This window comes from Mus pahari, chromosome 13 (assembly GCF_900095145.1).
Source record: "Mus pahari chromosome 13, PAHARI_EIJ_v1.1, whole genome shotgun sequence".
Lineage (NCBI taxonomy): Eukaryota > Metazoa > Chordata > Mammalia > Rodentia > Muridae > Mus > Mus pahari.
In genome coordinates this window covers 65,865,767-66,009,945 of record NC_034602.1, presented here as the reverse complement: position 1 = coordinate 66,009,945, position 144,179 = coordinate 65,865,767, and the positions used below count along the sequence as shown (strand labels likewise).

Here is a 144,179-nt window from a genome sequence, read left to right as displayed (position 1 = left end):
ACAGTTTCCAGAGAAAAAGAACTCTGACAGAGAAGTTGAGGGAGTAAATGTTGAACTGGAGTCAAAATAAAAAGCTTTCACCAAAATGTCAGGGGAAAGACGTGCTGGGAAGAGAGGCCATTAATAAGTGTGTAGTGACGAAGCTGGTGGCAGCTCTTACAGGAGGAGGGTGGGGACTGCTGGTCTACTTCTTTAAAAAAAAAAAAAAAAGAAAGCTTGTTCATTTCTTTTTTTATTCTGCTCATTTGTCGGGCTCCATGAGAAACCATAGAGCCTTTTTACAGGCAGATAGGGCCTATCTGTACACGAAAACGGAGTCTCCCAATCCATCACGAGTTCTTCAGCTAGAGATGTGGCCTCTGATAGATTGAAAATCTGAAAAAAAAAAAAAAAAGTCTCATGCCAATGAGCAAGCCAAGCAGGCAGCTCCAGAAAGGCTGGGGGGTTTTATAGGATGGCAGAAGCTGGCATCTCAGCAAGAAAATCTTTCTGACAATAAACACTGTTGATTTCTGAACCAACATGGGTGCCCTAGGAAGGAAAGGCAGCAGGCAGCAGGCACCAGTGGGTCCAGGTCGTCAGGTATGAAAGAACTGGCCAGGCTAGCCTGAATATCAAGGGCCTTGCCATCTCGTGGCAGTGGGTAGTCCTCTCCATTGATGGTGACTGAGATGTTCGGTGTTGTTCCACTACAGCTGATCCATGACAGGTGGGGTGGGCACAGGGCAGACCCAGACGAGCTGAGGATGCAGAGCAGAAGTGGCTCCATACAGATGCCGACCTGGCCTTGGCCTGAATGAAAGACCTACCTGTCAGGAGACGAAGGTGTCAGTTTTTCAAGGTACCTGTTGAACTTGTTGAACACCAACGGCCCTGACAGAAACAGCTCAGGGCAGGAAAGGTTGATTTGGGCTCCTGACTCCAGAGAGTGCAGGTGCTGTGGCTACGTCTGTGGTGACAGGGATAGAACATGGACGCCCCCACCCCCTTCCTCTCTCCTTCCCTCTCTTCTTTGCTTCAGTCCTCTTCAATGTCTAGGTTTCACTATGGGATTTTCATGCAAACTCTGTGTTGATCTCCCTCCCCCAGTGTGCCCCCCATCTTCCCTCTCACCTGTTGCATCTGCCCCCCCTCCATTACCTGTTTTGTATCAGGTCATGTGTGTTCATTCTAGAACCCTCAGTTTTTCCCTTCACCCCCTCCCTCTAAGATAAGTTTTCTGCTTTCATAGTCTCCTCTAGCTTCATAATCTACACACACACACACACACACACACACACACACAAATATGCATAGAAATACATATACATATATTGCATAGAAATATATATATATATATATTTATATATATATATATATATATATAAATATATATATATATATATATATTACATAGAAAGTCAGAGGTCAGGGAAGGCAGAGGCAAAATCAGGGTCTTCTAGCTGCGACAGGATCATTGTACCTCTGAACTCACAGCAGCTGTGGCTGTCTACACAAGATCAAGTCAGTCAAGCCTAGCAAGTATGAGGGCAAGACACGTGTGCATGCGTGCACACACACAGACACACAGACACACAGACACACAGACACACAGACACACAGACACACACACACACACACACACACTGCCCCTATCTGAAGAGCTATTCACACTAGATAACTCTACTAAGCTAAGGAAAATCCTTTTTTTTTTTTTTTTTTTTTTTAATAGATGTTGCTGTGGTAGGTTGGTTATGGCCCCATACCCATATCCATATGAACAGCACAAGTTAGACTACAGGTTACTTTTTTTTTTTTTAAATAAAGGACATAAATTGAGAAAAGAATATGGGGAGAGATCTGGGAGGAGTTGGAGGTGGAAACTGGAGGGCAGCGAATAAAACCAAAGTATGTTTTACATGTATATGAAATGCTCAAAGAACAAGTATAAAACATTGGATCTTCAAACTGTTAAAATCTAGGGGCACATACAAGAAAGAACATGTGGATTTATCTTTCTGAGTAAAGGAAGATTGCTTTGCTTAATATAACAGTTTGTAGGTCATCACTGGTCTTCAAGGGCTGTAATCCCTTTTTTTTTTTATGGTTGCATAAAATCGCATTGTGCATATGTGTATTTTCTTTCTCCATTCATTTGCTGATAGCCATCTAGACTGGCTCCACTTCCGGGTGCTGTGAACAGTGTGGCTGGCATGTGGTTGTACAGACGTCTCTGCAGTGGCCCGTAGTGTCATGTGGGTGGAAGCCATGCAGTGCAGCAGCTGGGTCATGGGGTATTTGTTTTGAATTTCTTGAGAGAATTTCAGACTGATTTTTGGTATCTGCTGCTGGAGGCTTTTCACATCGTGGCTACAGTGCACAGGTATAACCTTCCAAAGTCAACCCTTAATGCCCACGTCCAACAGCCAGGAGCCATCTCCTAATGGCTCCAAAGCCTTCAAAAGCACCATGATCCAGAGAACAAGCAGGTAATCAAAATGCAAGTCTTGGGGGGAAGATTCCACTCATGCCACAACACGTATCCCTTGACAGGCGCATCCATTCATGTGGCATGGTGGGTCCAGACATCTACATGGCATGGGTAGGCTCACACATGTACATGGCATGGGGCTCACACATGCACATGGCATGGGGACTCACACATGCACATGACATGGTAAACTCACATATGTACACGGCATGGTAAACTCACACATGTACATGGCATGGGGGGCTCACACATGCACATGGCATGGGGAGCTCACACAGGTACAAGGAGAGTGGGTCACAAGTTCCAATAGGCAGGAGTGGGTCCACCTTTGCTCTGTTATTTCTCCTGCAAGCCTTCCCAGGACCAGACCTGGTCTACCCAAGTGATCTTGGTCTTCCCTAGGCCCACTTGTGAGTTCCTCCTTCAGAATGCATCCGGAAAGAGGACACCTCATTTCCTTTTAATTACTGAAACAACGAAACGGTGGTGTGATCATGAAGTTCTCGTTCTTAAACTCCTTGGAGAGCCTGGAAACAAAAACAGCTATGATCTTAATTGTCAAAAAAAAATGCAAAAAGAGAAGGAAGAGAAAGGAGAGATAGAAACAGACAGACAGACACACATACAGACACACACACAGAGGGAGAGAGAGAGAGAGAGAGAGAGAGAGAGAGAGAGAGATGCACACAGAGACAGAGGCAGAGACAGACAGCAAATATTCTGCATTTTCTGTTGTTGTTGTTGTTGTTGTTGTTGTTTTTGTGGATCCCATAGGAGTCCAACTATGAATCTGGTAAAAGCCCATGGTCTCCTGGTTGCAACTCTCTGATGATTTAATAACCTCAACACGAAGACTTCATTTTTGTGCATTTCTTCCGAGCCTCCTTTGATATGCACATGCAATTGTTATGGTGCAATTATAATCTACATACAATTTATGTTCTCTACTTTATAAAACCCAGCATTATCTTGTAAACATTTTTCTATGTTGCCATATAGTCTTCACAATTATAAATTTCACTGAATGTACAAAATTACATTGAATTGTTGCAGTATAATTTTCTTAACTGTTCCTCAATGATTAGGTGTTTAAATGGCTTCTAATTTTGGATTAGGGTAGATAATGGTTGATGGCATATCTTTATGCATTTGTTTCCCTTTTGTTGACTGTTCCCTTCTGAGAAATTCCCTGGAGTGGTTCTACTGAATCAAGAGGGGAAGTATACATGTATATTATTCCCCATATGTGTGTATGAACTTTGTGTATATGATATATATGTGCATGAGTATATGTATAACCTCCTAAAACATGATATTGTAATTGCTTTCCAAAAGGGTTACATGTCCTGATTTATGGTACTTTTATTCATAATTGTTTTCTATTTGTTTTTATACACAGTCTCACATAGCCGAGGCCAGTCTAGAACTCTTAGTAACTGAAGATGATCTTGGACTCCTGTTTTTACTACCTCCACTTCCTCAATGCTGGGATTACAGGTGTATGACACCACAGCATGCTTATGCAGTGTTGGGGATTGAACTTGGGACTTTAGACCTGCGAGGTAAGCACTTTACTAACTGAACTACATTCTTAACTTATGAAAAATATGTTTTCTTATTGAGTCCTTTAAGACCAGCACCAGCAAAGTTACTATGCGTCCCATAACACATCCCTGTGATCCAGTTCTTAGTCATGGTCCATCTTCATAGTGTGTCATCCATCACGCTGTAGCTGCACTGCCCACAGAAAGATACTGCAAGCACACGTGTGACTTTCAACATGCCAGTTATTTCTTTTTTCAAAATCAAAAGGAAACAAGTGAGCTTCCTGATTTCAAAATCTATTACAAAGCGGCCGTTATTAAAATACTCTATGCCAGTGATACTGGCATAGAGGCAGCCATTTAAAATCATGAAACAGATAGGAGGCCTGGGGCAAACCATGTGGATACAGCCAACCACTCTTCCACAAAGGAGCCAGGAACACACAATGGCGAAAGGCAGTGTCTTCAACAAATAGGGCTGGGGAAACTGGATAGCCACAATAAGAGAGGGAAATTGGATCCATATCTTATATTATACACACATACACACACACACACACACACACACACACACACACACACACAATCAGCTTGAAGTGGATTAAGGCTCAGTGACACCGAAACACCTCAAAGAAATGTAGGTGCGAAGTTTTTTCACCATTGGGCTTAACAGAGATTTCTTCAATGCAACACCCAAGCACAAGCCTCCAAAGGAAATTTTTACAAATGGTATCACATTGTACTAAAAAGCTTTGCTCAGCAAAAGAGATCATTGATGGACTAAAATGTACCCTGCAGAATAGGCAAAATTGTTTTCAAACCACACGTTCAATATGGTAGACCACGTGTAAGGCCCGACACCTATGAATCAATAGTGAATACGAAAACAACCCAAATTAAAAATGGGCAGGATTGAATAGGCATTTCTCCAAAGAAGACATACAAATGGCCTCAACACAATCCATCAGGGAAACGCCAGTCAAAGCCAGCATGACATATAAAGTCCTAAGGCTCAGCATGGACAGTACCACAATGAGGGTGGTGAACGATACCGAGTGCACGGAGGATATGGAGAAGTCGTATATCGCTGGATCGGGGGTCTAAAGGGGTACCCCTGATATGGAAAACAGTGTGGAGATATGAATCCAGGGATATAGCTCAGTTAGTATGGTGGTTGCCCAGCACGCATGAAACCCTGGGTTGTGTCCCAGTACCACATAAACCAAGTGTGGCAGTTTGTAATCTAAGCACTCTGGGGTGAGGGCAGGAAGATTGCAAGTTCAAGGTCATTTTCAGCTACATAAGGGCAGGAAGATTGCAAGTTCAAGGTCATTTTCAGCTGCATAAGGGCAGGAAGATTGCAAGTTCGAGGTCATTTTCAGCTACATAAGGGCAGGAAGATTGCAAGTTCAAGGTCATTTTCAGCTACATAAGGAGTTTGGGGCCAGCCTTGGATGCATGGGATCTTGTCAAAACAAAAGAGCATAAAATAAGATAAGTCATATTATCCAACAGCTTCTCTTTGGTATATATATATATATATATATATATATATATATATATATATATAATAGAATTGAATTAATCTTGGAAAGATTTCTGCATGCCCATGTTTATTGCAGCATTAGTTACAAGAACTAAGATATGGAAACAACCTGATGCCAAGCCATAGAACAAATGTGGGGAAAGTATCAGAGCCATACAACAGTCTAAAAGTCAACCCTCACAAAAGAAAGAAATCTTGCTGTCTTTAGGGCATCACTGAACCTGGAGGACATTAGGCTACAGGAAATAATGGAAGTCCCAGAGTGACAAAGACTACACGAGTTCAAGTTATCAGACTCAGAGAATAAACTGGAAGCTACTAAGGGGTCAGGGGTTAGGGGGTACTGAGAGCTGTTCAGACAGAATGTCAGTTATGTGAGAAGTCCTAAACCAGGCCAGATGGCTCAGGTATGTAGCCTACGGGGGCTGAGACAGGAAGATCAGAGGGGGTTCAAGGCCAGTCTGGACAGTTTAGTGAGACCCTGTCTCAAAAGAAAAGGAGGGCTGGGGATACCTCAGTGCTAGAGCTCTTCCTAGGACATTCAACAGCATGAGCTGGGTTCCTAGCATCCAGAGGGGTCAGAGCTGGAGTGCTCTGCCACACAGCGTGACATCTGTAGACAATACTGTACTCTGCAATTAACGTTTTTGTAAAGGGTCCATTTAAAAAACAAAACAAAAAACTTTTAAGCGAGTTTAAAAAAACATACATTTAGCAGGTTGGTTTTAAGTTTTGGTAAATCTCATGTTTTTTAACACAAACTAGGAAGGGTGTACAGGGAAAGCTTGAAAACTCATGAGCATGCTATTATTGTGATGATGGAGGTTTCACTATGCTCAGATTCATTGACTAGTGCACATCAAATATGAAGAAATGTTTAATATAATGTTCCCAGAAGGTTTTTATTTTATTTTATTTTATTTTTTATTGAGCTGACATTAGGGCACCAAAGAGATGTCTCAGCAGACAAGGGACTTGTCATGCAGGTATGAGGAACTGAGTTTGGACTTTCAGAATGCAGGTAAATGCCAGGCAGGTGTAGGCAGCACGCCTGAGACCCTGCACTTAGCTGTGTTCCGAACCATAGACAACAGATGCCCTGGGAAATCTGGCTACTTACACCAGCCAGGTCAGTTAAGTCTGGGTTCATGGAGAGACCCTGCCTCGATATGGAAAGTGGAGACCACCAAGGACCCCTCTGCTGACCTCTGGCCTCCACGTGCACACACACTCACGTGTGCCTGCATCCACAAATGCTCCCACACAACTGCAAACATATATACATATGTGCACGAGCAACACACATACACAAATAAAGTAAGTTGAGGGGCTGGAAAGATGGCGCAGCAGTTAAGAGCACTGGCTAGGACCCTAGTTTGATTCCCAGTACCCATTTGGAGGCTCAGGCACCTGACGTCCTCTTCTGCCCTTTGTGGGCAACAGTTACACACATGGTGCAGAGACATACATGCAGACATCACTGCTGTATACATAAAAATAACAACTAAATTAATAAAAAGTTATTTAAAATAAGCTAACTCTGATTTTAAGTTATTATATAAAATTTACCACTTAACTATATAGAGATAATAAAATATATAGATTTTTACATATCCATTTGTAATGACACCTTTGAAATCTGGTACATATTTTATATTTATAGTGCATCCCAGGTCCAGAGGGCTGTGTTTCATTTTTGGCATGGGGAAGTTAATCGAGATAAGATGTGTGGTATGTACAGCAGCCTGGTCTTAAACTCACTCGAGGCTGCCTAGAACACAACCTCCTCCTCCCTCCATCTCCCAACTGCTAGGATTATAGACAGTGTTGCCATGCCCATAACAAAGCTATATTTCAAATGCTCACTAGAACGTAGTCATGATCAAGCGATTGGAGACAGCAATGCTATACCCCACCTGGAGGCATTAGAGATGTTCCACACCACAAAACTGTCTTCCTGTTGTTGTGTGGAGCTTCCAGGAAATGAGAAGCATGCTTTTTATCCAAACAGAGCATTTGAGGAAAAACTCTGAAGTGTCCTAGACAGGATAGATAAAGCTTTATGATAAGCACAATGATGGGGACATCAAGATATCCCTTGCTTATAGAGTATGTTTAAGCCTCTCTCTGTCTAGATCACTCTCTGTCGGTGAACAGTCTACATTTAGAATGACTATAGAGCAGACATAATCCACATGCATCAGGATGAACGGACTCTGGCCCTGCTACACAGAAGCAAGATTTCTGGGGTGAGCCTGGAAACCAGTGGTTTTTTTTTTTTTTTAATTGGATATTTTCTTTATTTACATTTCACATGTCATCCCCTCCCCCTGCTTCTTTGAGGGTTTTCATAAGGGAAATTGGTCTGAAGTTCTCTTTCTTTCTTTGGTCTTTGTGTGGTTTAGGTGTAAGTGTAATTGTGGCTTCATAGAANGAATTGGGTAGTGTTCCTTCTGTTTCTACTTTGTGGAATAGTTTGAAGAGTATTGGTATTAGGTCTTCTGTGAAGGTCTGATAGACTTTTCCACTAAACTCATCTGGTCCTGGGCTTTTTTGGGTTAGGAGATAGGTGGGGGGAGAGCCAAAAGAAAGAAAGAAAGAAAGAAAGAAAGAAAGAAAGAAAGAAAGAAAGAAAGAAAGAAAGAAAGAAAGAAAGATGTAAAGAAAAGAAAAAAAGAAAAGAAAAGGGGGAGCTGGACAAATGACTCAGCCCTTAAAGGCTATGTTTACAACCGAAACTAGTGTTTCTAAAGCGGGTTTTTAGCTAGAGGTTTAACTTGATAACAAAAGGAACCTGTTATTTTTGGGAGAGTTTGAAGCCTAACTCACCCAGGCTCACTTGGTTAGGAGTCAAGGAACTCCCACACAACCATGGGCCACCTTTCCAACACAATTTATGCCACAAACGTTCCCGTTGGTGTGGGCCAGCCATCACGGTGGTGTGGGAGCAATAACGATAGCTTTCTGAGAAGATAAAATACTGCACCCAGCTTGGCCAATTAGAGAAGGAAGGATGGCTCTCTGCCTCTAATCTGGCCTCACTGCAGGCCGAGTATGATCTCTGCTGCCAACTGTCAGAAACTCGTCATGTGATAAGATGACACTCGGGGCCCATCACTAAAGGATATGTAGCCCCGGGACCTGTCCTTGTCACCACAGCAAAATGTATGCAGCCACATGTGGACAGGAAGGGCTGAGGCAAATGGCTCAGACAAGTGTCAGCGGCTGACCGATGCTATCCTAGTTGCCCACTTCAGCCATGGCCACGTGTTAACACGCTCTTCAGACCCAAGCGTGGCGATGAGACAACCACAGTAGAACTGCAGCATGCCTATAAACATCCTGACGACAGGAGCCAGCAGCTGGGCTGAGACCCAGTCAGTCTAGGCAAAATGCTTTTGATCCAAGTGTGGGCTGAGCGGATGCACGCGCGGATGCATGGGAGCGGCAGCTGCCGCACAGCTGGACTCGGGAGGCATGTGAGAGCCGACTTGCAAATTATGCTTGAAAAATTCATCTGACTAAGCTTGGATGTGAAAGCAGTCACATGAGCTCCAATCAGCTCACATGCCTAAGCCAAGAGGGGATGGAGGGCAGAAATGTAGCAAGGCTAATAAGAGGTAGTAGGCTCTCTTCAGGCTGGATGTGGCTCGCTTTTGAGGAATGGCAGAGAGAGCACTATATTTGGAAATGATCCTAAATTTAGAATGACGGACTGACTTGAGAAGGGCCAGCTTGGCTGAGAGAGGCATATATGTATTTGCCAAGTGAGGTGCATTTGTGAGCCCTCTATCACCGTGTTTAACACGAGAGCCTATTCTGAACCTTTCTATTACTCTAGCATGTTGAACTCACAATGAAACTTACATCTATTGTACTTGGCAAGTGAGTGAGGCTTGGAGAAATTAGGTGAACATCCGAGATGCATGTGTATGTATACATGGGCTATTTGAAATATGCAAACACTTATTTGTGTGTGCAGAGGACATGTAACATATATTAATTATAATACTATGCATATATGTGCATATATAACACAATCATTCATTCAATAAATATTCATCAGGAAATAATTAGGTCCTACACAGTATATAGGTATTGCAGCAGCGAAGATACCAGGATAATACAAACATTGATGCAGCCTTCCTGGAACTCAGCGTCCAGTTTGGAAGAAAAAATGCAAGCAATGACAACACAGATAGAAGAGTGGGGTCTGGAGTAGGTGCTGTAGAGGAGAGGGAAAAGGGGCCGTTTGAGGGTCTGACCCTGGGGTCTGACCCTGCCTAGGCTATTAGAACAGTCTTCCCCTGGAGGAAGTCTGGAAACTGAGCTACCTAGAAGAAGTGATGTTTACTAGGACGTGAGTCTGTGCTGTTTGAGTCTAGAAATTAAAACTACCAGTGTTGATGGTGCTGATGTTGATGGTGTTTTCATTAGGCACGGAGGAGTGAGGATGTCCTCCAAAACTGTCCAGTTTACAGCAGGGCATGGTGGTGCATCCCTATAATCCCAGTACTCATGAAGTCGAGGCAGGAGGTTTGTCACAAGGTTGAGGCCAGCCTGGTCTACATGATTAACAAGTTCCAGGAAAGCTAGAACTACATAGATAGAGCCTGTCTCAAACAGATTGGGGGGGGGTGGACGTGAATGGCCAGTTACATACACACACACACACACACACACATGCACACAAATATTCTCAACCTGAATTAGAAGGTAAGAAACTAAAAGGTACATCTTTTAAAAGACTGGGGGCAGCTGGGTAGTAGATCACATGACTAACACGTGCAAGTTCTTAAGTTCAACTCCCAGCGCTAAAAACTAACAAACCAACCAACCACAGGATGAAGCTGGTCAGTCAAAGTGACAGCGGTGTGCAGACTGGCTCTGTCAGTTGCTTTCCAACCTGGAAACTAGCAGAAAGTTGTAATCGTGACTCCCGGTGCTCCACAACCCTCAGTGGTTTCTCCCTCTCTTCTCTCCTTTCTATCTTCCCCATCTCTCTCTTCTCTGCTTCCTTGGCCCACTTCATTGCTCACCGACTTATCAGCACCACATATTTTAGTCTTGACCATGTTAAATGATGCCCAATTAGCCTCTATATTCCAAAATTTCAAATGTGAACATGACACTAGATTGCTGGATTACAGAAGCAAGCCCCTAATTAACTTCCTGCATCCCCCCCCAAGCCCCCACAGTCTCTAAATTAAGATTAGAATGACCGTTGCTGTTAACCACACCAGCACTTCAGATGGTCACAGGAAGGCTAGCAGACTCATAGTCCCACTGTGTGTTTACATAAATTAGCCTTGAGGGTCTCCCCTACACCCTGTCTTTCAGAAAACGGTAGGATCAACACAGTATCACAAACTAATTTTCTAAGAACGGGATTCCTTGATGTACTCATTCCTAAGAGGCTGGTTGTCTCTGGTTGCTCAAATGCAGCCTTTTCCAGACAGCCAGGACACCAACAACTTGGCAGAAACAGAGGGAGGGGGGAAAAGAAGAAGAAAGAAAAAACCGGTGAAGCCAAGGGAAGTTTCTACACAGCAGTTGCCTTGGCTCCCATCTGGAGCGAAAGCGGCTCTTGTGTCTGTAGCACTGCGTTGCTTGAGGAAGTTTCTGCTCCCTTTGCAGCCAAGGAGTAGACTCCGCAGACTCCCATCAAGGCTGCAGTAAGATGCCCTGGAGGGCTAGCGAGGACTCCGGGTGCAAGCGGTCAGATGGCATCATGGGAACGGGCCGTGGATTTTTCAGCGTTCTGTTGACTGCTCTCCGCTTGCCAACAGCGGGACGCTTGTTCTCGCTGTTAAATAATTAAATAGGCAGTTTGTATTTATTTAACATAGAAATGTAGCCAATTCCTGGTAACAGCTACCAAAACAGTGGCATTTCCTAGCAAGAAAAGATTCAGAGCCCCTGAGCCGTCGAATGGGCAGAACCCTACCCCCTACCAACCCGAACACCTTTTTTTCGTCAGTCACTTCAAACAATAAATCAGTTCACAGTATTTAATTCCAAAAACAACAGGCCAGTTTTGCTGGATAAGATACCAGTCTCGTGGGCATTTCCCACTATCAGCTCTGAACTCCCCTGAAACTGTGCCGGGCTCGTACTCACTTAAAGAAAGTGAATTTTGGCCTCATAATTAGAAGAAAAAAAAAAACCCTATGTTTTTAATAACAACTTGGAGTAGGAGTTTAGGTGGTTACTGTGGTATATACTTGTTATTATAGCCTTTGGGAGGCTGAGGCAGGAGGATTGGGAAGTCAGCGTGAGATTGTACCCTAAAACACATGAAAGTGTTGGGGATTGGGAGAAATAAGCTATGGTAGAGAATCGTGGGAGTTGTAGGAGAAAAAAAATACTTAAATGTCTCGGTGGAGAAAAATCTGTGGCGCTTGAGATAGCCCAGAATAAAGTTTAAAAAAAAAAAAAATCTCCATTTAGTATGGCCCAGATAGCTTTTAATGCAGCACAAAAAATAAAACAAAACAAAAAAAAACCAAACAAACATAAACTAACTTGCAACAGACTGTGACCAAGAGACATTGAGAATGAACAGAAATGTCTCTTGGCTGTGAATAGCTGAGGTGGCCTGCAAGGGAGACGTCCCCAGAGCCTCAGAAGATACGCCACACTTCGGTGCTACCCAGATCCACCTCGTGGTGCGTTAGCAACCTGCTGGGGTTTCCAAGCCAGCTTCCCAGACACCCACGCAGAGAATCTCTGCTTCCGTGGCTGAGCCGGCAGACACGGAACAGCAAGGTAGTCGCTCAGTTGTGTAATTTTGGAGGATGAATTTTGTAGATAGTAGGGGCGTGCTTCAAGACCCAGAAGTTGTACACACCTGCATGGTCCCCAGAGGTGTTCAACGGGGGACGGTAAAGGAACGGAACAGCCAAAGACAGTGCCGTCTTAGTCAGTGCAGGGATCTGGGAGATATTTTGGGCTCCCATGATTCTCTCCCATCGCTTACCTCTCTCAATCCACAACACTTTCATGTGTTTTAGGGTACAATCTCACTCTGACTCCCCAATCCTCCTGCCTCAGCCTCCCAAATGCTATAATAGCAAGTACGTATGCCAGAGCAACCACCTGAACCCACATCTTGTTAAGGCTTTCTTCACCTTGCCCCATGTATGCATGGGTTAGAAGCAGAGATGGAGACCAGAGGCCTCTTATCCCCTGGAGGTCAGACTGTGTGAAGATTCTAAGAGCAGTGTCCCTGTGACTCCAGCCTAAGAGGAAGGCATCTGCCCTGTTCTATGTCACTCATGAGACTGGTGGGTAGCATGGATGGATACAACTTAGTACTCCAGCACTGTGAATTTCAAAGGCCAACCCCAGGGAGGAAAAGACCAGATGTAGGAGACAAAAGTGAAGAACGATAGCCTATTATTCTCTTCTTCACTTCTCTTTGGCCTTCTAAGCCATCTCTCTTCTATGCATTTTGCATTTTGCATGGTTCTGCAAATGGTAGACACCACGGAGACCTCTCTGACTTCAAAACCAAAACTCAGCAGCGGTTGAGATAACAGGACTCCCTTTGTCCCATCCACTTTGGCAGCACCACAGGTACAGACATGACCACCCTCCACACTGCTGGATCGACCTCCAGATGTGTGCCACCACCTTCAGCTAAGCCATTCTCATAAATAAGGAATCAACATTGGAGGGTAGTATAGCATTCACCACTGCAACGTGAGGTCCGTCTCCCTATTATCCACAGATGCTGATAAGAGTCTGGACTCAGTTTCTTCATCTGTGAAATGGATCAGTCCCACCTCCTATCATTATCTATCTTAAGTATTGGAAAAGATAATGGACACATGAATGCTGTCTTCGCTCTTTACCGTGTCCTATTTGTCAGCCTTGAGATGCTGTAGAATTCCTTTCCACCTCCCCTAAAGATCAGGAACTGAGGTCCCAACCTCAGAAGCAGGATTTGTGAGCGTTGTTGGTGGCTACTCCAGTCTTCACTCTCTCGAATCTCAAAGAAGGAAGGTTCTCTGTATGGCCCTTAGCTGGTGAGTTTTGTTTGCTTTTTGTTGTTTGTTTGTTTGTTTTCTGGTTTAGTGGTTTGCTTTGTTTTGTTTTTGTTTGCCAAAAATATGACACCAGCTAAAGTCATTTGGGAGTCCGGGGAGAGAGAACTTCAGTTGAGACACGCCTTCCTCAGACAGACTGGCCTGTAGGCAAGTCTATAGGGTATTATTTTCCTGATTCATGATTGACGTGGGAAGACCCAGCCCATTGTGAGTGGTGTCAGCCCTGGACATGTAATCCCAGACGATGTAAGAAAGCAAACTGGGCCAGCCAGGAGGGGCTAACCAGTAAGCAGCGTCCCTCCAGTCCCTGCCCTGCTTGAGTTCCGGCCTGTGGTGGGCTGTGATCAGAATACATAAGCCAAATGAACCCCTTCCTTCCCTAGTTGCTTTGGTCATGGTCTTTATCATAGTAATAGAAAGTAAACTTCGACAGCCCCTAGGTGTCCCCTATGTTAACCGCTGCCTCACGGTTAACCTTCTGCCGGCTCAGCCTCGGAAGCAGAGATTCTCCGCGTGAATGTCTGGGAGGCTGAGTTGGAAACCCTGGCAGATTTTTCCAAGCACCACGAGGTGGATCTGGGTAGCACCGAAGTGTGGCGTATCTTCTCAGGCTCTGGGGACGTCTCCCTTGCAGGCCACCTCAGCTACTCGCAGCCGAGAGACGTTTCTGATGGTTATCACCGTGTCTTTTGGACATCGCCTGAAGTCACCATTGAGAAATCTTTTCCGGGCAGATCCCTTTTGCCATTGTATCCAGTTCCCTAGCCTGGAAATCCAGTGACCTTTGCCTAGGGCTTCCATCCCCTCTCTCTGTATCCTGTGTCTTCTCTTCTCCACTTCCAGCTCTACCTTCCAGAGCCTCTTCCTTTTGTCACCTCTGTTCTCCTCTATAACCCTCTTCCCCTCCCCCACCCCTTATTTCTCTCCTCTCCAGTACTCAGCAGTAGCAGGCTTTCCTTCCCATACTTCCAAGCTCCCTCAGGACCAACACGGCTGGCTTTAGGCCCCTTGCTAACTCCCTCCTCTTCCCTGCTCTATTTTCCCATGGGGAAATGACTGGATGCAACCAACAAGGTGCCAGTGACCCGCAGCACACCCGTAGCAGGCTGACCACTCTCCAGAGAAACACTCAGCAGCTCAAACAGACCCCAAACATCTTGTCCTAATGAGGATGTGACATGTTCTGTCCCCATGGAGAGAGCCTCTGTCAACGGAATCCTCTGGCATCTATAATCTAGAGTGGGGAAAGAAGCAAGGAAAGAAGGGAGTTCACAGCTTATATAAAGGAGCCAAGCAGACAGCAAGTGCCTTTAAATGCTGGGTGAGGATGAAAAGCTCAGTGAGTTAGAGAAGTGTTTTGTGGGAGAGTGGTAGGGAATGGAGGGTGATGTGAGGCACAAAAGAGTTAGGGACAGTAATCAGGAGGTTCAGAAAGTGACCCGGGAGCTGAAGAGGTGACTTAGTCATAAAGCACTTGTCTCACAGGTGTGCAGACCTGAATTCAATGCTCAGAGCCTACATAAAAATCTGGGTACTCTTGCCATGCCCAGCAATGGCAGAGTGGGAGGCAGAGGCAGAGGCCTGGAAGCTTGGTCATTACCTGGTCTAGCCTGTGTGGTGAGGCTCAAGGCCAAAGAGAGATACTGTCTCAAACAAAAGATGGAAGGCACCCGGGAAAGGACTTCGGGGGATTTTGGAGAACTTCCACACCTCTCTGCACTCATGCCATGCACACACACACACACACACACACACACACATACAGAGAGAGGGGGGAGAGAGAATGGGTTCTAAGTTACATTCTCATAATTTTTCAAGACACGTAACTTGAAGGTGAAATTTGTCCTTGTCTACTTTCATCTATTGTCTTTTTAAATCTTTGAGTGTAAATCCCCCCAGAAGCTGAGCCACATAGGTCAAGGAGACAGGGGACACAGCAGAATCTGGGGTTATGTAGGGACTTCCAAGTTATCAGAGATTTTTTTTTTTTTTTTTTTTTTTTGTAGACCACTGAAGTTTAGAGGAGGTGATAAATCTTGGGAACTTCCCCTCTGTCACTCTTGTCAGGCAAAGTTTTGAAGGGTGAGGGCTGTGCATTTTAGCTAAGAACCAGCAGGCCTGTAAATTTGCTATTTCGACTACCTCCTTCTTCCACGGAGAAGCACACACTTTCGTCAGGGCTGACTTTAAGCCCCTGGGAGATCATCAAACGAGTAAGACTTCAGAATCATTTGAAGCTAGAGGAAGAACTACCTGCCTCCACGGTAGCATTTAGAACCCAGTGAACATTGGCTTTTAAAAGTAGAACACACGTAATTATGTTCAATGCTGCCACCTGGGCAATTTGATAATAAAACTGGCCCATATTGTTAAGACAGCCCATCGTCACTAGGGAATGACCACCTTCACAAGACAAACTTCCTCTTTGGAGCAAAAATTATTTATATTTGTCCAACTTCTTTTATCGGTGAATTTCAAAGCATTTTAAAGAAGTCTGGGGTGGGCGGAAACATGATGTCTCATCAATTAAGCTACATATGTCAATACTCTGTCTGGGGACAGAAATTGATTGTTCCATGAAGTGGTGTTGCTATCTAATTTTATCTACTTTGCACTGTTAAAATGTCATCGTTAACTAGTTAGCATCTGTGGAAAAAGAACCAGTGTGCTGCTGGTATGGTGTTCCTCTCTGACTCTAGTTCCAAACTTTATCTTATTCTGATATGATTCTGTGAGAGAAGCTACTTTAAGGTTCAGAGAGGTTAGGCAACTTGTCCATTGTCACACAGCTAAAGTGACTCTTGGATACTCGAGGACCAGTTAGTAGCATCCTGACAGTCAGTTTCCTTCCTGAGTATCATCTGCATGCCCTGTCATATGGCCCTTAGACCATAAAGAGATTAGGAACCATGTAAGTAGAATCTTTGATAATTGCGGGATGTGTCAAGGGTTTTATTATCCCTTAACACCTTTGTAAGAAAAAAAAGACAAATTACCCTCAATAGTGGCTTTTAAAAATGACAGCAAATGATGACAAACCTCAGCTATTGGCCATTTATTTAGAGATACAATCATGACACACACTGCAGCCCAAAAATCCAGGATCCGAAGACCCAAGGTTGTCGTCTTTGTCCTGAATTTTTTTTTTCAGTATGCTCCTAGTTGATCTTTCTGTTTCTATAACCTGATGTGGCCTGCGGATTTAGAATGATTGTTGAAGCATAAAGCCAAGGCAATGGCCCTGCCTAAAATCACCTTTTCTTCTTAACCCTTAGACTGCACCAGCCAGCGCCTGCCTGCGTGCTCTGCGAGATGCAGCTCACAGATCTGAGGTTCCAGCGCCACACCCTCACTGGCCTGCTCCAACCCAGCCAGCCACACCCACGCAGGCCGGGAGGCTCAGGATCTTCCCTTCCTGCTCTCACCCTTGACCCCCATGCTCTTCCGGTATTCCTCAGGGCTCAGTTGTTGCCGGGGGTGTTCAAACATTCATGCAAACCTACGAACACACTCGTCCCCACAGCAACCTAGCTTTCTTTTCTATAATTCTTTTCTGTATTTATAGTTTGCTTTTGCTACTTTGTAGTACACCTCCATGAGGTGGGGGATGCGTCTTTCATGGGCATGGTGGGGGGCGTGGCAGTGCGTGTGTGGAGGTCAGAGGACCATGGCAGTTCTCATCCTGAGGAACTTGCATGACTCCTTTGAGACTGATTCTCTCATTGGCCTGGAACTCACTAGTTATGATAAACTAGCTGGCCCACGAGATCCTCCTGTGTCTGCCTCCCCAGTGCTGCTATTACAAGGGCACACCCCCATGCGTGGTATTTATAGTTGAGTTCTGGAGATGACTGCCTGAGCTCTCTCTCCAACCCATCTTTTAGTACTTTGGGGGAAAAGAGTAATGAGTAGATTTTCAACTCCCTGTGGTCCTCAACCTTTCTAGTGCTTCAAGCCTTTAATACAGTTCTTCACGTTACGGTGACCCACCCCCCAAAAAACAACTACAATTTTGCTACTGTTAGAAATTGTGATATTTTTGGAGACAGAAGTTTGCCAGAGGAGCCACAACTTTACAAGTTGAGAAGCGCTGAACTAGACTGTGAGAATTTCCCACACAGGACAATTCCACCATTGTCTCCTTAGTACTTAAGATCCTTACTGATTCACTCTAACACATGCCAGTGAAAAGCATCCTGCAGCACCCTAGGAGACTCAATTTAAATCTGTATCCACTGCAAAGCTATTATCCAACCTTTAGAAAAACATCCAATTCCTATGACTCTGAGTCCCTTGATCTGTTAAATGGGCCTTATGGGACCTAAATATCAAAAAGAATCTATAATGGAGAAGATACATGATAAGATCAATAAAAATGTTTCATGGTTCACGGAACCTCAGATTACAAATTTTCAAGCTTTCAGTGTGTTATAACCCTTCTAAGGCGGAGGGCATTTCTAGTCTACTGGGCTCCGTTTGCCAAAGAGTAAACTTTAAACAGCCTGTGGGCAAGTTGCACACGGACTCTTAATCTTACCAGGAGTGAATCAGGCCCAGTCAGTCCCCCAAGGCTTGTATCAGTCCCTCTGCTGAGCCAGGGTCCTTTTCTTGCTTATTTAAAGTTCATAAAGTCGTTTTCCTCCCCCTTCCTAACTAACTTCTCCAGCCAAAGCACCAGGCCAAAGGGAAACCCCTGGGGGATATTGCGCATCAACAGAGCATAAGTCCTTGGAGGATCACAAGGACTCCTGGTTATTCTAAAGGGAGAAAATAAAAGGTTTTCTGGCACCTATCCTACTTGACTCTCATCTGTCCCACCGAGAGTCATGACTTCCTTAATTGCTGTAGAAGCTTGGAAGAAATGGATGTTTCTGATTCTGCCTAGAACTTTCCCCAGAGGTTTGTGTAATGCCTGCCTTTCTCCTTCTTTGTCAGGATTTGCAATGCAGTAACATTGGTCACTTCCAGGGGAAAAGGTCAGAATGGACACAGGTTACCCAGATGGGAAAAGATCAGTATGGAGAGAGGTCGCCTGTGGGTCCAATGTCTAGGAGACATGTCTCCTTTGGATTCCCTTTGAATTCCCTGTGAGCAAGTGGTATCTCGGCTGTAAGCCACCTTAGAACCTTCTAGAAAGCCTCAAATTGCATCCAGAATGGTGAGGCAGACAAAGTACCTCAAATCAAATGTTGCTTTTCTGTGGTTGGGGCTCTGAAGTAAATCCTGAGAACCCTGGCTTTGGGGTACTCATCTCGTACTGAAGGCACAAAAGGAACCTCTTCAAGTTGGAGGAAGAGCTCCAGGGTTTATCTGAGGCTGGATAGCCTGTAGCCACTCTTGGCCGTACCACTGCCACAAACTCCTAAGTGGCCTCTGCCCTTGCCTGGCCCTCTGCTTACACCATCCCCAGCCCATGCTCTACCTTTAGCCAGAGGGGCTTAAAGCACCTCTTCTGCACCTTATCGCTCTTGTGTGAAGCCCACAGTGTAACTTGGCCAGTCAGGCCGGGTGTGAAGCCGTCCCTGCTCTCACCGCTCACCTCTGCGCGCCTCCCGATATCCAGCTACGCTTTCCTAACAGGGCCCAAAGGGACTGCCCTGTCCTGGGGCTCCTGTGGCTTTTCCCGTGTCCAGTGTGCATCTCAATGACACAGATTCGAAGTGTTTTCCTCAAGTCTTACTGATACGACAAACACTTGGGTCCAGTCAGCATGGGCGGAGACTTCCAGGTTCTTGTGTCCCCAAGCAAGCAAACAAACAAACAAACAAAATCAGATAAAGCTTTGTGCTAGAAGTGGAGATAACTCAATAAGAAAAAAAAAAGAGAGGCTTCCAAGAGTAAAATCGGGCCAGATATAGGAGAAAATGACGGACACTCAAGGACGCTATGCCCTCCCCTCCCCCACACTGTGACTTTCATAGATTTTTGTTTTGCAAATCCCTCTATTGCTTGTCCAGCCTCTCTCCCATTGACTTCTCTCTCTCTCTCTCTCTCTCTCTCTCTCTCTCTCTCTCTCTCTCTCTTTCTCTCTCTCTTTTAAAGCTTTATTTTATTTATATGAGTACACTGTAGCTGTCTTCAGACACACCAGAAGAGGGCATTGGATCCCATTACAGATGGTTGTGAGTCACCATGTGGTTGCTGGGAATTGAACTCAGGACCTCTGGAAGAGCAGTCGGTGCTCTTAACCACTGAGCCATCTCTCCAGCCCTCCCATTAACTTCTTTGATAGGCTAATCTTGGCCTCGTTCTCTATCCTTCTCTCCCGCCTCACTACCTGGTCTAACCTGGTGAACCTGGTGATGAGTAAGTGACTCCTTGCCTTGAGGTCCTTGCACTCACCCTTACAGGGAGGTGAGAAGAAGAACAAGCAAACACAGTCCAAAGGGCGGACAGAAGAAAATGATAAGATGGCTGGACTGAGTCAAGAGAAGCCCACACCAGAGTTTAGTAACCACACTAGTTCATATTCCTTGTCTCTATCTATGCTAAATGCTTTTATTTTTAAAGGTAGAATAATACTATGTAGTCTTGACTGACCCGGAGCTCACAATATAGATCAGGCTATCCTCAAACTTACAGAACCCATTTTGCCTCTCAAGTGCTAGGACTACAGAAATGTGCCTCTCACACCCAGCCTTCAAATACTTAAACCCTGTGACATAGGGTTGTGGTTCTTAGCCTGTGGGTCTCAGCCCTTTGGGACTATCAGATATCCTTCATATCATAAGAATTGTGTTTACATTACAATCCTTAACAGTAGCAAAATTACAGTCATGAAGTGGCAACAAAATAACTTTGTGGTTGGCGATCACCACAGCAGAAGGCATGGTTTTGAACAGTGGCAGAAGGCTCCATTCTCGTTGTCACTTCTGCTTACAGAGACTTTCCAGCTTCCAGCATGTTGTTTCACTCCAGAGGCAGATCCATCTTCCTCCAAGTCGAAATCAAACATCTTTCTAAATCAATATTTCTTTTCTCGTCTGTTGTTTTATGCCGAAACAGAATCTCATGTATCCCACGCAGGCCTTGAACTTGCTAGGGAGCTGAGAATGGCTTTCAGTTTCAGATCTTCCTGCCTCCACCTCTCAAGTACCAGAATTCCTGGCAACTGCCTCTCTATCCAGCTTTAAAACTCTTCAGTATTTCTTACGCTTTCTTAAAAAGGAAAATCGTTATAATTGCCTAGAATGGTATCTGATGATTAGCAAGAATTTATTAAGAACTGGCCAATTTTGTGAATTCTTTACAATAAAGTGGTTTTGAAAAGTTGGCCACTACTGATATTGTTATTGACTTACAGAAAAGGTAGGTAATTTCACCGAGAACACCTATCTAGGAAATGCCAGAGTCTAAATTCAAAATTAAAGCCTGTCTTACTTGAGAACCCAGGCTCCAAGCCAGGATACTCCCTGTGGGTCTGAATAATGAAAGAAACATTGTGACGAGCTTTTGAAAGTGTTTCTCAAAGTGCAAGTCAGAAAGCAAAGAAAGGGTCATGTCGCCACAACCTCAGACACTTGGAACTGAAATCTGAAAAACACTTTATCCGACCCAGAGAAGAAAGTGCTGAGGCCCACACAGGACAGGCTGGTCCACACCAGCTGGAGAGCAGCAGCAATGGCCACTGTGCCCAGGACAGGCTGGAGGCAGCCAGAACATCTCTAGGACGAGGGAGGGAGGCTGTTCCGTTTCCTTTCCCAAGTCTGGCCCAGGTTGATGCTGTGGGGATCCCTCCACCTTGAATGAAAACCAGCTCGCTCCCTACAGGGCGGCCTGGAGCTCCACCCTGCTCTTCTTGGCTCTATTAGAAGACAGAGAGCAGAACTGGGGACCCATTCTGCAAACTTGAATGGCTCCTAAGGAGCAGTTATGGTGTATCTGCATAAAGGGCGTTAATTATCTGTTATCGCAATAAAACAAGTTTCAAAGGACCCACAAAGACCTACTTACCAAGTGCATGATCTGTAGTTACATATTATCTCTTGGGCACCAGTAGTTGTTTAAAAACATTATGAGAAGGTTTATGTGCTTCTAGGACAGATTAGTTTTCTGAATTGTTTCATGTTTTTAAACAGAAACATATGTGTGTGTGCATATATGTATATGTGTGGGTGTTTTTAATTTATGCATATATAGAATTTTGTATGTGCACGTGCACGTTATGAGCTTCTAGTTGTTGCAAAACTTACATCAGGTGAAATATATAAACTATGGCATGGTCCATGATATCAAGTGTCTTAGTTTGGGTTTTATTGCTGTGGAGAGACACCATGATCAAGGCAACTCTTATAAAGGAAAACATTTCATTGGGGACTGGCTTACAGTTTCAGAGGATCAGTCTATTATCATCATGGCAGGAAGCATGGCAGCACATAGTGCTGGGGAAGGAGCTGAGCGTTCTTCATCCATCTGAGAGTTCATCTAAAGTCAGCAGAAGGAGATTCCTATCAACAGGAAGTCAGGAGGAAGCTTCCAGTCCACACTGGGCAGAGCTTGAACATAGGAAGTTCAAAGCCCACTCCCACAGTGACACACTTCCTCCAACAAGGCCACACCTACTCCACCAAGGCCACACCTCTTAATAGTACTACTCCCTGGGCCAAGCATATTCAATTCACCACATTGAGAGTAGCCCCAAACGCTGTACTGAAGACAATGGATTTGTGCCTTAAAACCTGAACTTGAGTCTACGTTTATAAATGTCTAGTCCTAATTCACTGGTGGTCGGATTTCAGTGTTATCTCATACATGAAGCCATAATGGGCCGTCTAGAGGAACAGGTTCTGGCTCTTGAGCAGAGTGGGTCCACTGTGAGGAGATTTCATCCACAAATCAATGACTTAGCAAGATGACCTTGGAACTGATAAGCAAGAAGTACTGGAGAGGGCAGGCCTGCTCCTGTGGAGGTGGGCAAGATATCAGTAGACTTAGGCTTCCAGAGAATGGAGGTTGTCACTGTAAACTAAAAACAGTAATAACGACTACTAAATAGTGACTTTACTCCAGATAAATGTCTTTGGAGATGGACTCATTTAGACAAATGGTCGCAGAAGAGTTCTCTAAGAATGTAGGTTTTGTTTTGGGTTTTTTGTTTTGTTTTTAGCTGAAGATGCACTTTATCAGAAGGATTCCATGAAGACTGGCAATGACCTTACCAGGTCTGACCACAGGTGGAAGTCCAGCATGACTGGACAGGAAGAGGAACAAGATGGTCACAGAGAAGTCCGTGGAGACCCACTCTCCTACTTTTGGTATGTGAGGCATCCACATTCCATGTTAAGTGCATCAGGAAAATTTCATAAGAATTTCAAGTTGAGGAGAGGCACGACAACAGACCGAGCATTCCAGCTTCTGTGTGCATGGTGGGTGACAGGAGAGCAAGTGTAGACCCAGAGATGCTACAGAACTATTGTACTCATTGAGGTATAAAAGACGTGGTCACTGCAGTGGAGAAGGCCAGGGTGGTTGAAATTAGGATCTGTTTTGTCATCTGAGGCAGCACGCCCTCCATCCTGGAGAAATGAGGGACAGCGATACATGGAGGATGGCTCCTGACCTTTGAGCTGGGCAGATAAGGGAGGCACAGGATGATGTAGAAGAAGCTGAGGGAGAGGGTAGGGTAAGCAATCAAGCAGTCAACCTTGTAAGCTAGTTAAATGTGTCTGATGAATATGAATGAGTAAATATGACACAGAAGGGCCTAGAGCTCAGAGGAGAAGTCAACGGTAGAGTTTTAGCATGTGGAAATCTCTCCCCTCTCGAAGAAAGTTGAAGCTCTGAAGTACAAAGGGATTTGCTCAAGTTCGTACCGCTTGGATGTCTCCCCAGCCTCATCCAGCACTCCTCGACCTATGTTGATGACCTTCCCATCCCAGTCCCCTTCTACTTCTCAGAGATCCAGAGTCTGCCTCACGTACAGTTTAGCCGCCACCTGGACTGTACTGTAGTTTTCTACATTTGACATTTACAACTTCCCCTGAAAGCTGGTTCCGAACCCCTGAAGTAGAACATGTGTGTTAGCTGACTTTCCACGACTGTAACAAAATATCTGAGACTTTAACAACATATCTTTAAAAGAGACTTTTCTTTTGACTCACCACAGTCAGCCCATTGCCTTGGAACCTGTGGCAAGGCACCACTTCATGGTGGCAAAGAACACCTCTTCACTTCCTATTGACCAGGAAGCAGAAAGGGGGAAAGGGACTGAGATTCTCATACCCACTTCAAGGACATAGCCTCAATGCCACAAGTACTTCCGACTCGGATCACTCATTTCATTAAAATTCCAGCCGCTCTAGGAGACCCAACACTCTCTTCTGGCTTCTGTGGGCCTCTGCACTCATGTGCACATACCCACACAGAGAAATACATATGTACACATAATAGAAGGATCTTTAAAAAAAAAAAAAAGAAAGAAAAAAAGAAGAGATAAATGAACAAGTACATAACCTGGATCATTTGGGGAATATTATTTATTAAATAAAAATGAAAATATTTCCTCAAGCTTTAGGGCATGTTAAAAAGCTAAAGATAAAGGGACTTTTCAATTTTAAAGTAAGACATGTAAGCAGATGACATTTTTAGATCTAAAGGGAGACCAATAAAACCAAAAGCATCATACAGTTGCTAATCATAACAGAGCCCTCAATGCTTTTCTTAGAGTTCCAAACAAATTCACCCACATACATCCCCATTCCCTCTCCTGTCACCTTTGCTCACCCACTTCAGGAATTGGTAAGACTACCCAAAATGTCTCCAAAATCAGGCACTGAGAAAGGCGCAAGTTGTTTTCAAAAACACCATAGAGGACATTTAAAGCAGAGAAGGGAAAGGCTGGGCCCCATTCTTTGCCTGTTGCTTCTTTTATTGGTGGCCAAGAGACAATGGACCCAATAAAGCCTCACAGGGGGCCCTGGGAATGAAAGCACCATTGACACTTGAGCCACTTGAGATGTGGGAAGGAGGTGGCCTAGGACTACATGCAGCAGGGAGAATAACCAAGTGTGCCAGCAGCCCAGCAGAGGCCACCTCTCCTGCCACCCCCAACCCAGGCACGGGGCATGTGAGCGAGCCAGTGTTAGGGACTCCACTCTTTCTGCCCCCTCTGGGACTGTAGGCCCAACAGATGCTGAATGTAAAGCAGGAAACAGGCCAAGTCAACCCACAGAGTCATGAGAAATAATAAATAGTTGTTTTTAAACCTCAAATTCGTGAAGTAATTTGTTATGCTTCAACAAACAATGAAAGATTGCTACAAAGAATGGAATGTCTCAATGAAACTAAAAATCTGAGGTTCGGGGAACCAAATGGCTGGTAAGGGGGTCTATATAAGACTGCTGGAAGAGTTGGAAAGATGTAAAGAAATCATGTGTTGGAACCTAAAGGGAAAAGCCACCTGCACTGTGTAGTTGTAGAAGGTCGGCTAAGTCGTCACCTCTAGTTATAGGAAGCACACAGAGAGTTTAGTTAGTTACTAGTATGGCTGGGGAAGTCCCCCAGAAAGAATGTTGACAATGTCTTCTTTGTTCTGTGTAGCTTTCTGTGGTATGCAAAAAGAGAGATTTGCTAAGGAGCAATGGTTCAGTTTTCAGGCAGAATTGAAAGGAAAGAGAGAGATCCCAAAACAAAGGGTTTGGGGGGCAGTGGCTCAGTCAGTGCTCACCTCCTAAGCATGAAGACTCTGAGTTCTAGACCCCAGAACTCACTTAAAAAGCTGAGCGTGAGGACCTGGGCAAACAAAATGGTAGGTTTCAAACGGTTTCTTAAATTAAGCATTTTCTTCAAGGAAGGTAAAACCCAGGGACCCTCCCCAGGACCCGACCCCCTAATTAAAAATGGTTGTGGGATTGAAGGACTAATTAAAAAAGACTTCAGGAAAAAAAAATCTAAAGTAATGCCTCCCACACAGAACCCATTATAGCAAACAACACAAAACAGAAAACTATTCTACTCCCTAGAAACTGGGAAACAAAGACAAGAATCTGAATGTGAGAAATGAGGCAGAGAAATGCTTCATAGAAACCCACCAGACAGCAGAACAGGGCTGAGTCAAAGAAGATAGCCCCGAGGAACTAGGAGGCCAAACATACAGCCAGCTTGGTTGTGCTCATTCCATCTGGAAGACACGGGGCTGCGTTCAGAGCACTTCGAAGACTACCCAAGGCTCACCATCAACTGTAGTGACCTGCATACTACCAACAGGCAAGACACGTTGTCAAACCAACTAGAGTGTGAGCAGCTTAAAATGTTTCAGAAGAGTAACTCGGACGATACCATTAACAGGGCCCCTGACCTTAGCACAACTGACTCCATAGTGGAAATGCCACTCAGGCCGTAAAACAGCGGGGAGACAGAACCACCTGCCAGGCCCAATCCATCAAAGTCTACAGTTCTGTGAAAGTCTCTAAATGGACTAACCTTGCTGTTTGGCTTCTGTAGTTCTGTCTGGCTAACTGTTCTTGCTAACTGAAACATGTCAACCCAGGACATGGGTTTTGTGCTTAAAAACTCACCAGAGAAAGGCTGGGGCTACACTGGGATCCTGAACCCCCAGTGTACTTGCCCACCAGCTAACAAAGACTTTCTGTTGGTTTACATTCATGTCTGAGCAGTCTTCTCTGGTGGTTACCCAACAGACACATGGGAAGAGAGCAGGTCTCATGGAAAGTCAGCTTCAAATCGGCCTATTAGGTTGAAATGACTCAATGTCACTCAAGTGTCCTGAGCAATGAAAAGTGAACTCTCAAGACTTTCAGAAAAGAAAAATACCCTTCCACTGAAAAGAGGAAACAAGAAAATAGAAACACATGGGTTTAGCATGTTTCTCTTCGTTTTGATATAACAACCAGACAAAAGAATATGACATAAAAGATTTGGATATTACTACCTAGGTTTGTAATTTATAAATATGAATAGCTGTAAATAATTATATAAGTAGATACAAACTGATAGCTCTTTGTTGGTTGGTTGGCTGGTTGGTTGGTTGGTTGGTTGGTTGGTTGGTTGGTTGGTTAGTTGGTTGGTTAGTTGGTTGGTTGGTTAGTTGGTTGGTTAGTTGGTTGGTTGGTTGGTTGGTTAGTTGGTTGGTTAGTTGGTTGGTTGGTTAGTTGGTTGGTTAGTTGGTTGGTTGGTTGGTTGGTTGGTCAGTTGGTTGGTCATTTGTGGTTACCATCATATAACATTGTTACTTTCTGTGCTAACTCAAAAAATTAAAAGAAACAGAGATTCGTGGGGTAGTGAATATGCTATCACTATGACTCTTACAGACACTGACTATATAATGAAAAGATATCAAGAATATTGCTTTTTAAATCAAAATTTGCAATTGTGATGAACGGAAGCCATGCACAGTGGCACAGGCTTGTGACCCATTATTAGGGAGGCTATAACAGGATTACACATTCAAATTCAGTCTCATCTATACAGTGAGACCCTGCCTGGGAAATCATTTGTAGTTGTTTGATTGTGAGTCAGGGTCCACTTTGTAGCCCTCGGTGGCCTGGAAGTCTCTGTGTAGAGCAGGTTGACCTTCAATTCACGGGCTTCAGCATTCTGAGTGTGCATCACCAAGCCTGGTCCTTTTCTCTCTCCTCTCTCTCTCTCTCTCTCTCTCTCTCTCTCTCTCTCTCTCTCTCTCTCAGTAAATTGGTAGGTAGAAAAGAAACATACCAATAAGATGCATGGAGTAATCAGAGCTTCTCAACAATGCAGTATGTACCACAGTATGTGAATCTGTTCCACTCTCCTGGCAGAGAAAACACACAAACGGGACTTTTTTCCTTCTTGCATATATAAGCTATTTAAGGATAAAACAATATTAGTTTTATGCAAGATCTTCCTGAAGACAGAAAGAAAAAAAAACCAATTCTCAATTGTTATATGATATTGCTGTTTTTGGTTTGTTTGACCAACAGAAATGAAGCTAAATTCTAGCACGCACATTACAATGCAGAACGCACTTCCACAGACAAACATACAAACACCTGAAAGGAGAATATTAGCAAATTGAATGTAAGAAAGAGAATGTATCAAGCAGGCACAAACTGAGCTTTTCCCAAGATTCAAAGTTGATTTAACATTTGAAAATCAATAGATGTGATTTAGCACACTAACAGAACAAAGGGGGAAAAAAATCACAGAATCTTAACAGAGGCAGAAAAAAAGCACTTCAGGAAATTTAGCATCCATACAGTAAAAACTCTTAGGGACCTGGAAGGAGAACAGGTTCATAATCTAGTAGAGTACTGACAGAAACCCTGCAGCACAATGCTCTTGAAATCAGTAATGAGGCTTCTCTTACCTGTGCAGCCAAAGATGTACCAGAGGTCCTGGTCATCCGATAGGATCAATGCAACAAACTATTCAACAGGAATAAAGGCTGAACGGACTGGGAAGCATGAAATGAAGCTGTCATTATTTATAGGGGGCATGATCGGTGCACACGCCCAAGAAATCGTCATATTTTATAAATAATGAGTTAATCTAAAAAGTTATCTCAATGAAAGATGAACAACGGCCATTTGTGTTTTTATCTGCCAGGCATACAGCTTGCAGATACATTTTAAAATAAACTAGATCATTTACCGTGGTCTCAAGCAAATACCTAAGATTACATTTAATACAAGTACTTCAACAGCTACAGACTGGAGAGTGTAAAACGCCAGCCAGCCAGAGTCAAGAAACCTTAAGCAAAGTCACACATAGGTCAGTTTTCATGGACCAGAAGATCAACATGATGAAGATGTCAATCTTCAAATTGACCTATAGGTTTAATGTAAAGGTAATTAGAATCCCAAAAGCTACTTTTTTTTTTTTAAACCCAACAAGACAGTCTTAGATTTTTTTTAGGTAAAACACAAAGAATCAACGATAGCTTCCTCTTCTCAACAAATTATACAGTTCAACTTATTGCTAGATATTTTCAGATATCTGCCCCTGGCAATAAAATACAATGTTTGCACTGGCATGAACAGAAGCCAAAGGACCATCACTGAACAACCAAAAATGGATTTACACATATGTTTAGGGACAGTAAAAGACTTTATGATGTCACTCACGCCTGTTGATAGTAAAAGTGGCAAAGCCAAGCAGAGGGTGACACCGTGCTCTTCAATAGTTAGAGCCCTGCCAGTAGACAGTGTAAATTGGGACTAACTCTTCTCTCCCGCCTGATGCCACAGACAGGAACTAACTTCAGGGGAATTACCATCATCCTGGTCTCTTTCTTCATCCTCCAATCCTAGAAAGGGCTCTTTTCTAAAAGGCTGGTTTCTTACTCCTCTTCTTTTATGTATTGATTTCTAGGAAGAAAGGATCTATTCTGTTTATAGTCTGAGGTGATATGTTCCACCCTGGCAAAAAAGGCATGGGAGCAGGAGGCCAGCTGACCACATGACATCAGCAATCAGGAAGCAGAATGTGAGTAGGAAGTGAGAACAGACCGTAAATCCCAAGGAAGGCCTACCCCCAAGTAAGTGGCAAGGCTCCACATCCTAATTGGTCTGTTATAGCAAAGAATGTATTCTAATCTCAGAGAAGCTCCACCCTCCTAACCTTGTTCAAATCTGTTACAGAGGCCTCAGCACCTCATAACAGCCCAGGAGAGGTTGAAGATTCAATATACAAGAACATGCGAAGAATTATTATGTAGTCTAACATCAACTGATTATAAAATAAACAAGCTGTGGTAATGCTGGAGGAGAGAGAGAGGGAGGAAAGAAGGAAGGAAGGGAGGAGGGGAGGAAGGAAGGAAGGAAGGAAGGAAGGAAGGAAGGAAGGAAGGAAGGAAAGAAGGAAGGAAAGAAGGAAGGAAGGGGAGAAAGAAGGGAAGAAGGAAGGAAGGGAAGAAAGAAGGGAAGAAGGAAGGAAGGGAAGAAGGAAGGAAGGGAAGATACTTAACAGGTTGTCATATGCCTGAGATCCCTAGACTTAGGAGATAAAGACAAGAAGAGAGTGGGTTCCAAGATACAGCTCCAGCTATATAGTGAGACTCAGTCTCAATGTGCCCTCTTGGCTAACAACAACAACAATAATAAATAGAATATTCGGTGGTGAGTATGGATGATCTGAAAATCTGTAAGCGTTTGCATCAGTGGGTCTCACAGAGAAGCCAGGTACTGCAACCTAAAATTTTAAGGCAGACAGCATTATCCCATGATGTTAGAGACCAGACTACTAACACTTGGGGAGACAAGAATCAAGGGGAACTACACAGAGCAACAGGAGGGGAGATGGTGGGCCCAGCAGATGCTTTGCGCAGATCTGAGTAGTAAGGATATGTGGACAAGGATTTCATGGTAACCAGCACAGCTGTGTAGTGAGAATTCTGGAATTTTGGTTTCTTTAAAAACAAAACAAAACCAGAAATATCATAAGAAGGTGCTTTCGCTTTAATCCCAGGTACAAGGATGCAGGGCTGCTTGAGACTGACTGTGATTTGCCTAATGCTCTAGGAGAAGGGTGCTTTTGCCAGCTGCAGATACTTTCTGTGATTGTGCCACATTTGGAATTCTAGGGACTTTTCAGAGGGTTCATAAATGTGAGGACCCATGGGGGGGGTAGGTGATTCTTGGTCATTAGGGGGCTGGGGGTTGGTTGTGGTTTGCTTGTAGCCGTGGTCAAAGAAGAAACAAAAATAAAGGAATTAGATTCAGGGGTCTGCCTAATTCCTCTCCCCTCTCTCCTTGCTTCTTTCCTATCTAGTGTCAGGGGTGAAACTGGGGAGGTAAAAGGTGGGGAAAAGAAGAACTCATGAAGTGGCTAAGAGCAGCTATACAGCTACCCAAGTGTCAACTGTGTGGAAACACATATTAAAACCCACTGTGCCCGGGTGAGACAGGCAGACAGCGTTACCTGCTGGTGTGCAACTTGAGAGACGCACAGCATTGTTTATGAGCTGCATTCCTTGCAGAATGCAGTAAAGACTTTGAGTTTGATCATGGGGGAAACAGCACTCAAACCTCAAGAGAGGAACCATCACCTAAAAATGGGAAAGGAAAATCACAAGTCTCCAAGAACAGCAGTGTCTGAGATAGGCATGGTGGCTCACACTCATAAACCCACTGTGGGAGAGAGACGGGGATTACAGAGTGAGACTCTGAAAAGAAAAGGGAAAAAAGCAAAACAAATGACAACCAAAAAAAAAAAAAGTGAGTAAAGAAAAACCAAAGAGGTGCTGTGGAAACACAGCCCAAGACAGTTCTTTGTCCAGTGTGGTTAAAAGATGTAAAAAGCTTAGCTCCCCATATTCTAGAAAAAAGGAAAAATACAAACAAGCACAGAAACAGAGAGGTGCAGAAAGAATCAGGGAGGGCAGACTAGAACCTCAGGCTGATGAATACCAGCCATCACCAGCAATTGCCAGAATCTGGGGAGTGGTAGGAGGGAGCCTCTACTTTGACCTGATCTTGGAGAGACCTTGTTTTTTGACCTCCAAGACTCAGGCACCACAGAATGTGTTGATACACTTCTTTCATCCCAACATTCAGGAGGCAGAGGCAGAAAGATCCCTGTGTTTTTGATGCCAGCTTGGTTCCTATAGTTCCAGCTCAGCCCGTCTCAAAAACAAAAAACAAAAAACAAAAGCAGAAACCAGCAGAGCCCGAGGTCAAAGCAAGCTCCCTGTTCCACAGCCCATTTTGCTAGTTTCTGTCTCTGACCTTGACCTTTCTGTGGAGTCATACATGTAACTAACCATTCCCTTTATGTTGTTACCTGGGTCACCAACAGGCATCTCACAAATGTTGAGATTTCACATCAAAACCCAGTCTTGTGTTCCCTATTTTTCCCACGGTCCCTGTCCCATCCCTGTGGCATGTATTGCCACCCACCAAAGGTTTTCATTGAGAAAGTTAGAAGTTATACCTGATGAGCATCCATTCCCCAGTCCACCTAAATCCACCAATGAATTCTGGTGGTTCCACCCCCTAATACATTCTGACTGTTTCTGCACTCATTCTTTGAATCGGGTGTTTTTTTCCAGGTTGTGGTAGTCTTGCTCAAAGAACGGAAGGCACCCACCCACTAATAGTGAAGTAGCAAATGGTGTTTTCCAAAAGGCAAAATGCAAGCACAAAGTGCAGATCCTGCAGGGCGGCAGCAGGCTCCCAGGGAGATTTGCTCTCAGGAGCCCTGGTAACTGCCTGGGGCTTCCTTCAGGAAGTGGGGGCAGGCTTGATAGCTAGGAGCAGGTTGTGGGTGATTTTGTTTTGACTGACAGGTTTGAATGATATATTCCTTTGTTTACTGTGCATGTCCTTTCCCATGATGGATCTGATTTTAACCATAGGCACATCTAACCATGTATATATAGCCATACTATGGTACTTCCCAAAGAAGTACCCTCGTAGGGCATAGGAACACAGTTTTGCTGCACAGGCTCCTCAAACCAGTTCAGAATGGATGGACACACTGCCTCTGTTCCCGGGATGGGGAGGAGTACTCAGTTTCTTTGGAGAGAGGTCAATGTGTAGATGGATACAGGGAGGTGTCCCAGGTTGGTAAGCCACTTTTACAAAGGACCTGCCTCATCACAATCTCTCAGAGCCCTTGTGCAGGCGTGGTGGTCACACCTATGTTTGTTCCTGGCTGTCGCCTCCTGCAAACACAGCCTTTTGTTTTCTTAAATCTATTATTATTGTACCTGTATCATGCACCCAGGGGGATGTAAGCTGCTCTTTAGCAGGATCCTCGCTACAGAGAAGCAGTGGCTACAGAGATACCCAGCACGTGTGCAGGGGTCAGAGGACAGCTTTGAAGTGTCCGGTCTCCCTTTTCATCTTTCCGTGGGTTCCAGGAATCAAGTCATCAAGTTTGTGTGGCATGGTCTCTCGAGGTGACCATTTAAATTTATGGGTTGGGGTAGGGGGATATAGCTCAGTGGAACAGTGTTTACTCTGCAGGTACACGGCCCTAGGTTCAATCCCCAGGCCCACCACAAACAAGAAAAACAATAAATTAGTTTGTTTCACTTCCTGTTCAAAGGTTTCCAGGGACTTCCCATTGTATGTAAAAGGAGAGGTAATGTTTGTTGAGACACAGTGGACATTTGTCATTTTCTTGGCTACCCAGAATCCTAACTAAGTTTCTACAAGCTCCAACCTGCCTTTGGAGTTTTGATGAGTGATAGACTCTGCTTCCCACTCTAGAAAGCTTACCATTCTCTCTTTTCTGACCTTCCTAGTCCCCAGAAAGGAGATACATGACCTCATCTAATCAGCTGTTATACTCACCCACTGTGGTAAGTCATGTTATGTCTCATCTCCATGGAGTGGCAGGTATCCAGATATTTGATTAAACATTATCCTTGGTGTGCCCATGAAACTCTTTCTGAGTGCGCTTAACACTTGAATAGACACTATGAGTACAGTAGATGACCTCCCAATGTGGGCGGGTCTCACCCAGTCAGTTAAAGACCTGGAATGAAAACCAAAGTATTAAAATGAAAGAACCCACTGTCTCGCTCCCCTAACCTCTGAACTGGGACGTCAGTCTTCTCCGGCCTTCAGACCTGGAGTTCTAAGGTCTGGGCTGGAGCTATACTTTCTGTGTTCCTAGGACTTGGGCTGCCCAAATGAAGACCGTGTAAAGTCTTGGTTATGAGATTCTATGAGCCAATTCCTCATAGCCCATCTTTGGACGTGCCTGCCTAACGTACCTGTCGTCGACCCCAGCTTTGACTTGGGGTCAGATGGAGCAGAAGTGGTAGTAAGGCTGCTATCTGGTGCTCAGGGGTCAGTGCTCACAGGAGTGGCAACAGGACCACCAGCTATGACTAAGGTCAGCTGTGGCTATGTGTTCTCTTCTGCATCTGCCCCCTCATAGTCCCGTGGCACAGAGAACCTCTGGACGAATCCCTTTGCTGATGGAATCTCTTCCCTTCTGTCTCTGTTGCTTCCAACACAAATCCACAGGCACAGCTAACAGGACCCTCACAGATTCCAGTCACTGTCACTTTCTCAACTCCACTGTCCACCTCCATCCATCTGAGGTTGTGATGATCTGTTCCTGGAGTCCTTGCTCCCTAAACCCACTTTGGATCTTGGGAACTACTGTGGAGGTGCCCTGCCCAGGTACCTCTGTAGCCACTACTTCTCTGTAGTGAGGATCCTGCTAAAGAGCAGTTCTATAGGTGGACTTTGCTGGCCATGAGGTTTAAAGCCAACTGCCTCCCCACGCGGATGCCTTCATTCTTAAGTCCATTTTATGTTCCTTACTGCACTGACAATTATCTTGAAACATCCTGTTTTCAGTCTTCTCCCTTGTGTGAGGTACGCTTCCCCAAGGAAGCCACCTCAGGTCAGGACCAGGCCTGGGTGATAATAAGCTCTCTACTTCCATACTGGGAAAAGGGGCATGACATCATCTGCAGAATGGAAGAACCAAGGCCCCTCTGGAAGATGCCAAGCCAGAACTCTCTGAGGCCTTTGGTTGTGGCTCCTGGCTGCTTCTTCATATCTAAATATTGGTTTCTAAATGTAAGGAACTTGGAGCTTGAAGATGCAAGTGGGTGAGACCCCTAGCTCTGCAACTTTGTTTTAACCATTACTCCCTGGTGTTTATATAGTTTACAAACTCCCATCAGAGCAAACTCCTTCAGTCCTTCTGGAACTTTCCTCTTGTTTCCTAACCGTACTCAAAGACTTGTCCTTTCTCTTCTCCACTCTGTGACTCCCACTCATTGCTCACGGTCATCAGTAGACCATGTGAGACTTCTCCTAGACTGCAAACTCTGTGGTAAGCATCTCACCCCCTCAACTCTTAACCCTCACCTCTTGGGGGGGCAGGACAGGTTGCCCCATTATCCTATAGAAAAACTGAGACAGAGGTTCTGCAACTTGCCCATATTCGCCTGTTTGATAATGTGGGGACTGGATTTAGTTCTTTGCAGCCTACACCTAACGTCGCTCACCTCAGCCATCTCTTTATTGAGTCGCTTCTGTATCTCAGGTACCTTGGAATATCTTCAGATTAAAGCCAGTTGAACCCCTCTCTGTGTTCCCAAGGCATTGCACGTACACCAGATTCCACCAAAACAAGTTGTATATTCATGATCCTTCTGTCCCGTGAGCCCATATGTTCCTTAAGGACACGGTCTATGTGTGCCTTGCTTGTCATTGTGCCTGGCACCTAGTTGTGCGCTTCATGCAGAGCAGGTGTTCAGAGAGGCATCAGAGGGAGGGACCTCGGGGATTCAATGGCTGCTTCACACCATCTGCCCTGACTTCAGAGATGACGTCTTGGCTCCTAGGACCGTGGGTTTCTCTTGACTGGTGCAGACGTTAAGGCAGACGGCAGAGAGAAGATAAGATTGCCTATTAGGATCCTGATTCATCCACCTCGAGCTTACGTAGTTCAAGGCTGGATCAGGGTGGGACGGGAGTGTTAGAAACAAGTTTAAAGGCAAGGGAAAGGGCTGAGTGGATAGGAGCGCTGGCGCTCTGCTTTCCCAGTTCTGCAGTCTAGGGAGGGTTCTTTGTGTTGCCACATATCTGAGTTACGGTCTAATAGCCACAACCCCTCATGGCCATCTTTTACACATTTCTAAGAGGGGAGCTCTCATGGGGCAACATACAAGAAAGAGGTCACCACCCCTTCTCGGCAGATCCAGCGGTGCACACACATACACACAATCTCAGAGCTTATAGATCCGCCAGGGCAGAAGTTTTCAAAGCGTTTTGTTTCTTGATTTAAGTAGCAGAACTCTCTTCCTTTTATCTAGTTACACAAATGACCTAAGTACCAGGAAGTCATGGTTAGAATGAAATTGGAGAACTGGGGTCTCACCCACCTCTGTCCTCATGCCCACTAGGTGGATTGGAAACCATGGGTATGCCACAACTACCTCATTTCAAAGGTAGAACTCAACGCCACAGAGCTTCCACACCCTGCACAAAGTCCTGGGCTGCTTGGTTCAGCACACGGATGCAATGAGACACATCTAGAGGAGCTGTGCCTCCTGATGCCTCTCTGCTTCCTTTCCCATAAACACGCCTGCTAATCACGAGTGACATGGTGTTGTCGATTCTTCTCCAGTGTGCATAATTTCAGGAAAATCTCGGAGGTCTGCAACCCAAATGCTATGGTTGTCGGACCGGATGGAAACCTTGAGTTACGTCCTATATATTTGTGCAGCACTTGACAGATCTAAACAACCTTGTCACACAAGGTAGTAGACCTTGTTGAGAGAATGATCCATGTAGCAGACAGAAGTTGCCAGAAGACACCAGCTCTCCCCTTCTAGTTTCATTGTCTAAAGCTGAGGCTCATGGGAAACATTAGGAATAGGCTTTTTCTAGAGAGGATAAGAAGCCGTGGGAAGTGGAGATGTGGCTGGACCCCAACAGAACATTTGGGGAATATCTCTGAGACTCAGTTACTGGAACATAACCTTTACATCACCATAGCCTACCAATTAAGACACATCCTCGAAAGACAGACAGACAGACAGACAGACAGACAGACAGACAGATGGATAGTAAATAACTAGCAGCCAAGGTAAAGACCCATTTTCTAGTCATTATAGAAGCAACAGAAATGCTAGGTTTCTCAAGGCTCAGCACGACTTTGCAATTGAGCATCTTGGTGACCAAGGTGACCCACGCTGAGTGTCCACTCTCTTCTCACTGTGGACATCTTGGTAGCTTCTCAGATTTCCCAGAAACGACTTAGGAAAAAATTTTTTTCTTCTTAGCTGAATAAGATGGTGATGTCAAAGACAGCCAAATTTGATCTGGAAAAATAAAGGATGCATTATGAATATGTCTTTATAGCCCCACACAATGAGATCCCCATAGGCAAGTTTGGTAAAGCAAAGAGTGAATGTGTTGCATGTACCATCATCCATGGTCCAGACAGTAGACCTTATGTGAAGGAGCTGAAGCAAGTGTTACAGTGCTCGTGGGAAAAATGGATCTCATGTCCCCAATGCGTGGTTTTAGCACCTGTGAATGCTAAGATCGAAGTTTGGGACTCATTCCTGCAATTTGTTCTCCCCAGAATTCAATTCAGAAAGTGTTGGATATAGATATAAAATAATAGCATAATTTGTTACTTTTGTGTGTGTGTGTATTTGTGTGTGTGTGTGTGCACGTGCGCGCAAGTGTGTGTGTGTGTGTGTGTGTGTGCATGCATGCACACACACATGTGGAAGCCAGAGGACAACCTTGGATAATGGCTTCCTTATGAGACATCTACTTTGGGAATTTGTTTTTGTTTTTGTTTTGTTTTGTTTTGAGACAAAGACAACCTGGATGCCATTCCTCAGGAGTTATCTACTTTGGATTTTTCGAAACAAGATCTCTCACTGCCCTGGAGCTTGGCAAAGTAGGCTAGGTTGGCTGGCCAGCAAACCTTGTTGTGACTACTTCCGTAGTGGCAGACTTGCAAGCACATGACACCACGACCTCTCTTTTTCAGATTGTAGGTCAAGCCCAGTTCCCTGTGCATCACCCAGAGCATTTATATAGTAAAGGATCTTGAGGTACAGTTCTAATCAGATTCTTCACGCCTTGGAGAGGAAAGGATTTACGGGAACTTTGTGGGCACACAGACTGTTGGAGTGTCCCTTTGTGGTCATGCAGTCTTCTGCTTTGAGTTCAGCACTGCAGACTGCTTGGCTGGGAAGTGTTCCTTGGGCTCTCTGAAAGCTACTAGTGCCTTATCCTGTGTTTGAGTTTGTGGATCAGGAGAACGTACAAGATGCTCATATGGGAGGCCATCTTTTCCCTCCTATTTCTGTTGCCGTCAGCACCCACGACATTGGGGACGTGTGCTTCCGCACTGCAGTGCCAGCCATAGTTTCAAGGGGACAAAGCAATAGTGACAGCAAAACCTCAGGAGAGAAGCTTCCTCCTCTTAGGCTGTAGCTCTGAGGGGAGCTTTAGAAGTCAACAGGTCCAGTGGGAACCTCTTGACTTTCACTTCTTGATTGTCCCTTGGGGATCTGTTTGGTGGTGTTTCTCAGGACAACTCTAAGATACCAGTCTAGAACCTATCTGTGGTGGATGATTAGTCTAGATTGTCAACTTGGCTGAATTCAGAAATAACATGGGAGAGTTGGGGTGGGGGTGGGGGTGGGGGAGGGGGTTGTTTCTAGAGACGTTTAGCTGAGGAAGGAACATTCATCCTGAATCCAAGCAGCCAATTCATGGACTCTGTGGCATGATGCCTGGGCAAAAATGACCCCATTTATCCCTTAAGCTGCTTTTGTGTCAGTGATGAGAGAGGAAGCCCATACTGGACCACCCAGCTCCTTCAAGCAAGCAAACCACTCTCGGCATTAAACCCTTCTCTGCCTTAAAGCATCAGCAAGTTCACTGGATTTTGCACGTGTACTTTGGAATGATATATACACTTACACAAAACAGTACAAGCCTTAAACAACAACAAAAGAAAAAGGAAACAAGCAGAAAATAAGCACGAGATTAGACAAAATGCACGTTATGTCAATTTCCTCCTTTTGCAAGGAGATGCGAGCTTGTCGCTAAGCTTCCCAGGAGTGACTTTTACAGAGAGAAGAAGCAATTATTTGATTCACAAAATCCAAAGCCAAAGCATTTCATTCATGGCAAAGAACCATTTGTTCTGGGTCCAGAAAAAGATTCCCTTATGAATCTTGATGGTACCGGTGGTGCTGAGTCAGTAGAAGTGATCTGGGTTGTTAACTTTTGTTCTTAATGAAAAATAAAAAACAAAGTCCTGAAGAAAGTGGGGGTTTACAAACAGCGTCATGATACAGGCATACCTTAAAGCTTCCATTTAAATTACTTCCATGAATATGCATTAATTCCCTCAGTCTCTCAGAGCAGAGTGAAGCTTTCTCTCTCTGATTAAGAGTCCTCTGATTTGAATTATAGTGCCATCTTTCCTATGTGAATTATATCCACAATACATCATCTGTGATTTGGAGCCTCGGTGTGTTTAAATTGGGACACGGTATCCGACAACTCATGAAGAATTCTGAGTGCATTTTTTTTCCCTAGGATTTTAAAAAGATGGTCCTTTTCCAGTTATAGTTGTTATGGATACATCTACACAACACATTTACACCTGTTCTAGTCACATCTATACCTATGGTCCCTCATGTTCACCTTTGTCTTAGGGTTGCTTTGCTAGGAAGAGACACCATGACCAAAACAACTCTCTCATAAAGGAAAACCTTTAATTGGGGCTGGCTTATAGTTTCAGAGGTTCAGTCCATTATCATTATAGTGGGAACCATGGCAGCATCACAGATGCAGACTTGGTGCTGGAGGAACAAGAGCTCTACATCTTGATCTGCAGGCAACAGAAAAGGACTGTCTTCTGCAGGCAGCCAGGAAGAGGTGCTCTTCCACACTGGGCAGAGCTTGAGCACTAGGCATCCTCAAAACCCGCCCACACAGCGACAGATTTCCTTCAATGAGACCACACCTATCCCGACAAGGTCACTCCTGCTCATAATGCCATTTCTTATGGGCCAAGGATAGTCAAACTACCACAATCTTCATGAACTCTTTCCAAACATACCCTTTGAATTTATTGAAAGAAGAAAGTCAGTCGTATTTTAAAAACATTTTAATGTATATAAAGCACATTGTGCCAATAACAACTTCAACTGGCATAAATATGTTGAGAACACAATGACTTCGGCAAGCATACAGCTTTGCTGGTGTGATCAAGTAGGCATGCAAACTAGAGAATAAGTGGACCCAGAACATACCATGAGTTTAAACATGAGTCTTTAGGATGGGCAGGAGAACTAGAAGACAATGATGAAATCAACGGCAGTTCTGGAAAGGTGATATGTACTAAGGACTACACTAGTCATACTTAGCATGGTATCCCAGTAAATTCTACAACCAGTCTCTGAGCAGTAAAACAACCTGGGCTCAAAGACTACTTAAGACTCCACTCAAATCATATTGGTTATGCACAACATGGCAGGATGAAAACTCAAGTCTTCTTGTCTCTGTGTACTAAACAGTGACCACATAATTCCTCTTATGTTTTCCTTAATCTAGGGTGGAAGCTTACAGTTTACACCGAGTGCAATCCAGTGAAGTGCTTCTGTATTGATAGCATAACACAGTCTAACCACACATACAGCTTATTATGCTCATGGACAGAACTCGGGTTTCAAAGGAGAAATGAGATAGAGGATGGGTCTTCAGATGATTGCACGTAAGCATTGTTTTTATCAAGGAGGCATTTGAAGGGCTCTACATATCGGGAAGCCAGAGGTTATATGCCTGACAAGGGCCTGGAGGGCAGCTATTTTCATTGTCCATCAAGAGAAGGCGAATGCTTTCCCAATCAGCCCAAGCGGGAGCAAGGAAGGATTGATTGACATGGGGGAGGGGACTCCCTGGACAGCAATCCAAAGGAAAAGTGATAGCCTATTGTTATAAGAAGGGCGCCTACCCAATGCTACCCTGGCATGGTTTGCCTTTATTTTAACCACAGGCAGTTGAATGGGTATGGGTGTGATTGGAAAATGACTCCTTTTCTTCCAGTTTCCTTTAGACACCCCAAAAGGCTAGCAATTTTCTTAAAAAAAATACATTCAATAAAAATCAACCCAGGCACGCTGGTATCCTGACTTCTTTCTCGGGATACTTTTACTTATTAAAGTCGATTATATTTTCAGATTTAATTAACTTTTAATGAGCATACACACTTCTCCCAGCACAGCGCTAGGCTCTCTCATGTGGATTATCTTTATTTAATAAACTGACTAAAGTCAAATTTTACTTACATCCCCTGATGTAGCTTTTAACCCAGATATAGGCCAGCTTCCGTGCAGGGTAGAAGTGGACTGAACAGAACCAGATCTCAGACTTTCCAGAGCCAATCAGCAGAGTCTTACCTGGAAATATTCGATTTCTCTTTGTGACCATAATATGGACAATTACAGTGATTTACAGTGACATGGAGTAATTTCTATGAGCCAGTGTATGTTAAAAATGTAAGCTGATAATTTTATTTCTTTAAGAAATGCACACATAAAAGGAGAAAGGTGTGGGAGAAACCATATCAAACTTATCATTGATTTGCTACAGAAGAGAAAGAATTAAGCAAATATTTCAGACCTCTAACTTTGCAGGTTCCATAACTATGGATTCACCCAACAAGGATAGAAAGAATTTTAAATTGTACTTCTAAGTCTGGGAAGATGGCTCAGGGAATAGAGTGCTTGCAGAATAAGCATGAAGAACTGAGTCTGGATTCACAGATCTCTCTCTCTCTCTCTCTCTCTCTCTCTCTCTCTCTCTCTCTCTCTCTCTCTCTCTCTCTCACACACACACACACACACAAAACCTACCTGCATGGTAGTATACAGGGAGAGATTACAAGGAGGAGCATCCCCAAAATTGCTGGACAGGTTGTCTTGCCAATTAGCAAGCCCCAGGCTCAGTGAGCAATCCTGTCTCAAGATGGAAAGCAATTAAAGAAGTTACATGATGTCCATCTTTGGGTTCCATACACACACAGAAATGTCCACTTCTGCTCATATATCTGCATGTAAAACTACATGTTTGTGAGAGCCCGAAAACCACACACGAGTACACACACACACACACACACACACACACACACACACACACCACACTGTTCCTGTAGTGAGCTTTTATAGACTTGTCATTCCCTAAACAATACAGCATGTTAACCATTTGCATAGCATTTACATTGTATTAGGTATTATAAGCAATCTAGAAACGATTTAAAGCATATGGTAGGACGTGCATGTGTTCTATGCAAATAACCTATTTTAAATGAGGGGCTTGAGCATCTTCAGATTTTCCTGCCTGTGCGAGGTCATGGGATTAACTCCCTGTAGACATGAAGAAACAAATAGATATTTAATAAAAAAAAAAAATTAAACGGAATTTGGAGCCTTGGTGCTAGAGATGTCTGAAAAACGGAAAGACACAGGAGACATCCTTCCACATCTTCCTGTCTGAGTCAGTTTAGCAGTCTGTGTTTAAGCAGCTAGGGAATACCCCCAAACACCCCAAAGGCAGGAAGTCTTACAGCCATCACACAGTGGGAGGATGGGCTGTTAAACTGCTGAATATCAGGGGACTGCAGAATTTCCCTGCAAAAGGTTACCTACAAAAGACTAGAGTTTGGGGATCACTGTGGGAAGGGACAGGAGCCTGGGATTCATCAGTCACAGAAATATCCTAAAGCTCCCATTTTCTAAGTCTACTGAGATAGATTTAGAGGTCTGGTAGAATTTGTTTAACCTTAGCTTCCTCAACTCTGTAACATACATAACTCTTATCTCTAGGGCTACTGTGAGGATTAAGACCAAAATGTGCTTTAAGTGCTTATAAATAGTCCCTTTAAGAAAGGGGACTAAAGAGATGTCTACAAGGTAAGTAGTGGCAAGAAGAGGGAAGACGGTAGGCTTGGAAGTCACTGGCTGTCTCTGTGTCTTTAAACGTCCTTGTCATGCATTTCAGAGACTCGAGGGTTGTTTTTTATATCAACTTTTCATTGTTCTTGAGCATGTCATACATGTATACAACAGACCATGACCATAACCACTCCTCTACCCACCCCCAAGTGCTCCCAATATGGCCCCCTCCCAACTTCATGTTCTCTGCTTGTTTGATAACACACTAAATCCAATTAGCGCTGTCCATAAATGTATGAGTGTATGCTCATCCATAAATGTATGAGTGTATGCTCATCCAGTGGAGCACAAGAAATCCAAAGAGTGATCTCTCACCAGAAGCTATCAATAGCCAATAGGGGGTGGGGGCTAGAGAGCCCTTCCCCCATCTATGCTAGAACATTGGCTGGATCGAGTTTGCACAGGTAGCCACAGTTGGTGGAGAGTGCTCCACTCACACATCTTTCTCTGTTTGTCAGCGCCATCTCGTTTTGTAAGGTGAGGACTGCGCTCTTGTCCGTCTCGGAGGAGAGCACTACAGTAGAGTTCCACGAAGCTCATGTTGGGTAAACAGCTTGGTGGAGAAGCCTCCTTCTTGTATCTTTAGGCAGTGAATACAAGTGAGGCAAATCCTTCTGAACCGGGCTAACGTTGCTTGTCCACATTGACTGAGACATGAGTACACTGGGGTGTCTTTGTGAGAATTAGAGATTTTTCTAGGGCCAGTGGCTCTGTTTGTGTCTTGTGAATTTGAACACTTAAATTCCTGGCCCACAGAAGGTAAGTTTTAGAAAGAAATATTTTATTATGGGGAGTGGCTTGGTTACTGTTCTATTAATATTTATTAATTGATTGATTTTTAAAAAGCATTTCATCAGAGGCTTGCTTACAGTTTCGGAGGATTGGTCCACTCTCACCATGGTGGGAAGCTAGCAGACATGACACTGTAATTGTAGCTGTGGCCTTTATATCCTGACCAACAGGTGGAGAGGGGGAGAAGAGAAAGAGAGAGTGGGAGGGGGAACTGGTGTGGTTTTTGAGTCCTCAAAGGCCACTCCCAGTAACACACCTCAACACACCTTCTCCAATAAAGCTACACCTTCCAATTCTTCCCAAACAGCTCATCAACTGGGGATTAAACGCTCAATTGTATGAGCCATTTTGAGATCATTCTCATTCAAAAAGAGAGATAGAAAGTTTAAGAGACAGAAAGATGGAAATATTCCTGTACAGTGGTGGAGGCCCCTAGAACTGGGCAAGGACCTGGAGTCTATCTATAAGGCTTTACTAGATGGAGGAACAGGGAAGGGGATGAACTGCTCAGTCCGCTTCCACTACAGCTGTCCAGGCTCCTCATGGTTTCAGACCTCAGGATGGTTTTCAACAATGGGGCACTCCTATAAGGGAAGATAAATCAAGGAAAGTCAGACCCCCATCCTGACATCCCTGACCTATGGTTATCACAAAAATCAAAGCTATTTTGGCTTTAACATGTCATCTTTGGGCAGATGAGACTGCCAACAGGACTAAAGATATTCCAGATTTTGGCCAAGGTTTAAAAAAATCAAACAAACAAACAAACAAAAACAAAACCAACCTGTTTATCTTTTATATGGAAAGTGCCTGGCCAGTTTCTATCCCATTCTCATCAGTCGCACTGAAAAAATGCAGAGACAATTTGACATACTGATTCAGAATGCATACGTACTCTGAACCTTGACCCTTTGGACTCAAATCTTGTCTTTGCTACCTACTAGCTGTGTGACTCTGGGCAAGTTACCTGGACTTCTCTGTACTAGTCAGGGTTTTCTAGAGGAACAGAACTGATAGGATGAATCTATCTATCTATCTATCTATCTATCTATCTATCTATCTATCTATCATCTATCTCTATCTCTATCTGTATCAAGACAGACAGACAGATAGATAGATAGATAGATAGATAGATAGATAGATAGATAGATAGACAGATAGAGATAGGTAGGTAGGTAGAAAGAGGATTCATTAGAATGGTTTACAGGCCATGATTCAGTTAGTCCAACAATGGCTGTCTGCCAATGGAAGGTTAAGAATCCAGTAGCTGTTCAGTCCATGAGGCTGGATGTCTTAGCTGGTTTTCAGTATACTCTAGAATCCCAAAGAAGTAGGCGCTGATACCAGTGACAGAATGGACTTGCGAGCAGGAGTGAGAGCAAGCAGGCAAAAAGAGCCATTACCTTTCTCCACGCCCTGTAGAGGAGCTGCCAGCAGAAGGTATAGCCCAAATTGAAAGTCTATCTTCCTACGTCAAAGTATCTGGGTTAAAAGTGGGTCTTCCCTTCCCCTATTCTGCCATATGGTGGCATGGGTCTGTGGGGCCCCCCCAGGCTCCCGAGCCCCAAAGTTGGAAGAGTGGTTTGCACCTCTCCTGAGCAGCAAAGTAGAGTTGGCTCTGGTGGCCTGGGCATAAGTTAGCCAGTCCTAAGGCCAGGAGAGTGGATGAGATGGCCCTGCCCCTCACCTGGTCAAAGCAGGAGAGCTGGCAGGCTGGCAAACTCAGTTTCTACCCAGGCAAAGATCCAGGACTCTGAGTTGGTTTACCCCCAACATCTACACCATCTACAGAGCACGGGAAAGGACTGGTCCTCCATATCCAAAGCTGCAGGGTCTCCATGACACAGGGCGACAGTAGGGCATGAGAGGAGTTCCGGTGAGGATCCAGGATTGATGGAGTAGACGGAGCCAAGGGCCTCGAGCCAAGGCAACCACTCACTACAAGGAACAATTGTAAGTAAAGCTGTTTGGGCAAAAGGGTATATTGTGTAACATACCGTGATACACCACCACTTCCACAGTGAGATTTTTGTTGCTATTTTTGGTCTTTAAAAATATTTTATTTTATTTTTCTCTAGTGGGGTGGGGAGGTTGCAAGGGTGGATGGCAAATATGAAGGGGTGAGTTGAGTAGGATTGGAGTACACGATATGAAATCTATAGAGAATCAATAAAAAAATTAAAAAGTAAGTCTGCCCACTTTAAATGATTTAATTAAGGGAAAAAAATCCTTCAAAGGTGTACCCAACTGCAAGGGTTATAGTTAATTCCAGATGTCGTCAAGTTGACAACCAAGAACAGCCACACACTCTTCACAATTGAGTCTCCTCCTGTATGAAATAATAACTATTGTAGTTGGTCATTGAAGAGACTGGACCAATGGATGTATTTAAATTTAAATTGATGTATTACACTTAGGATGTGAAAGCACACATAGTACAATCCCCCATTCCCAATTCTGAACAGACATAACCAATCGAATACAGCATTCCTTCCCCAGAACCTGTTAGAAATCTGTACTCTTTTGTTTGTTTGTATTTTGAGACAGGGTTTCTCTGTGTAGCCCTGGCTGTCCTGGAACTTACTCTTTAGACCAGCCTGGCCTTGAACTCACAGAGATCTGCCTGAATCTGTCTTCTGAGTGCTGGGGTCAAAGACATGCACCACCACCACCTGCCAGACACCTGTACTCTTAACAAAACTACTGTAGGTAGCTGTTCATTGATTAGCTCACCAAATGTAAACTATTGAGTCCAGTAGAAAATCTAGCAGAGAAAACCTTTTCCTTCACACCAGTTTTCTACATCCAACAGTCTGTCGGAATAACACATAGCTTGATTAGAAGCAAACAACTGCCTTACCGGAGACGTTTGGCACTGAAACCAGGCAGCCTGTTGGGTAGGCACAGGGTTTTCAGCTGCCCCAGAATGTCTATTCATACAGAAACAAGCAGCCATGAGGACAGTCCCTGCTGCCCTCATTCTTCATCCGCTACGGAACAGCAGCAACTGCTAAGCCACAGACCACAAAGAGAAAGGTCACTCTCTCATCAAACACCCCACCGCCCCACTGAAGCGCTCAGAAAGAGCACGCACGCTTCAAAGCCAGCCATGGAGGGAGACACACAGATGAGCCACCACTCAAGAACACTCCTCTCACCCAAGGAGTATCTCCACCAAGGACCCAGCCCACGGGAGGTCAAACCCTTCACAGAAAAACCCACATAATAAAAGCTGCATTCAGCCAACAAGGGTGTAGTCAACAGTGGGGGAGGCACGTGGGGGGCGGGGGCGCAGCTTGTGGAGGCGGAAAGACAGGGATGGCTGGAGCTCTCACGGGGAAAGTGATGCTTTCGCACCAGGAAGGGAAGCTGAGATTCCTCTGTCCTCTGTCACTTCCACAGCCCTTCATGAGTCCAAGGAGTTGATTCTCTCATGAGGCTCAGACGAACAAGGCAGTTCTTTGAAACACAGAGGAAGAGAGGTTCCTGTGGGGCACGGGACACTCATGAGACACATGAGAGAGTGGAAAAAGTAGAAATCCTGAGACTTCCCTGTCCTGGGACCTCCCTCATGTGAACATTCCAGTTCAACCTCATCCCCACCATCCTCTTAGAGGAGTTAGCAGGAGATAGCAGAGCAGACATTCTGGCTTCTTTATAACTTTTTGTGGTTTTTTTTAAGGTGAAAGGAAATGGCATCGTGGTCACTCACAGCTGAGAAAAAGACAAGAGAGGGCTTGCTTATATGTTAGCCGGATGGATGCTGCCAAAAGTCTTAGGAGGAACTAGGAGGGTGGCTCAGTGCTATAGTGCCTACCTAGCTTATGTAGGGGCCTGGGTCTAGCATGGCAAATAAATAATGATAATAATTATTAAGTAAATTAGTAAGTATTTTGGATTCAAGAGAGACCAGAGCGTTCTTTCCAACTACTGTTTAGGACAAGCCAGCAAAGCCCTCGGAAACAAAACCTTTATATCTTTGAGACGAGCAATACTTCTCTTCCAGGATTGCTTAAGTGGGGAGAAGAAGAGCAAAACATAATACAGATGACAGTGCATTGTAGGCACCACGTAAATGTCATCATGTCCACTGTCACTGTTATTCAAATCATCAATAGATCTAGAAAGAGCCCAATCTGTGAGTGAATCTGTGCAATGAAAACGAAAGGTGTGTCTTCATTTCAGAAGGCCAGAACAACTGACAATTATCTGATTAAAAATCACAATATCTCCTACCTGGATCATGGAAAGTTTCAGAATGACAGTAATTTAAAACCTGATCACAGGGATTAAATGCACAATAAAGCCATCAGATATACACTTTCCATTGGCTTATTAGTTACGTCTCAATGAAAGAACTAAACATGTTTTCCAAAGGCCGGGACCTGAAAGAGGATTCAGGAAATAAGAATAGGAAATGTGTTCTGTGCAGCACAGAATGTCAAGAAGAAAGCAAATGAAGAACAGAGCGGGTGCTCAGAGACGCCAGCGCAGGAGGAGAATAGCTAAGATGCCACAAAGTCCCAGAAGAAGAAAGGCAGGAGGGGGCACAGACAAGTTAAAAAGAACTGATAATTTTCCAGCACTGATTAAATGCGAGCAAGCAAAGCTCAGATAGACTCATGAAATCCATTATATAAAAAGGAACTCAAGTTGGCATATACCATAATAAAGTATTAAAATCCAAAGACAAAGAGAAATATAAAAATAAAGGTGTGAGTATCCTCAGAACGGATTGTGTTGACTTCCAAGCTTGTGTGTGTGTGTGTGTGTGTGTGTGTGTGTGTGTGTATGTGGAGGGGGAGTGGTTGTGTGCTCTCGTGCACGTGTGCATAGATGCACATCACGTGCCCACGCATGAGTGTAGAGTCCCAAGGTTAACGTCCGTGTTTTGCTATTAATTTCCACCTTGTTTTTTAGTATAGAGTCTGTCACCGAGCCTGGAGCTCACCAGTTCAGCCATATTGGCTAGCCATTAAACCAGAAAGGCCCTCCTGTCTCTGCCTCTCTAGTGCTGAGATGACAGGCATACAAAGGCTCGCCTGGCTTTCATACCGGTGCTGGGGATTGAACTCGGGTCTTCACACCTATGCTGCAAACACTTCTAACTTTCAGAGTGATTTCCCAACCTCATGAGCTGACTTCTCTAATGGTGAAAACTGCAAACAGGTGAGAGCAAGCAGGCTCTAATGTGCGGTCATCGCCCTTCACCCCAGCACCAAAGTGAGAGCATCAAGACTGCAGGGGAAGTAATTTAGACCAAGGGGCTTTGCCACCTGTGGGCCTTCACACACTAACAATAAAAAAAGATTAAAAATCAAAATTACTCCTCTGTATTTACCATAACTGAAACTGTTCCTTTCTCCCCTGTGCCAAATCTTGGATGTTCAATGGTCAACTGAATACCATACCCAAATCAAAATATGGAAACTCAACACCCAAAGACTACCTGATTTAACATACCAACCCAAGGACACCAAGGTAAGTGGGAATTTTAGATGAGCAATCAAGAAATGACTGAGAAAGATGATCTGAGGTGACACTGGAATAGTGAAATAGTGTTCTTATATAAAGGGAGGATTTGGGGACCCATGGGCAGAACAAGAGAGACAGAGACAGAGAGAGAGACAGAGACAGAGACAGACATAGAGAGAAAGAGAGAGAGAGAGAGACAGAGACAGAGACAGAGAGACAGAGAGAGTGTCCTGGTCCTGAACTCTCCAGCGTCCAGAATGCCACAGGCCTTTCCTCTCTACCCTTATCATCCTTGCAAGTCCTTCCCTCCCTCTCTATGGAGCAGCTGATTAGGTCTCAGAAAGGGCTTCTTTGCATCTCCTCCTCCCTGCCTAAGGTGCAGTGAGGACCCTCCTTAGGTCCTGTTCTAACCAGCTTTGTCTTGTTTCTCCTGGAACCATTTCTTCCCAGCTAGTCCTCCTTCATTCCCAATGGATGGGACATTTAATTATTTATTTGAGAACTATTAATTAACCACTTGTGGAGCGTTGCACTACAGCCCTGGGGCAGGGGGAGGTTTTAAGTGAAGCGCTGGCACTTCAGAAGCTTGTCTTAAGAATGTAGCAACTTGCTGACCCTTTTGGGGTGGTGAGGCAGGCCAGTCTCCCTCAGGCCAAAGCATTGGCTACCTGGGCTGGACCAAAGAAGGGATGGGATGGATGTCTTCCCAGGACACAAAAGCGGGAAATGTCAACATGGGAAAATCTTCAGTATTTGCCATGACTAAAGAGAAGATTCAGATCTAGACGTCGGTTATAGTTCCACAGACTGCTAAGGGATTAGTCTTCGGGAAACTCATCGCCTTTTGTGCTGGGATTTTTTTTTTTGTCAACTCAACATAAGCTAGAGTCATCTGAGAAGAGGGATCCTCAACTGAGAAAATGTCGCCATTAGATTTTGTTTGTAGGCAAGTCTGAGGAACATGGTTTTAGCTAATGATTGACAAGAAAGGCCCCAACCTCTTGTGGGCACTACCACTACTGGGCAAGTGGCATATAAGAAAGCAAACTGAGCAAGCCAAGAGGAGCAAGCCAGTATGTACGCAGCAGTCTTCCACGTTCTAAAATTCCATTCCTGCATCCAGGTTCCTGACTGGACCTCCTTTCATGATGGACAACTGTAACCTGGAATAAACTTTCCTCCCTGAGTCATATTTTGGTCGTGGTATTTTACCACAGCCATAGAAAACCACTCTAGAACCATCTCCCAAGGACCGCATGCTTTGACACTGGGCCAGTACATCCCAGGGAGCAGGTGGGTACTATGTTAATTGACTTCAAGACAAAATGGGGAGGGGAGAGGTAAGAGCCAGGATGACTATAGTTGAAGGCAGAAGAGGAAAGAGCCCCCAGAAGCATGGAAGCCGGGAACTGAGAGACAGCTTCTGACTGGGACGGGTTCATTGATCTTGAATGATGGGGACTCAGGAGACAGGAGATGCGAGGCTGACACTGGCAGCGGGAAAGGAGCGGGTATACTTAGGGGCTAGTGAACACTGAAGTGAAGCCGGAGTGACTGCCTACAAGGTTGAAAGTTTTATAAGAGCATAGAAATCCCAACGGCAAAGTCACCTCATGCCAGGACAGCGGTCCTCAACCTGTGTGTCACGACCTCTCTGGGGGTCAAATGACCCTTTCACAGGGGTTACCCAAGACCATCAAAAGCACACAGATAGTTACATTACAATTCATAACAGTTGGGAAATTACAGTTATAAAGTAGCAAGAAAAATAATTTTGATTGAGGGTCACTACAACATGAGGAACTGTATTAAAGGGTCACAGCGCTAGGAAGGTTGAGAGCCACTGATTTAGGAGGAAATACTACTTGGAAGTGATCATTGAATCTCTATGACTTGAGGGGTCCTTCTACAGCTTACTAAGCCTAATTTACCACGCTGAGTGCTTGGCTTTAAAGATTCCCTATCAGTGCATCATGGTACTTGTAGTCCTACAAAACCTACATTTCAAGAGCCAATCAGCTCAAATTCACACAGTAGTAAATGGTAAAGACAGGGCCTTGGAACTCAATTTGAGCTTGAAGGAGAGCCTGGGGCAGTGGGGGAAATTGTGACAGGCTAATAACATGCACTTCTCAACTGCTTCCAACCCAAGATCTCAAACGCAGGAGGGCTAACTAAATGACAGCAGAAGCATTGTGCAAGAAAAGGCCTCTTTGTTCTGTGGTCAGTTAACATTCATTCCTGTTTGTCACAAGGCAGTGGCCATCGCCTGACTGAAACGTGGCTGACTGTCTTCCCCATTATTGCCTGCCATTTTGAGACCTTCCTAGCCACAAAAATTCCCTCCTGACTTGAAAGGACTTGTCTTCATCAAAGTTCACCCTCCCAACCTTTTCCTTCCCCTTAGAGGATACTTCTGCAGGTGTACATGCCTATACGGGGAGTCAAGACTGCTGGTGTTTGAGCTTCTAACCCATTCCAGTGTGTGTGTGTGTGTGTGTGTGTGTGTGTGTGTGTATATACAACCCCAGGTTACACTCCTTAGGCACTGCCCACTGTTTTGTAGAGGCAACTTCTCTTACTGGCTAGGCCTTGACTACTCAAGGCTAGACTGGCTGGCCAGGAAGCCCCATAACTCCTCCTCCACCTCCTCTGCACTGAGATTACAGGTATATATCAGATTTATAAGTTTGTGTTACTACACTAGGGTTTTTTCCTCCCTCCTTTCCTTCATTCCAGGCTACATGGTATAGGGAGGTTTTCTCAGACAGTTCCAATGGTCTGGTTGGTGCCCTCTGATGCCGTGGGATAATCCAGCCACAGGAGAACACTCTCCTTCTATACCTAGCACAGGTCTCCAAGTGAGAGCACTAAACTGTTCCGGAAGCTAGTAAGACCAGAGCCATGTCATCGGAAGCCTGATGGTGGGGCAAGAGCGTCTACCTCCCCTCACACTGACATCGCTTCAACCTCTACACCAACAAGAACATAAATTGCTTTCTCTAGCTCCCTGGTCTCGCCTTGTTCATTACTACTGAAGCTAATTTTTAGTCACTCTGTTTTAGGAGAAAACATGCTGTGTGCGTTAGCTTGGACCACATGAGATCGCTGTTATTTACTGTTATTTTCTAACAAATAGTCACTTCCCATGAATCAACCTAATGTTAATCATAGCTATGTGGAAAACTCTCAAAGTGTTTTCTACATTTCTCAACTTAAATAGACACCCCAGGTTGTGAGAATAAAATTTAAAAGAACCCAAAATAGCACACACTAAAATTACTAATAAATGTCTATTGAATTTTCAAGGATCTAAACCCTAATGTGACAATGAGAATACTACATGTATTTTACACAAATGTTGTGCACAACATTTTCTGAGTGAGTGAATGAATGTACTTTTAAAAAACAAACAAAAAATTGTATTTGATTTATATATTTACATTTTTATTAGAATTCTTCAGAACTGTCAACAGTTGGACAACATATCAGAAAAAACCCACATGTAACGTGACATGTTTAAACTTGCACAGCGTATTATTTACACATAAAGTTACTGTATATATAAAAAATATTTTCAGGGACTCATGGGGCTCAGGAATATTCAAAAGACATTATTGCTACATTTCAATATTTACAAAAAAAGCCACATAATAATTCCAAACATCAAGCAACTGAAAGAAACATCTGACGTCTGATGTAAAAAAAAAAATTATAAAAATATAAACTTTCAAGAATATCCAAGACAAAATTCTCAATGGTGTGGCCCCTTAAGTACCTGACACCCATAATTAACAGCTATTCTCCTTACTCTAACTGAAGCTGATAGGAATACAAAGAAATGTTTCAGACAGAGCTCGGTAAACGGTGACAGTCTCGTACATGACAACAGGACCTCCAAACCAGCTAACTTTGGAAAGGTGCAAGAGTGTAGCACTCAAGTGCAAATGATCACTTCTTCCAGGTTAACGGCCACACGGCCTAAAGGATAAAGGGCAGGAGGGGGTGGGGAGAACCGTGAAGGCAACATACCTGAATCCTGTGGGACAACACATGACCACGTACACACTGAACCCTTACGCCGGACAGTGATCACGGGAGGTGCGGGGAAGGGCAAGGGCAAGGGAACTTCCAGGCCCCGTCTACAGGGTACATTTTAAATCTGTTTCCCTGGATTGGCAGCATTACATAAGGTCTAAAGAATGGGTCTATGATAAGAGTGTTGTTAAGTGCAGGAGGATTCCAAATAAACAGGTCCTTCGGCACTTCACTCTGCTAAGCCTCTGTGGCAGCTTTGAATAAATGCTAGACAATGAGCAACATGCAGGGAAACCGGAGAAACAGGAGTGGTGAAGGAAGCTGTTATGTCTTAGGTCCTGGAGGAGGACCCTCAGGGATGCAGGGCATTAAGTTTCCCAAGACAACTCACCCACACGCATAGACACACGCATGCACACACATACATACTTGTATAGATACTGGCCGATGTCCGGGACATGCCTATAAAAGGCTGAGTCTAACCTGCGCTCCCTGCTATGTGAGAATCCAAACCAGGACCACACTGTTTTCTCCATCCCGTGGTAACCTTTTTAACAGCCTCGGTTCTCCTGCCTGCAAAGCCACTCTGACATGGAAGGCTTGTTCCAGAGCGTAGACAGAGCCTATGTTGGCTAAGAGGTCTTATAAAGATTGTGCTTAGCGGATACATTTTTCTTTAAGAAAACAACAACAATAACAACAACAACCAAAAAACATTAACTGTTTCCTTCAAATATGTATGGCTCTTAATCTATTCTTACACACAGTAGATCTAATGCCAGGGCTGTACACAGAAACGAAAGCTTGTGGGGAATCCCTCCTCCAAAGTACGAACGCATACACCGTATAGATGAGTATATACAAATGCTGGCTAGGGAGGAGGACTGGTCTCCAATGCTACTCCCTGACAGCAAAGTTCTGAGAAACCAGGTCAGTTGTACGGACGCCCGAGCGGCAGCCCAGAGCAGACCATCACTGTTCACACTTCCCCTGGCTTGTTCCCTCACAGCCTCGGTCTTCTCAGCGTGACGCCCCGTGCCCTCTGTTCTAACAATGGTCTGCTTTCCACACAAAGGGCTTGACTTTCCCTTTCTAGTCTTGCTACACACATCTCCCATCATTACGGAAGGCTCTCAGGGCCAAATGGGACTACTTCTATTCTTCAAGTGAACTACTGGCCATACTTTTCAAATACACTCAGGGGAGCACCGGGGAAGAACTCTGGGCATCCAGTTTCACCCCTCCCTTCTCTCCTCTAAAGCAGGAGTCGCCCTTCTGTTTACAGTAGGAGCTACTTTGCTATTGGGAAAATATATACATACAGTTCGGACCTTCGCAGCGGGACGGTGGCTGATGGCAAAAAAAGGAAAGGCCGCCGGCCACTAAAGTGTGTGCTCGTAAAGGCAGAATCACAGTGGGGTTGGAGGTGGGGTGGGGAACCTGCTACCCTGGAGTAGGATGCAAGTCAAAGGACAACAAAAATAACCATCACAGAAGCCAGAAGGATGGGGTCAGAGACAGCAGCAGAGTCTGTTGGACTTGGGCTTCTGCTCAGGCATCTTCGTGCACGAGCAGAGGCTGCGTAGAAGAGGCGCTGCTGCCAACTGAGTTGACCCTCACGGAATGGTCCACCACCACGGGGTTCTCTGGGTTGGGGTTGCAGTTTGCCAAGTTGGAGTAAATCTGTGGAGAAAGAGCCCCACGGTCAAATACAGCAGCTTTGTGACAAAACCCAGTAAACAGGGCCCCCGCTCAACTGTTGCAGAATCCTCAAGACAAGGAACAGCGACCAAAACCAAGATGGGGCTTATACCTCAGTTTCCCCATGTAAATCATTTCATGAATTTGGAACAGCCCTGCCTGCAATGTTTCTCTTCTGCTGGGGTGTGTCTGAAAGCAAGTACTAGCTAGCCTGTGAAGAAGCTCTGAGGATCCTAGAGCCAACTGCAACCCAACGGCTGGTGTAATTTGCAGCATCACCCATGATTCTTCCAGAGGTCGTTTGTCAGGAATCAAAAGCACTTGGGTGGAAAATGGTGTTTCATTTGAAATGTGCCTTGACGGCCCCCAGAGCAAGCATTAACTCGAAAGGATCAGTGTTGCGCTATTAGGAAAGATAGTTCCCAGCAGATGGCTCAGGGGAGGGGGAGAGCGGCTTAAATGGAGTCTGGTCCCAGTAAAGATGGCCAATTCCTCCTTCGAAGCAAGAGAGGAAACAATGGATTTAGTTCATTCCGCACTCCCCACATCACTGGGAGGGATGTCCTAACTTCAAACAGCCAACCCTTCTACACAGCTGCGGGCATCACGGCCATTGAGGTGGCTGGCTGGTTCCGGCTGTTTAAAACTCACTTGACTGTGGTAACAAGCTGCGAAAGCCATGACTTTCATTCTAGTTCACCCCAACCCACCCAGGTTGACCAGCCCTGCCATGTGAGGAGGAGACCAGACAGTCCCATGATCAACATTCCAGGACTGGGAGGAAGCACAGCCAGGCCTTATGACACCATCTAATGCCACACAGCTGAACCCCAACCCCTCCCCCTCTCCCATCTCACATCCCTCTGGATGAGAACAGAGGTGCAGGGCATATGCAAAAAGAATGGGCTTCCATTGTTTTACTTCCACCTGCAGAAGAAAGCCCAGCTTATAATTCAAACCAAGGAGGGAGGTGGGAGAGACTGGTCCTTGTCCTTTGAAGCTTGAGGTCTATGACCTTAGAGTAAGGAGAAAGAGGATTCCAGGCCTCGCCAGTTAACTCACGTGCTTGGTGCTGTCTGAGATCTGCTTCTCAATGAGTTGGACAACCTGCTTGAATGTTGGCCTTTTCAAGGGGTCAGCGTCCCAGCAAGTCTTCATGACGTCATACCTGCAGAAGCAAGGGGGGTGGGGTGGGGACAAGGAGACGTTGTCACTCCTGGTTCCCTTAACCTGCACATGACAACTTCAATAACAAATCTGGGGCCCTGTGCCAGGACATGCGTAGCAAGTGAGTGACATACAGAGAATAAAACCCCGTGTGTGTGTGTGTGTGTGTGTGTGTGTGTGTGTGTGTGATACTGTCAAAAGCTTCGGTGCAATCGGTGACAAGAGATTATGAAAAGAACCACAGCATGACATTTGAGCAGGGGTGGCCCGAGAAACCAAGTGAGTGACATTTCAAACTCTGCTAGCAAAGACCGTCAACATTTCTGTCTTTCAAAAGGACACTGCCAGAAGAAAGGGCTTGTGGGTCCTTACATTTCAGCAGGCGCGTGCTCTGGGCTTTCCATCCGGAAGCCTTCCTTGATCATCTTGTAAAACTTGGAGTCGACGGGCATCCCTGGATAGGGGCTGCTCCCTGGGGTACAGAGAGGTGGCAAATCAATGTCCGAGCGGGCAGGAGACCACAGAAACCTCTAGAAGCTTTTGGACAGTGAGGGCATCTTGGATAAGGAATATTTTACCTAAGGAGAAGAGCTCCCAGAGGAAAATCCCATAGGACCAGACATCACTTTCAAACGTGTACACGCAGCTGAAAATGCTCTCCGGTGCCATCCACTTCACGGGGAGTCGTGCCTAGAAGGAAACATGACAAAATCAAACAGTTAATGAAGAAGATGCTTGATAGACAGGACAGACAGCAGTCCTGCAGGTGCAGATCTGGCTGGAGGGCAGGGATGAGTCCCATTTAACGAGACCTTGACCCTTGGGACCTCCAGCCACCTCCCCTACTTATAATTCAAAATTCTAATATCTCCCTTTCAAACTAAGGGGCGCTGAGTCAGTATAGAACAGTAAACTAAGAACAGAGAAGTCCATGGGTTCTAACCTTCCTTCCAGTAATGGCCTCAACACCAAAGATGCTCTTCCCTTTTTTTTTTTTTTTTTTTTTGCCAACAACATATATGGCCTCTCCTAGCTATAGCCAGACCACTTAGTTTTAACTGCTAAGATCTAAATTTTATGCAGTGGCATGAGAAAGGAAAAAAAAACAAAACACTAAAAATCCTGTGGTTTTATACACCTAGGTCCTCCTCCTCATGGCATCCCTTTACGCATCTGCCTTATACCATGATGGCTAGCTGTCAGTCCAGTCATCTTTGACCAGAATGAGGAGGGCTAGAGACCAGAGAGGCAGAAGGATTCAGTGCTAAGTGGTGTTGTAGAATTCTCTGCCTGGCCCCAAATCTCTTCCCACTCATCTTGGACCTCTGACGAGTGCACCCCTCACTGCCCCTCACGCACCTACTAGAGATGTTTCCTAAATTCGGATAAGCCAGGCCCAGAACCATCTTTTGCAAAACAAAAATAACTTCAAAAACCAGGAGCTGTTGTTTCATGGGACAAATGAGGCAATGCAGGAAAAAGAAAATGCCTACCGATGTCCAACTCATGAAGATTTACCCAGACTAGCAGGCACTGGGGAGCTAGTTCTGTCTGTTCCCTGTGGGGTGGGGGGCGGGGCGGGGGAACACAGTCGGTGTTTCCATCAGGAGACATTCGGGTTCCTTCCACTTGGTCAGGCCAAGCTTCCTCTGACCTTGCCTCTTACAGTCTATCAGGATTTCTGGATATTAATCTGTCATATGAGGCAGAATTAATCCTTTTAATCTGTTTATGACTGAACGGTAGGAAGAGAGCCCTTCTAGGGCTGAAGTTGTTTTAGCGTGGGAGGGTTGGGGTGAGGTGAGGGAGGCGATGATTCTTAAACTATAAAAACCATCTACTATCTGTCCCCAAATTTTATGCTGTGTTCTCAACAGGAGCGGTAAGTGAGGATCTATTAGTGTCTTGAATTCAAGGGGCCTGGGTATCTAAAAATTAACTTCTAAGTGAAATCTAGCATTTTTCTAAAACTAGAAAAAGCAGTACAAGAGGCTCGGTGACTTGTCCTCCACAGGCAGACACTTCACATCTGATCACAGTATTTACAGGAATTACAAAAGAAAACTTTCATTCACAATCCCTTTGAAATCGCAACAGCTTTCTTTTATGATATGTTGCTCCGTGCAATAAAGAAGTGTGTGCACTGTCTACCATTAAATTTGCTTTACAAAATTTGATACAACCGTCATTCAATATAATCTGCTTTTCTTGGATAAATATAAGTATTCCATTCATCTGAAATGGTATTCTGACAAGGGGCCCATAGGCCTGTAGACACAGAGCCCAGCGTGGAAAATAATTAAGAATTCACAACTCTCTGAAAGATCTTTCAGAGAACAAAGGGACTTTACAATGATTACACTTAAAATTCCACGCAGCAGCCGCGTCACATACATTTCCTTGTTTGAAACTTTCTCAAATAATTGGCCAGTTCAACGGCTAGACTTGTCAACCACAGACTGAGCTAGGAAGGTGCTGGGTAGGTACAACCTCTGTCCTGATGGTTTGGATTTCAAAACATAAAGCAGGAGAATGGGCCTGGCCCTGTTCTGAGAACTTTGCCACGCAGTAACTGCTACAAGTACTGAGTCAGTCCCACCCCTGTTAAGTGGGACCAGGTTGGAACTCAGCCAGCCTGGGCCCAGATACTCCATTTCCTTAACTTGCTCCTTTATCCTGGAATACTGAAGCATTTCCCATCTTCCTTCAGATATTAAGCCAGGAAGTTGATTTCATCAAATCTCCTGGAAAAAAAAAAAATCTGACCTTGACAGTCTCTTCAGAACTGTATGATTGAGCCAGGATATAAAGCTAGCAATACCCTTTCCTTACAAAACCAAGTCGTGCACAGCCTACCAACAGAGGTGCCACCACGGTGATGAACGAGAAGGAACTGCGTTATCACGACAGACACAAAAAATGACCTCCAGGAATAAATATGGACTGTTCAAATGGGCTGAGGGGAAAAAAAATCGCTCCTAAGAATATATATCTAGGAGGTTATGGCCTTCCCTACCCAGTGGACCCTGCTGACTAGCTATCTCAGATATAAATCACTGAAATATACTGGACCTTAGTTTCTTCCACTATAAAAATTGGAAGACAACATGTTCTAGGGTTTGTTCTGAGGTTACGGAAGGCTGGCACTTTGAAAAATTCACTGTGCCCCATAAACCAACCATTTACTATTAATCTACTTAATAGCCCTACATTGACTAAGAGACCCAAGCATCCTAGTATTGCATACAGCTAACTCTAACACCATCTTATACTGCAGTCATTTCCACATAGTATTTCAACCGAAGGGGGTAGAAAGCCTACCGTGACCTTCAGGTCTACATTTGTTATATTTGAGCAAAATCAAATTCATTGCTAGTCTCAGGCTATCATGAAAAATTAAGGCTATTTTTATTTCGCATGCCCCCTAATTACACAATTATAACTAAAAATTCTATTAACAAGCCTTAGTGGTAATAACATGTGACATTACATGGTAGGAGTTGGGGTAAGATGATCATAGAAAACAATTTAGAATCAAGACTGGGTACCAAAGCACCCTGGGTAGACTCGTGGGTCAGAGAAAGTTACTCACGTTGCCTTTGACCACGTAATTCGAATCATTCCTAATGTCTCTGGCTAGACCGAAATCGCAAATCTTTGTGATCCGCCCGTGAGTGAGGAGGATATTCCTGGCTGCCAAATCTCTGTGAATACACTGTTGGGGGAGAAAAGGAAAAATGACAACAGCCACTCATTTCAGCTCTCCAAGAGAAGATGATTTTAATACTACAATGGTGTTTACATTAAAAGAAAAAAAAAAAACCAAACATTCGTTTTAAAGTATTTAGCACACCGAAAATAAAAATTATGCCGCAAGTGATATTCCAGTTTTGTGTTCCACAGGATCGGGATTCTAATGACTGTAATTGCTTTCCAACCCAATTTTAATAAATGTCTTTCTCCCTTCCTTCCATTCACAGGAAAATGCATTATAAATAGTCAAATCCCATTTCTAAAATGAAAGTTCATTTTGTATGCATCTCTTTGAATGTTCTCTCAAAAAAAAAAAAATAGGTTCACAGCTTCAACTTGACGTCTTCTACCAAGGACACAAGGAAGAGAGTCTTTTATTTCAGCCTCTCTTTTAGTTTGGTAATTATCTGGAAATGTCACTAGAAGAGCCACTGTGACCTCACTCTTGGCCATACCTTCCTCCCTGGGAACACTGCCATCCTCTCTTCTCATCTCTATCCTTTCCCTATCACGTGCCATCCTCTCTTCTCATCTATCCTTTCCCTATCACGTGCCATCCTCTCTTCTCATCTATCCTTTCCCTATCACGTGCCATTATCTCTTCCCATCTCTATCCTTTCCCTATCACGTGCCATCCTCTCTTCTCATCTCTATCCTTTCCCTAGCTACTCCGTGCTCTCTCTCTGACCCCTTATTTCCTGGTCCTCCGTGAGTCACACACACATACACAGTATATGGGTCTCACATACACAGTCATATGCCTTACCAGGCACAGTAACAGTGAGGGAGCCCTACTCCTGGCTCCCCCATTTTCTGATAAAACCACTATCCTTCTATTTTCTAGAAGAGCATCCTACATCTTAAAGCCAACACTTTTAAACGAACTCACTGCATAAAAAAGAATATTCATGGAGGCTCATTTAGACAGGTTTGCACTTTCAAGCTTAGAAATTAGAACAGGAATTCCAAAGAGACAGAAGTTGGAACGTGAAGAAACGAAATTTTCCTCTGCTTTTGGTTACCACACTTCAAAATGACACTCTGAATTCTAACTAGGACTAGGAAATGTTCAAGGCTTTAAAAAAAAAAAAAAAAAAAAAAGGACACCGTGCTCCTCTCGAGAGACTCCATGCCACTTACATTCTTGGAGGCGAGGAACGCCATGCCCTTGGCCACCTGGTAGGAGAAGCTCAGCAAATCTTCCAGGTCGAGAGCCAGCTCGTCATCCTCCATGATGGCAGGAGTCACGTCTCTCTCTATGTACGAGTCTATTAGGGAGATGGCAAGAAAAATGAATAAATAAAATAAAAAAAAAATAATTAAAAAACCAAGACCAACAACCCTTAGTGGTAAGGAGAGGAGAAGCATCAGGGCTAAGCTAGCAGTGGATAAGCAGTGTGAACTCCCGAGCCAGTCACCTCCCCAGGGAGGAACAAAGGTAGACACTGAATCACAAAGCCAATAGCTGTCTGATCGTCCCTGGCTGGGTTCCAGAAACCTTACGATGATGGCAGGTCTTCAAAAATCTCACAATAGTGAGATATTAGATATAAAAACATGTGCTTTTGCCTGAACCGTCCCCCTTGTGAACGTTAACTGCCACTGGCCATTTCCTTTGCCACCGTAGCGCCTTCCTGGGAATGTTGTACTCACTTCAGTTAGTGGGAAAGAGGCACAATCCCTGCCCCGTGTTTCTTCAGACTCAGCCCCTGACCCCTATCCCCCTCTCCCTGAGACAAGAGAAAAAATAAGGAACGAGGTTTGAGTACAGCCCCTGTGTGTCGGGCTGCTCTGGCTGCTTGGTAGGTACCCACCTATTCTTGCGGATCTCCTCTTGTCTGTCTTGGTTGGCACGACGTAGGAAACGCCAGGCTTCATGTCCATGTACTCATTTGAACTGTCACTGCAGGAGAGATGCGAGACCCGTGTCAGAACTGGAGAGACCGGACCTGCGAGGCGGGTGGGGGCCGTGGCACTGCCAGGTCGGGCTCCTGTTCTCACCCACTTCACCCACTTCACCGTGCAGCACTGACTTCAGGGCGAGAAAAGCAATGCAAGCCTTGAATGAAGTTTCAAAATCGGGTTCTATGAGATACGCATGTTTGCCATTCAACGTTAGGGTCCAGTTCTCAGGAATTAAATGTCTTTGTGTGGTGTGTGTGTGTGTGGGGGGGGGGGGATCTGGTTAGAAGAGTCCCGTTTCCAACTATCGTGGATTCAATTGGGAAAAAACAGAGCTAAAAGATGTTACCTCAGATTACTTCAGACTCTAAATTAGCCCCTACTCAGACAAGTGGAAAGTCAACAGGCACTTCCAAGACATTTGAGGGGGGAGATGGTGAACACAGCCTTGAAAGGAAGAAGGTTTGAAAAAACCCAAGTTTGGTTCAGATAAACACCAATAATTTGGATGATTTTCTAGACCATCTGGACCTCTTGAATCTGCAACATTTGGCTGGAGACTCTTCAAGATTTCTAGTACTTCCTGCCTCTGATTAGCATAGAAACACCATGACAACAACCTCCTTCAGAGCGTGCTGGTGGCTCCAAACCCATATGGGATCCCGAAGCGCAAAGAACATCACACAGGACAGACCGATTCAGGCCATTATTTCAGAAAGTTAAAAAAATAAAAACCCACCACCGGGCCCAGTCTACAGGCAATGCAAAGTGGCCCCTGCCTCCAGATGAGGAGTCTCTATTCAAGAACAACTAACAAAAGGTGGGGTTTTGTGGCATTTTAGTACCATGTTAAACAACTCAAGACTACAGGACTGGAATGAAAGCATGAGGCGTCTCTTGAGACTTTAAACTTCAGTGGTGGCAGAGGCTACACGAGGTAATCGCCCATCGGTATTTACTGAGGTCTCCCCGGAAGCCTGGATTTAGTTCTTCCGAAGACAAAATCCTGCCATTTAAAAACAAGGGTAGAGTTGATATGGCATTTCATGATATTAGTTTCTGGTGCTGGGATTTGAACCCGGGGCTTCGAGTAAACATGAAACAGAGGTAAGATCCACTCCACAATGGAAGCAGTATAAAATACGAGGGGACGATTATGACATCCACTGGGCCTGAAGGGTCTCAGGCACATTGGGGAAGAAAGGATGGACAAGCCACAGCCGAGACTTCTACTCCGGTTGTGCATCAAACTAGGTTTCCCCCGAGGCTCTTGAGCCTGCATATACATCCATCATCCTTTGCGTCATCGTCCGTGAGAACAATGTCGATGAGGTCCAGAATTCAAACAACGTTCTTTGATAGTGATGTCTTTATAATGCAGTAAAATGATGGGGCATGGGCATGGGGGGGGGGTGTCAGATGCCAAAACAATGCTGATAACTTAGTAGTCTACATTGCTGGGTGTTCTCGGGCCAGTCTTCTCAGTCTCCAGGACTTAATGACCACAGGACAGCCTTTCCCCTCTTCCCTACAAGTAGTCACACATCCAGTTCCATAGGACTAAGGCTTAGGGAAGGACAGAGACACGCATTTAAAAGAAATCAGTGACACATCTCAATTTCAATCTTCAAGGGTACTATCTGAACTTCCAGAATAGTTAATCACGTCTAAATAATTTAATAATTCTGATTTCACACCTAGAAGCACCTCTGCTCGTTTTTTAAAAAGAATCAGCCTTGATTGCGAACCCTTATGACCCCACAAACTGCCTGTCAACAGCTGACTGTTTATGCAAATCAGCCTTACCAGGGGGGCTCCTTTGAGTTCAGAAGGTTCTTATAAAGTGCCACTTCTGCCTGTTCTTCTTGCTTTGAGAAAATAAACGAATCACGTTTTCGTCTCAAAAAATTCAAAAGATCACCATAGCAACAATATTCTGTAATGACCAGGGTAGGCCCTATGAGGATATAAGAGAATGTTAGATACAGGCAAGATGATATACCATAGATAAGATAATCCCGCCTCCTGTAGAAATACCCAAGGGCGACCGCAGCTATTAACATTCAGGTTCAGTGGCTAAGCCTTCTTAGTCCCAACATAATTCTATCTATTAACATCGCTCATCAAAAAAGGCAGCATTGTGTTGAGTGAAATAGAACAAGCCCCTTTCTACCTGGATGTCTAAGTGGCATGAACATTAGGGGCCGGGCGTGCTGGCTGGCTTGGTAGCCACAAGTGACTGCTTTCAAAGGCTCAACTATGATCAAGCTCCCTACGGGGAGCCTTTGATTTGCTGCTGTGTACGGCAGGCAGGGTTCTGGGTCCTCGCCGTAACGTTATTATGAAAATGAAGAGCCCTAGCTGCGGCCTGGTAGGGAAGTAACCACGGAACAGTCAGCTAAGCCCACACTGGAAAGTGGGCAGAAAAAACTGAACCGGCCGGCCCGTTTTTTTCTGAACATGACTACTTGAAATCAAGAGTTGTTGCTTGGAATGTTTAAAAGCACAGCTCCGAAGTTAACCGGCAACTAATTGCCGTGGGTAGATACTGCCTCATGAACAACTCCTGGCGTGCAGAAGTGCCAGTTCCGTCGGGTGTCTGGAGATGGCGTCAAAGCTGCCTGCCATCCTGTGGCTCTCTGGACACACAGCACCAGCTCACTCTACACAGCTTTGTTCTGTAGAACACCTTCTGAAAACACCAAGGCACCCCTTGATGGGAACTCTGACTGGGGGGCTAAAGCCGGAAGCTTGCTTTAATGGGAGTGAAAAGCTGGATCTACTTGGTGTGCAGATGAGAACTGGGAGGCTGGGGGACACTTTCAGTTATAGAAGGCAAATCAACATTAACTCCTGAGCGACTACTGATTACTGCACTGAATTATATAAAGCTACCCCGCCCCTCTGGATGATACAACCAAAAAAGCTGTATCTCTACCTATTTACGCTGTTTAAGGGGGGAGAGTATTATAATTCAACACACACATCTAATGTCTAATGAGGAAAGGCGGGGTCTAAGTGGCTCTGCATAAAGAGAAACCTTGTGTGTTTCCAAAAGTTCGTGGGAGTTTAAAATGTTGATCTACTGAGGGTGGAAGAGAGGTCCTTAGGACGGTGGAGAGGGAGGGGAGAAATAAGAATCTGAGAAGTGGGCACCAAACACAACTGTAAAGAGTAGTTGTAACACTCTATCACACAGCGGAACAACTACGGCCCACATCGCAAAATCACGAGAGGACAGGAGTCTAAAGGCTCCCAACAGAGAAATGATAAAAATCTACATTCTGAGGAACACTGTGGAAAACCAAACCTAGCAAAATAGAACAAAATGCTTGGCTAAAAAATAAATCTCTCAAATAGCTTATAGTTAGGCAGCACTGCCTAAATTATACTTTAATAACCGGACAGATGATAACAGGTGCTGCGGATGCGAGACTCACCTCCCACGGTGCATGCTCCAAGGAGGTTCACAATATTCATGTGATTGCCCAGGTAGCTCAGGACCTTCAGTTCCGACATTAAGGCCTCCCTTTCTGTCAAATGGGCACTTGCTAAAAGGGAAAGTGGTGTATTTTAGCAAAACAAAGGGGAGGAACCTATTAGATAAACCGGTGGTGGGTAGGGGGGAGGGGAGGGGAGAGGGGGGAGGGAGTGATTGCCCGAGACACTTACGTTTGAGCATCTTCACGGCAACCGTCATGGCAGCATCTGACTTAATCAAACCGTACGCAGTGGCTTCAACGACCTTCCCGAAGGCACCAGCTCCCAGTGTCTTTCCTTTAGGAAGGAAGAAGGCAGTGTCAGGTCAGTGGGAAGATCAACCAACAGTTTGTAAGGTTCCCAAATCAACAAAAGATCACCATAGCAACAATATCCTGTAATCACCAGGGTGGGCCCTATGAGGATATAAGAAAATGTTAGGTACAGGCAAGATGATATACCACAGATAGATAACCCAAATCAACAAGGCAATGCAAGACGTGTGTCAGGAGCCACTTCTCTACAGGGCTCCTTTTGCTAGCTCTGACAACTTCTGTGCAGTTTGACAGAAAGCATTTCTTGTTTTAGGTGAAACAAAACAAAGAAAGCCACTGTGGGTTCCTTAAAAACAAAACAAAACAAAAAAAATGACTGTTACGCGTACACAAAAGGGCTTCTTTGTGGAAAGCCCCTGCCTCATACTGACCAAAACTCAGCCTGTTTCTGGGAAACTCCCATTTGTGATCATAAGGAAGTTGCGTTGGGTCTATGTAAACATAATTGTTTCCATTTATCTCCTCGACAACCTTCCATTGTACTTCATACATGGGTTTCTGGAGGAGAAAGGAAGAGGATGTGTCACCCGCTGAACAATCAGTGCCTACCCTGCCACCCTGGCGTCCCCAGGGAGAGAACAATTCAATGCTCACCTGCAAATATTTGTAGGTGAGGACCATCACAACGATCCCCATCGCGCCAGCTGCGACCACAAAGCCAATGAGCAGCGGCGTGAACAGGGTGTGGGCCTGGATTTGCTCTACAAGGAAGGGAACCATGATTGTGAGCCTGCGGCAGCGGGACAACACCTTGCCACCACCACCTGTCCCAAACTAAACCATTTCCCTCATGGCGCATGCAGGGAATGCATCTTTCTCTTGGTATTCAAATACATCATCCCTCCCTCCCTCCCTCCCTCCCTCCCTCCCTCTCCTTCCTTCCTTCTTCTCTTCCTTCCTTGCTACCTATCTACATTTATTCTTGGTGCTAGGGCAGGAACCTGGGCACAGCACGATACCCACAACCACACCCTTACGGGCTGCACAGGCATCTTTAAAGATGTAAGTTGAAACCAGAGTGCAGAGAAACTGACATTTCTGAAGTAGCGCACCTAACATTATGCTGTTTTTAATGAAAAGCTACATCTGAATGGACTTCCTCTCTGGGTGGCTTCTGCTCTCTTACGTTTTTCTAAATTTTCTACAGTGAACGTAAACGTCTTCCTCAGAGAAGAAAGACATTTTGGAAGCATCCTTCTCATTGCTCTGTCTGGGGAAATTAACAACAGAGAGCAGAGTTATGATTCGTCCCCTTCCTCATCCAAAAGCTGAGGACATGCAGCTTTTTGGCATGAGTCCTATGGCCGATGCTAAATACCACAGAAACTGGGCACTAAAAAAACCCTCAAGTGCCCAGTTTCCTTATCTCAGATGAGCCCATTCATCAATGCCTTCAAAGGTCTGCTTGTCACTCAGTCACTAGACGAGGAACCTAGTCACAGCTAGACACAGAGGCTATCTGCACAGCCTGCAGTGGGCTCTGTACCACTCTGACAGTGCAGATGGGTAAGCACTTACATACATACATACATACATACATACATACTTAAAAACAGGAAAAAAACATTTGCTGACAAGATCATATAAAAGATACTGTTAACATTTCGATACAGATGTTTAGCAAAATATAACTCATCTTAAATAACTGAAGTTTTAAATTGAATTTAACATTTCCAACGTGTCCTAATTATATTGGTGCATAATGTAGGGAGGCTCCCCTACCCAACTGTAACTGTACATATATCATTTGTTGTCGAGAAGTTCATACAAACATACAAAGACCAGGGAAAGAAAAATAGTTAAGATTACATCGGTAAATGCAAAACCTTAATCATCAGACTAGTATGGGATGAGTTTGTGAAGTTGGATGGCAGCATGGTGTACTGTCGGGATTACTGGAAATGATATGGCCAATACTGGAATGGATGTAAGATTATGGTATGGTAGACAGAGCCTAAACACCCCTTAAATTGGAGTAAAAGGAAATATACCTTTGTTGTTACCTTTAAATGCAAAGTTAAAGAAGGCGGAACTCTTGCCCACATAGTTGGAGGCCTTACACTCCACCGTGCCATTGTGCCGGAAGACGCTGGAGTCTATAGAACTCTGAACCACCAGTTTTCCAAATGGTGACACAGATACGTTCTGGACCTGTACGTCCACTGGTGAGACAGGAACGGTACACCTACAACAAGAGAAGGACAGAGTGGGCTTACGCCGCCGGGAAGCCAGACAAAAGCCGGTGGCACCTAGAGCTGGCTCGCTTGTATGGCAAAGCTGGGAACTCGGACTCCCTTTCCTAGGATGGCCTGAGGGGAAGTGAATCCCTGGGGCCCCGTGAGTGAGGAAGGCGCTGCAGAAGACCAGAAAGAGGAAGTGACAGCATAGGGGTTGGATGTGGACTTCCGTCCTGACTCCTGGTGACTTCTACCAGGTTCTGTGAACTCTCCAGGGTTAGGTTTCCAAAGGCTGTACCATCTCCAGCCTCAGACCCGGCCATGCCAGACTCTCAGAAAGGATGTGTGATGGTCAAAGATCAGAAGAGGAAATCGGAAGAATGAAGACAAGAAAGACTCAAAAGGTGCAGGAGAGAGAAGGAGCCTGAGATCCAGGGTTGGAAGCAGGTCCTATTATGTGGCGATGGCCACTCTGGTCGCAGGGTCTTCTCTTTGGGAGGCAGTCCTGGAACACCTACCTCTTTCACCACTGTCTTCTAAACACCCACACATGCCAGCTGTTCGCCCTGGCTGCTGTCTCTTTCCACCCATAAAAGAGGAATACAGCAGGGCAAAGACGAGGGCGCAGCCTCGCACGGTGCACACCACACCAGCATTGGACACACGGTTAGCTTCCGTTTACACACTCTGCTGAGCAGGAGCTACATACTCAGGCCGTGGCACGGAGCGCACAGTGTCCAGAGTTCTTATGCCCTCTTTATTGTTCCCCCAAACAAAACGTTCTGCTAAAACCCACACTAAAACAGTAATTCGATACAATCAATCCTGATATGTTGTCCTAAAACATCTTCCACAAAAAATAAAACTTCCCACTACCATTCTGTTTATGAGGCCAAACTAGGCCTTTAAAGCTGGAGTCTAACACAGTGTTTTGTGGGTAAAAATAAAAAAGGCAATGTTGACCCCATTTTCATCTTCAGGTAATTCGAGAGGACAATTTAAGGCTTAAGTGTGGACTCTGAGGGAAAAGCCACACAGAGGCAGATAGATGCTCCTTGTTTTGGAGCCTGGGTATCTTGTCAAGGAGAAGCACTTTTGCAAACCCACTGCTCACAAATGCCATATTGTGCGTTGTAATTGTGCGATCATTACTTTTTGGCTACTTGGCAATTAACTTCTGAGGTAATTTTTTTCATGATAACTGCAGCCACATTTCCCACACACACTACCTCCTGTGTATAGAATGGAAATCTAATTACTCTGTCCTGGGAAATTGCTTTATCTACCTGCAGGCTAGAAATTGCACGACAAACCCAAAAAAGATAACCACCAAAAATAGAGAAGTCACTCAGCAATCATTTTTCAGCAAACAAAATTAATGTCGGCCAGGAAAAATATAGCCATTATCCCTTCTTAAGAAGCCACACAGATAGAGGAGGGGGGAAAAAAAAAAAGAATAATCAGAAGACAGCCTTTTATTCTAAAAAATAAATCGCAAGTCTGAAAACACGTTTGAAATTCAAGTGAATTATAGCCCTTCCCTTCTGCATTTTAAGCAGTGCCAAAAATAAACCTCTCACCTTTGCTCTGCCCCTGTACAAAAATACCAATCTATTGTGGGCTCCGGGAATCCCTCCGCCACACACTGGAGCATGCCGTTCATGAGCCTGTCGTACGTGAGGATTTCTGGTTTTGCTGCAGGAAGAGAAATAGCCTCGTCAGTTGGCTGAACATCCACGGCGTGATTTTTCTCCGTTCTCTTTCTCATCTCATCCCTAGAACCTCCAGGAGGCAGCTGAGGGACCTGAGGGACTAGGGAGACACCCAGAGGTGGCGTGAGGGTGACGTGGGTAACGTTGTCCAGCGCTGCCCGGACCCCCTCCCCATCTGCCTGAGGAACTCTGTAGACTGCGAGACCAGCCTGGCTACTTTCTGCTTTGGGTCAAAATCAGCTGTCTTCACTTGGACTTCTTGCCAATAGGGCTCCCGGTCCGCCTACCTGCTCAGACACTTCATGTTACTACTATAGGGACTGGAATAGATGAAATTAGAAGTTGTTGTAGAAAAATAGAAGCTATACTCTCCCTTCAGGGGCTGCAAGAGGCGGTGCTGGTAAGAGCTGGATTGCTATACTTACGGGAAAGCTTAGACCACAACCGTGAAAGGCAGTGTGGGAGGCTGAACCTTTATTTCACACAAAACACACAGAGAGAAGGAGGAAGAAACCAGCCCCAGAGTTTCGTTGATGCATTTATCTACGGCCTGGGTATAATCAGCACAAACATAAATTGTGCCAGCAGGAAGACTCTAATTCGACAGACCTGTGCGACTACAATAATCAATTGATATTCGACAATTTCAAATTCTGGAAATTATTTCTAAAGTGAAAGCAAGGTGAACTTCTAGCGCATGGATCTAGGGGCAGAATAATCCTGGAAAGCTTCTGGTCCTCTGTGGATGAGTGTACTTAGCAGCTGGCCAGCATCGCGCGGGCAGAGGCGGGAAGCACGGCCGAGCACATCGCCACACAAAAGCCCGGGCTGTAAGAACCAGCAAGGCAGGTGTGTAGTGGGCAATCCAACTGATGATGATCTTCATCTGTGGAGAGGGAACAATGGCTTCCATCTCATAGGGTGTTGGTTAAGGAAAGGTGACGGGGGCATGCAAAGAACTGAAGGGGGAGAGGCTGTTGAGATGCCCCGGCCGGTAAAGACAATTGCCACCATTCTGACCGTCAACATTTGATTCCTGGGACCCACAGGGTGGGAGGAGAGAGAACTGACCCCCCCCCCCACTAGCTGTCCTCTATCCCCACATACATGTTGTGGTGCACACTGCTCCCCAGACACACGAATAAATAAATGCAATACAAAGTTTTAAAATGGAATCAAGAATGATTCACAGATGATACATCCATAATAATAATAATAATAATTAATAGTAATTACTACTACTACTACTACTACTACTACTACTACTACTGATTTGGTTATTTCCTAGTAGAATACCAGTTAAGGGAGTTAGCTACACATGTTGGTAACATTTATCACCTTTCAGTCTCCCTTTCATGCTCTGAAAATTGCTTCTTTAGGACAGTGTGTGTGTGTGTGTGTGTGTGTGTGTGTGTGTGTGTGTGTGTGTTTTAGCCTGGAGTGCTGGGACTTCAACATTTATTATACACGGACTAATAAGAGCAATAGATGTGAGACAGAAAGGCTGACAGATCAGAAGCTCACGGAATCCATTTCCCCCAGAGGAAGGTAACGATGATCAACGGCATCTCTGCAGAAGGACCACTCAGCACCTCACCCCCTCCAAGGCAAGATGAGTTGGCAGGGATCGGTGTCCGCATGCGTGACACACCCACCTGCCACTCAACCTGGTCCTGCTGATGGCAGGCTGTGTGGCAAACACACACAAAAGAGCCCTGTTCTCCAAAGCGATCTCAAGGTAGGAGCATCCTTGAGGACTTGGATCTAACGCCAGCTTTCACAAATAGAGCAAGAAGACGAGCCATCGTCTCGCAGAAGCATCCATCTGGCAAGTTCCATTTAATTATCATGGGCAACTGTGGCATCAGGCTGAAAAGTAGGACACAAAAGAACAGTGGACTCGGAGGATCATGCTATTGTGCCGGGGACTGTGGGAGCCATACGCTGGGTATCTCTCTGGACTCAGCCCCAGAGTCACCTCCTTTTCTAAGCAACCCCACTTCTCCCAAGCCAAGTTGGTTGGTCTCTATCCCTGTTCCTGAAGCCCTCAGGAACACTTGACTTTGTTACGTAACTCATGCTTTTTTGCCTCCTCCGTCAGACTTTCAATGACAGGAGCAGCATGCTAGACTGATGGTCTGGTGGCAGCAGACACAAAGCAAGAGCTGGTGAATGAATACAGGACCATCTGAGGGAACAAATGCTCAATGTCACTGGGAGGTAACTATGAGAAAAGTCTAATGGTGGCTTTCCTGGGTGGGAGACCTAGTTGCTTTATTCTTGCAACAGAGAAACAAGAGACATGAAATCTACATGTACGCCTAGACATGGGGAGTTTGTGTATACTGACAGTAACAATGATTAGGGGCCAGGTGGTGGTGGCACCTGCCTTTAATCCCAGCACTCAGGAAGTAGAGGTAGGCGGATCTCCATGAGTTCCAGGCCCAGCCTGGTCTACAGAATGAGTTCTAGGACAGCCAGGGCTACACAGAGAAACCCTGTCTCAAACAAACAAAAACAAAACAAAACAAAAAATGAATAGGGGAGTCTACATAGAGGCAGCAGAGATGGCAGGATTCAAATGTCTCAAGTCCATTAGCTGGATCTGCTTACGTACTTGGCACTCAGCCTTGTGTAGGTCCATCATGTCCTAAGATGGGCTTTTCTTGGGTTAATACAATAGAAAAAAATAATTCCTAAATGCTCAAAGGATACCTTATGGCAGTGGTTCTCAGCCTGCAGGCCATGACCTCTTTGGGAGTTTCAGATATGATATCCTACATTATCAGGTATTCGCATTATGATTCATCACAGTTATAAAGTAGCATCGAAATAATCTTATAGCTGGCGGGGGTGGGGTGGGGGGAGCCACTGTAACAGGAGGAACTGTACCAAAGGGTTGCAGCTTCAGGGAGGTTGAGAGCCACTGCCTTGCGGGGCATTAATAATGCTCACTTCTGGCTAACAGGCTTAGAGATGGTATCTATTTTATTCTTCTAACCTTTTTTTTTTTCCTGTCAGACAGTGAACATGGAGCCAAAAATGAACATATAAAGCATTTTTAATTAAAAAAAATTGGAACAGCTCAAACTTGGGCCATCAGTTACACTTTGCTTTCGTGACAAGGGCTCTCTAAGATCCAAGCCTTCGAGCACGACACCTGGGAGTGGTTACATAATGGTCAGCCGAAACCAGAGATGTGGTCTGGCTGGCCTACTTGCTCCTGTGTGTTGGCTAATTAGGTGGGGTTTTTTTTTTTTTTTTTTTTTAAAGCTGCTCTCCGAGGTAGGACATAACCTGAGGCTAGCTGAATGGCTTCTGTCCTGTAGAACCTCAGACGTCCCTAAACCTTAGATATGAGGGAAGCTAAATAAAGATTTAGCCCAAACCCCAGCTTCTGAAAGCTAAAGACTGGAGCCAGCCAGCGCTTGGTTTTTGCTAGTTTGTTGTTGTTTAACAAAGCACCTTAAGAAACCCAATAAAAACCAGGACTAGAAGGCACATCAGGGAGGCTGCCCAGGGGTGATGGTTCAGGATCACCAACCCTTAAGGGACATGTGGCTAACTACGAGGGCATGCCTCCCTCCTACAGATTTGTTCTCTTAATCTTAGTCCCAGCCCTCTGAGAAGGCTACGTCCCTCTGGCCCAGCATTGGCGGTCTGCACCAGGCTGCACTAGGAAACTGTTTAATGCATAAAGCATGAGCGAGGTAGAACTGATCCCCAAAAAGAAACCCTAAGCTTATCTGTATTTTATAAGGGGCTCAATGCACCGTGTACGGCATTAAATATGCATTTCACCGCTAGAGATACACAACCGCACTTCTCCAGGTTAAGTCGGAGCCATGGTTTCTTAGAGGTCCTTAAGTAAGCAAGATATCAAGTGACACGTTCCCTAACTCCTCCCAAGTTGGAGTTTTTGATAAGCCTAAGAAATGTCTAAATTACATGTTTCCTAGGCAGATTTTTATTCTTAAAATAGCCCTTACCGTTTGGAAAACCACCATAGATTTAAGCCACCCCAGTGTCTCCCAATATCACCGATTGGCTTGTAGGAAGTAACTGAGAATGTTGCTGCTCATGCAATTAAAATCCGCAACACCAATTTACCCGGCAGATTGGTGGCTTTGAAAACTACCCTTCTCCCCACCATCAGGTCCATGTGGAAAACAAGAACAAAATGAATTTTAGGATCTCGGTACACAGAACAAGAGCTGACAGCAAACCCTGGGAGGCTCCGGGCCACAGAAGCTGCGGGACTTGCCTTCCATTTATCTCCTGCAGGGCAGTGGCTCTGAGTCGGGATTTCTCCAGCCCTGCCCACCTTAACCAGCTCTCATGCTGAAAACAATTTGCCTGTACTCTATCATCAGCAGGAGAGGGAATACAGACTCCGGTCTCCAAATAATAAAACACCAAATGGAGAATGGTTGGAAGGATGAATTTCTATGTTTTAGAACTCTGGGTTTGCTGGGGCAGAAGTGGTAACACAGTGGGCACTCACGAGTAGTCACCGTCCTGGCTTGAGTCTGGATGGAGGCTACATTTCTGCCACAATATTGTTGTAATGAGAGGGAATATAAACCAGCTCAGACAAGACTATAAACTAACTGTAGCTGACTTTTAAAAAAATTGCTAAAAGATATATTATAGGCATGTGTCACAAAAATCCCCACTACAGACAGTGAGGAAATATATTGCATTGTATCCCTACTTACAGTTATCTAAAAATGACAAATGGGTATTTCGGCGAGAGTCTCACGTAGCCTGAGCTGACTTCACACTCTATAAGTAGCCAAGAATGACCCTTGAACTTCAAATCCTCCTGCCTCCAAAATCAGTGTGCTGAAATGTCCCCTACCAAGCTCACTGCTGTTGGGGATGAAACCCAAGGCACCTCCTTGCCTGTTAAATAAACCCTACAAACTGTTCTACACACACCATCAGGCCTAAGATCCGCATTTTAAAACAGGAATTTGTCCAATACATGAAAAAAATTAAAAGCTTCAACTATATATGTTAAACACCAAACCCATTTTAACAACAAAATGTCGCTCTAATGCAGTGATATGCCAACTAGATTATGAGTTTAATCGTGTGTCTCAAAAACTCTGACCTTTAATTTTTTTTTAAAGACTTATTTATTTATGTCTATGAGAGCCCTGTCTTCCTGAACACCAGAGGAAGGCATCAGATCCCGTTACAGATGGTTGTGAGCCACCATGTAGTTGCTGGGAACTGAACTCAGGGCCTCTATAGAAGAGCAGCCAGTGTTCTTAATCGCTGCTGTCATCTCTCCAGTCCCAATCTCTGACCTTTATAACTACTTGAAAAAAAATTTTTTCTTAATTGTTGGCTGCTCAAACCCAGCAGCCACCTATATAGTTTTCCAATATCTGTCCTAAAACACCATGAGAAAAGGCCCCTAGGGGCTGAGGAGATGGCTCAGTGGGAGTGCCTGCCATACAGGAATAAGAAACATGTGACCAGAGTTGGGATCCCCAACACTTACTATACAAACATAAGGTGGGGGGATGGTGGCCCACCTCTCATCTCAGTGCTTGGAAGCTAGGACCTAGCTGGCTGCCCAGGCTTGCTGAACCAGCAAGCTCAAGGAGTGAAGGACCTTGCTTTCACACAGTGGCTCTTAGCCTTCCTAATGCTATACAGTTCTTCGTGTTGTGGTGACCCCCCCCCCAATCAAAAAATTAATTTCATTGCTACTCCCTAACTGTAATTTTACTACCACTGTGAATTGTAACGTAAATATCTGATATGCAGGATATCTAGTATGATAACGCCCCCCCCCAAAGGGGTTGCGACCCACAGGTTGAGAACTACTGCTTTAATACATAAAAGACATAAAATATCAACCTCTGGCCTCCATACACACTTACACAGCAGCATGTCTATGTGTACACACATGGGAACATACAAACACACATGCATGCTGCAACATACACAATCTAACAACAAGAACAACCAGCCAACCAACCTCCTAGTTTCAGGCTAGAATCCCCAAATAATGTCTCTACTTGGAGAAAGCCTTCTCTACTCAGACTCCTTAAACTCCATTTATAAGATCCTCAGTGCTGTGCGCGTCCCAGATGTGAGCAGGGGACTGAAACACCCATCAAGAAGCAGCTAAGCAGGCTGCCAAGGTGCACAGGCACAGGTTGAAATGTTATTTTTCTACTCTGTAAAGTAGGTCATTCATTTTGCCACGTAATTCAGAGGATATTGACATAATGCCCACAGAAAAAAATTATGTACCTATTCTTGGATTAATTTAAATTCCTGCTGAATTAGAGGCGACCCTGCATACATTTATAAATGAATGGGGCTAATTTGATGTAAAAACACACCTGGCTCAAATGCAAAGGAAATTTCCACACAGCAGAAGGTCCACGATAGAAAATGGCCACTCATGCTGTTGTCTGGAAAAGTCAGGGGCAACTTCATCAACAGTTCATTACATTCATTTACAGTTGAACACCGAACCCATTCCTTTGCTCTTCTACCATTTAATTAAAATAATAATAATAAAAGGCTAACCATGCAAACAACATGGGCAACAAAGGGCCCAAGGACCAAGGCAGGTGGCTGAATTCTCCAAGATGTCTAGCATTCAAATAGATACGCCAAATTAATGGCACACTACACACACTACATGTCTTATGAGACATGAAGGAAAGTTAATGGTGACAACATCGGAGCGGAGAAAGATGTTTACACTTCTTTTTTTTTTTTCCCCCAGAGTAAAAGAGATTTGAGTTTTGTGCTAACAGCTGGTTTCCGTATCTGTTTCCCTCCTATTTAAACGTCTATAATCATTCTAGTATCTAGAGATTCTATTTCTATAAAGAGATGTAATGTCCCACACATTAAGGGTCCAGAGAGATGGCTCCCTCCATGGGAGAAGGCACCACCCCTCAGCCAACCAACCTGAGTTAATCCCTAGGACCCACACGGTGGAAGGAGAGAACTGGCTTCCTTCCATTGACCCCCCAACCTTTCACACCGTGGCGTGGATGGACGTGCGAGTGTATATACACGCACACAACATAAAACAACTGTGGAGAAAAGTGTCACAACAAAACTATACTCAATCTAAGAGAGGATAGAAAGACTCAAGTCCCTACCCAATCTCAAATAAAAGCACAAAGTCTACAAACAGGTTAATGCCAAAAGACCAGCAACTGTCTTTACCCAGACGACCTACTGTGCTCAGACAACCTGAGAGCTGTGCTTAACGCAGAACGGTCCTGAGGAACGACCGTGTGTGGGAGACACAGAGCACCAGATACAGTGACAGATGGCGACTTTGTAACTTCCAGGCACTTAGGCAAGGTCACACATTCAAGATTAAATAGATGATCATAAACTCCTGACAGGTTTCTTTTAAAAACTCTGTCACATCATGTTAGAACCGTCTCACTCCTTAATGTCTCAAAATTGTATGCGGCGTGGGCTTAAAGGGATTATGAAAGATCTACTCAAAGAGATAGCAAAGGGAGGCTGCGGAGTACTCTGACTGGAAAGACATTCCCAATACATCGGCACTCAGCACTAATGAGTCAGGATATAAAATAATGCAACCTCACTTTTGTTAACATTTATTCACTCTATTTCATGTATATGACCATTTGGCCTACATGTATGTATGTGTACCAACTGTGTGCCTGTGCAGGTCAGAAGTGGGCATACGATCCCCCGGAGCTCAAGCAATGGATGGTTGTGAACCACCCTGTGAGTACAGGAAACCAAGCCTGGGTGCTCTATAAGAGCATCCAGCTGACGACCACAGAGAAACATGGCCTCTTAGAAACATGCGTGTCCGCACACACATGCACATACGCCTGAGAGCGGTCCGGAAAGAAGATACAAAATGAGGGGTATTAGCAATGGGAAGCAATGAAATGTCAAACGAAGAAACTTTCGTACAGTAAACATAAAATTTGCTTTCTATCTTTGCTTCGACATCTTCTAGGTTTACCAAACTTGACTTCTGAAGTGTGAGAGAGTTGAATTTAAAAACACAAGAGATAAGTGGCCAACTACATTGCAAGGCAGCCCTCGTGTAGCCCGTTTGCCAACAGTGAAGGTGAACCTGTCAAGGTGGCCACGTAGACTACTTCAGACCATCTAGGCCTGATCACCCAGCCATCTGGATCGCCCACCTGGCTGGCATTACAGGGTCCTTGACCAGTGTGAGAAGAATGGCCGTCTGCCTTCAGGGACAGCTCAGCTTCAGGAGGTTTGGCGTGAGTCTGCCCTTGAAGATCCCCATGGAACAGGATGGCCAAGTTACAAGGACAGACTACATTCCAGCCTCCGTGGACGCCCCCCACCGCTTCCGAGAAGCAAGTCAATAGTCAAGACTCCACCACGAAGCCCAACTCTCTATTATTTCAGAAGCTGAACTACTTCCTCCTGGACCAAGCCTCAAAGCAGCACTAGAAGGCAAAAAACCCTTGCAAGCAAAACCCCGCAGAGAAAGGCACTGGGGTTTTTCAAACATGACAGTTTGGACACACACTTGTTAGGAAAATCTTAACCTTCCCCCACCCTCCAATCCTTAATAAACATGGGTGCTGGGAATGCAGCTCAGAGGCAGGAGGTATTCAGAGGCCTTAGAGTTCAATCCCAGCATCGATAATCAATCAATGAGGAGAAGGGAAGAAGACAGAAGCAGAAACTAAGAAGCTAGGAGGTTGGAAAATATCTCATTCTGCAAAGAGCTCTCACTGCTCAATAAGGCTCTTCAAGGGCATACTTCCTCCGAGCCCCCAAACCAAGCAGCCCTGGAAGGCAGGAAGCCATTCTTACGTTCACACTGGGAAAGGGCCCTGCGATTCCAGCCAGGTGGACAACCCAGATGGCTGGCAGGCGGTCTGAAGCTGTCTACACGGCTGGCTTGACAGGTCCACCTTCACTGTTGGCAAGTGGACTGGCCACGCGATTCACATGCAGGCTGCCCGGCGTATAGTGACTTCCACCTAGCCGGGCGTTAGCCATCTGTAACCAGATTTAGCTATTGATGACCCCCAAAATACACCAAAAGCAGCCTGGACTTTGCAAATGTGGTCAAAGAGAAACGTTCTCATCAAGAACCGTCATTCCAGGTGATTTATTACTTGTGCTGATTTTCGGTGTACTGCAGGGTCTATAAATAATCGAGTGAGTACCTAGCAGGATTTAATTATTTGATGCAATGATTTAGAAATAATCCATTATTGGGCATTTCCTTAAGTTGTTTCGGGTGCCCTGTTAGCAACCTTCCATAAATAGAGAGAAGCTGGTGATGCTGACAGTCAATGTGGTATGGACCAAGCCATCACTGGGGACCCAAGTCTAACTGAAGGCAAGTCGGCTCTATGGAAGCACCTTCCTGTCCCCATACCCGTGCACCTCAGCAGCCCTCCTCAATGGCTGAAGTCTGTCACTGAAGGTAGGTCCTTTAGGACTGGAGGAAGAGCTATTGATGACCCTTCTATATAGCACATATTTAAATTCCTAAAGATGATTTGCAAATGCTATTAGATGCCATCCAAAGATTTAAGACAATTCAGAGGTCTAAAGATAACTAGTGTTAGAGAGCAGGCATCATGTCCTCTAGTTACTGTATAAATAACTCCACAAGTCACACTGATATTAAAAAGTCACAATAGATTTATAAAGAGATTTACTTTGCTGGTTGCCCTTTAGAAGAAAGTCTGTCCTTTATCCAAAAAAATACAGACTGGGATGAGAGGAAAAGCCCAGAAGCCAAGTGAGGAAGCTCATGGCCTTCGATTTTAGATCTGGCTGACATGGAACTGTCTGCCCTGGGTACTATAGCAAGCACCACCAGAGGCTCGCAATAAGCACTACAGGCTGTCACACAGTTGGCAGATGGGATTTTTCCCCCAATATCGAGAGGAATCTGGGAGAGACGCGTGCCTCATGGAGGAAGCACGTTGGGCAAAGTTTGGAGTTTTACAATTACACGCTTTCAGCAGTTTTCACACGCATCACTGTTTTCCCAAAGGGCGCCGACTTTTCAGAACTAAGAATTCTACTTCTATGTACACCTTGGATAAGCACTCCCAGGAGGAGTTCAGTAATGCAAATTCAATGGGGGGGGGAAAAATCGAGGCTTTGTTTTATTTTAATGAAATCCTCAAGTCTCCTACATGAGGAATTAGCTCCCTACCCCCACACAGACTACGTTGAAATCTACACGAGATATTTTCAAAACACACGGACTCTTGAAGCATTTAGACCACTCCAAATCAAGGACTGTGCATTAGCATTTCTTTAGCACAGAATCTGGGAAGCAATTATGCATCATGTCACTAAGGAGCCTGAATTTCTGTGTAACCCGGTGCATTTATTATCTTGACTTTTATTAATTCTAATTTTTGCAATACATAATTCCTTTCCCCCTGGAGGCTAAGCTTATTTACAGAATAAACCATGCATAGAATTACCCATAACTGTCACTGTTACCCCGTGATGGCAACATGGACACAATGAGTCCCAAGGTTCTGATTTTAAAACACTTTTGTTTGGCGGCTTGTTAGAGACAGGTTCAAACACGGTCAAACATAGCAGGCTGGCCTCACCATGTAGCCCAGAATGGCCTTGAACTTCTGACCTTCCTGCCTGGGGAATCTAAGCACATACCACCACAGCTTGCTTTTGTGCAATGCTGGAGCTTTGACAGGCCAGCATTTTACCAACTGAGCCACATCTCCAGCCCTTGACTTTAAGTCCAATGCAAAATAAATAAAAGAAAGAAACCTAAACCCATAATACTGTGGACTATAACAGTACAGAGAGACTGGGACATGCCTCACAAGAGGCGGACAGTTTGAACAAATATGCTCACTGTCAAAGCCATTTGTAAATCCACTGTGCCCTGTGAGTGAAATGAACAGCTTTTGTCAACTTAGCATTTGCAAGAAACTGACAGAAATGAAAAGCCTCCTTGAAAAGCTTAATCTCAGAGGGCAGAGCCCATTGCCCCGTCCTCCATCCCCCCCAGAGTGATGAAGAAGGCATCCCATCAATGGCTAGGTACTTGTCAGAGCAAAGAACTCTCAACTATAGAAGAGGCCCCTCCTGGCGGGGGGGGGCAGGGCGGGGGGGGCGGATCAGTTTGGAACGTAGCAGTGTCCCCAGCAAACTTGATCAGAACTGACCCTGCTGGGTGACAAGGCAACCTCAAAAATCAAATGATAGCAATTCTGCCCCCAGAAAGAAAAGTTAGAAGTCTACCGGTCAGTATCTCATGCCCAAGTGGCAGATGACACACTGGGAAAGGAGGGCCCAGAGGCCAGGCCAACAGTAACAAGATGAGCTTCTCAGGGGGTCCCACGGACACACTAGCTACTGGTGGCACTCAGCAGGAGCAATCTGAGTGCCCAACAAAGCCTTGCACACCGTCCACCTGGTTATTTTGCCTTTGGAGTAACTGGCTTTTCACTGTACTTTCTGGGAGTACTGGTCTACCATGGAGTAGGTAGGGTGTTGGCGAAGGTAGATGAGAGGGGCCTACTACACTCAGAATCAAGTTTTGCATGAACAGTTTTGCACATTATGCTTGCAAAGATCCTGATTTGCCTACGGTCGTCTCTTAAATTAGTTGAATTATTACGGTTTTCAGAAGTAGGTAATTTTGCCCATGTGTAATATATTAAGCTCCCTTGATTAACATCTGAATTAATCTAGAAATATTTGAATTGAGGGCCAATGAGATACCTAATAATCAAAACTGTTCTCAGGAACAGAAATATTAACATTTCTTTTGGAAGGGAGGGGCTCTGTGGTCCAGAGTCTGGGACCATTGGCACCACCACCACCACCCCATCACACACACACCCTTTTAAGGAAGTGTAGGATATACATCAATAGATAAAGGATTCTGGGAGAGGTAGCAACACTAAAGCCTGTGACCCTTTTCCCCCTGACACTGACTAGACCAGGCTGGCCTTGAACTCACTGCCACCTTCCAGAATGCTGGGATCAAAGCCATGCACCCTGACACCCAGCTCAAATGCATATTGATATCCTGAGTAGCTAGAATTTGTTGTCAACCTGACTGCTTCTGGAATCAACTAGGTTAGGCACTCCTCTGAAGGATTTTCTTGATCAGATTATTTGTAGCAGGAACCCCCCCCCCCCCCCCAGTCTGGGTCTTCTTCGGGATTCTAACCAGGAATCCTAGCATCAGATCGGGACTCCTGAGACATTCTGCCTGGTGGACTGAATGAGACAGCTATTGCTGGGCTACACTGATGACATTCTGTAAGCCAATCTAATAATTGTGTGTGTGTGTGTGTGTGTGTGTGTGTGTGTGTGTGTGTGTGTTTGTGCATGCACGTGCGCTTTAGCAGGTCTGTTCCTTCAGAGAACCCTGACTGATATATCTTAATCAGGAAGCACATTTCTAGAAATACTGATATGGCCAAGCAACCCTAGACGTCAATAAAAAGCCAACCAGAATAGGGCTTTACTAGCCGATTCTTTTTCACTTAACAAATGGATCTGACCGCACCCAAACGGCTATCACAGCAAGACAGGGACAAATGGGAGAGATATACCTGAAACCACTGCAGACATGCTGCTCTAGGGAGGGAAGACACTCCCTCTCCCTCCGCCCACTTCAGCCATCTACAGCCCACTTAAGAGTCCCGAGTACTGCCCAGTTCCTAAGCTGGTTTTGTAGGGAGTCATTCTGGTTCAATCTGAAATATCCCCACAGGCTGGTTGATGCCCCTGGTGGTATTGCTTTGGGAGAGCATGGAACCTTCAGGGCAGGAGGCGTGGCTAGCGGAGGAGGTTACCAAGGCAGGCCAGGCCACTGTGGGTGGTAGCCTGGCTTCCAGCTTCAGTTCTCCACTTCCTGATTAGTCATGAGGTAAACGAGTTGTATGCTCCCACTGCCCAGACCTAACCTCAAAGCCATGCTCTCCCTGTTAAGATGACCTATATTCCCTGCAAGCAAGAACCGAACCGTTCCTCTCAAGCTGCTTGTGCACTCTCTCACAGCAACAAGTAACTAACATGGGAACGTTCCCTTTCCCCAGACCCACACTCGGGGTGGATAATTCTAACATTTACTTATCGGAGCATCTTCCGGAGTTACTCTAGGAGATAGGATGGTGTCCACCACTCCTTGCCAGTGCAGGCTGCACCCAGAACAGAGTCAAGGAGGCGCCCTGTACTTGGCAGAAACCACAGCAAGGATTGACTCCTGCTTGCATAGCTAAGAACCGTGGCAGTGCAGGGCTTTGGTATTGAGGTTTTGAGGTTCCCATGACTACAGACAACTGCCCTCCACCAAACCACCTGCTGCCTGCTCCCCCAGACCTGCTAAAGTACTCAGGAGTGACCCACTGAGCTGGGTCAATAGCACATCGATCATAGTGGGAGAACAATCTTAAACACAAATGGTATATCACAAGCTGAAGAGAAAGCTCTGGTAAGAGAAAATTCTTGTCAGGGCTTAACAGTATCTCTCTCTCTCTCCCACCCAATGGCAAATGCCAGCACCATTCAACATCTGGCTCTCCAGTTGAACAATCAATAATAATACACTTTCTCTTAGACAATTTCTAAGCTCAGCCTCTGGCTCCTCTGTTGACTTCAAAGGCAGCCCTCAGAAATCCACAGCACTTCAACAAGGTCATGTGGCCAGTGAAATGTAGGACAGGGAATTGGTTTCTCTTCCAACCACCAAACCACGAGGTCTTTGTTAAGGTCAAAATTATCATGAAACATTATTTACATAGTACACAAGAAACGCAGTACTGCAGCTGTTAGACCCACGGGCTGCAGCGTGCAATAACACAAAATAAAAAGATAAGGAGCCCGGCGATTTACTTACTGTTCACATAAACGCTGAATGTCACGGAAGCACTGACATCAGAGTTGGAGACCAGAAAGGTGTAAGTGCCTCCTTCTGTGCCTTTCAATCTCGTCAGGCCAAGTTGGTTCACATATCTACAAAGGAAGGACAATAAATCAACTCCCTGTGGAGAGTCTGTCCTGGAGTGCACGGCTCTGTCAGTTTCTACATGGAAAGAGATACCTATTTAGGGGGAAATATCGATGAATCACTGAATTCAGTGTTACACTCATACACACACGCACACACACACACACACACACACACACACACACACACTCATACCCACCCCACACACACTCATACCCACCCCACACACACACTCCACACACACTCATACACATACTCCACATACACTCAACACACACACATTCCACGCACATTTATATCCTCCCACACACATACATACACTCATACACATATATACCATACATACTCCACACACACACCACACACTCAGCACTCTATTTGGGGAACAAAGGCCTACATAGGAAGACACAGAAATAAGCAAGCCAAGCCACGATCCCAGGCTGCCTTCATGACCACTTCCTCCTCTGCCTACCCTGTAGCAGTGCCTTGACCTCTGTTCTGGGAACCCATAGCCTACACACACCCTCAACTTTCACGTGGACACTTGGGATCCACTGTCCCCTGCCTTGCTCTACGCAGGGACCTACAGGATGGCCGTGATGAAGGAATGCCATGCGCTCCTCGAGCTCGTGTGAGCTCTAGATGATGGATCTCCCAAGCAGGCCATGCCCGACTGCCCACACTCAAGTGGCCTTGCTCACTCTCCTTTCCCCATTGGTAGACAGATCGAATGTTCTAGCCTCAGCTTCTCGGGCAGGTTCCTCCGTCCTGCATGTCCTCTACGGTCTATCCCCATGTCCCTACAGACCCTTGTTGTGGATGCTTCGCATCTGTCACCTTCAGCCGAGGGTGATCTCCAGTGGCCAGGTACAGGAAAACTCAGTGGAGAATTCCCCAAGGTCCTTTCTTAGCTGGTTTCCTGATTCCTCGGAGCTTTCCTCTCTGCAGAAACCCCAACCCTGGACTCCTGTCTCAGGCTAGGCTTCTAGGAAACTTAGCCTTTTTAGACAAATGCGTGCAAAACCCCGAGCTAAGGGCACCTCGGCTCTCTCTTGTGTTCATCCAACGGTCAGCAGCAGCTCCTGAATGGACTAACGGACTCTGCCCAGTTCCCAGCTCCTTATGAGTTCATTTGATCTTGGTCACATCACCAAGCCTGTGTCTTGGATTCCTCTTCCACAAAGACAGGAGTACAAAGAGTGCCACAGGGTTGGTGAGGTGATAAAGGTACCCTCAACACGGCAACTGAGTTTGATCCCTGGAATGCAGGTAAGCGTGGAAGGAGAGACTCCCAAAGGTTGTCTTCCAACCTTCATGCACACTTTGGGGTGCACTGTGTCCCTGCACCATTACATACCCACACAACTATAAGTTAAGTTTAAAATAAATAAATAAATAAATAAATAAATAAATAAATAAATAAATCAAGTGCTACATCTAAGGTTTGTGCTGCTGTAAGGTATATATGACAGAAACAGACAAAAGCACACGGGTATTATGACTGCTATTGTAATTACGATGTTTTGAAGATTTAATAAGAGATCGGAAGAAAACACCCATAATCAATCACCTGACCAGAAGCATGATGATGCCTAGTTGCCTCAGAGATTTAATAAAGTAGTAACAATACTAACTTCCCTTTCTTTCTAAGGAGAATTATTGTGTCCTGAAGATATGCTAACCATTGCTTTGGGTTACCCTTAAAACTAAGAGAGAATTAACCCACCACATCCCAAATGAGACACGGATCGGCATACATTCAAACATGTGGTAAAAACATCCTAAACTCACAGCAAAACGGAACTGTTGGCCAAGGACACAGAGGAAGCCCCAGATGTCCCTCCTCATGTGGCATCTTCCCACACATTGCTGGGTCACCAAAACATGGCCCGGGAAGGTGGCAGGGAGAGACAGGCACAGGTCGCCTTCTTACCTGATGTTACTATTGTTATCAGATTTGACGTAATCCTTCCCTTTGTTAGTAGAGGTCCTGTTCATATATATCCACTGCTGGTGCTCGGGTTTAGGGTAGGCCTCGTATTCAACAACCAAGTCTACATTTTCTCCATCGGTTACAAATACTGTAGTGTTCTTCACAGGGAAGATGTTGATGAATCCTTTTTCTAATCGGAACAGAGTAAGACAGCAATCAGTATTCACAACTGACAAGAGCACGCAAGGTCAACGTAAGAGTCACAGAAATGGTGGCAAGTGACGGCTTCCAGTGTTGACTGGCACCCGTGAGAAGATGTGCATCAGCCGCCTTTGCTCCGTCTCCGGGATGAGGCAGGGCACACACTAAGCCCCGGATGTATGCGGCTGCCTTGCTAGCAGTTCCCTGTAAGCTCCTCTACACCCACTTGCCTCCACAATTGTGAGGTTCAAGTTCAAGAACTTTATTAAGTAGCCCCCGCCTAGGCCCAGAAGAATTAAATGTGGTAAAAGGATACCACCGAGTTAAGGCAAGAATGAGCTCCAAAATGTGAGAGAATATCATTTTGTATCGAAGAAAATGATGGCTAGCCCATCCGTACTGAGTGTTGTCTGTTATGGCATCGTGGGTCGTCAGTCAGACAACACTCTAATGTAAAAACTGGGCTTTTACCACTTAGTGGGGAGAGGGGTGGGTGCTTTTGGGAAGTGAGAAAAGGAAAATACCGCAAAGGGTGAATTTGAAATAAGGTACTGGGAAAGAAGACATTAAACTAGGGGAGAAGGATTGTTTAGCTAAACCAGTCATTAAAATATGGATGGCACTCTCCATTTATCAAAAATAGCAAAACTAATTTAAAATAAACCCAAGAATCTCGAGTGTGTTTCGAAGAAGCGCAGGGAACCACACGTGACAAACTGGCATGCTACGTCTCAGAACCAGTTAGCAATCGAGAGTTTCTTTTTTTAAATGATCTATTTTAAGTCTAAATCCTATAATTTCCATTTGAGAACTCTTCTTAAAATGGGTTAAGAGATGCACAAAGTACTATTTGCATGGGTTCTGATAACTCTTGACATGACAGAACACTGGTGAAGTAAATAGTACGGTCTAGGACGTGGTTATGTAATAATCCAAGAGCAAGCTTGAAAAAGAGCAATAAGATAATTGCCGATCTTATTTTTATAGCTACCATTTAGGGGATGGTACTTACTAGGTGCCAAGAACTGCCTCAGGCACGTTAGCACACATTTAATAATTATGACATTTATGCTTACAATCATTCTGGAACAGAGGGCTGTAGCTTCTAATTTATAAATGAAGAACAGGTTATGGGTTTTCTGCAAGTGTGTGTGTGTGTGTGTGTGTGTGTGTGTATGGGCATGTGTTGTCAATGTCTATGGTACATGCACAATTAGAGTATGGAGACTAGCCGGGTAGTGGTGGTACATACCTTTAATCCCAGCACTCCAGACACAGATCTCTGAATTTGAGGCCAGCCTTGTCTATAGGAGGAGCTCCAGGACAGCCAGAGCTATCCCTGGAACTAGGACAGAACTAGACTCAGGGGTCTTCCACTGAGTCAGAAATTCACCATTTCAGGAAGGCTGGCTGGTCAGCGAGCTCTCAGGATCTGCAGTCTCTGTCCCCTAGTCTTGGGATTACATTCACAGGCAACCATACTCAATTTCTTGGATAAGTGCGGAGGATTTGAACTCAGTTCCTTGTGGGTAGAACAAGTGTTCCTGCCCACTAAGCCACCTCCCAGCCCCAGGTTAGAGATCTAGTGGTCACTCCAATTTATAGGCAATACTTGTAATCACTAATTTATAGATGAGATTGATGATTTATGTTTAGATCCAGAGCCATTATAGGCAAAGTCTAGCTTTGAACATGGGTTGAAGAGAAGCCAAGAGTGGCTGCTTTTTTTAGAGTCTCTCTATACATTTTAAGCGAGAGAATAAGAATATGAATAAAATTGTATAATGAAAACTCATATATAAAAATATAAGCAAAATACTCAAATCTTTAAGAAGCAGCCACATCAAGTTAGAGTTTGTTCCATTTCACTTTCAAGTGCTTAAACTGTATTGCAAATTTTTACTAACTTTGTAATTATCTATGTATATACAGAAGGTGTCATTTTGGGGTATTTGTTTGCTTTGGGTTTTTTGTTTTTTAATGCTGTTTGGTTGCCTAAAGGTTCAAGGTCAAAACCACAACCCTGTGTCCTTCCTCTCTCTACTGAACCAATTTGAAAGGGATTATTTTCAGTGGGGAATGAAAAAACAACAAAAAAACAAAACACAAAACAAAAAAAAAAAACATCCAAACTAAAAACTGGAGTTGGGACTGGCCCTGTTCTAACACCTGAATCACAGATGATGACATAGCCCCTGCCGTTCTCTACGACAAGGGCTTTTTTTTGTTTGCTAGATTTTGCTATGTTAAAAGAATCAATGTTGCTTCGCAAGGTCATATATTCAGATAACCACACAATCAAAAAAGAAGTCAGGTTACCATAGATAAAATGTGTGAGCGCGGCTAGAGAGATGCTCGGTGAATAAATCTTCTGCTCTTGCAGAGGACACAGGTTCAATTCCCAGTGCCCACACGGCAGCTCACACCTGTCTGTAAACCCAGTTCCAGGGTCTCTGACCTTCTCACAAGATATACATGCAGGCAAAACATCAATGAGCATGACATAAAAATAAACTATGTATATTTAAAATATACATAGGTCCCGAGCTCAATTCCAGCAACCACACGGTGGCTCACAGCTGTATGTAATGGAGATCCAATGGCCTCTTCTGGTGTGTCTGAAGACATTGACAATGTACTCAGATACATGAAATAAATAAATAAATCTTTAAAATAAATGCACACACATATATACATACACACACATATATATATGTATGTATCTATGTGCATATATATATATATATACACATACATACACACACACACATATATATATATAGTCTTACCTTGCCAATATAGGTGTTCTGACTTGACTATAAAGAATCCCCCCGTGTTAAAGACTTAGTTGCTAGTGAATGGACTTGTAGGAAGGGATTTGATCACGAAGGTCCTAAGTTCATTAATGGATGTACATTGTTGGGGTGCTCTTTGAGGGAAATGGATCACTAAAGGAACGCCTATCCTGTGTCTGGCCCTTCCTGGCTGCTCTGTCTCTTGGCTGCCATAGGTGAGCATCTCTCTTCTGGTCCCCACCCCCGTCCCCGTTCCTACCATGATGTTCCAGTGCTGCCTCAAGTCCACAGACTTAGAACATGAGCCGAAGTGACCCTTCCCTCCTTTAAACCGTCATTGTGTCAGGTATTTCGTCATAAAACAGAAGGCTGGCAACACGGGAGGGGTCTGTTACATAGTGGAGCCGAGCCTTAGATTCCAACACTGTAAGAAGGACTAAGACTCTAAAGGCTCTACCTTAGATACCATAACATAAAAAGAAGGAATGCTAACAAAACTATTATAACAAAGTTCTTTTTCAAGTGCTTCTGCATTGAAAAGAAAATAGTGGTACATTAACTTTTAATGGAGTTTAAACTCTGTTGCCTGACACTCCCATAAAATCTGTCTCGTCTCTAATGGTGTGGGAGCTGGAGGCAGTTTCCTCTGAGGAAATACAGAGAAGAGCTAGAGTACCTCAGAAAGAGAAGCAGCGAAGCCCCTAACCTAAACCCAGGTCAGATTCTATCTGCTCTTACACACACACACACACACACACACACACACACACACACACACACACACACACAAACCAAAACACATAACTGTGGGAGATGGTGGGTATGCTTATTTGTGTCACTTTAGTATCATTTTTATAGCCTATATGCATCCTCGTAATATGTTGAATGCCTTCACTGTACACAGTGTGTGTGTGTATATGTGTGGTGTGTGTGTATATATATATATATATTTTTTTTTTCAGATGGTCAGAAAGTCTCATTCTCCCACCCATGCCATGTTGGATCCGAGCCCCACTCCTAGTCCCTACGGAATCAACCATTTTGTCTCTTCCTGCTCCTGTCCCACCACAAACCTGTCCTGACCCACGACAAAACCAGATTCGGATTTCATAGCCTCAGAGCTTTTCCAGTCACACACTTCTAATTCTTGGAAACTGATGAATGGATTTTTTTAAAAATCCGATTACATACAACAATATGCTCAAAACATCCTTCCTAATTGCTTTCTGGAGCTGAAGAGGGTATATCAACATGCTCCCTAATCAACTTAGCAAATTAGTGCTTATGGAGTTTAATATTTTAAAAGCATAGCCTTCTATCCAAATTAATAAATGGCTCACGATCACAGTTGGGGACAGAGGAGCACACTTTGTGTGTGATGACTCTGTAATTACAAGCGAAGTGTCTTCTCTGTGTTCATCTGTTGAGAGACTTTCCATTAGAACTTGGGCAGAAGCACCAGGTTTTTATGATGCTACTATAGGAGAAAAAAAAAAAATCACAGAGCTCTGTTCCATAAATTACTGAAATCAGGGGCGGGGTGAGGGGCTGGATGCAAGTAAGCAGTGTGTTGCTTTATTATATCTTACAGAGATGAGCTTCACCACTCTACACAGGGTGTTATCAAAGGCAAGCATCAAGGAAATGGTTTCATTAAAATGGCTTTCATATTGATTACAATAAAGACAAAAAGAAAAAAAATTAGGTAAAAACAAACAACACACAGAAGATAGAAATCAAAACAAACAAGAACCAGGCGTGGTGGCACACGCCTTTAATCCCAGCACTTGGGAGGCAGAGGCAGGTGGATTTCTGAGTTCGAGGCCAGCCTGGTCTACAGAGTGAGTTCCAGGACAGCCAGGGCTACAGAGAAACCCTGTCTTGAAAAACCAAAAAAAAAAACAAAAACAAAAACAAAAATAAAACTAACAAAAATAAACCCTATGAATGAAATCTTTTGGGGAAAACTATTATTGGTTTGGATAAATCAAAAATAACAGGAACACTCTACGCTCGGCTTCTCTTTAAGTAGTTGCCTCAAATATAAATACTTGTGGACTTTCTTGCATCCAGAAGACCAAAGCCACACCTACTACTGTACAGAGTAGATGTGGTGAACCCGGGGCAGAGGAGACCCCTGAGGACCCTTCTCTGAGGCTCTCTGGGACCAGCACAACTTTCCTGACGGTGAGAGCCATCGATGAACTTGAGAGCTACAGAATGGAGCCGGAGAAGAGCAAATGGGCTGGAGAAGCCCAACGCAACACTGACCACAAAGGGCCTAGAGCCAACAACTGACACACAGCGTGTTCCAGAAGACAGAGAAGTACCCCAGGCTCTGTGCGCTACACATCTCTTAAGGCCTTGTACAGAACATCTCTGGTCATTGCAAAACTCAAACCATTGCAAAACTCGAACCACTGTAGCAAGGGCCAAAACGTAAGGGAAAGTCGGTATATGTTCTGCTTGCGGCGGGAGGGGAAGGTGGGCAGACACACAGAGTAACAAGTCTGAACTCCAGTGACAGTTCTCACCTGTCTTTTGGGTAAACTGGTAAGATCTGGTTTTGTGTTCTGCTGCCAAGAAGCTCTGGGGATAATATTCATTCATTCATTCATTCATTCGGTGATAATAAGTTATAAGAATTGGTTCTTAGAATCCCATTTGCATAAAAAGGAAACTATCTAGTAATTTCTCCTTTCACTATTGCCCATAATTTATACATTCCCATAGAGATATTTACCTACTACTTTCAAGGTTGTTGTGACATTTGCTGATCCAAAAGTATTATTGGCATAACACATGAACACTCCAGAATCGTTAACTCTTGCTGAGTTGATAGTCAACGTCTCCTGGCGTTCGTAATTGAAGTCACCCCGATGCCAGCTATTGCGCTTTACCTGGGCTATGCTCTGAGGCTTTCAGAAGGGGAGGAAGAAAAAAAAAAATCAAAGATTACCATATAATTTATATTCAGGATCTTTCCTAAATTAAAAATAGCAGCAATTAACTTCTCCATATTAGCATTCATTATACACTACTGAGGGGGGGATAATAAAACGTCGTGACAAGCCTGTCACTGGGACCCTTCATATCACAGGATTATATTGAAAGATAGTCATTATGAACGATTGGAAAACACAGGAAAATTCATCCCAAGTTCTCTGCAGCATTAGGTTTTCGGAGTCACCACACGAGAAATATTACAGAGTACCGATGTGTCATAATGAGTCAGCACACGTATGTCCTATTAACATTCCCTTTTTGTTTCCTTTTCCCCTTTGAGACAGGATCTCCATGTAGACCAGGATTGCTTCTAATGCCCTATGTTGCCACAAATGACCTTGAACTCCCGCCCCACCTGCCTCCCTCCACCTGAGCGCACGGGTCACAGGCATAGGCCCCCATCGAGCTGGGTTTATGTTGTGTTACACATTGAACCCAGGGTTTCATGCATACCAGGCAAGCACTCAATCAACCAAGAGACACCCCCAGCTCCACTACCCCCCCTTTACCCTTTTCCATGTGTGAATCTAACAACTGAAAGAAAATATACAACCTTTTTATTAGCATTTAGTATCTCAAAAAAACATGAAATTAGAACCAGAATGTGTACAACTGACAGTCACCACCACAGTCATCAACCCAATAGAATGTTCTTAATGACTCAAGGGATGAGGCAAAGAATGCCTATAAGACCACATCACAAAGTGTTCCAGCAGGCTGACCAGAAAGGACTGTGGCTCTGGCCTTAGGGCACCACTCTTGTGATCCGTCTGCAGACCAGACACGGAGAGACGCTCCCACAGGAATTACCATGGGAAAACCTTAATATTGGCAACTCCACTGAAAAGATTTGAAGAAGTCTTAACTCTGCATTCTTCATCTTCCAAATCTGCTGGCATCTGCACACATTCCCATTACAATGGAGAAAACAACATCATCAATTAAAGCAAGCGAGCGAGAGCTGATACCGGTAAAGACCAAGGGCGATGGCCAGCTATGGCTATACCGCCCCGGCGGTGTAGGCCCAGCAGCCAGTGCTGGTAATAGGAACGCTGCCGGAAAGGAGCTTGGCAGGATGCTGAGATCCTCGGATCACCGGTGTCTAAGGCTCATAATAACAAAGGACAAAAGTTCCATGACACTGACTGCAGTGACGCTTGGAGCGACACAAATATCCATTGGGTAAATGTGGCATTTAAAGATTATGTCTGGGTAGGAAGTAAGAGAAATGGTGACGTCACTGATGACAGCTCACATCTGTAATGCCAGCACTTGGGAGCTGAGACAGAAAGATGGCTACAGGTCCAAGGCCAGCTTGGGCTACAACAGCGAGAACCTATCACAGGCAAAGCCTCAGTCTTAAAGCTACAGCCAAGTGGTAATGCATGACGTATATGGGGAAAAGACAAGAGAAACCTGGAAAACCTGCAGGGTACCTGGCACTAGTAAGGACTAGCCGCTTGCGACCATGGAGTACTTCAAACGCTGCAGTTGTGATTCCACATAAAATATATCCTAGATCCAGAATTATAAGAGGCAGAATACATTATTAATAACTCTTATGTTAATTTTAGTAGGAAATGGTATTTCATATTACTGGGAAATATGACATTCAAAAAAATCACTTAATTTTGGAATGTGCCTATCAGAAAATTTTAAATGACCTGTGCAGCTCACATAATATTTCTATTATATATACAGCATTGCTAGCTACAAACAGAGACAATGCCTTTTTTTTTCCTTGTATAATTATAGCTTAACAGTTTTTCTTCAGGGCTGGGAACTGAAGGCCTCACAGAGGCAAAGCAAAGGCTCTGTAATGGCGCTAACATCCCGTCCAGGTCGCAGTACTTGGAATTCTGTTACATTAAAATAAGCATACATGAAAGTCAATGGTCCAAGGTTTATTAAAAAGAAAAGAATCTGTTTGGCTGCAAGGACTTGATCAAGTCAAAGACACCTGGCCCTGGCCTTTGTTCCTAAAGGTGTGAATAACTAATGGGGCTTTCCCTGCCATTCTCACATGGTCCTCAGCAGATCCCGAGCCATCCCTCTAGGTGTTTCCAGTGGTAGAAATCTGCCGTTTCCGTGTATAGTATCACTCTGTCCTATGATAAGCTAAAATGAGCGCCATCCTCACAATGGCCTTTAGGCTGCTGTTTCTGCCTTCGGTGCCAAAGCCACAGTGACCAAGAACAGATGGAACACCACTCTTCCTAGGGTCAGAGAGTCCCCAAAAGGGCGCTGAGCACAAGGTCTGAGAAGATCAGTGCAGAACAAAATAGCTTGGTCAAAAATGATGTGCTAGCTAACACCCAAAGTCAAAGACCTTAATTTAGCATACTGCCAAGCTTAGCACTGAAAGCCAGTAGAAAGCTCGGCATTCAGAAACATTAGAAAAGCTGGCCAAGATGAAGGAGCTCTGTCTAAATCCCAAGAATAAAATACTTGAACAAATAATCCCAACAACTCCTAAGATCTCATTGTTAGCCTCGATTTCTCATGAGTGAAGCTTCCTCTAAATGGTCAAGATCAAACATTATGGATTTTTAAAAAATAATCTGATAGTGCTAACAGCATTCCAAATCATGCCAAAGGATCAATAAAAGATTCATGGTGAACCCTGGCAGAGGGCCAAGAGTCCCATCTGCAAGTCACACATTGCATGCTGTCTGCACATGATTTGGTTTTTCTTTAACCCTTGGAGGCACACATTGGGATCTCCCAAAAGAGCTCCTAACGCTAAAGACTTAGCTCCCATTGCCAGTGGGTTAATTGGGAATGGCATGTGGGGGCTCCTGGGAAACAGGGTTCAGAACAAAACCACCTGGGGCAAATTGAATTTCTCATCTTAAAAGGGCTAATTTTCAAGTATACACAGGCTCAAATACACACACACAGTCTAAATTGTTCTCTCATCTGAAATCAAGGATTATAGAAAGCCAATTAATATGGGATTGTGCTCTGTAAGGTTAGTCCAAAATCCATACAGAAGCTATTATTTGTATTACATTAGATGGTCTGGAAACTAAAACTTTTTTCTCTGAGGTATTGGTTTGAAAGAATGAGTCTCCAGACCAATGGCAGGCTTCGTAGACGAAGCAAGTTATCTACCATCCATCAAGATCTGTACAGATGCCACCATTATGCACATCACCATGGTTATGCGTTTCACACCGAACTCTGTATGCAGGCATGAAATTGCCAATGCTGAACACTGGCCAAGAGGAGGAGGAGGAGGAAGAGGAAAAATAAGTGTATCTCTTTCTTTTACATTTCACATTCCTACATGTAAAAGAAAGAGGAACTGCAGATGGCTATGCAATTGTCTCACTGCAGGTAGAAGAGAAACTCAGTCAGCGGGAATTTTAATGGAAAATATTGGGGAAAACTAAGAGTTTCAAAACCTTGTTGTTGAGTATTTGAGATATATATATATAATATATATATATATATATTATATATATATATCTCCAAATGAAACTGTCTAAAATTGGTTAGACAGTGCACTTGCCTCAAAGGCATAAAGCCTTTGGGTTCAAACCTTAGCACTGGAAGAAACAGAGATGGAGGAAGGATTTGGTTAAGCTTTATTTAAGCACAGTATCTAACATATAGTAGGCATTCAATACATATTTGCCAACTGAATGAGAACATAAACTTGTCCAAATGTTTCACACGAAAGATAGCCATTTTATTAATAGCCACAAAAAAAAAAACAAAAAACAAAAACAAAAACAAGAACGGAAAGCCATTAGCAATCTAATCTCAGGGAACCAGCCTCAAAGGAGGAAATCCAAGCTGCACAAAGAGAACCCCATATCCCAGATGATGTGGCCATTCTGCAGGGATCAGAAGAGCTTTGTGGGTCATACATGCTGGCATTTCAGAAGAAGAAGGGGGTGAGGAGGTGTTGATGACTTTCTGTCACGTGGTCTAAGCAGACCATAGTTTTACCTTAAGTATACATTATCTGGATAATATATAGTTATTCGCTTACTTTGTTCTGTTTTTTTTTTTAATTTCCTTACTAAAGCCATTTAAACAAAGCCAGCGTTAAGTAACAACCTGAGACAGATGTCCTCTCTTTCCTCAAAATATAGTAACAATGTGGCAGTTATTTATCACTCATAATAAACACGCATGCAAGTGAACATACCCTTGGCCAGTCACTAACATCTATGAGTGCCAGCAAAGTCGCCACCCTTGGGCCAGTTTTGTAGACAACCTTTATAATCGGCCACACAGAGACCGACTGTAGCACGTGATAGGAATTAAACAGTACTTACCTGAGGGTTCATCTTTAGCCACATGGAGCCCACAGACGTAGACACATCTTTTATGGTGCATACCACCGTAAATGTGTCCCCTTTCTTAAGGAGGTAACTTGTTTCAGGAACAGACACGACAGGGATAGCCTTGATGGCTACAAAGAAAAGGAATACGGCCCTGACGTCAGTCCTTCCTTCACAGTGGGAATTTCAACTCATCTTATTTTTAACACACCTTTTATTTCTGTTTAAAAATTATTTTAGCTTTATCTATTAGTGTGTATCTTTGTATGTGTACACCATGTATGGAGGGTGTCTGAGAAAGACAAAGCGGAGGGTGTAGACTATCCTGGGGCTGGAGTTATTGGCTGACACAGGCCACCCAAGGTGGGAGCTGGGATCTGAGCTGATCTGTTAGAAGAGCAAGCAGCAAGCACTCCTGACTTCGGAGCAACTTCTCAGGCCCAACGTTGCTTTTGCTTGACCATGCACAGCTTGTGTCATACATCATTAAATAAAATACTAAGCACAATAATAACCGATCTGCATTGTTTGCATATCTAAATATAGACCTATAAAGTCATTCATCCCACGAGCAAACTCATTCGTGCCGAGTGAAAAGGACAGGAGAGCCCAGGAGATCATAAACACCCCTGGCTTTCCCCGCCTCGGGCGGCAGAGGGTAGCCTGGCAAGGCAGTCTTAATCTCTACCCTGGATGATCTCCTGAGGACCTATCGTACTACAGCTGATAATAGCCTTTCAGCCAAACGCGTACCTTTCCCAGGTATTACACAATCACACCTTGCTTACTTAAAACAAAACAAACAAAAAAAACCTCTAAGTTTTAAATAATGAAAATTCCCTTCATTTTAATGAGTACGCTTTTTCAAAAGCAGATTAAAAGTTCTCATAGGTTGGATCCCAGAGTGATGCTGAATTAGATAACCTCAAATATAAAGCCTAGTTTATCTCCTGGCCACTGGAAGGTTGAGGTGATGCCATGGAGACAAGTTCTATGGGTTGTGGGCACTTTCTTTCCCAGAGCCTGAATGGCTTGGGAACCAATCAGCTACAGGAAAAAAAAAAAAAAAAAAAATGAAGTGTCCACCCAAATCCAAGCATAAATCCCTTGTAGACTAATGTCCTCAAATTAAATCTTTCCATTGAGTAGGAACACTTGTGGCAAGGATGTCACCTTGGGGTGCCTGAAACCAGCGGGTTTAATGACCATCCTACCTAGCAAGAGAGATGGGCCTGTCTCTCTGGAAGATTTTACAAATGTCTACCATTACCTGGAAGGTGGTGATCTTACTAGTAGCTGTGTCCTGATGCCCTAGGCTAAGTGGAAGGAGAGAAATCAGCCCCATGAATAGGGTCCCCATCGCCCACAGGATGGAAGAAAGAGGCCGTACCTGCCCGCACTTTGAGGATGAATTTGTCAGAATGCAGCCATGTGCCCTCACGCTGGGCAGCACAGCGGACACACAGCCGGTGGTAGGCGCGCTTCACGTTTTTGATGGTGATGCCAGCCTTGGGGTTTGGGACAAACGTTAGGTCCGTGGGGAGAGCTTTCCCATCACACTCCATGAGGGAATAATTGGACACCTGTGGGTCTGTCAGAGGGCATCGGACCAGCGCGTCGCTGTCTTCTTTGCCAAACAAGGGAAGGCCAACCAGGAAAAGTTTGGCAGGATCTGTGGAACAGAACAAAAAGCTGTATGTGGAGACACTGAAAACACTTTGTGAGCTTGCTTGCTTGCTTGTTTGTTTGTTTGTTTGTTTAGACAGGGTCTCGCTATGCAGCCCTGGCTGGTCTGGAACTTGCATGTAGACCAGGCTGGCTTCGAACTCAAGAGATCCACCGGCCTCAGCTGGGATAAAAGGCCTGGGTGTGTACCACCACAACACGCTCTCTGAAAACAAGTTTAAAAGATTTAAAAGATTACAAGCTTGAATAACACAATGGATTTCAACATTTGTTATTTTACTTTACATATGTGACTCCGTGCTAGGTTATGCACATGCAGACTCCGTGCACGCGGACCAAAGAGCGGAAGGGGCGTCAGATCTCCTGGAACTGGAGTCCCCTATAAAAGCAGCTTGCTCTCGGGCCTCCAACATACCAGCTTTCTAGGTGGGTATTAAGGATCAAGTGCAGGTCCTCCCGCCTGTGGGCAAGCACTCACTTGCCTGACAAACTATAATCTCAGCCCTCTGAAATTCTGCTTTCAAATCATCCTCTCCACCTGGAAATCAAATGTTAGACACACACAAACAGAATCTGTGGCCACTGAAATATATTTATCCCTTAATTAAAAAAACAAAACAAACAAAAAAAACAAACAAACAAAAACCAAAGACAAGAAAACCCATCAGAAGCTGCCGTTGGTTTTCTGTCTATACTTTCTCAACCACCAGGGTGTAGGAGCCTCCCAAAGGTGTCACCTCTTTCCCTCTCAGAGAGAGACACACACTAGTGAAGAAAGGGTGGGAGCTGACCGCTCTGGCTGATGCAGCCACCTCCTTGGGCAGGCAGGTGTCTACGCAGCCCACCTCGCAGCCCAATGGTTACTCTTCATTACCGCCTGGAAATTACAAAAAATGTCTTCCCCAGTGGTGTCACCGGCAGCTTGCCGGGTGGGCCCAACAGTTCTGAAACTGAACTCCGAAGCTAAGCTGGGGCTTATCGCTGAGCACGTCTCCTCGGCTGCTCACTTCAGGAAGGACAGCTGATAACGCCCGGCAGAGGCACAGTCAATTTCCCGGCGCTCTTCTGAGGCAGCTTTATTAACCCCTGCTTGAGCATACTAAGATTTGTATAATTGTGTTTCCCTAACGATCCCCTGAGGGAGACGGCTCATCTTATCTGAGGACCACAGGGAGACCCCGGAGCAGCACACCTCCCAGGCACAGGAAAGCATCCAGCTTAGACTCACAGAGCTGCGAACGTGCCGTCAATGACAGACCCAGTCCCAGTCCAACTGGTGGGTGCTGCAACCAGGACTGCCATCTCCTGCCTTTCTCACTTGTCTCTTAGACCGACATTAGCTTTGTTTTTTACATCACCCAAAGGATCCCGCCCCGCGGGTTCTTGACACGATAGCAAACGCGCATCCACAGATTGCTGAATGCGTCTAGGAAATGAGGTGTAGGGGCTCCAACTGCCACATCTTTGTCTTCTGTTTCTGAGAGGCCATAATTGCTGAAAAGAACCAACTCTGAACAAGCTTATGACTGACAAGGGAGGCTTAGCTGTCTGAGTTGTGTTCTGGAATTTAGTCCCTAAGAGTGGGCCAAGTCTTTTGAAGTACTAAGTCTGTCCGGGCCTTTTGAGGCCTTGGGCTCCCTGAAGTGTTTTTACTTAAGTGGGAATATTTAGTATCTCAAGGCATTAAAATACAGTTTTCCCAAAGGGCCTAATTTATTCCTGGGGTTGACACCAAGCACCAGGACAAATGGGTTAACCAGATTATAATCCAGTTCCAGCCTGCAGACCCCCAGCCAGGGTCACGCTCCAAGCCATGAGGAAGCTGGTGAAGAAAACCATGTATGTTAGGCCTCCTTGAACCAGCCAGTCAAATTCTGCCTGAGGTTTGCTCACCTCTGAATAAGGACAGGGTAGCGACCACCCACCAGCACAGCGCCACGGAAAACCGAGCATTTACCTCTAACAAACACGTAAATAGAACTCGTGAGGCCATTGCTATTGGTGCACGTGTATTTGCCCGTGCGAGCAGCCTCGGCTTTTTCCTGGACCCATTCATTGTGTTTATTCTCAACCATTTCATTGACGGTCTCGAAAGTCCATTTGACGAAGTTGGGGTCAACGCACGTCAGGCTGAGGGTGTCGCCAGCTTCAACTATTAACTCTGATTGCGCTGGATGGATGGATGGCGGAGACGGCTCCCCTGGACTCGCAGATGGCTGAGACGTGGCTGCCAAGAAAAACAAGGACTGTGTTGAGTGTGAGCTGTCTTGGCGAAGTAAACCATTTCTTCTAATATTGAGTTCCATCTCGACTGTGGATGCTACAATAAAAATAGCCCTGCTATTTGTGGCTGCAAAGGGAATTCTGTCTAAAGTTTAAATTCATCTATAAAGTTATTTTCTGCAGCCCTCAACTAGTCCTATGGGTCACGCTTGGTGTACAAGCTGCCGAGCTGGACATAGCTTTCTCTGGGTCAACCGTGCCCAACGAGGATGTGATGGTCTGTCCTCGTGCGGTTGTTAAACAAATATTCACCTTAAAAATCACAGCTATGTCTTACACAGTGGAAACTAGAAACAAAAATGAGCTGCACGATGTATTCCTCAGTGGTGTGGCCACCGGTAAGTCGTCCTTGCTCAAATAACCGAGCCCCAAACCCTACTCATTGAAGTCAATGGGTCACCAAAGGCAAAGCAAAAAGACTCCATGAAGGAGGGGAGCTAGAGAAGAGGCTGACAGGAATGGACAGAGGAGGCAGGATAGCAGTAGGCAGGTATGATACACACACACATGCACACACACTATATATACTATAATACACAGTATATACGCTATATACATACACTATATAAATTATATTGTATATATGTATGCATATATATACTATAGTATATATATATATATATATATATATATATATATATGTATAGTATGTGTGTGCACATAACTAAAAAAGTACATTAAAGAGAATATATATGAGAGGACATCTTTTTTTCTTCAAGCTTTGGAATTCACCCATTTTCAAACAATACTCCTTACAGGACAGTCCTCGCTGAAATAATATCTACATATCTCCAAATGTTATGGGGAAAAATGACTGTATCATCAAGATTAGACCCTGGGCTGTTCACCACATAGGTTGGCTTCCAATCTGAGCCACCTAACACCTAGAGAGTCCACATTCGTGTGACACACGTTCTTTACATACATTTCAGAGTTAAAGAAAGAACGCAGTGCCAGGAGCCGGGGTGGGGGACGGAGAGAGGCACTGTGAGGCAAACCTGGCCATCTGATTTATAAGCCGGAGGATAGAACCAATTCCTAAAAGCCACCCTCTGACTTCTGAAGGTACATGAGTGAATACAGGCACACACTGATAATAAATAAAGCTGTCTTGAAAGGACATCACGCAAGCACCAGAGTAAACGAAATGCAGCTAGACGTTTAGACTGAGGAAGAGGAGGTGGGCTGGACCTTGGTCCTATCAGATGGAGGACAGCAGGAAAAGCAGCCCCCCTCCCCCAGAAAGCTCTGTTCGAGGCTCCTGGCTGGAAAACAGAGGGGGGGGGAATGGACGTTAGCTAAGGTTGATGAACAAGGAAGACCATCAAGAGCCCCCACATCTCAGCATATGTGTGGACCAATCTGCAGAGTGATCACCAGTCAGGAATGACTTCAGGATGGACCCCCCCCCCAAAAAAAAAGGGTTCTACCAGCCAAAAGCAGGTAAGAAAGCCATGAAGAAACTGGTTTTATTGTTTTTAAATCACTGCAAAGGAGGGAGGGGGAGTGGAGGGAGAGGAGAGAGAAGAAGAAGGCCAAAGAAAAGGAATGAGGCAAGACCATGCACAGGAAAAAAAAAAAAAAAAAAAGGCAGGTTGAGGCAGATGCCACACAGTGAGACCAAAAACATGTCCTCTAAGAGTTACAGAAAGATTGGATCTGGCCAGCCATAGTGGCACACACCTTTAATCCCAGCACTTGACAGGTAGGGGCAGTCAGAGGTCCATGAGTCTGAGATTAGCCTGGTCTACATAGTGGAGCCCTGTCTCAAATCTCAAACAACTCTCCCTCCCTCCTCCCTCCTCCCTCCCTCTCTCTCTCTCCACACACACACACACACACACACACACACACACACACACACACACACAAACACACACACACTCTCCTGGGAGTCAAGGGCACAATTTCACTGGTCTGGGAATGTCTCCTTGTTCCAGGGCAGGCAGTGTCAAGTGCGGAGCTCTCCTTCCAGCAGGAGATGGAGGAAACAGACGCACAAGCAAAGAGGACCACAAAGCCAGGCATGAGGGGGAGCTCTACAAAGGGTACAGACAGGAGGAGGAGGGTCGGTAGACAGGGACAGACGGAAGGTGCTGTAAAGGCACCCTCAAACTGTCTTCTGCAACCTTATGCATGCATGAACAGCCGTAAACCCTGTTTAAATCCAGCCAACAGATCACCTGGACTGCAACCATAGTCCCACGGGGTCAAGCAAAGGGCCACCTTAGAGCAAAAGACGCCACCCAAGACAACAATGACAGGGATCATAGCCATCAAGGGTCACTAGGCACCAGCAATCCGGGAGATGCTGTAACAGAGCCAGCCTAGGCTACCAGGCTCCACATCTCAATGTCCCGGTTTCCAGAGCCTAGGAAGGAAGCATTTAAAAGTAAAAGTGGGGGTGCTATTGTTTCAGTTCCTTATATTCCAATGATTTAAACCCTCGCCGAAAGTCAGAGAGGAAGGTTGGACCGATAGGAGGACGGACTAACTAGCTCCAATGAATACAGAATACTCTCAGGACGCCTACAGCAAACTTAATCCAAAAAAGTTAGTCGATGCCTTGCGTCGCTTGGTGAAATTTAAAAATAATTGCCGCTGGATGTATCTAGGGTTTTTATTTTCAACAATGACTTACTGACTCAATCTTCATACACACTATAAAATAAAAGGTTTTATTGGGATACAAGCGGTTATGTTTATTGTCTTATTTCTAAACTATCTTCAATGTTGTTATATCACAGCCTCCCAAATGATGATGATGATGATGATGATGACGACAGAGATTCCGGTTTAGAAAGATAGAGATTCACATCCCCTAGAAAGATATTCCAGGATTATAGGGATGCTCAGGGATAGGAGGGCTTGTGGGGCAAGCCTGAGAGCCTAAACTTGAGTCCTCAGTATTACCACAGAAACAGCCAGGCGCGAAAGCATGCCGTTCTAACTCCAAACTGGCAAGCAGAGACAGGCAGATCCCAGGCCCTCGAGCTCTGGCTGGCTGGCCTTGCCCAGCCAGCAGGCTCCAGGTCAGTGAAAGATCGTGTCTCAGGGGAGAAGGGCGATAAACAGCAAAGGAAACACCTGAGGCCCTTCTCTGACCTCCGTGCACAAGGCTATGTGTGCCCATGCACACCCAACCCCACCTCCCCACTCCCCACCCCCATGCTCCCACCCACACAATTTCACTCCTCAGTATTTCAGCTGAGCCATGAGAGCACTATGAAGCACACATTTTGGGGTGCATACCTGATATTCAATTCAGCAAGCTTTCAAACATGAGTTTATTGGGCTGCCTTTTGTCTCCCACCAAGATTTTTGTACCACTAAATGAACACACATCCTTCCTTCATCATGTATGGCTATGGGCAGTAGTGAGATTTCTTCTCTTGTCTCTGAACATGTTAATTAATGAACCAAAAGAAAATGACATACAATAAAACTCAGCACCCTAGAGACTGGAATCTAATGAAAAGGGAGGGTCAGATGGCAAACACAGCTGCTCTCCAGGAAGGACTTACAAGGCCTTGCTGAGTGTGGGCTCTTGCTCACCAAAACAAACAAACAAACAATGGCAGTCCCTCGACAGAGGGGGCACTTAAGTAGATGACAACTATGAAAAGCTTTAGCACTGGTGCCAGAGAAACATCAACGTATCCTCCGCCCCCCCACCCCCCCCTCCCCGCAGTGTTTTCCCTAGAAACTGTGTAAAAATTTATCCAAAATCTGGTCAGCTCAAGGCAGGGACTCAAACATACCCCCATGGCATTTTGTAATGTTATTCGATGGAGCCCAGAGGCAGAAAGAGCACTCTGTCTACAGACAGATGAGGCACACAATGTTGGGTGTCAATGCAATGAAATATTAGTAAGCCGTAAAAAAAAAAAAAAAAAAAAAAAAAAAAGTACTGACACGCTACAACATGAAAAGACACAAATAAATATACATGTCCTTCCTTACATGAAATACCTGGGTTCGGGCAAATCGGAATCAGAAAGCAGACTGGCTGTTATTAGAGGCTGGAGTGGGAGTGGGGGGGCTGGGGTGGGGGCTCAATTTACAACTGGCCACTCTGGCAGGAGGAGAAAGAGGCCCTGGAAACAAGGAGGGCTGGTGAATGTCCCATACTGTGTACCCTCTCATCACTGCTGAACTAAATACTTTAGGATAGCACATTCCATGTTGAGTATATTGTATCATCATTTAAAAAAAAAAAAAAAAAAAAAAAACAACTAAATTAAAACTAAACTAAAATTAAGCCAGGCATGGTGGTGCATGTCTTTTATCCCAGCGCTCAGGAGGCAAAGGCAGGCAGATCTCAGAGTGTGAAGCTAGTCAGGGCTATACAGAAAAAAAAAAATCTGTTTCAAAGAAGCCAACAAACAAACATACAAACAAAAAACCTAAAGTTAAAATAAAACAAACGAAAATCCTGGACCAGAACCACCTAAGCCTTCTCCAGCCAGCCCGGGCTCACTTTTAGCTAAAACTCTGAGTACCTCCCGGGGTGGCTTAAATTGTGTCATAAAAACAGTTGGAAAAACAAAACAAAACACCCTGAATTCCTCATTGTCTGAAGCAGCCAGTGCTGAAGTGTTGAAAGAACCCTTTTAACTCTGAGCTGAAAGATCTAGAAGCTCATGCTGATGCCACAGAAGCTGGAGCCCAAGACACTTGTGCCCCAGGGTGACCAACTAAAGTCTCACACTGCCTGAGTCATCTGACTTTATCCCCAAACCTGTCCAGGATGCGTACAGATAGTATATTATGTATCAGTTACATGTAGGAAGTATTTGCTGTGAAAACACACACACACACACACACACACACACACGTGTGTGTGTGTGTGTGTGTGTGTGTGTGTGTAATGTGGAAACAGCTGAAGGCTCATGATTAACAAAAACCGTAAGGGGTGCCTCACTGGGAGAGATCTACTGTTGGATTTAATGTGGGTGTAACGTTTAGATTAGATTAAGATTAGAGGGGGCCTCCAATTTGCAGCCTGTATTCATCGCATCTGAGAACTTCTTGGGAGGAACCCAATTACAATCCACAGAGCTTGCATTTGGTGCACCAAGCATGCACAGCAAGGACGCTGCTCAGAACACCTCTGAGAACTCCTCTGAAACTCAACAGCAACCAAATCTCAAAGAAAAGAATTTGGCTCTCTATTGAAAAGATGCAGTATGTTGTATGACAATTTTTCTTTATAAAAGCAAAACAAAGGCAATACCTGTGTTTGTTACAATGTATCAATTAACAAAACTGAGGTCCAATCCCTGGCTGGCTGAGGGGCGGCTGGCCAGCCCCTGCAGTAGTGGTTGGCTCCCCTTTTGTTAGCTTTGACTCTCAGGGCCTTATTCTTTTAAAAGAACCGTTCCTGCAATGCCTGGAGTTCTAGACCGGGTTAAAAGTGAGGAAGGCATTTTAAAGTCTTTCCTCCTTTGTAGGTAAATATAAGGAACCAGATAAAGAAATGGTTGGGAAGGAAACCCAGGAAGTCTAGTTTTAGAGAAGTAGGCCAGGAGAAGACAGGGCCTCTAGACCTTGTAGCTCAAATGTTCCTCACTTTCTGTGTTTAGTTACAATTTACAGTAAAAAGGAAGTCTGGTGGCCAGAGTGTCACTTTGTTTCTGACAGACTTTTACAGCCCCACAGGAATAGAGTGGGTAAGAACCAAGATGGAAGAATCCTGGTAATTACCCACAACACCCTGGAGTCCTTACAAAGAGGATACTGGGAATAGAAGTAAGCTGGGGACAGTAAGGAAGGGCTCAGTGAATGTCTGTCGTATAGGTCCTCAAACCACTCCCAGGGGTAGGGAGACTCTGGATCACCGGCACCCTAAGGGAAGCCAGGTCACAGAGGTCACTGTGTGCATGCTGCTATGCAGAAACCAATGCCTTCAGCAAGAATCTATCATAACTAAAATACAGTGCTGGTGGGCAACCCAGGGCCATGCACAGAAGACAGATAACATGAACAAAATAAAGAGGGAGGGACGGAGGGAGGGAGGGACGGAGGGAGGGAGGGAGGGAGCAATGTGTTCCATGAAAGAAGGGAGCAGCTATCGGGCTTCCCAGAAGGACCAAGAAAGGTTCCAGGGGAAGCAACCATGATGCCTGAGCCTGGGGAATCTGCACATCTTCCCAGAGTGTTGGAGAATCAGGGTAAGCCACTCCTATGAGGGGCTGGGCCTGCAGTGAGCTCCGGGACAGTCAGCACCCGTCTCTGTAGAGTTTCTTAGAGACCAGGGATGCAGACTGTGCTCAATAAACGGCCAGGAGGGGTAGGGAATGAGAAGGTGTGTCTAGGAGACGGGCCAGTAACCGAGGACACCATCCTACGCCACACCACAGCGAGTATGTTTGCTACATGTAGTGCCAAAGATCGCTATCCTTTCCTGTTGTTTTATATATTGTACACTAAAAGAAAAAAAAAATCAAATGTACTTAGGGTAGCATGTGCTTTGAAGTAAATCAAATCACTTTATGCCCAAACTACTATGACTACCTGCCTTTCAAAGGATCTTCCTGGCCAGGTGTGAGCACACTCGCACACGGACACAAGACTCCAAGGTCTCCAAAGGGTTTGCTGGGTAATATTTAATTCAGTAGTACAAAGATAACAGTACTGGCAGAATTCATCACCAAGGTCATATAGGTGTAGACAATAAAAAAACTCGCCTGTCTCCTAGGCCACCGGCCCGGGAAACAGCCCCTTTGTTTAATGCAAATTTCTGTTTAGCTTTCAGAGATGCAAGACATTCTGAGTTTATGTGGAGTCTGTTGGATTTATGAGCCAACTTGATGTTTCAAGCACTAGAAATGCAGCCACTTAAGTCGGTTTTCAAAACTCACAAAAAAAAAAAAAAAAAAAAAAAACCAACAAGGTATCGTTGCAGGGTGTTTTTTAAAAGCAGCTCCTTCAGAGAGATGTCTGTCAAGGCTGGCTTAAAGAGAGCCAAAGGAGCGAGAAAGTAAACCTAATAAAGTGGGCGTGCCAGCAATTGATACAACAGGTGTGAGCTGTGTCTCCAGGGACCAGCAGGAACTCAGCCCGGCTATTTAACTTAGGGAGTGCTGAGGGCTAAGAGCACCAGGCCCACCACCCACCCAGCTGGAGGAGGGAGGCTCACCGCCAGATCAATGAAGCCAGCTCTGGCAAAAGGGCTAGCCACCCTTGGCTCTTCACCTTAGGAGCATTAAGAAGCCATCCTCACTGTCAACTGGGCATGGCTCAACTTATTTGGCCCAACTGTGGGCTAACAGTTCTAAGTCTCAGGCTCAGCTAAGCTAGGATGTCTGACAGGTGGAGTGTATTAATTAAATACATAACTTCTAAGTTTTGTTTTTTTTTATCAGCATTCCTACTATTGTAACATAAGGAATATATGCATTAAAGGGAGCTGATCTGTGAAAAGGGCTGGAGCGTCAGCAGAGATCAGAAAGGGGTTCCCAGGGTTCAGAGTTCAAGTTGAACAAAGTGTGCAGCCGTGCTGCGGGTGGCATGAGAGAGCATGGCAAGTACAAGCCCCCAGAAGAAGAGCAGTCAGATGGAGGTTAGTTAGGGTGGGGAGACCAGCCCAGGGCCTGCTTCTCCACAGGAGGGAGCCCGCCCTGAGAGAACAGGACTAGAACAAAGTCAGCTGAGAAACAAGGAAGAGTGAGGCAGCTGGAGGACCACATTTCTAAGTGCTTAAGGGACTCCAGGCAAGCTGGCCCTGGACAGTGGGAAGACAAGATGATGCTCGGGTCGGAGGCCTCTGTGATGGAATATTGCGGGTGCCAAGTGATGAGAAGAAAAATAGACTTAGGGACATTTGGATCCGTGGGGTGGCTAGGTTCTAGAGATCAGAGGACAGAAGTGAGGGCCAGGGACACACTCATATTCTTACTAGTCCAAAGTGAGGGTTTCTGTGAAATCATGGGAGGGTGGGTTATCTGTGAAATCACGGGGGGGGGGGTATCTGTGAAATCATGGTGGTACTTGGGGTATCTGTGAAATCACTGGGGGTGGGGGTGGAGGTGGGGTTAGATAACAAAGACCAGAGCTATAGGGGGCAAGGCCCAAGATCACTGAAGGAGGAAGGAGACCGAAGATCTCAGACAAGCCCTAAGATGCTGCATGTGGCCCAGTGGTGCAGGAGCCCATACTGGCTCAAGGACACCCAAGTTAGGGGGAGGCACACATTAAGCCTCTCCTATTTGGGAACCAGTCCTTTGAGGAAAATATAGCTGTGGCACAAAGTTGACAGAGGCTCTCTCTGCTGGGACCAATGGAGAGAGGAGTCCAAAGGGAGAAATACCGGTGGGGAATGAGGCCTGGTGGATTGGCCCAGGTTTCACAAAAGTAATAGGGGCAAGCCTGCAGTCCCATCGCGTAAGAGGCTGGGGTGAGGGCAATCTCAAGGATCTTGGAAGAAGTGTAGTCCCCCAGCGCCAGAGAAGGAAGCCCCAAGCAAACTGGGGTGCCCAAGCAAGCCAAAGGTGGGAGGCTACCTTCTCCATCCCCCTTGTGCCCCCTCTGCTGTGCGGGGACTTCAGCCAGCTGGATCCACCTGCACCTTGAACCCTTCTTGCCTCTGCTGTGGAGAGCAGGACCTCAGCGCGATTCAGCGGTTTCTGCCCCACCACTGGATGGGCGGGCCAGGGGCTAATGAATCACCTCCCTGATCACACCTTTCTTATAGCTGCTCAGCTTTTTTTTTTTTTTTTTGGGGGGGGGGGGTTGTTACTGCTGTTTTAATCTTTTCAGTAAAATTTTGCTATGTTGTTCAGGCTGGTCTCCAATGCCTGAGCTGAGATGATCTCCCAATTGCAGGGCACCACAGAGGGCCCCTGTGGCTGCACCCAGCTCCTGGCTTTGGTGCCCCACCCCCACCCCCTTGCCAACCTCTCCCTGCTGTTAAGAACTCTCAGATTCCTTGGAGGAGCCCCTTGGAGCTCTCATCTTAGTGGAGTGTGTCCTACTCCCCACCCCCAAATCTTAAACAAGCTGTCTGGTGGCAAAGAAGACGCCCCCCCCGCACCCCCCCCAACCTGTGCCTTTTGAAAAGCATACCCAAGATCAAAGAGATGTCATGTTCTGTGGCTGCTAAGGGACTGAAAAGGACTCTGAGGGCTTTACACTCCAGCTTTCAAGCAGAGCTACGTGCTGATTGAGGGACAGGGTGAAAATGTGAAATGTTTGGTTCGGCTGTGATTTAATAGTTGTACATTTTAAATAAAACCCATAACCACCTGCATTTGTTTTCAAGCAACTAGCAAAGGAAGGGCTGCCCCAGGTGGAGACAGACACACAGACAGTCTGAATTCTACTGACAGAAGTCTCTTTACCAAAGACGTTAAAGTCCAAAAGTCTCAAGAGCTATTCGAGTCCAGGACCTGCTGGGGGTATAGCTCAGTGGTTAGAGTCCACCTCGGACACCAAAGGCCCTGGCTTCGACTCCAGAGCACTTCCTATACAGTGGTGGGGCCCCTGGGCCTGTAATCCCAGCCCCTCCAGGTGTCTCGGGAGTTCAAGGTCATCCCTGACCTCCAGCTGGGCTAACCGAGACCTGTCTCCAAGCTTCGTCTAGCACTACAGGAAACTTAGGTCATGGCTCTTTAGGCGTCTGTTTAAAATTCCAGAGCTAGCAAGTCTGCCCAGCAGATAAGGTATTTTCTGGCAATCCTGATCTGAATTCAGATCTGGGATCCACAAGAGAAAAGGAGAGAACCAACTCTTTAAAGTTAGCTTGTGACCTCCATGCACATACGACCTCCATGCACATACATGTGTCTTGGAATACACATGTCCTCACACATACACAGAAAGTAAAAACAAATAAAAATTAAAGATTTAGGGCTGGACATGGAAGGTACTCAAATCCCTGTGGCATAGCCAGATGTCACCAGGTCAGTGATTCCTGGTCCAACACACCCCTGTGAGGAGTCTCCTTAACTCATTGTTTTTCGGAACTTCTTCCAGACACAGTTACCAGAAGTTCAGGTTTTCCCAGAAAAAAAAAAAAAAAAATTATTTCCTTTAAAACAGTCCCTGCTCACTCATCCTAAGAAAAATCCAACAACTGAGTGTCTGAGGAAACAGGACTTCTCCCCCCCCCCCCTGCCAGCCCCCTGACCCTGGCTCAAAGAGAGGAAGGTCTCCCCAGCCATTATGAACCTGGCCTTTGGGGAAGGAGGCGAGCCCTGGGTTTGACATGGACAGTCTATGTGGCTCCATCGCAGATCTCAGCCGAGTGATTTGCTCATTTCCACTGGGTTTCCCCATCGCCCAGCACAGCTCCTGCTGTAAATATGTAGGTTTCCGTGTTTTGAATACTGGAAAGCACTTACTGTAACGTGAACCAGATAAGCAGCACTAAGGAGTGGTCTCTAATAAACACCAGAACAAGGACCCGGCCACCATCTGGGCGGCCATTGGCTGGGGACGGTGTCGGGGGCTGTCTGCCCACTCCTTTCAACACTAACTTCCTTAACTTCCAGAACACCGAGAACAAAGCAGGAGACAGGTCAAGAAGGGAGGCAAGGGTCAGCTCAGCCACGTTCTACAGCAGGACAGCCAGACTCCAGGCCACAGACAGTTCAGCATGTCCCGACTCCCAGCTGCCTCCCTGGCGGCACGGCGCACACGGGGCCTGCAGGGATATATGAAGGTGCTGGCCACACATCCAGGTCAGGAGTGTTCATCTTCCCTGTGAGAGGCGTGACCTGTGCGTTTGGATATGGTGGTGCCCTCTCAGCTTGCCATGTTCTCTCAGGAGTCTTAGAATTCTGCTACATGCCAATTCTGCAGGCCCGGGAGGGGATGTAAGGTGGTGAGGGTGGCAAGCCCCCCCCAAATGGCTGCAAATAAAGCTTGGGGAACCCTAGGCTCTGTTTCCAGTCTTCCGGCATCAAGTTCTAATGGTGTCGGAATGAGACATTAGGTAAGAAGTGATTAACATTTTCACACATCCATGCGTGTGTGTGCACACATACGCATACATATGTACACGCATATGGCAATCGGGGCATTTCAGAAACGTATTAGATAAAATATGCGTAATATTTAATTAACCATTTGTAAGTATGCAGCTGAGAGTTATAGTAAGGACATTCACGAGGCTGGGCAGTGACCGTCACAGGTCACTTCCACTCGTTTCCTATCTTCCCCGCCCACCAGCTGGTAAATCTACCCTCCTCTCTCCTCGAGTCTTCCCAATCGACTTTCTATCTCTACGAATCTAGCCTCCTAGGTGCCTTGAGTAATGCACTATTAATCCCTGGGTGACTTCTGGGCTTCCCCTGGAGAGTCACAGAGCCCCGATTATGCTGTGGCGCGTCGGAACCCCATCCCTACTCAAGGCTGACTAATGTTCCAGTGCGCGTTTGGGCCACACTTCTCTTTTTTTCCTACTCATCCTGACATTTGGATGGCTTCCCTGAGGCATTTTCAACTGTGATCAACACTTTGGAAAGGGGCCTCTCTGACTTTCTAGCTTTGAGAGATGCTGCGCATTAATTATACTTGACTAAACGAGATGAATATGCTAATTTTCCTCATAATGGGCAAGTCAATACATTTTACTCAGAAATATACTCTAAAACCTACTTTTAAGGAACCTGTCAAGTAAGGAAAATTGTACCTTCCCTTTTCCCACACAACCTGCAAACAGGGAAATTTCCTTCTGTTTCTACTGTCAAGATGTCATCTTACAGAAGTGGGGACTAAAGCAGTCATGTTTCCCATAAGAAATTGTATCTCAGGCAGTTGCTGGAGCAAAGGGCAGAGGCAGTTGTTAACTGTTCTACCACGAGACTTCTATTCTGGGGCAATAGTGTACTGCAGCCCTGAGTAACAGGCCCGGGGCGAATCCCTCCGGAACCATCTCTCCTCGCCTTCCCTTCCTGTTACCTTGCCAAAGAGGAGAATCTGGTGTGTAGGCGCTGGAGATTTCTAGGAAGTCAGCAAGCCTGTGTTGACCTTGCAGGGCTTAGGGGGCTCCCTGGGGGAACTCAAAGCACCCTTCTTGGTGGGAGGCCTTCCCAGATGGCAGGAGAATCATCTCTGGTCAAGGGCAGAGAGGCTCAGCCTGGGGGGCCTGCATGGGCTCATCCCCAGAAAAAAGGCAAGGATCAAAAAAAAGTTAACAGTTGTGGCCTGAAGTTCTTGGGAGAGGGCGGTGGTGGTGGAAGGGTAGAGGCGAGTTGTCCAACTTTGTAACTTTATACAGCACTTATTAAAGCCAGACCAGAGGGTATAGGCGACAGATGCTGCCCTGAGCTTGGGTAAGCAGGTGACAGCACAGGAATACAGGGACACCACACGGGGATCCGGAGCCAAAGCAGTAAAGCTTTGGGGACTCCAACCGGTCTCTCCAGGCCTCAGTGGATGACTGTAAGCCACGCGTGGAGTTGTTCGGGATCTTCGCAGCATTTCTAATTCCCTTCAGAACCTAGATAATGCTGCTGTAATGATGTCACAGCGAGAAGATAAGGACCTAGTGGCACCTGAAGTACCAGAGAAGGTACCAAGAAAACACCCCTGGAGCCCCGGAGCCGGAGGAAGCAGGAAGGCAGGGGGAGGGGAAGGCGATACAGAATTCCCTTAAGTTAAGAGGAAAATAGTACTTGATGAAGACGTTTAAACAATGGACATGGGAAACAAAAATCACAACCTAGTCAGCCCCATACACGATAGTTCTCGCACGCCTCCCAAAATCTTACAGCTGTTATTCCTAAATTTACTGTTTTACTAATTTATTGAACCAAAGCAGAATTTTACAACAGCTATAAGAAAGTATGTTGCGGGCATATAATGGGTAGCTCAGTGGCAGAGTGCTTAGAGAGTGGGCACGAGGGCCTTGGTTCAATCCTTTGCATTGGAAAAACAGAGTATGTGTACAGACACCCAGTAATTACAAATAGTCAACAGATTACTAGTTCCTTTACTTAAAGCAAGATTTCCATAATCACGTGAACATTTTTACTCTCTGGTCTTGGAATACCATCTTAAAAAAAAAAGTTTCTTAAGGCTACGCTGTTTTTATAAATGACGTGCATGAATGTTACTCTCAATGTCTCTCATAAAGACCAATGAGACCGAGTTATTTTAGACAAATACCCCCATCTACAGCTGCAGCTGCTGCTGCAGATATGGAGTCCCCAAGCTGTCACCTTCTAGAAAGGGAATACAAAGCTTTAGCCAGAGCAAAACCAGTTAACAGGCCACTGGTGCTTCTTTCTTCTTTGCATTTTTATTGGTGTGTGTCTGTGTGTGTCTATGTGTGTGTATGTGTGTCTGTCTACCTATGCGTGTGTGTATATGTGTGTGCATGTATGTATATATGTGTCTCTATGTGTGTATGTATGTCTGTGTCTCTATGTGTGTATGTATGTCTGTGTCTCTTTGTGTGTATGTATGTCTGTGTCTCTTTGTGTGTATGTATCTGTCTGTCTGTCCATCTGTCTGTTGTCTGTGTGCAGACACCCTCAGAAGCCAGAAGAGGGCATTGGGCCCCTGAAGCTAAGGTGGTTGTGAGTTCCCGAGCTGGTTGCTGGAACCTCACTCCTCTGGAAAAGCAGAAAGCACTTTTAACCATTAAGCCATCTCTCTAGCCCCTGCATCTCCCTTCTGTCACTGTGTGGGAAGAACAGGACCCCAACCCTGCTTCTGGGCACAAAGTAGGTGGCTGTGCTCGGAAGCCCTGGGAGAGTAAGAGAGCATGTCTTTCCATGAAAACTTCCCCAGTATCTTCCCAGGGCAGACTGCTGTCCTCTGACCCTGCTTCACAGCATCTCCAAGATCTCCAAGGGCAGGTTCTCACACTCTGCCATCTCCCTGGAAGCCTAGCCCTCAAGAACCTGGATCCCAGAGCCAGAACTGAGCTTAAAACCAAGCAAGAAGGAGCTAGTGCAACAGCACCAGCTGCCAGTTAAGCTAGAGCAGCCTTCCTAAAACTCAGCAAAATCAGATCGCTATCATATAGCCTTAAACTCGGGTGTCCTTGAAATAAGGGTAAAGGCTAGACCTTAACTCCATCCCCATTACCCAAAAATACCACAATGAAGTCTTGCTGTGTGCTGGACCCTTAGAGCAACAGTGTACAAGATCTCCCCGTGCCCACCCAAGCTGTTTATATTTAGCTCCTGGTTGGGCAATAAACCAATAATTACACATTTCTATAATTACTATGTGAGAAGTGTGAAGAACCGAGTAGCACAAGGGAGCTGACCTGACCCACCCTAGGGGTGGACGAGGATTGTGAAGGGAGATGCAGGAGCTGGAAACTGGGGTGCAGCAGAGAGGCAGGGAGAGGCACCATGCTCTGTGCCCCAGGTAGTAAGCAGAGACCAGGAAGCCACAGATCTTCACGGAAGCCAAGGCAGCTGGAAGTGCAGAGCAGGAGGCAAGTGTGTGCGGCGGTAGGAACCAGGCCCCGCAAGGGGCTACCTTCGTACCCCGACATAGGTGAGCAAGACTGGGTGCTTAGCCTCTGGAAGGTCTTTGCTTCGCCTCCTTCATCGCACACACATCCTTCTGGAAAACTCTACACAGCCACTCAGTACTGTCGCTGTGTGCTTTCCTGTCTGGACTGACTGAAACTCCCGTCTATCGTTCTTAGGTTGTCAGAAGGAGAACCGAGAACTGCACCCAGTCTGAGCTCCAAGGGACCCGAGAGGCCCTGAGCCTTGTGTTGGGATGAAGCCCAGCCATTCTGACTCCCTCAGCCGGGGGTTCTCAACCTTCAGCAACCTGCAGCAGCTTCCCCTGGCAGCCTTGTTAAATCAAGGACTGGAAACCCAGGCTCCTATTATTTCCAGTGCAGCAGGCTTGGGGAAGAGAGCACGGGCTGGCATCTTTACCTGGTTCCAGGCACACCTGGTGTCGCTGGTCCTGACAGTTGGAGAACTGGTATGGTAGCCCCTGACCTACACAGGAGTCAGTCAAAAACAAAACCTAAAACCCCTCAGACTCAGGACACCAGCCATTAGTGGAGCAAGAAGCTGTACCAGGATCTCAATCTTGGAACTCAGGGAGAACCTGCAGAAGCAGATTTTCTTGAGTGAGGAAATCTGCCTGGCTTTTACACCTAGAAATCGGCCTCACGCTGGGTCCCCCTGACAAGCCTTGGCAGCCAGTCATGCGCGCACAGATTTCTCAGATCCCCGAGCTTTCGAGTGGGAAATGTTACAGAACGCACCAGTCACAGCTACAGGACTCCAGAACAGTGACACTGGTGGCGAAGACAACTTCTGCAGCGCATCAGACCTCAATCTGGCTCAGTGACTCGGAGGACCTGGCACTCCATCTTGCCATGCTTCCCCTGCGCTGGGGGGCCTCCTAGCCCACTCTGGTGTAATATGAAGCACGGGGTCCCCTTATGCAGGAGCCCCCTTACATGGTTGAACAGGAGGGTTACCTCCCTCAAATAGCAATAAACGCTGCCTGCGAGGGAGGCAGACAGAGCCTTGCTGCCGCTTCCCTCAGAGAACTCTGGAAAGGGACCCAGCTGCTCTCACTTTCAGAACCCTATCGTGCGACACGGGGGCCTGAACTCTCCTCTGAGCTCTCTCCATTCTCTTGTCTGTCTGTCTGTCTGTCTGTAGCATGAATAACCCTTCCAATAAACATCTGGCTCCCAACAGTCTGTTTCAGGGTCCCCTCAGAGCCCTGCGCCAAAGCAGTTTTTCTTGGTGAGTGGTCGGATTCCAGTGACCGGTTCCCTCAATTGCTAATCAGATAATTGCCCTGCAACAGTTAACTCTGTAGCCATTCTACATTCAAATACACAAAATAGAAGATAATTAGAGCCAAACAATTGCCCTGGTGTAAAAGCACACTAATGGACAAGATGGGTGTATTCAGATTTGATTCAACATTCATCAGAACGCTTGCTGGCCAATTTGCTTAATGAGTGTTCACTTTTCTCTTAATTTTTCTGGGGTGACATTCGCTCAGAACCACACATTAAGCCTACTTCCCTCTTGCAAGGAATTCTCCCTTGTGGAAAATGATCTGAGTGCCTGTAGGGAACGAGAAAAAAAAAAAAAATGCCTGAAACTGATCTTACTGTTTTCCAGAACTGAGAAAAACAACAATAAACAACAACAACAACAACAACAACCCATCCAGTATGCCCATTGAGAAAGTTCTAGTCCTTTCTATACACCTTTAGAATATGGGCATCCCTGAGGACAGGAAAGGGAAGCCCATTCAAGAATCGTAAGCTTGTTTATTTGTTTGAGACAGAGCCTATGTGGTCCTGGCATTCCCTATGTAGACCAGGTTGGCCTCTGACTCAGGGATCTTCCTATCTCTACCTCCCAGGGGTTAAAGGCATATAAGGTGTTCACCTCTACGCCTGGCTAGGAACCTTTTAGCATAATTGAAATCAAGACCAAGTGGAAGAGACTCAGATCGGAAGAAGAAAATTTGAGATTTCTGGAAATTTAAATAACTATGTCAACCCCTGGTAACATTTTTTTCAAATGATTATAATTAGAAATATGCAAACTTTTCCACTGGGGGTCAGAGGGGGTGGAAATGTATCCAACTAGGTAGCAGTGATACCTTTATTATACGGTATTAACCATGTAATAACACTTTCAAAACTAAAAAAAAATAAAAATAATAAAAAAAAAAAGACTATCTCCTTCAAAACTCAAGAATCCTCTACCAGACAGAGGATGGCAACGAATGCTGGTTCTTACCAAGTGCTCCTCAAAGACAACTCCCTAACGAGCTTCCTGCTCTCCTGACTGACTTCCACCATTATGCTCTGTTGTAAACAATAGCGCAGACAGCTGATGTCAGAGGGGCAGGAAGTATTGCTTTCATTTACAAACACGACTCTTGTCTCCAGCGACAAACTTTTTAAATTGTATTTTTAAAGAAGATTGTATTTTCAAAGGCGTCAGCCAGTCATTTAGTATTTCACTTTGGTCCAGGCTTGGCAAAGCCATAAATTAACAAAACCAAAAGGCAAAAATGTAACTTTAAAGGGGGGGGGGGAGCTGTTCTGGCTTCAGGAGTGGTAATGTAAGTGATGAAACTCAGTCTCCAAACTGGGCAAACAGCAGAATTCAGTACTTCAGATGCCTCATAGAATAGACCTGCGTGTGACTCAGCGTGCATGCGGCACTGCCCAGAGTATGACATCACAGCCTGTGTGAACCAATGAGCAGAGAGCCCAGAGTATGACATCACAGCCTGTGTGAACCAAAGAGCAGAGAGCCCAGAGTGTGACATCACAGCCCCATGTGACTCCATGTGGGAGTCACCCAGAGTATGACATCACAGCCTGTGTGAACCGATGAGCAGAGAGCCCAGAGTATGACATCACAGCACTGAGTGCCTCCGTGGGGCGCCCAGTGTCTGACATCACAGCCCAATGTGATGGAGTGCGCTGGGAGCCCAAAGTATGACAACACAGCCCTGTGTGATGCCCTGTGTGTCTCCAAGAGAGTCGGGACAAACTACCAGCAGCAAACATGGCAACTTGTCACACAGTTTATTCTGAGAAGAACCACACAGACAGGAAGTGCAGAGGAGACAGGCAGCACGTGTATATTCAGTGTGCTGGAGTATTCTGGAATGAGAGAAGTTGATCCCTAAGAACTAACAACAACCTCAGATGAAGCCCCACAAGGGGAGACAGAGCTGCGGATGGGATCTAAGGACAGAATAGGGGCAAGGAGAAAGAAGGTCTGGAAAGATTGACTGAGGAGGGGCACAAAGAGTAAGACGATCACTTAGTTAAAACGAGAGCAGGGAGCTCCGGTCTGCCAAACTTAAACAGTATTGACCTGCCTTCCCCAAAAGAGCTGCTACTGCATTCCAAAGAGTTAAGAAAAACAAGAAATCTGGGTGACATCTCTAACGTAGAAAGAAAAAACTTTCAGCTGGTGGCACACCCTTCAACGTCCAGTACCCAGGAAGTAATAGAAGGAGAAATAAAGAGTTGAGAGCCATCCACAATTACATCGTGGGTTCGAGGACAGCCTGGCATACAGGAAACCTACCTTAAAAAAAAAATCAAAGACTGGCATAGTGGATCACGGCTTTAATCCTAGCACTCAGGAGGCACAGACAGCTGTATCTCTGGGAGTTCTTGTACTGGAAGTTCTAGTCTGCATCGTGAGTTCCAAGCCAGGCAGGATACTTGGTTAGACCCTGTCTCAGAAAGCAAAACCAGCCCAAACCACCGAAAACACAGAACACAAGAACAAATACAAGAATGTATCTCAGAGTGCAATGACCTTTCCTGAAATCCCAGAATTTGGGAGGCTGAGGCAGAAGATCCAGAATTCGAGGCCAGCCTGGACCACCCAGAAGAACCCTGCGGGTACTAGAAAATGTGACCCTAAACACATGATAAAGGAACTAAAAGGATTTCCAAGAACATGGTAGGTCTAGAAGACAGACCAAGAAAATCCAACGTCTGCTTCTGTTGGCTCTGAAGCCGTTGGAGAGTAATAAAAACGTCTGATCTTCAACAACTCTTTAGTGAGGGATAACGAAAGCCACACTTGGGATTCTATGTCGGGGCTGTGATCTCTTCTGTGGAAAGACGAACTCTTGAAAGTGACTGTCCTGGGAAGAGTAAAGAAAGCGTTCCTGTGGGTATCTATGTGTGGCCAAACCGGGGGCAGAGAAAAATCAGATTAGTGGACCTGACCTTGACAGCACTTTATGGCAAAAAGACAATACAGGAAAAAAACTAAAGATACAAAGATACCCGAGCAAGGACAAGACAGGATGGCCGAGGCTTTCTATCAGACACGTGACCTTTCCAGCAAAGACTACAAACTGCTGTGAGCACATCATCGAGATGCCTCCCAGAGCACCCCTTCAGAAAGAGGCGCGTGGCCAGTCATCTCCCCCAATGCTGGAAGCAGGCTGACTTTTGGCACTACAAGGAAGTGATGGTGGAGAGTAGGTGAGCCCGTCTTGGACAGAGTTGACTGGAAAACCTGAGAGAGCAAGTTCTGCAAACAGATAATTAGCTGGGGGGAAATGGGTACTTCCTCCTTCAACCCCCAGCTCCTGGCACAAAAGGAACAGAGAGCATACTAGTGGCCGATTTAAATGTCACTCATGGTAGGGAACCAATAGAAAACAGCTCTCGGAAGAGGCAGACAGGAGTGCTTCTAAGGGCCTAAAGGCACCTATTAGAAGAATATCATTGTCACCGAAAATACTCAAAGGTCCACTAGAGAGAACACAGTGTCTACCTTTAAAGACAAAAACGTGATCTTGATCAACCACTCAATTGACAGCTTACAGGAAATGCAGACACTGAAACATGCTAATTGTTAGAGGAATGCTGCACTCAGCGGACACGCAGCCTCTTCCACAGGAACGAAGCCTACCACGAAGCAACGTCAGGGAGAACCTCCAAACCGAGGCTTGCTCTCAGCATCCGTCAGCCAAACACTTACAAAACTTGTCTACATTTTTATATTACTTACGTTCAACAGGGGGAGAGGTGAGCACTGAATACTCCACAGCAGGTAGAGCTATGATTTGTTTTCCTGCTTGAATAAAGTGTCCCTCCCCCGTGTGTTGGAAGGCTCGGGGGTGGGGGGTGGGGAGGTGGGGGGGGGGTGTCGGTGCAGCGATGAGATGCGACACCGTGACTGTTTATGAAAGGAAATCAGTATTTGAGAGTTACATACTGAAAATATTTCTAGATGGAAATCAAGCTCCATAGGAACGGGATGGCGAACTGGGGAGGGGGCGAGGCTCCAAGCCTGGCCTCGTGGATCCGAGAGCTCACTTTGTTCTCCTTGAAATGCCACTGTGATAAAAAGCGCACTGGCCAAGTGCGAGGACACACACCTGTAGTATCGGCTTTTGAGAGGTGAGGGCAGGGAGACCAGGAGCTTGAAGTGTCGTCCTCAGCTACATACTGAGTTTGAAGCCAGCCCGGGCTACAAAAAAATAATGCCTTAAAAACACCAGCAACAATGCAACTATCACGTTAAATGTTCCCCCATGTTGAAATAAAAATGGCTGCCAAAAAGTTTCCAAAGGGGCCAGGAACAATAGAGGCTACCTGATGCCTTTCAAAATGGGTTTACCCTTTCTTCGTCAAGTGACCTTCAACTAGGCCAGTCCACCAACTTAGAGATGACCTTCCCAGTTCCAGCCAAGAGGCGACCATGATCCTCCTCAAGTACCTCAAACAAATGATTTCGTAGACCAGTAAAACCCCGCGTGTGCGTATCCAACGCCAGGGAATTCATCAACAGTGCTTGAAGCCACAGGGCAACCACCTCGGGCTTCCTCCTTAAAACCATCAACTAGGCCTGTCAACCAACTTAGGGATGTCCTTCCCAGTTTCAGCCAAGAGGGGACCATGATCCTCCACAAGGACCAGATGTCCACCATCCAAGGACAGGCGGATCAAAACTTCTTGTCCTGATTCCCCAAGTCGCAATCCTCAGTTCAGTAAATCCCATTTTTAAATCTGAAAAGCTCAGAGCTTAACACGTTCTGGATATCCAAAAGGCCATTCTAAAGGCTGAGATGCAAAAAATAAATAAATAAACCTCACTATGTCCCATCCCGTGACATCTCCGTGCTGGTAGTTCATCCTGACCAGATACGGCAACAGGCTTGGGACTTGCGGGCTGTCAGTGTCGAAGCTGCACTTTGTCTAAGTACAGTCTTGTAGGCTTTAATATGGCCATACCCAGATTTTTATTTTTTATTTATTTTTTATTTATTTATTTATTTATTTATTATTATTTTTGGGGGGTTTTTCAAGACAGGGTTTCTCTGTGTAGCCCTGGCTGTCCTGGAACTCACTCTGTAGACCAGGCTGGCCTCGAACTCAGAAATTCGCCTGCCTCTGCCTCCCAAGTGCTGGGATTAAAGGCGTGCGCCACCACTCCTGGCCCTATACCCAGATTCTTAATTAAAAAAAGATGAAAGGATGTTTTAATTTTGGTATAGAATGAGCCCCTCTCCCCACCCTCCTATAAATCCAAAGAACATCTGAAACAGGATGGAGAGACGGCTCGGTTAAGGGCACTGGTTGCTCTTCCAGAGGTCCTGAGTTCAATTCCTGGCAACCACATGGTGGCTCACAACCATCTGTAATGGGATTCTGGCATGTAGGTGTGCATGCACATATAACATTCATATACATTAATTTTTTTTAAAAAAAAGAACATCTGAAACAGCTCCCTCAGGTAAGAAAGAACATTCTGGAATGTTCTAGAACAAAGGGTTCCATATCTTCAAACAGACAGACACCCTGGCACACTAAAGATGCCCCAAAATCCTGAAGGTGGGGGATGCCCCGGTGTTTCAATTCTGATTTGGTCCCATTCATATATGACAATCAAAGAGTCAAATGACAATCCACTGGATCAGCCCTTCCTGGGAAGGCAGTGGCCCCAAATCACCCCCAAATTCCCACTGACCTCCACTCCATCCTTGCAAGCCCAGCTCCTGTCCCTGCCCTCTCAGGCCTTCCTCTGCTTGGCCCTTCACTGACCAGACACCGCTGGTCATTAAGTCTAAATTCAGCAGATTTTTGTAAGACGGGCCTTCACATTTCTTTCTTTACTCTCTTTCCCTCCCTGCTTTTCTAAGCTCTTGAGAGGAAAGAATTCACTAGAACATAAGCCCCAGGTCAGGGCTATTCACTGCTATACCGCACCCAACTTTAGTAGCTACTCATACCGGCTGTTCAAGAACAGCACCACAGAAGGCGCTGTGCTGGTCAGCAGCTAACGCTGCTGCTGTCCCTTGGCACTTCCTGTGGCAGGAGATGTTCCTTGCCTGCTGGCACTCGCTTTCCCAGCCCCTTATGGAGACAGCGGTTCTAAACTGGATGATAATTTTAAGTTAATGTCCCTTGAAAAATGCTGGAAATGTAAATTAGGCAACACATTCAGATCTGAAGAAGAAACCCACAACCCCTTCTACATATGCTAAGCTTATTTTAAAAACTGGGGCGGTGGGTCCTCTTCTATCAATGTGACGCTTTCTGGTTCTGGTACAGCCGAGAACATCCCTACTATTTCCCTGCATTAAGCATACGTATTATATGAAAATAAATACAAAAACATTCAAGGACAAATTTGCTGCTAGCTACTCTAATACCTTCATATTAAGAAAACCAAAGCTGGCTATGCGACATGGGCTTACAATGCCAGCACTGGGGACAAGGAGCAGAAAGACCAAGGGACTGAGGCCCACCTGGGCAGCATCATGTACCAGGCTAGCCTGAGCTACATAGTGAGACCTTCTAGATTAAAAACAAAAAACAAAAACCGGTCCACATGGTATTTGTCAGTCAATCAAATATCACCCACTTATTGAATCAAAAATCTTTCCAACAACAATAGAGGATATCCACACCATGACAATTGTGATGGAAGTGGAAACACATTTACAATAATTCTACCACCTAACAATTACCTTTAAAATGCCTGTCTAGTTTCTCAGAGAAAAGTCTTGGCTTTTAAAATACAGTTCTATTCTCCCTTTTAAGCATACACTAGCCTTGAAAGATGACAGCCACTAGCCTGAACACTTCTAATATCCACAGTACATTCCCCTCCACCCCCAAATCTGTACTGGATTCCATTCTTTGAATCCTTCCACCCAATAGAGACACAGTCACTGCAGCGGAAGTCCACTGTGGCCACCCTGTCCTTTGTTCTCAGGCACGGAACAATCTCTCCACTTAAGAGTAGCCTATTATACACAAATTACAGGTAGTGTCAGAACGTTTGGGAGTGCCCCTTCCTGAGCCGTTCAAACACCTCAAGTCACCCGAGGCAAGCTGGATATTGTGCCTCACAATTTGAAGACACCGGCAAAGGAGACAGGAGGATGCACTCTGTTTCATTGTTCTAGTGACCCTCTAGGTCAAGAGTCAAGGACCTACATCTTCTCTTAGGTGACAGTCTTCTGCCCATCTTTGCCGGTTCCAAGGGCAACTCTAGTTTCCCAAACTCCAAACCAAATCAAGTCCATACACCCAGAAATGAGCTCATTCCTGGATTTATGGACTGCCTATGACCTACCATTCTTCCCAACCCTGTTTTCGAGATGGGCCCCACCTGTATACTTTAGAGCCTTCTAAGACAGGAGTGGCCATGGAATCAGGTAAGAACTGGTGTATGCCAGCCAGGTCTTGCTCATCCTTTGGTTTTCGAGCTCAAAAGAATGCAAATTTTTAAAAAGGCTTCTTTTAAAACCTGTTGCGTACCCTAGTTCTCATCTCACTAGAGATTTGTCAATAAGCAAAGGATGGGAAGTCATCTCTTTGCCACTGTCAGGTGTTCAGATAGCTGTAATCACGGCTGGGAGTAGCTTGCCGAGGGCGGCAGGGAGGAATGAGGAGTGAGTGGTGTAATTAGCCATGGACTCACAAACAACTCAGTTCAAACCCGAACAGGATTTGCATGATACGTACACAGACATAATCACATGCACAAGCGCGGCGCATACTTTTCCATTTTTTAAAAGTTATTTCTCTGAATAGGCAATTACTTGACCAGATTTCATTTACAAAAAAAAAAAAAAAAAACTCATCGCATATGGCATTGTGGGAAGCGCTTCAATCTCTGAAGGAGTCTGAAAAATCCAGGTGCCCTAAAGATTAGCCCTATCACCTTGCACCCCATCCTCCAGAGCATCTTTCTACAGGAGCCTCTTGGCTCGCTCAACACTTTTGCTGTTCAGACACTGACTGGATGGCAGCCCCCCTCTTCAAGATTTATTTCAGGTCCCCAGAATGCCTCTGAACCCACCGGTCTACTCAAGGAGAGAAGCCTTGCTTTCTAACCCAGCTGTAAGGCATACGACCAGACTGTCAACTAAAGTTGCTGATACCTGACGTTCTAGTGGACCTGCCCAGCCCTGACGTCCCTTAGACCCTACCTTACACATATCATCGTTCATTCTTATCTAACCAGAAGCTAGTGAGTAAGCAGGACTGAGGTCTCTACCACCATATCCCAGATCCCTGGTTGATCTACTGTGTGCCTTTGAACCATGACTGTGAAATGACCAAAGGGAAGGGAGGAAGGGATGAAGACTCGTGGGCAAGCCACAGAAGGAGCAATGCACCTCAAGCCATCAACAGAAAAGGAGGGTGGTGCTGCATCCTGAATCCTACATCCCTGCTGAGCATCCTGCATCCAGCTCCTACATGCCCACTGGGCATCCTGCATCCAGCTCCTACATCCCTGCTGAGCATCCTGTATTCAGCTGAGCTTTCTGCCTAGCCACAGAGCAGGGTGATTCCACCACACGTGAGATCTCCCCATAGTACACCACCACCCTTAGGTGAGGGTGGATCTCTCTCTAGACCTCAGACTTCCTCCATTCTCTTATCTTGGCACTCCATTCACTACGCGGCGGCACAGTTTGCTCCGTGGTTAGATGACCGACCCCCAACAGATCAATAACCTATTTTTGGGCTGTGGCTTCCTCACTGACTGTTTTCCATGGAGCCAAAGACTACGAGCCTTCACACTATATCTGAGAAACACCACACAACCAAGTGAAGAAACCCACATGGCCAGCTATTTTCCCAAACTACATAACAAGGATTGCAGACCATAAAAGGGACATCAAGCCAAACTGAGTTAGGCAGGATAGGACCATATCAAAATGACATCTGGCTTTCCTCCTATCTCCTGCAGAGATCCATTAACCAACCATGGTAGTCTTTTTCAGCCCACAATTTAAAAAATTTTTTTTCAAACAAAAAAAAATCCCAGTTTCCTTCTGAAGCATTGAAGCCACTGGCAGCTTTTACCATTCTTGTCAGGGACTATAAATACTTGAAGACTGACAGCCACTAAACCAACCTTCTTCCCCTTATCATCCCCAGGACTAATAAATCCAATTTCTTTACATTGCCTTCAAAGGCCTCGCTTTCCCAAACTGCTCATCAGCTCTGTGTGTCTGTGTCTACACCCATAACACCCGTTTTATTCACACCTCCACTGGACAGTTCCTTTTGTGACATCTCTCTTTTTCTCATATGACCGGGACACACTTTAGCACACGAGTTCTTCATAATCCCCCCAAATCCTCTCATGATAGCGTTGAGCCGGAGATTGAGACTTTGGGGTTTCATTTATTTCTGACGTGGACCTGACCCAAAAAAGAATTTCATTGACAGTGAGCTTTGCGTCTATGAAATTGAGTCTGAGGTAAGTGCAACCCAAGCCCAGTGGGGCTCAGCGAAGAGCCTCGCCCCACTCTCAGCCTGCCCTGTGACCCCCCTACCCACCAACATCCACCACAACTGCTAGGAACCTACAGCAGCTGAACCCCAGTTCTCCTTCCCTTCTAGGTGTGTGGCAGGTCGTGCCAACTGCATGCCATCTTTATCCCCCCTTGGGTCTCTCAGGCTTTCTCTCTCATTTCCAGAGTACACCTAACCGACAGGGCTTCCCATCCTTTGTCCGGTACCACTCAGAGTGCAAATGAGTTGTCCTTCTGTGCTCCTTCCCACTAACGCGTGCCTCACGTTCTGAGGTGAGACACCCATTCTGTAATAGCCCTTCAAAACGTCCCCTGGAAAGATCATTCACAATCTCCAGAAGGTAGTAGCTAGTCCAAGTGCCTACCAGCTGTGGGCAGAGAAACAACCTACATACAATAGAAAGAAAACTATTCAGCCTAAAAGGAGGGAACCCTGGCCAGGTCTGGTGGCACACGCATGTCCTCCTGGCACTAGAGAGACAGAGGCAGGATTATTAGGAGTGAAGTTGGTTTGGTCAACATGGCAAGACCTGTCTCAAAAACTACAAACAAACATGGCATTCTGGCCTTACACACACAGAAGTCCCCTGAAAACGTTATGGTACTAAAATAAGCCAACCAGAAGAAAGCAACCATTGTGGGGGGGGGGGGGTCTACTTAGACCAGACACACAGAACAGTCCAGTGACAGTAATAGCCAGGGGATGGGTGAGGAGTGAATGAATTAGTGAATGAACCTAATTCATTCTAATAGGTACAACATTTCAGTTTTGCAAGATGAAGTGGTAACGCTAGTTTCCTAACAATGTGAGTGTACTTAGTACTCTGTACTGTGCATTCCAAAAAGTTAAAGGGGTCGATTTTAGGATAAACACATTTTAGTTAAAAACAAACAAACAAACAACACAACAACAACAAAAACCCTCTCCCTTCATCTTGACCTCCCATAGTAAAGATAGCCCACGTTTTGGAGAAGGTCATGGCTGTTCCACACTGCACTTAATTGGACAGAAGGCAAAGCAGGTGGCCCCAACTGGTGACCTTGTTCCCAGTCAAGTCCACCTTGGCCTTGCTTGCCTTCAAGGCCTTCTTTACAATCTGGACCAAGCTCAACACTAAGTAAACGCCCTCCTCCCTCCCCATTCCTTGAGGCTAATCTAATTTGGGGCCACATTTCTACCTTCTTATCCTCCATTTCCTTAACCCTCAGCCATCTGACCAGACCAAAGACTAGATGTTCCTCAAGATCTGAACCTCTCGCTCCGCGTCTCCCTTAACTCTTCCAACCATCACAGCGGCAGATGTTCAGCTCCTCTTCTGAGAGGTGCGTGCTGTCTTATCTCAAAGTAAGATCTCCCGTGCGGATGTCTACGGTCCCCTAGTCTCTGCTAATACCGCCCAACTAGACTTGAGGCTCCTCTCTTTAAAAATGCTGCCCTCCCTCACCCCCATGCATATGCACCCCCCCCCCCAGTGTTACTCTGAGGGTGTCCCTCCCACCGGAGCTCCTATCTGCTGTCCCTGTGAGGACCCAGCAGGGGATTGATAAACTTCGTTAAACTGATACACAGTGTTCTCTAGCCTTGCCTGTGCTTAAAGCTTGGCCCAGTGAGTTGCAGAGCCGTTAAGGCAGTGGTTTCCAGCCTGCTGTGGGTCAGAACCCAGCCAAGGGCAAATTTGAGAGGGTCCTGTACTCCTGGGGAAGTAGTCCAGGAAAACCCCTCCAATTTCATGTCTGCGAAGCCATTTATGGAGAGTAAAGAGCCCCTGGGACCAGAGGAGGGCTTCACCTGGATTCTTGATCCCCAAACTTTTATCCCAAACTCTGCTCTTTGGTGGGAAGTCAAATAAGGGGATGCCAACTACAGAGGCAGAGAAGGCAGCATGCAACAGCATATTTTTTTTTAAAAAACCTAGTCATGGAGGCATAAATTTCATCTTAATACCAAAAAACAAAAAAGCCAAAAAGGACAAGCAGTGTAATCTAGTTTTAGACCAGTTGCGTTTTTTTTTTTTTCTCTCTAAGAGACTAAGCTAAAAGTGGGCGATAAAATCCGAGCGCACTGGAGACCACCCACTTCCTCTGAGGAGCTCTGCACTAAGCATGTCTCATACAGAACCTCCAGCAATCAACCCCCAGCTTCTGCACTGCACCCTGACCCCCTTTCCTCTCCCCCCTTATACAGACGTGGACAGCGACCTCAGGAGGGTCCCGGATCACACAGCTGGTAAACGGGATTCTGGGATGAGAACTCACAGATACTAATTCCAGAAACCAAGCTCTTAACGCCAATGCTACCTGCCCTAAATAGTAATGGAACTTAGTTACATTCTGTAGACCTGCCGGAAGCCTAGCCGTCAAGGTGTACACGGGAACCGTCAAGAGGGAACCTGAAGCACGGGATAGGTGGAGAAATGATCAGGTGGGAGCATTCAGTAGGCACCATCTCCAGTGTTTTCTAGAAGCATCTAGTCAGTCGAACAAGCATGCCCACGAGCTAGCTACTGACTTCAAACGACTTTCTTGATCAGAGACTGAAGTCAGATGATGGCTCACACAACCATGTCCCCAAACAGCCAGTGATCTGAGCCAGGGGGCCAGTCTTGCTCCCAGGTCTCTCTCTCCGGGTTTTTTTTTTTTTTCTTTTTTTCAACAAAGACCTTGCTGGATTAATTAGCTCTCCATTCCAATGTCTCCCTCCCACTGGCAACTTCCTTCCAAGTTCTGCTTGCCCCGTGAAAATACCGACTGGTGCTGTTGAAGCTGCATATGAAATTTTGCATACTTGGATCCCGATAAATGTCTTTTAATCCCGCTTTTGGAAAAGTTACCACACATGACTACAGCACTTTCCACACCCCAGCCTGCCAACTCTTGAACCTAATTCATTCTGGAGAAACGAGACTGTGCCCTTGCCACCTAGATCCAGCTAAGAATTGCTCTGGGCAGCATGGCTGGTTTGGCTCATTTCCTCGTGCCCTTTCTTTAATTGGCTAGAGGATCCTGGAGGAAATGACTCAAGACTCCTAGGAGCAACTTCTAAGGTCTGTCAACAACAGTGGCAAAAACCCATGACCAAAACAACATCTGCAACTTCAGTGAGCGACAGGGAAGCCCACAAAACACTCTGGCACATTCCTGATGAGAATCTCTTCTGGGATTGCCGGTGAACGGTCACTGTATTTTACCGTACTTGGTCACACGGTAAACAGCCACCGAGATCAGCCAGATAGCAGGGACAAATATATAACGCTGTCGTCGTTGCTATTTGAGGGGGCTGGGAATGACTTTCAGCTTTATTTTAGAGATAACGTATCTTCTTTTCTCCCCACCAAAGCCCTCATGTGATAGACTCAAACACCCCTACCCAAACTATAGAGTAGTGGATCCTTGTAGCAAATTAACCCACTCAAATTGAAAAGACCAAAATGTGCTAAGACAAGTCACCTGAAGTCCTCTTAGCCAAAGCAGCTGTCCTGGGCCCCCAGAACCTCCAACAGGGACGGACTTAAGAGTAACCACTCATTAAATACGTTTGTCTTACTTTACAACCGATTCTGGTGAATTGTATAAATGGATGCACAGTTGGGCATATGGAGCCTTATTCTCCAATTGGAAAACAATGGTGGAATAGGAATAGATGCTGTAGTGGTTTAACCTCCTGGGCCCCCTGAGTACAGAAATGGCAGGCAAAGCCCTCAGTATGGGGGCCTGGCAGACATTTACTGATTGTGAAGCTCCAAGTATGCACAGAGCACATCCATGATATGATATTTAAAGCACAGTAGAAGAGTGTTGCAAAAAACATGGCATACGTGATTTATAACATCACACAAATGTGTGGATGGGTGGGGAGAGCCCAGAATGGGGGAGATGTGAAATTATTGAGGATCTCTTCAAGGAACTATCAGATTATCTCCAGCAGGATCATAAGCCAGAATGCCAGGTGCGTGAATGACTGGGGACTTGCACCTGCAGGGACGGGGGATGGGGGAGCATCTGATTCACTGTTCTAGGACCATCCTGTTGAGCTGTACAGGCTGTGAATGCCCCGGAAGGAGGGGTTACTGCAGAGCAGGCACTGGTTAGCCCTCCAAAGGTTACAACATAAACAAAAACACAACTGCTTCCTGCAAAGCCTGGAGCATAACAGTTACACACACACACACACACACACACACACACACACACACGCACACGCACACGCACACGCGCACGCGCCTTAGACAAGAAAGCAGTTTTCTGATATTCTGATATTCTGAACTCCCCCATCCTTCGTGATGCAAATGTCTTCAAGTATCTTTGAAGGGGGGAACCAAAGCCCCCACCCACCCACCCACTCCCAATTTAAAAATTTAAGTGACCGCCCAAGGGCACCTAACCAAGGAGACAGTATGGCTGAAAGGGAGGCCTGAAACTGGAGAGACAGAGAAGGGAATTACAACACACCATGTGCCAGGAATCAGACCTTCAAATTCCCTTTGCCAAAAAGTTATTGGTCAGAGCACACTAATGGGGGTGGGGGGTGGGGGAAATGCAGACCATTGGCTCCTTTCTGTTTTTAAAGGGGAACTGTGAGCTTTGTGCCGGTCCACCTTGCTCTAAAGCAGAACAAGGTGGAAAACATAAAGATCACTGGGGTCATTTTCAGCTAAGGGGTCATTTTCAGCTAAGCGGTCAAATATGCCTAGGAATCTGAACACTCATTTGTGACCCTTGGTGACCCCCTCCTCTGTGCGCAGAGGTCCAGATGCAAGGCTTCCCCCACAAAAAAAAAAAAAAAAAAAAAAGCCCTCTCCGGGCCTTTCAAAAGCATCTAGGGAGTGAGATCTGGAAACCGCAGTCAGCAGTGGGGCTCAAAACAGGTCACAGAGAAGGTGGCCATCTGACGCTTTATTGCAGCGCGCAGATTGTCTCTAGCCTATAGCATCAAGGTAACCTTAAAGGGTTTCTGGTTTTTGTTTTGAAAATGACCTGGGAGGGAGCAGGGCTTCGGGACTAACCAGGCAACCTGCACAGGCAGTGCACCAGCGACACCTGGCAAAAGGGGGGCAGGGCTGAGGAGCTCCAGGGACCTGAAGATCTTGAGACCCAAGTTACCCTGCAGAAGTAACAAGATTTTTCGAACAGCTTGAAACAAATGCTATTTGCAGGAAGCTTACCCCTTCTCCCCCAACCCCTAGCCTCCCCAGGCAGCCCTGAGTATGGCTATCACGTGAGAGAGGTTGTCTGGATCTCGGGTTCCCCCACCCCAATAAAACGACCACCTGCGATTACAAGTCGCACACACTGAAACTAGAGGTTTCCAAAGCTGGGGCGGGCTGACTCGGTCCTGGTCCAGCGCGCACGAGGCGGCAAGAACAGCTGCGTCCCCGCACGCAGTCCCTGCTTCCCAGAAGCTGGCGGCCAACGTAGGCTACAGCAGCTCCCCGGCGCGTGGCAGCAATGAACACCGTGCGGCTGCAGAGAGGGGCGAGCCTCTAGCACGAGATTTACAAAAGGAAAAAGTCTGCAACCTAGCGGCTGCTCGCCACACGCCCGGCTCAAGTTGTCCCCATAACCGCCACCTACAGGCTCGTGGGGTCCCGCCCCAGAGCCTCACGCCGCGTGCTCCCCGTGCAAAAAAAAAAACGGGGTGGAGGGCAAGCAAACCGGAGATTCGTCTCCACGGGTGGCGCCACGCACGTTAAGAGCGGCTGCGGTTGAGTCCCCAGCACTGTGCACAAAGAGCGCTCGAGGTGGGGAAGCAGCGGCCACAAGAAAAGGCTCTCCAAGTTTGCCCGGCATGCGTCCGGGGACCGTGGGCTGGTTGTCCCGGGAGCCGGTCACCCACGCGCAACTTTTAACAAAAAGGAGGCTGTGGCCGCACCTCGCTTGAAGAGAAGACGCTCTCGGTGCGAAGCCCGAGGCCGCCCGCCACTGCCACCCGCGCGCAGTCCGCACAAAAGCATCACCAAACTCGCCCGCAGCCTGCAGTCCACTGCCCGGGTTCCCAGAGGACCCTCGGCCCCGGGTCTCCACCGCCCGGGCTGCGGTCTCCTAGCGCAGGTGAGCGAGGCGGACCACCAGAGTCCCGCGGCCGCCTACCACCTTCGCGGTGGCTGTAACATACAGGCATGGGAAAAGCCAACAGCTACCACTCTGGACGCACCCAGGTGGCACCCCTCCCGGACCCAGGCTGCGCCCACAGAGGGTGCAGTCCTCTTGTCTGCCGCTCTTTCCCACCTGTCTGGCCACGGAGCAGGACCAACAGGATGCAGAGCAGATCCCAGGCGCCGCGAGCGCCTCTCATCGCGGTGGCTGCGCTAGACTCTGAGCTCCTCTCTCTGCTACAGCTCTCGCCCAAGTGCACGGAGCGCGGCAAAGCCGAGCCCCCAGAGCCACTAGCGGCGCGCGACAGCCCCTCCTCCAGCCCTCCTCCTAGCGCGTGGCCACGCCCCTCCCTTCTCCCGCCCGGGTCTCCCTCCCTCCCGCTGCCTGGTGCCCAGGGCTCTCGGGCTGGAATATGCTGATCACAGAGGTGCTGTGCCCTCTAAGACCAGGAGCCCCCATAGGCCCTCCACCCTGGATCCTCTTTCTCCCAGCACTCTTCCTCCATTGGTGGTCCTTCAGTTCCAGGCGGCTGGCTGGCCACGCAGGTGCTGCCCGTGCTTTGTCAAGCCCAGCTCCACGCGCGCATTAAGTATGGGCCAGCCACCTGGCAGGTGTTCCCTAGACAATAAAGGACTACCACCGGTCCCTCCAGCAAGCTCCAGAGCGGGGAGAATATGCCAGGCTTTTGGTGGAGGTGTTACTAGTCGGGATTGCTGGGCGAAGGGATTAGGAAACTGGGTCCCCAACATTTATTTCCGTTCCTGTTAGTAGAGGAGGACGGATCGTGGCGCCCCTGACCTCAGTAGGAGACCGAGCCCACGTTTAAGTAATTTTTCATGCTCAGTTTCTCCACCTGCTGCGAAACCTGTAAGAACACAGCTGATTTCTATTGGCCAGCGTGGACCTCCGCCCAACCAAGCTCCTGCTGAGACTTGTGGAAACTGGGCCAGTGGACTACGGAGAGGTATCCTGTGAAGGAGTTAGCTTTGAAACATGGTTTTTAAAACCCATTTGCATTTGGGTGCCTTTTCTCTTGTGTTAATTTTTTTTTTTAATCTCACCCTCAACCCCCCCCCTTCCCCTCTGCGTGCCCCTTTCCCCAACTTGCTCCGACTGTGGTCTGCCTTAGGAGCAAGATAAAAGTAAAGTAATTTCCTTTTTAATTTTTTTTAAATGTGTGTGAGTGTTTTACTTACATGAATATGTGTGTGTGCCACGTGTGTGACTAGTGCCCAGGGAGGTCAGAAGGTTGTCAGATCTCCTGAAACTGGAGTTACAGATGTTTGTGGATCATCTTGTGGGTGCCTGGAACCCAACTACTCTTGTTCTTGTTTTGTTTGTTTGTTTGTTTGTTTCGAAACAGGGTTACTGGCTGTCCTAGAACTCACTTTGTAGACTAGGCTGGTCTCGAACTCAGAAATCTGCCTGCCTCTGCCTCCCAAGTGCTGGGGTTAAAGGCGTGTGCCACCATGCCCGGCCGGCCAACTTTCTTGTTCTTAACTATTGACCCATCTCTCCAACTCCTAAAGTAATTCTCTTAAGACAATTTTTACCTAGGGACGTTTCACAGTCACTGCGGCTATCCGTGGGTGGACAGTAACAATCTGCTCGGTAGAGGGTTTTTATAGTATCCTGTTATCCGGGTCTACAGTTAACTTTATGAAGTAGAGAGGATAAACTTTATTTTTGTGGTTCTTTAAGTGCCCCAAGATTGCACACTTAATAGTGTTTGAGTGTGAGGCCTCAAACCAATATTATTTTCTGGTTATCATAAGTTTCCCCAGCTGGGCATGGTGGTGCATGCTTTTAATCCCAGCACTCAGGAGGCAGAAGCAGGCGGATTTCTGAGTTCGAAGCCAGCCTGGTCTACAAAGTGAGTTCCAGGACAGCCAGGACTACACAGAGAAACCCTGTCTCAAAAAATCAAAAAAANAAAAAAAAAAAAAAAAAAAAAAGTAAAGGAGGGCAGACACGCCGCCACGAAAATGTAATAGATAGATAGGTAGATGGATGGATGGATGGATGAGTAGATAGATAGATAGATAGATAATACAAACAGTATTTTTTAAGAATGGAAAAATAAAAGGGAGATAATAACTGCAAAAAATAACAATTTAAATACATGTGGCCTTTTCCGGTATCAAGAATAATACATCACTTCCCAGCTTTCTGACATCATGTAAAATTGAAGCCATCCTTTTGGATATTGACAGGCTTAAGAAAATTCATTTTCCAAACTATTCACTTAAAATGTGTCAGTACTAGAGAATGATCAAATTATCCAGGTATATAACTGCCTCCCCTGACACGAATTGATGTGCCCCTTCCTTCAAAGCACACTTTGGGGCACCTTCAGGGCAACAAGGAGGAGCGAGGCACTGTTAGTAGATGTGGTCCCGTGCTGACCATCCGTGGGATCTGAGATGGGAGCCCTGCCCAGCATCCTAGGAACTACTAGTTCTGGCCGTGCAGTTGCAGAGGGGCATTGAGCTACACTTTCCTCTTGGGTTGACAGATGTAAGTGATGGCACTCAGTACTCCTAAACTTCTAGGATCTTGATTGACTTCTAAAATCCATCTTATGTTAAGGGGAAAAAAAGTTACTATGAGTTAAAAGATTAACATTATGCCTGAGAAAGGAAAAATTACAATTTTCCTTCTTCAATCAACTGACATTGGAGAAGATAGCATCTCCAGAAGTGTGTTGAGAAGGAAACCATATTGCAATTTAATTCCGGGCAAGAAATTTCTGTTCGGGAAGAAATAAAAGCAGAGTAGGGAATTATACTGTTCTAAATTGTCATCGGCGTTTACCACTCAACAAACATTATTGAATGCCCAGGACTTGCCAGTAGGCACCAAGACCTACACACAAATTAATAAGACAAGATCCCTGCCTGTAGGAATTCACCGTGTGATGGGGAAAACAGCCGTTCTGATAAGAAGCAATAACATCTGAGAATAGAACTCATGTTGAGCCAGGACACTCCACAAGGCCATATTGGCTGGTAGAATATTGAAATCTTATTGTACTGATTTGTTTTTTTTAAAAGCCACCCCCAAGCACATCCTAAGTGGCCCCGTGTTCCAACCCACTCCTGAGACACCCACCTCCCATCTCCTTAGAGCCAGCAATTACAGGTTGAACGCTGCGCACAGCAGAGAGCCTCTAGGACCTGTGCTTTTAGGGTTGTTAGCTATTTTCAATAGGACCCCCTGACTGCTTTGTACTGCAAGAAGACATGCGCAAGGTGCTATTAGTTAGTGCAGGGCTCTGGGAAGGAACCGAGTTACAGATGAGCACTGTCCAACTAAACATTTTCAAAGGTGAACTGTTTCCTCTCCCTGAGAGAACGGATGGGTCAGTTCTGTATTATATTTTGTGATAACCCTAGCTGCTGTTGTGATTGTGTTTTATGTATTTTTCTGTCTTTGTCGTTATTTTAGTGAGGGGCTGTTGACTGCCAATTGTAAGAATATATTGCAAACTGACTTAAACAAAGAAAACAGCATTCTGGGGTACTTACCCCTGAAAGGCTCAAGGATGCTTTCATTGCACATTCTCTTGCATCCAAGAACTCAAAGCTGTCAGGATTTGAATGGGGATGGTGGTGGTGATAGTGGTTGTGTGTGTGTGTGTGTGTGTGTGTGTGTGTGTGTGTGTGTGTTGGATGTGAATGGCTTTTCCCCCTCCATCTCCATCCTTCACAGACACCTGCCTTGTGTTGCTCTGTTGGTGTTATGTGTGCTCAAGCAGCTAGGCTTCCAGCATCCTACTGCCAACAGAGCACAGCTCTTCTGCCCCATCAGCCTCTTCTATAATAGTGGTGACGGAGCCTCACTTGCTGGTCTTAGGTCACTTGCTCATCAGTAAAAGACAATGAAGCTGGGTGCAGTGGCAGCACTTGGGAGACAGAGGCTTGCAGATTTCTGTGAGTTCAAGGCCAGCCTGGTCTGTGTAGTGAGTTTCAGGTCAGCTAGGGAGATATAGAAAGACCCTATGTCAAAAAAAAAAAAAAAAAAAAAAAAAAAAAACAATGATTGGCTAGATGTGCTTCATATGCCCATCCTCCAAAGGATCTGGGGTCAGAGGTCAATTTCACCTATATTCTATAATCCAAACTAGTGAAGGATATGTATCCAAAGGAAGATGTAAGTTTTTCACTAGAAAGATAAATAATGCTGCACAGATGGATCAAAAGACATTTGAACCCAGCATGGTGGCCCATATCTTTAATCGCAGACCACAGAAGGCAGAGGCAGGCCAATCTGTGAGTTCGAGATCAGCCTGGTCTACATAGGAGTTATAGGCCAGCCAAGGCTACATAGAAAGAAACTTTTGTTGTTATTGTCATTGTTGCTATTGTCATTGTTGTTGTTATTGTTGTTGTTAACTATAGTCTCACGCAACCAACATTTCTAAGTTGACTTCTCTATGCAGCTGAGGATGGCTTTGAACTCCTTCTGATCCTTCTGCCTCTGCCTCACAAGTGCTGGTGCTACAGGCAATGTGCCACGGCCAGCTTTTTGCTTTTAATAGTTTGGATTCTAAAAGTGAGGACATTTATTGTAGATGATTTAGGAAATACCAACAATCAAAAAGAACAAAATGAAAAACCAATCAAGTTGTCAACATCAAATAGCTCATTTTAATGTCCCTCTCTCCCCCCCCCAACCTTTTCTCTGAACATGGGTGAGGTTTTTCCCTTCGTATGATTTAAGATCGTACTACATTAGTTTATTTTTATTTTTATTTTTAATTTTTTATTTATTTATTTATTTTTGGTTTTTTGAGACAGGGTTTCTCTGTACAGCCCTGGCTGTCCTGGAACTCACTTTGTAGACCAGGCTGGCCTCGAACTCAGAAATCCGCCTGCCTCTGCCTCCCAAGTGCTGGAATTAAAGGCGTGCGCCACCACGCCCGGCTCATTAGTTTATTTTTAATCCATGTTTTTTGTAAGTAATATGAATGTTGCTCCGTATCACTTAGGACTCTCTATTCTATGGCTGTACCACAATACTGAGTACTTAAATATCTCTGTATGTTTTTAATAGATTTCACTTTTATGTCTATGGGTGCTCTCCTTAGTGAGCTCTCTCTCCAGTCCTCGTTTCTGCATTCTTTTTTTCAGTGTTTTTAGCCACTATGAAATACTTGCTCATGAACATCCTGGTGAAGACTGTTTGCCTTTGAGTATTTACCTAGGTTGATTCCTAGAAATGAGGGAGTTATGTTACCAGAAACTTTGGGGGGGGGGATCCCCTTGTCGTCACCTGATGATACCAGGGAAACTGGGATCTCTTCTAGGGGTTCTTGGTTTCCGTTGATAAAGGAATTTAAGAGCAGGCGCAAAGGGAAGCTTTTAGGTACTTTTATTAGAGTTTAAAAGAACCCCTGACCCCACTCCTCCTATTCCACACAACCACCCACCCCCAGCCCGGAGAGAGGCCAGCGGTAAATCTCAGCAGCTGTAAAAATGGAAAGGGGAAGAAAAAAGTCAGTGTGGCTGATCAGCACAGGGCCGCAGGGTAGAGAGCACCAAGTCCAAAGTGCTGGGGAAAGCATTCTTAGGACGGAGGTAGAAATAAGAAAAAGAAAACGTGGTGCTTTTCTGGCCAACTTACGAAGTCACATATCAGTGATCCTCTACGACCGAGTTAGAGAATCCTGGGAAGGAGAAGTCCATTACCTTACTGAAGGGATAATTAGTCTGCCTATCTCTGTTAGGATGGCTTAAGGCAAATGTGTCTTCCTAGGGGTGGTCCCACCTTCCTGTGTGTTTGCCCCTTAGCTCGATCATTAACCCTGCCTAACGGGAGAAGCCAGAGAGTTTTCTCTTCCAGACCGGAAGTGTTCCTAACGGACCGCGCCACTTACAGCACCAGTGTAAGCCTTTTCAACTTTGTTGTTAAATAGTCCTTGCTGTGTCAACGGGCATCTGAAAATCTTCTATCCGTGAAGTTAAGATCGTGCAGGTACGACGCACACTGAGACACCCGACTCACAAAGGCACCTCACGGCTTGTGGGACCGGTTTCGTCTGCAGCTTCCACTCGGTATGTCTTTTGTGTGTGCCAGATGTACTGGATGAGGTCCGTAGAATACGAAGTCCAAGGAACCTTGGAGGCTGCAGCCCTCATGGAACTCCCAGTGAAAGAAGAAAACCACGTGGGAGTGGTAAGGACCACACTGATAATGTTTTCTAAAAGTTACTCACTGCTTGATGAAGCCAAAGGAGCACTTAAATCACACGCAGTGACCCCCCCCCCCCAAGAGACATACGTCCTCAAAGAGGTGGCCATTAGATTCGGCAGGACCAAGAAGATGACAAGGGGAAAGAGAGGAAGGAGACTGACTGGTCAAATGGTGAGATGTTCCCACCCCCGACTCCCCCAGAGGGCTTGACAAGAAACTGGCTTTCAGAATGTAAAGAACAAGAGAGACAGCACAGGTAGGGAAATGGAGTCTGCGGATAAAGACGAAAGTCTTTATAAGCCAAGAGATAACACCCTCATCCTCTGGAGGACAAAGAGTGGCTAAGAGACTCTAAAGTAGCCAGATGGGGTAAGATTTTGAAAATAGTGAGGAAGGATGAGTTAAAAGTTGGGAAAGCTCTGTAGGAAGAGCACGGCGAAAGAGTAACACATCTAGCCAAAAACAGGCCTGGAGCCCCACACTGGAACAGTCACCGAGAGGCAGCTGCAGCCTGGGTCTGGCTGAGCTCAGTCCACTGCAAGTGTGTGACAAGGAACGCAGAGGGCAGATGTTGTCTCCTCAGGGAGTTGCCCACACGGAAAGGACAGGCATGGTCAATGAAAACTACAGGAAGCCATTGTTTCGGACCAGATCCGACAGACAAGACTAAAGAAATCAATATGGAGCCACTCGAGCTAAAATCCGACGTTACCAGACTAAAGCTAGGCTGTGTGGTGACCCTTCTCCGAAAAAAGTTTGGAGTGATTGCAGTCTGATTTCCTTTACCGGTTGTGTCAGCCAGACACAGATAACAGATAACAGAGTCTCCTCTGCTCCGATCACACAAAGATAACCTGAAGCAACCTACTGTCCACCAGGTTTTCTTCCGGACTGACTTCCTGTCCTTACCTTGCAAAGACAGTAGCACTGATATGACAAGCCTGGTTCTGATTTTTAACTTTCTTCAGTCTTTTTCTGTCTATGTATGAAACAAACCTACTTGGCTTAGCTCTTTGGAACACTTTTTTTTTGATTTTATGGATTTCTGTGTTGCCCCAGGTTCTGGCATCAAAAAAAGAGCCAATCAAAATCTATATACCTTCACAGAAACCCAGACACAAATAAAAGTAAGAAAATAGGGCCAGCAAAACGCCTTAATGGGCAAAGCATTTCTGTACCACCCTGGCAAGCAAACTTCAATCCCTAGACCCCACATAAAAAAGCTGGAAAAAGTGAGTGCATCTGTAATCCCAGGATTCCTAAAGTGAGAAGAAAGCTGGAGGCAGGAGAATGCCTGTGGACCAGATATCCTGGAAGATGAACCTCAGCAGAAACAGAGACCTTGCCTCAAAGATGCAGAGAGAACTGACTTCCTCTCTCCTCCCCCTCTCCTTTTTCCTCTTCCCTCTCCCCTGTCTCCCTCCCCTTCTCCCCCTCACCCTTCCACTTCCTCTCCCTCTTCCTCTCATTCTCCCCTCTCCCCTCCCTCTCTCCTCTCATCATACACTCACACACATACATCATATACCCTCCCACATGCAAACATACTAAAATAAAAATAACTCTGAAATAACTCACTGTAATTCTGTCCTTTAACAAGGAAGAAGAGGAGACCATGGCAAGTAGCCCTGTAAGCAGGAGAGGGTCAGAAAGACAAAGAAGCCGTAGGTACCAGAAGGTGACCTCCAGGTGCATAGGTTGTCAACTGTACCTTACCCCTTAGGAAGGTCAAAAACAGAAAACTTGACAGTCCCTGACACTGTTCCTAAGGTCATCTTGTGCATTAACTCATTTAAACTTCCAAGGTAGGTTCTCTTGTTCTGATGTTGCAGAAGAGGAAAACCAAAGCATGAGGTAACCTAACAGCTTGCAGAAATTTGAAACAGAATTGGACCCCTGGAGAGACCAACTTCATAGCCTTGTGCTCAATTATTGTAATCCTGAGCAAACAGGCTGGGGTGTGGGGGCGTGTTTTAACAACTTCTGAGCCTCTTGCCTCAGCTCATTTAGCAGGTATGAGCAGTGGTACCTGGTCTTATGCCCTTCTGAGTGGGATCAGCACCCCCCACCCCAAGACTTCATGCATGCATGCTAGACAATCACTCTACCACCCTTGTAACACCACAGCCTAACATGGAGGTTTGGGGTGAATATACACGCCTGCCCTCACTCGCCATACTGAGCTTGTGGGGACAGAATTTCTACCACAAGGGATTGTGCTCTAGGGCAAAACTGAAAAGGGAGGCCCAAGAATCTAGCACAAGCAAGGCCCCAACCTCCATCCTTAGCACTAACTCCCACCAGTCATCTAATATCAGAAAGCTTGACTCTGGAAAATACAAACAACCCTAGAGTCATTCATACATACATACACACACACACACACACACACACACACACACAGAGTGTCATGATAATGAGCAGTTGATCATTCCTGAGAGCTGCCTATATTTATTTCTTATTATTTACTTGTTTGTTTTTGAGATGAGGCCTTACTGTGTGACCCTGGCTGACCTAGAACTCCCTCTGAAGACAACATTGACCTTGAACTCACAGAGGCCTGCCTGCCTCTGCCTCCCTAGTGCTGAGATGAAAGGGATCCATCACTGAATCCCACATACTGCTCAGAAAGTTGTTTATTTGTTTCTTTCTTTAAAAAGCTAGACCTGGTAGGGTGGGCCTAGGATTCCAGCTACTTAGGCAGCTGAGGCAGAACGATCACAAAATTAAGGCCAGCCTGTCTTACAGCCTAACAATTTAGTAAAATGCTGTCTTAGATTTTTTTTTTTTAAGGTTAAAAACAAGGCCGGGGACTTGACCGGGGACTTGTTTCAGCGGTAGAGCTTCTTGCCTGCCATGAGCGGTGGCCAGGATTTGATCCCTTGCACTGGAGTAAAGTAAATAAACAACAGTAGGATCGCTTCTCTAACCCTATGTTACCTCCTGCAAAGAGGAGAGACATTCACAGCTCATAAATCCCTTCAGAACACGGTTGGGATGCCTCTCCAGTCATACATTTTTCCTTGGCTTGCATGACAATTATCTGTAATCTTGTCATAGTCTCTCCAGTAAATAATAATTCTTTGAGAAAACTGCCTTGGAATTCAACCATGGCTTTCAGGAGAAGGCTTGAGCAAACCAAACCTGGGCACCTAATAGGCACCCCATATTTGCAAAACTGAATTATTGACAATATGTCTCAGTGCATTTTCTTTTGAGTTTTAAATTTTTCATCAGGATTTGCTTTGTTCCCAGGAAATCCAATGTTGTTACTGTCGTTATTATGGTGATAAAGGTATGCGATCGAAATCTATATTAATTGCACCATAAACATCATGATCGCCTCATCATTTTGTATTTTCCTTCTTACCCAATAAGAAGCCATGCTGCGTCTACAGGAGTTAGAAACACTTTATGTCCACAAATCTGCGTGGTTGAGTGAATACAAGAAGTAAATATGTATTTAACTAAGAGTCCGGATCAACCAGGTCTCCGGATTGGTGGGAGCCAAGGAGACACAGTTTGCCTGCAGACTTTGAGCAGTTCTTAAAGCTTGCCAGTGAACAGTTCCCACTAGGCTCTATCTTTTATTCCTACTAGGAAGACACTATTTCTACCATGGAAAAGCTTGTATGCTGTGGCGTAGACCATTCCCAGATGCAGCCGCCCAGACACTTAGCTCCTGGCTTGTCCCCAGGCTTCCAGAGGTTAAAGTGACTGGGGATGGGGCTATATATGGCTCTGGAGTAGAGAGGCAAGGGTGTGGAGGTAAGTGGGGGAAAGATGAGTAAGCTCTGTGCTCTTTAAAACCAGGCCTGATGTTCTGCATTGGGCATGCAGAATTTATCATCCATCCCAGGACATTTCTGGTGTCATTCCCACTGTCCTGAGTAACAGATGCCTCTCCTGCTACCGGTTGCTATGAGGACTGTTTATCTATTCTCTGATAGCTCGAAACAGGATCTTACTAGTCACCTTGAATTCACTTTGCAGCCCAGGCTGGTTTACAACTCAAGATCCCCCTGCCTCAGCCTCTGGTATTGGCATTACAGGCAGATGCAGCCTAGAGTTCCCTGTCAATCATTGGCTCTCTTCTGAGAATTGAGCACCCCTGTGAGAATTAAAAACAACTGAGAACTGGCTGAATGATTCTGACCTCTGCCTCAAAGAGGCCTCAGGGGAGGGGAAGTGCCCCAGAGCTTCCCTCCAGGCACACCTACAGAGACACCAATAGGATTAACCCAGGAAAAGCTATTTCAGAACCTGAGGGAAGGAGGGCGGGGCAGCCAAAGGCATCTGCCCCCAAAACCTGGCAGCCCCGGAATTTGATCTTTTGAACTTGTATAAAGGTGAGAAGAGAAAATCAACTCCATAAAGCTGTCCTCTGGCCTCCACATGCCCTCCCCTGCACACTAGGTATCCTTCACAAACACACATGCACACAATTTTAAAACTTTGATGACCGTCCTGTGTAAAACACTCGGTTTGACACCCATCATGACATAAACTTAGCAGGGATCATAGGGCTGCAGGCATGGTCTAGATGTCCTGGAACTCATGCTGTAGACCAGGTTAGCCTGGCCTCGAACTCAGAAATCCACCTGCCTCTGCCTGCCTCCCGAGTGCTGGGATTAAAGGCGTGTGCCACCAGTCTGGCATTCTTAAGCAGTAGAGAGATGAAAGGGAGACTCAGAAGTTCAAGTCCTTCTCTGCTAACAAGTTCAAGGCCATCAGTGGATACAGGGAACCCTGTCCGAGAGAGAAAGGAAAGAAAGAGCAACCGCTGGCGAAGTACAATATACAATGTCTGTCATCCCTGCCCATAGGAAGCATCCCTGGGGAAACCAGGGCTCCCTCTAGGGTTCTTAGTCTTGTTAATCAAATAATTTAAAGATGAATTCAAGTGGAAGGACAAGGACAATCTTATTTGAGCTTAGAAGAAAACAAAACAAAACAAAACAAAACAGACAGACAAATAAACAAAACCACCCCAGGGTAAGCAAGCTGTAATCTCAGTGGGCGTCGCCCAGAAGAGGACAATGGAGAGGAGACCTGAGACAGGCTAGGAAGTCAGTCACACAGCAGAAAAGCATCCACAGTGTAGGGAGAGGAGAAAGAGAGATCGAAGTGTTAGGGAAGCACATTCAGAAAAGAGAGAGAGAGAAGGAAGGTCTTCCCTTCATGGGCATTTACTGCTACGATGTCAGAATTGTCGAATGTTCAAAGCCAGCCTGGGATACATAGCAAACACCAGACCTGCCTGAACTTCATAGAAACAGAAAGATGACAGGAAAGCAATCCGTAGTCCAAATCATCATCTTTATAATAATAACATATAACAATGGTTGCGTGTTATTCTTTGTGACATAATCACCAGAGAGGATCGCCCTCTATCACACTCACCTGCAGGACTTATTAACAGGTCTTACATCACCATGTCGGCATATAGCCCTGCTGATGTTTCCTGAGTAATTCTGAAGTCCTGTGTTCCGATCCAACTGCACGTACTGTGAGAGGTCTCCTTCCAACAACTCTAACAGGCAGTTCTGTTATTAGCCCCGTGGTCATTTTCCCCTTCCCTGAGGCGAGGAAGACATTCATTTACCCGTGGTCACATGGTTAGGAGGTGGCAGAGCAGGCTTGGGATCCCCACAGCCTAAATAACCTCTCTGTGGGCTGCCCAGTTCTGTCCCATGGTGCACTATGGTTTTATCCAGCATAAGCTGGATCCAGCTTCATACTTAACTGTTTAGAGTCAAAGACAGACTCCTTTAAATCATTGAGCCTGTATCCTCCACAGTACCATATCCACTTACTACAAAACAACTATTTTTTTTAAAAAACTCTGTGGCAAATGAAACAATTTAAACCTTGGAAGCATATTTGATGATTTGTGTCTGTGAATAGACACCATGACCAAGCCAAGTCTTATAAAGGGCAAACATTTAATTGGGGCTGGCTTACAGGCTCAGAGGTTCAGTCCATTATCATCAAGATGGGAGCATGGCAGCATCTAGGCAGGCACGGCACAGGAGGAGCTGAGAGTTCGACATCTTCATCTGAAGGCTGCTAGCAGAGTACTCAATTCCAGACAACTAAGAGTAAGGTCTTAAAGCCCACACCCACAGTGACACACCTATTCCAACAAGGCCACACCTCCAAACAGTGCCACTCCGTGAGCCAAGCATATACAAACCATCACAAACTGTAAGCAAAGTTGTTTTTTAAATTTGTTTCGAGACAGGGGATTGTTATATTGCTGTGGCTGTCCTGGAATATATAGAATAGACTTCCTATAGAGAATAAGCTGGCCTCAAACTCACAGAGATCCACCTCCCTTACTTCCCAGTGCCGAGGTTAGAGGTGTGGGCCACCTCAGCCCCAGCTCTTTAAAATTTATTTATTTATTTATTTATTTATTTATTTATTTTTGGCTTTAGATTATTTTATTTTATGTGTGTGAGTGGTTTGTTTTTTTTTTTTTTTTTTTTTTTTTAAATCTATGCACTGCCTGTGTTCCCGATACCTATGGAAGTCAGGAGAGGATGTCAGGGCCCCTGGAATTGAAGTTACACATGGCTGTGAGCCCACACTCCATGTGTATACTGGGAATCAGTCTGCTCTCAAAGCAACAAGTGCTCTTAACCCTTGAGCTACCCCTCTGGCATCCCTGTTATCATCATCATCATCATCACCATTATTATTATTTTTAGTGTGTGGCATTATGGACAGAATCAGCATACGGGAGAAAGGGTTGATGTTGGCTCACGGTTTGAAGGTTCAGTCCATCATAGCCGGGAAGTGGAGGCAGAAGGACCTGAGGAGGTTGAGCACGTTGCATCGGCAGTGACGAAGCAAAGAGATACCGAGGCTGGTGTTTGGTTTACGTTCTCTGTTTTACTCAAGTCCAGGGCCCCAGCCCACATCAGTTAAATCTCCCTGGAAACATCCTCATATGCCTGCCTAGGGATTTGTCTCTTTGGTGATTTTTTTTTAAATCCCGTTCAATTGAAAACCAAGTTTAGCTCTCCTGGTGTGATAATAACCTGGTACTGACATTAAAATCAGAGACCTTCCAGGGCTTTTCTGTTTGGTTTGGTTTTTTTGAGATAAGGTTTCTCTGTGCCCTAGCTGTCCTGGAACTCCACATGTATGTAGATCAGGCTGGCCTCGAACTCATGGAGATCTGTCTGCTTCTGCCTCCAGAAAAAAGGTGTGTCTCACCACATCCAGCCCATGACAGTGTTTTGACTCCAGAGAGTTACTGAAATTTTTCTAGTGAGACAGAAGAAGGAGGTGGAGGATATGAGGAACATGGATGGAATGAGACTGGCCAAGTGGTTGTTGAAGTTGTGTGAGAGGCCTGGGGGGGGGGGGGAGACACTATACCACTGTGTGTGTTTACCTTTACCAAAATAAATGGCTTTGGATTTTGTTTTTGTTGTTGTTGTTGGTGGTGGTGGTGGTGGGTTTTGACCAAACGGAGAAAGCCATGGAAACAACCAGATGTAGGCAGCTGAATCTATGCTTAGCACTCACTCAGGGCTCCTTGGATGCTCTGAGCCCAGAGTCATCCTGCCTAAAACTGAGAAATTTGCCCTTGACACTCTCAGAGGTTACACCCAGCTCTAAGAGTTTATTAGTCTTTGTCTAGGGGAAAACAGTTAAAGGGGAGAAGTGTTGGCCAACTGTGTACTGGCCAGCTCGGTCTTAAAAGGAGTCCTGGACTTATTCATACAGAAAAGAAGAAAGGGAGGGAGGGAGGAAGGAAGAAAGGAAGATGACTGCTTTCTGCAGCAGCATATATACTACAATTGGAATAATTCAAAGAAAATTAGCCTGGTCCCTGAGCAAGCATGGCATGCAAATTTATCATGTCCCATATTTTTAAAGTATCTCGTTCCTGTCTGTACTTAGTGGCCTTGGA

At 45.5% G+C, this 144,179-nt stretch overlaps 1 protein-coding gene and 1 non-coding gene across 3 annotated transcripts; one reads left to right on the top strand and one right to left on the bottom strand.

The window, feature by feature from the left end:
• Positions 1-51,705: 51,705 nt before the first annotated feature.
• Kit (KIT proto-oncogene, receptor tyrosine kinase) lies at positions 51,706-130,315 on the bottom strand. Of its 2 annotated transcripts, none has more exons than XM_021210217.1 (21): positions 130,190-130,315; positions 98,403-98,672; positions 96,150-96,431; positions 94,754-94,890; positions 90,202-90,376; positions 84,463-84,652; positions 82,419-82,534; positions 68,414-68,528; positions 66,648-66,841; positions 65,251-65,357; positions 65,028-65,154; positions 64,514-64,618; positions 64,282-64,392; positions 62,648-62,798; positions 60,754-60,842; positions 60,080-60,207; positions 58,779-58,901; positions 55,765-55,876; positions 55,559-55,658; positions 55,082-55,187; positions 51,706-54,001 (listed from the first exon to the last, which is right to left on the bottom strand). In XM_021210217.1, the coding sequence occupies exons 1-21, from the start codon at positions 130,254-130,256 to the stop codon at positions 53,870-53,872; spliced, it is 2,937 nt and encodes a 978-aa protein (XP_021065876.1). In that variant the 5' UTR covers positions 130,257-130,315; the 3' UTR covers positions 51,706-53,869. The 2 variants fall into 2 exon arrangements, with proteins under 2 accessions (XP_021065876.1, XP_021065877.1); XM_021210218.1 differs by having other exon boundaries at positions 66,660-66,841; positions 130,190-130,310.
• Positions 130,316-144,036: 13,721 nt separating this feature from the next.
• LOC115065330 lies at positions 144,037-144,141 on the top strand. The gene has a single exon (XR_003845107.1). It is a non-coding gene; the product is annotated as a U6 spliceosomal RNA (small nuclear RNA).
• The last annotated feature ends 38 nt before the right edge of the window (positions 144,142-144,179 follow it).

Excerpts from the sequence above, each read along its gene's own strand:
- Kit (XM_021210217.1), bottom strand. The coding sequence starts at position 130,256 with ATGAGAGGCGCTCGCGGCGCCTGGGATCTGCTCTGCATCCTGTTGGTC. Across the intron at positions 82,535-84,462 it reads GATAACAATAGTAACATCAG|ATATGTGAACCAACTTGGCC; the intron begins GTAAGAAGGCGA and ends CTTCCTTTGTAG. Across the intron at positions 62,799-64,281 it reads TGGAGCATGCACCGTGGGAG|GGCCTACCCTGGTCATTACA; the intron begins GTGAGTCTCGCA and ends ATATCCTCATAG.